Below are 114,205 nucleotides of genomic sequence, written 5' to 3'. Positions count from 1 at the left end.
TTGCCCCTCCACTTACGGATGTCCATGCAATTGGATAAACGGCCAAACAAACACCCATAAGAGAATGGAGGAGACAACGCTAATACTTGGATTGCAAATAATAGCACTTAAATTCACACGCTCTCCCCAGTCCTCCCGCCCCCGCCTTTTCTTTACGATAGTAGCATAGAATGTTCTATGATAGTAGTTCTGCCGATTGAAAGACATTTGAATAAAGAAGAGTACAGAACAGGAACCCTGTGTGTTTCATCGGAGCTTGTTTCCGAAGTTCCTTTTATAGTTATTCTCACGTTGCGAAAACATGTCACAGTAAGTGTTAAAAGTGGATAACCAGCCAATCCCTCCCTCCCACCCAGGGACGGCGACAGGGGTGGGCACGGGTGGGCAAGCGCCCACCCAAAAATTCCTGTGCCCACCCGATTGCCCACCCAATCAAATTCAATAAGTACATATACTTGGGGATATATGAATGATTCAATAAATAAGTGTATTCTGGTATTCATAACATGTATATTTTACTTGTGAATATTATCTATGCTAGAAATGTTCAAATATTATCAACCCATAAAAAGCAATTTTGTCATTAGAATGTGAAAGTAATTACTAGAGCTATTGAAACAAAAACTGTGATCAAATGAATACTTCCATTATTAAAAGCAACTAGTAGGCTTAGGAGGCTCAAAATTATGCAGGGTATAATCAAGATTAGATCAGAATTTAGGGTGAACTTGAGGACTGCAGCTCCGGGCCTCCACATACGTATATAAATCCCGACCTGGGTATGGTTAATAAATCTCCAAATAAACAAAAATAAAAACATCTTAGCGTTACATCCTCCAGCAACACAATAAATTATTTCGACTTTTTAATTATAATTAGAATAATTTAATCAAGAAGACTTAGATGAACAGGCCATGTGGCACGAATGGCAGAGGAAAGAATAGTTTACAGGATTCTTGTTGGGAAACCTGATGGTAAGAGACCAGTAGCAAGGCCAAGACGAGGATGGAGGGATAAAAATGAGATGGACCTAAAAGAAATCGGCAAGGATGGGAAAGATTGGATTGATCTTGTCCCAAATATGGACAGATGGAAGGCTTGTGTTGCTGCAGCCATAAACCTTCGGGTTTAGCTAAGTATGCTAGAGAGTATAATATAGTTTTAATTAGCTCTGCATTGAAATTCCAGAAGTGTCCCTTTTTTATTTCATTACAATTTTTATATACCTGTTATCTTCAAATATCAATATGGTATGCGAAATATCAACTTTATATTCATTCTACTAATAAGAAGGAATCACAATAATCACTACAATACTGAAGTGAATAAATTTTATTAAACCAGTTATGTTTGAAAAAGGCTACAGAATTATTCAATTACTAATGAGTGGCTTAACCTATTTAGAAATCCTCGTCCCACACATAAATTTTGCCACATTAATGAACCGAAAATATCAACAGAATCTGTAGATGCAGTTGAAGTAAAGGGAAAAAGTTATGTCACGAAGTATCCAGATGACGATTTTGTTAGTTTGTTTTTAAGCCCACTTTTATTCTCAGATAGGCTAATCGGGACTAAACCTAAGCTAAGCGTCAGGTCAACCTTGCAGCAGGTTTTAGCATATGTAGATCCAAACGTGCGCGCAAGAATATAGTTCCACTGAGACGGGTTCTATTCCGACACAACTGCATACTTGCAAGAAAACAGTTATTTAATTTGTAATATACAGACAAAATAATACATTGATTAGCAGGTATGGACTTAATTGGTTGCAATCACTGTGCAGACGAACTTAGAACCGCAGATTCGCCAACTCGAATCTGTATTGCGTTGAAGAGACATTGAAACTTTAGAGCGAGTCGAGCGAGACTGAATGCGTTGCAGAGCGCGTGAAATCGCTGATACCAGTGTTGCACATCCCACTATTTTAACCCTATGTTTATTGTAGAGCGGCGAGAATGGCTGAATCTCCTGTTCAGCGCGCGGTTTTACCCGAATGTTATTTTGGGCTTCATCCGAAAGGAAATGTTCTTCAAAGTCAAGCAAGTTGTTTTAAATGCATAATCCTCCTTGCGGCAACAAGATCAAAGTAAAACAGGGCGTGAGGTGATTTGCCGTCAATGTGCACACGAATTGTATCACGGGTGTTGAATGATTTGCGGTTTGAGTTTAGCAAGAGGAAACGATTGTTTGTTGTTTGACGACAAAAGAATCTCCGCGGTATTAAAATATATCGCAGTGAGAAGAAACATGTTTATTATTTGGACGAGACGTCCTTCAACTCGGTGAGTGGGGGAAGGGGGAATAAACCATGGAAGGATACCACCATGCAAAACCACCGCCAGGGCTGAAGAAACCGACGATGAGGGGAAGGGGGAGGCTTATTGTTTCACCCACTGGCGGCAATGAAAGCTTTGTTGAAGGCGCATATTTACTTTTCAGCGCAAAGAAAGGGAAGGGTGATTATCAGCAACAAATAGACAGACCAAGATTTGAATCCTGGTTTAGTGAAGTGATTCATAAATTGAAACCAGAGTAATAGCGACAGACAATGCACCTGATTGTATATATCACCAATAACAAATCATGCTTTTTTGGTGGTACAACTTGAAGTGCGTGTGTCTTACAGTAACGGATGTATTGCGAACGAAGCAACCAAGTTTTTCATAAATCTATTTCTTTCTAAACCAAAAACAATAATTTGTCATTAAATTCAAGAGGGGCCTATCGTTGTTTACTTTTATCTTTGTTTATTTTTATTTTTGCGTGCTCGAAATATACACACATGCTCTCATGTTTAGAAGTTGTTTCGCTCTTATATTAATGACACATTTATTAAATAATATATGCGCAGAAAGTACTTTTAAAATGTTATGTTTCAGGAGACAAAGAGAAGCAAAAATACAATCCACTTGACATGCATGCGGGTTTTGATGTGTTGTGCGGTTGGCAATACTGTAGATTTTCTCAGTGTCTCCGATGTAAGCAGCTCGGCGGTTGAGGAAAGACTGGCACGGAAGATTCTGAGCTCAGTTCTCGCGCGGATTGATACATAAAACCTGCTGCAAGGTTAACCTGACGCTTGGCTTAACATGTAGTCCGAAGCAGTGTGCATTGTGCTCCCACCAGAAGAGGGGGGAGTCGAACACAGGACCTCTTCATTATAATGTGACAGCGGTATGCCATTGGGGAAAAATATACAGAAAGAACTCGCACAAACCGTGCTATTTTATCACCACAGAAGATGCGTCCATTTTTACAGGGTGATTGCCTGAGACTTTCGAAAAACAACGTCATTGTTCACTGAATTAGCTGCTTTGATCCACTAATGAAATGCTGTTCAATTGAAACAACCACCTCAACTTTCTAAGAGGTATGAACTAATGAAACTCCATTTTTGGAAGAGTAGGTTGTGGTTGATTTATTTTATTTTAAGTCATTTTTCTGCTAATTTTGATAATGACGACGACAAGGTTCAATAATGGTGATTAGATGAAAGTAACCAAGGGTCGAAAACAAACACATGCTGACACTCAAAATACAAACCCTCATAAATTATTACTTTGACAGTGGTTCCAGGCGCCAGGGACTCGTTGCCATGAAAGAAAAAAGTTTCCATGGTATTCTGCACAGAGGCTGTGTCCGAAAGCTGCAAGACCATACTTGAAGCGAGCATACTTCGAGAGCATACTCGCAGTGCGGTCTTGAAGCCTGGAAGCGGAAGCTTTCGAACTGCACTTCGACTGCAGCGCCAACACAAGTGAGGAATGCAACAAAAGTTGCTTCGAATTATCAAACATCGACTGTATGTGCCACTCTTGTTTTCCGTGAACAACACACACATGACTCGGCGTGCAGTTTATATAACACAGCACGTTATTAATTATAGAAATATGAAAGAAATTTGCTCTTTCAAATTAATTTTCACACATTCCGCAACATGCTTTACGATCGTGGGAAAAGAAATTGTTTTCTCACTTTTAAACACCTTCTCACTATAGAAGAAAGAAACCACGCATATATGAATAAAACCAATAAATAAAATTACATAGTATTTTAAAAACTTGTTTACTTACATTTCCACACAATGGAAGAACTGCAACTACCAGCTGATTGACTTCAGACGTCCATTTTTTTTTAACAAATGAAAAGCAAGCACAGATCGCAAGTGTGCACCGCTCGTGTGCTGCGTCCTCTGGTCTTGTACACTCGTTTGCTTGGCGCTTTCGAACTGCACTAGGTGACGTCACTGCCGTCAAGACTGTACTTCAAGTATGTACTTTGTACCATTTGGACACAGCCAGAATAGAGGTTGACATTCTAGTGTGTTCGAAATGGTCACGCCATACAACCCAAGTCATCTATGAAAATACATGAATTATTACTGGTACGGTGATCAACTTCGATGAATTCCTTGTCCTAAATCATTTTGTTACCTCAAAAAATATGTTCATGTAAGCATATGTGTATTGCGTCTCCCGCATTTGTAACATGACAGTACAGAAAACGAATAGCAACTTAGCTATTAATATCTTCAATTCTGAATAGTTAAATCTTACTTGTTTATTATTTATGAGTGATATTTTGTTAAAATAGCCTTTCTTTAGCCTAGGAATACTTCATGGACAATGAACAAAGAATTGATTTTCCGTGTGTGTTTTAAATCATTCCTAATAAGACGTTAATTTTAATCCAATCATTCAGTGGCGGCGATTAGGAGGAGCAGTTCCCCCCGCTACATTTTGCCACTTTTCGGCTCCGCACTATGGCCTATTAATGCTAAGCCTCTTCTACCAAGAAAAGTATATTGTCTTTGCCCCTCAAATGTTGGCACCCAATCGCCGCTACTACAAACATGCAGATATATTCGGCAGTTGTACAAGCCTTGTAAGCTAAGAAAAGTGACCCCCAAGGAGTAAGAAATCTCTTTCAGTCAAAAACTCATACGATGCAAATACTATCCTCAGGAACGTGCATTTAAATTACAAGAAACTTCACGATTGTCTACCATCGCACTTTCTATCACTGTCGCCGAATACATAAAATCAAGTATGTGCCTTGTATTTGCAACACAAGCTTAAACCTAATTCACATTTATTTCACTGTATTAACATGCATGAAAGAATGTGATTAGAATGGGCTGGGGTATGGGTGCGCATGGGTAAACACTTCATTGAAATAATTGTGTCCATCAGAGACAAAGCGAAAGGAAATGGAACAAGAAGCGAGAATAAATTTAAAAAGAATAATGAGGAAAACAAGAAAAGGAAAGGGAAAAGATGTAAGAGGAAAATCGGGAATGTAAGAGAGGGGGATGCACACGTCTTGCATACACATACTAGATATGGTCTTACATTTATACTGCCCACCCTAATCTATCAATATGGAGCTTCTGCCCACCCTATCCAAAATTCCTGGCGCCGCCCCTGCTCCCACACTTGTTGTTCCGCTATTGTATTGTTGTTATAAATAGAGTTGCGCGCATTTCTCTGTGGATAACCGCCACAACAATACGGCAAGCAGAAACAAAACACGGTCGCTCTCTCTCTCTCGCAGGTACTTGGGAGTGACCGACTGCGAGCAGGAACTGCTGGAGCGGCTGGCAACACACGCAAAGCTCACGACTCCGAGGAACGAGGAACGACCACAAAGGAACTGCTCGTTCACCCCGAAGGAGCGGGCAGTTCACAGCTCCCAGGAGGGAGTCGTTCAAAAGGACGACTCGTTCACGAACGACCCATCACTACAGCATTGATAAAGGTGCAGAATGGGCCGTCGAGCAGGATTGTCGGAACGTGAAAAGGGGCAGATATTGGCATATAAGGAAGAGGGAGTGTCTTCGAATGAGATTGCACGCCGAATTTGTCGTAGTGCCTGTGTGGTGAACAATTTCCTAAAACTTGGATACAGGTATGGAATGAAGAAAGCACTGGGAAGGCCACGGAAATTGACGCCCCGACAGGAACGTGACGTCCTGAGCAAGCTGGCTGCTGGTGAAACATCCCTCAGACAGTTCGCTCGTGATTCTCATATTCATGTGCATCAATCAACGCTATCACGGGCTGTGAAACACAGCAATCGTCTCCGATATCGCAAGGCCAAAAGACAGCCGCGACTCACAGCACAACACAAGGAGCGTCGCGTGTCCTGGGCCAATATGCACATGGCGTGCAAGGAGGAATGGAGGCGGGTAATTTTCAGTGATGAAAAGAAATTCAATTTGGATGGTCCCGATGGCTGGAGATACTATTGGTATGATCTCCGCAAAGAGGAAAAGATCTTCTCCAAGAGACAACAAGGAGGACTGTCTGTAATGGTGTGGAGTGGGTTTGGTTATCATGGGAAAACTAATCTCGCCTTTCCCACAGGCTGTATGAATGCGCTCGGACACCAAAACGTCCTAACGGACAATCTATTGCCATTTGCCAATGACATTGGTGGCGATCAGTGGCGTTTTCATATAGTGGTTCGAATCTCACTTTAAACTGTAGGTCCAGTCCCTATTAGCCTTACTGTGCATAAAGTGGACTTAAAACACCAGTTCAATTAATCAATCAATTGAAAGGTTCAAGGTTCGATCCCTGGTGGTCAGGCCGGTAGCCAGAATTTGATTTCGGAAGGGGCTTATCCCTTATCGGCAGCCACCATCTAAAGGCGAAAAGGTTGGGGGAGGGGCAAATGCGCTGAAGATGAATTTCTTGGTATATTGCAACTAACCATATACAAGATGTTTAATCCTGTTAATGAAGTAAATTTAATTACTACTACACATTATTAAAATCAGATATTTGTAGGATTTCGGGAAAGGAATGCAGCCCCCGAGCCCCTTCCCTGGGTATGTGCCTGCTTGTATTAGTTCCAAAATTTCTGTGCTGTTCCAACATCGTGAGGACAATTTGGGAAATACAGAGCATTCCCTGACATTCGCTACGATACTCGGCGGCAAGCGGCCCGGCGTCAGCGCTTGTCTTCCCGGCGAACGTGTCTGCGACAGTCGCTAGAGTCGGCTATTAAAATTGCAGTTTTCATATTGTGTACTAACCTTGACTACAGAAGGTGTTGAAAATGATGTCCCTCTGCTGCAACACATTCCTGGCATCTCCGAAGGAAATTGGGATTTACACGTGCAAGTTCGTCTACTGCAATTCTCCCGATTTCTCGTACAATACTCTCTTTTAACTCACGGATGGTGTGCGAATTGTCTTTGTATACTTAATTTTTTAGATTTCCCCATAAATAAAAATCGCAGGCTGACAAATCGGGGGACCTACAGGGTTTTTGAAACACCCGTTTTTTGTGAGAGGCGGCGGATAGATTTCCGAGGAGACTGTTATAACCTTCGTCCTATCTCATCGAGTATTTCCTCAGTAAGTACACGTGGGTTTTTCTTTCCACTTTTATTCAGAACTGACCCTGTTCCTCTAAACGTTTTTACGAGGTTTAATATAGTGGTCCTATGTGGAACGGGAACACCAGGAAATTTCGTTGCAAAACGTCGTCGCACTTCTCCACAATTCCTCTTTCCGAAGTAACACTCGACAAGATAAATCCTTTGTTGTAATGTAAACTTTTGTGGTGCCATGTTAAGCCACAATCTTCAACACACGGACATGACACAACACAACTTCCGAGGGAGGATTATACTGGCGTCAGTCTGCAACGTCAACAAAAAGGGAAAGAGAGCGAAGGCAGGGAGAGCGAAAAAAGCAGACTGTAGCTTGCCACTGTCGCGGACCCCGTTCGTCGGGAAAGACAAGCGCTGACGCCAGGCCGCTTGCCGCCGAGTCTCGTAGCGAATGTCAGGGAATGCTCTGTACTTGAAAGCGATATGTATGGAAGCAAATTCTGCTCTCGAAACTATGGGACTCGATGTGATGACCACGCGCAACCGAATGAAAGAACTCTTCGCAGGCCTTGTCCCTCAATATTAATTTTACTGACTAATTGTATTTTTTTCTGGGCCTCCTCGATGACGCAGTGGTAGCGTCGCCGCCTTGTAATCGAGGGGTCCCGGGTTCGATACTCGGTGGAGGCACATAGTGGTTCGGATCCCCGATTAGCCTTACTGTGCATAAAGTGGACTTAAAACACGAACTCGATAATTGGAAGTTTTTAGAAGAACTAAACATGTCTTTTTATGCATCGTACAATTTTGCTTCTTTTCACCCCACTTTTAGTTTTTCTTCCTAAGAATTCCACTGAGTATAACACGCTACGAAACCAGAGGTCCAAGATTCGGACCTTGGACAGGTATTGTTGTATCATGTCTGTCCCATCGCCATTCCTTCGGCTCATCATTCATCCTCATAGTCGCATTTAATCCAAGAGGTAGAAAAGCGGCGTAATATAGAAATATATAAATGATTGATTTGGTTTATTTTACTTCGCTTGTCTGACACTTATTGGTTAATCGTGAAGATGAAGATAAAAATGAGTGATGTGAAATTGATGAGAGGACCATCATAAAGAACACACACGCCCAGTCCGGGATTCGAACCCAGGACCTCTGGCATCGTAGTGCACATTGTTAACCACAGCACAACAAATATAAACAGAAAATGCTTGATAAGTAATTTGCTCCTCCATAACTCGTGATTATATTATATAACTATTATTCGCTGTACGACTAGGGATTAATTATATTTGTATGTCTAGCCAACCTTGCTTGCCAAGCAGCAGCAGCTTCCGCATTTGCAGGTGGAGGCTAAATGAAGAAAAATCACAGAAAGTCAGAAAGATATACAAATTTTGTAACATAATACTTATAGAGCATGCAGATGGTTATAAATAAAATTGCTACATACCTAGTTTTCTTCCTTAATTGAAACGTGGTTTATTCTTCATTATACATGAGATCAACCACCTTGGAAGTCGAACCCAGGATCTTGTGTGGTGGTCAGACTCTTTTAGAACGTCAATATGTTGGACATTTGGTCGATCAGTCGATCCTGATCCATTGTTTCCAGAGGAACACAATCTGGCAGCTTATCACTCGACATTTCACTCGCGATGGAGGAAAACGAGATCACAAACACTTCGTGATTCTATCTTCTCACGTTTACAGAAGTTAACCAACGATCAGACCACAAACCCTACTTCAAACTATCTGACAGATATCAATTGTCCACCAAATCAACAGATGAACCGACCGCTTCGATGTTTCTCCGAATTTTCAGAAAGTGGACTTTTCCTTCTTCGCAGGGCAGATCATTAGCAGGAGGGTTGAGTGCATGCGAGAAGAACTGCTATGTCATTCATTCCTGCGCCGAAAAAGGGACAAGCAATAGAATTCTGTTCTTGGAATTTGAAACGCATGGGGATATCTTATCTGATAATCTGAACCATAAAATAATAAATAAACCCAGAAAGTTCTAGCCACCCGTAGCTAAATCTTCCTGTTTGTGTCGTTCTTTCGGTGCCCATGGTGCCAGTGCAGGGGCAGATGAAGAGAAAGTGCACGTTTTGGGGGGATCCTGGATCTGGTGTGCAGCAGGGAGCAAAAGTGCATTTTCAATAGGTGTCCGACTTCCCTGACCGGGGAGGACCACAAAACCATTAACTGCATCCTCTGCTATCTGCTAATAAATCTGTTCGTGTTCAACAAGCAAGAAACAGGGAAATAAGAAAGAAATGACTTGCTTGGGTTCGTGCTACTGAAAATTGAAGAAGTGTTTCAAAATGCAACCAAATTTACTGAAGAATTATTTTGCAATATTTGTCATCAAAGTAAAATTTCCAGCAAATAGAGAACAGTTTCCCGGGGCCATCTGGACGTTTGCTGGGGCCAGTGCCCCCGCGTGCCCTAACGACATCCCTGGGGCACATGTTTGATTTTGACCCCTCCCCCCTTCCCAAAGTTACACTCTGTCTCTGGAATCTGTGGAGCAAGGCCGCATATAATAGTAGAGAAGGGGATAAAGTGAGTGGGTGGAGCAAAGCAGTGTGCTCTGCTGCAAAAAACTGGTAGCTGCAGCCACGTTTTCTCCTCCATGTAATCACTTCTTCTATCAAGCGTTCATTGGTCGAGACCTCTCGAGCCACTACTTAGTAGAAAACTTGTTTTCGTTTGTAGCTGCGGAGATTACATGGACAAAGCAGTGTATGTCCATAATGAGGATTACAGGTAAAATACAAGATGAAATGGGTGACAGGAAAATCACAGACACATATGAACGACACAATTCAAATCCTACAGAGGTTTTTCTGACTGTGTGTCCAGAGTGTAGTTAGCCTGTAAAATGGACATGCAAGTGTAGAAGAGAGGTTGGCGTTTAACGGATGGTCATACCTTACACTGCATATCAGTGGCGTATGCTGGTTTTAACTTAACTCCATCAGGCCTTAGAAAGATCGCTTCGCGGGCTTGCAGCAGACGACAATATGGGGGTGTGTCTGCGAGAACCAATCATGTACACAAATGAGCAAGCCCGGTTGCCACAGCTAGCTCGCTGCTCCTTTCTGGAAGGGTGAGTGATCTCTGCCTCTTGCTACCTCGGCCTATTTGTTCGGCTGAGGAGCAGATAACACGAGAGTATCAGCAATAGTGTGCGAGCGACGTCTGCTGTTAGCCCACGAAATGCTCTTTCTAAGGCCTCCTGCAGTATAGTGGGTAATCTCCGACACTTGATTCATGCACCCACTCCTGAAGTCTCCCTGCAAATTTACCTCAACATCCATACAGGATTTATGAATGAATATATGTATGAAAAATTTACCTTATTGTTGCGACCACTGTCAAATAATTGTTGTGATTGCAGTTAATCTGCATTTAGAATTTCAAATAATAAAACAAGAAAATACAGGGTGGCGCACGAAATGTCATACTATTAAATCACCTCATAAAATTTTTAATATCATATATTGAATGTTCAAAACACGTATGCGGGTGAGTTGGTTCATGGAAAATCAGGTAGATGTCAGGAGAAGTCAGTATCGGACTCTATTTTGTTGCGAACCAGCAGTTTGCAAGATGGCGGATAACGGCCGGTTGAGTGTCGAACAGAAGGTGAAAGTTGTAATGTTTTTTGCAGAATCAAAGAGTTTGGTAGCGACACAAAGGCATTTTCGTGCACACTTTGGTACAAGATGGGCTCCCTGTAAACAGACCATTCGCAGATTGTGCCAACAATTAGAAACCACTGGCTCTGTGTTGGAGAATAATCGACGGCGCCCGTCAAGTGTCCGAACACCTGAGAACATTGAAGCAGTTCGTGTGGCTTTGGCACGAAGTCCAAGCAAATCAACAAGAAGGGCGGCTGCTGAGTTACGAATATCTCGTAGGTCAATCCAAAGGATTCTCCACTCTGATCTTCACTTGTTCCCTTACAAAATGACATTTGTCCAGAAACTAACGGCAGTGGACAAGGAACGAAGGCATCAGTTTGCTTCGTGGTTAGTGGAAGAAGATCATGTTCTGCACAACACTTGGTTTACAGATGAGGCGTACTTTCATTTATATGGTGTGGTAAATAAGCAAAATGTACGATTCTGGGCAAGTGAACAGCCTCACAAACTACATGAACGTGAGAATTATGGAGAAAAAGTGAGTGTGTGGGCAGCAATTTCAACTCATGGAATCATTGGACCGTTTTTCTTTGACGACACAGTAAACAAAGAACGATACAAGGAAATGTTGGATAACTCATTTATTCCGCAGCTCTTGGCAACAGGTCTCCATTTACACACTCAGTGGTTCATGCAAGATGGAGCCCGCTCACATTCTGCAAACATTGTTCTTGTTTTCCTGTATGAGATGTTTAATGTGCATGTAATGTCTAATCGGTTTCCTGAACGTCACGAAGGTGGGAGATTGTGGCCCCCCGCATAGCCCGGATATTAATCCTTGTGACTTTTTTGTTTGTGAGGTTTCTTAAAAGATAAAGTTTTCGCAAGGAAGCCTGCAGATGTAGTGCAACTCAAGGCCTTTATTGTGCAGTTGTGCCGTGAAATTTCGGAGGACTTGTGCCGGAGGGTTGTGACAAATGTAAAGGTTCGCTTGCAAGAGGTTGTGAACCATAATGGTGGACACATTGAACACATTCTGCACTAAACAAACTTTCCATACTCCGATAATTCACTATGCATTAATTTTGTAATGTTTCGATAATAAATAAATGTGTAATAAACAAAACAAATGGTAAGACATTTCGTGCGCCACCCTGTATAATAAACCTATAAGAAAAAACCTGTAACAAAGAATATGAAAGGAATGCGGTAGTGAAATAAAAACCCTCAATATTAATTGAAGTGTAGAATTCAAGTTACCCCAGTACCCAGTTACTCGTGCATTCCCGATTTTTGTTTTTATACACAAAAGTTAAGTTCAAGACCTGTGGTACAAGAGATGCTACTGGCCTACCTGCATTAACTATTTGCAATTTCTCCGGAAAAGATCCTGTTCCAAATATGTGTATTATATCCATCGCCTTTAACTTCAGTAAACACATCACTATCACGAATACTAAACCACTAACAGCTACACAAATATTACATTTTAGAATTGCTAATAGGAACAACAGCACAAAGCCACCTACAACATGCATTCAATACCCTGCGCCCAACTTCTATTGTGGTTCCTTCATGTTTGACTCAGAATTAAATTCCCTATGGAATTCCCTTTCCTAGCTTTATATTCCCTGCGATGCGCGAGGTTCTATAAGTTGGAATCATTGCTTTTTATGTTTATATATTTTACATTCATACATCTTTTATCTTTATGATCATTATTAATCTAAAGAGGGGGGAAAAGCAACTTAAATTAGCTAATATATGTGTACGTTATTTCTGATAGCTTTCCCTTTTAAAAGTTATTCATTTCTGTGAAAGAAGTAAGTACTCTCACTGGTTTTGAAGTCTACAAAGAGAAAGTAATCACACATTTTAAAATACAGAAATGAAAAAAGTAATCATATAAATAGTTTAATTACTTCATTAATCGATTGATTAAATTGTTATTTGACGTCACTTTTCTGCCACTTTTGGCTAATCACGGCAAGTGATATGAAATTGATGAAGGTACATTTACAAAGAACACCCATGCCCAGGCCGGTATTCGAACCCTGTATTCTCTGTTTCCTGAGAAATTTCGCTGTCTTAAACAACACAGCTCCTATGATACAAAGGCCATCGGGGAAGAATGGAAGAAGAGGGTGCCAGCCAAGGGAACGGCAAAGGCTCTGGGGTGGAGAGTCCGACTGATGAACTCTCTCCAGAGGGAGGTTATCCTTGCCACGGAATCACCGCGCCTGAGAAGCAGTGTTTCCTTCCCCTCCCTCTCGTCAAGGGATTTAAAGGGATCCGTTTGAATCTGACCCTGACGTCACCAGATTCCACCAGCTGGAGAAAGTGGCTGAAAGCCTCACGGACATTCCACGGCAAACAGCTGAAAACATTCACGCACTGGAAGCAAAGAAGTATGTGAATCAAAGATTGGTTCGGAAGAATATTGAGAAGAAATAAAAAAAAAACTTTTTTAAAAATTATAGCCGGGTCATCTCCGATTACCTAGATGACCCAGAGTATACGCCGCTGCTGCATATGCATGTGGGTGTGTCTGTGTGTGCTCATTTCCTTCATCACTTTATCTAATTCTTTTCTAGATAGTTCACTTATATTTCCGTCCTTTATTGTTCTCCCTAAGATGGCGTTTAACAATTCTTACATGTTTCTGCCTTGCATTTAGCACCAGAAAAGAATGTGTAATCCAGCACAGCCATCATTCACAGTTATATCATTATGCAATCCAGTGATGGGTTTTGCAATGGAATTAAGACTCCCTTCTACTGGTATGAACTCAACTTTGCTCGACATGAATCCACAAAATTTCCCACTTGCCCCAATTATTGCCATAAATAATGATGATTTCCCTTGAGGTTCTGCTATTTTTTTTTATCAGCTACCTATAAAATGTCCATCTTTCTTTATTCTGACTTAATCTGTGGTGAACAGCAATATTCAAGGTTGTAATTTTTTTTACATACATAATTTTTCTTGTTTTCTAAGCACTGTGAGTGCATAACAATTGTATTAAGAACTGGAATGCACTGGCGGATTTACGGAGAGGGACACGGAGGCACATCCCCCTCCCAAAATGAATGAATATTAAAAGTCATGATGTAATTATTTCTAAAGGAGTAACCATTCTGCAATGTAATGTGAAATCTTTCAATAGTTTCCTTGAGTAATATACTTTTACAGACAAAAATAAAAAGTTTAGCACAAGTGCTGACCCGGACTAGACACAGAAATGTGCTACCACAAGAAACTGAATCCACAACATCTTGAATACAGAATGATAATGTGAATACTACACTATTGGGGATGCACTCAAGGAATGAGAGTGGAAGACATTGTACCTAAATTTACATGGATGGAAGAATCTTTCCTAAGAATGTAACTCTCAGGCTTATATATTTCTTTTTTTTATCTTTGTTAATACAAGCACCATAACCAAGAGGCCACAGTTCCTTTCCTGGTAAAGAGCCATGCATGCTGGTTCAATTACATCTTAAACTGAAGGTCTAATCCCTGTTAGCGTATCTGAGTACAAAGTGGGCCTAAAACAAACATTGCCAAAACTTTACAACAAAAAACTTTGCTCAGCAGAAAATAAAAAGACTATTCTATCGACCTGTATGCAATGTAGAAAAATTTACACATCCTGTTATATACTTCCAGCATATTCCGTGCTCCTCCCAGAAAAATATTCTGGATCTGCCTATTCTGGAAAGCATGTATTAGTATTATACATGTAGAAGCATAAAAATATTCTGGATCAGACTTCAGAATGGATGATATTCTACTTGGCGTCATCACGCAGTGCACTTTAGGAAGAAACAGCATGAAGTCGGGCAAACAGATTCACATGTGTTAAGTAAAGCATATGAGAAGTCTTCTTACAGCTAGAAATTTGCAATACTATATACATACACATTGGCGAGATGTGCATTGCATTCTCTCGACAAACATATTTTTATTGGTTTCGGATAGAGTGATGAGAAGAGAGACAGAAGGAAGAAAAAGAGGGGTATGGCTGACGATATTTCCCTCCTAGCCCAAAAATTCAAAGACGTGGATGCAAAACTAAAACAACTTGAGGAAGCAAGAAGAGCTGGATTACACTTAAATGTAAATAAAACAATGGAGATGAGGGTAAATAACAAAAATAAGGAAGGGCTAAAACTCTACAACATTGAGATAGAACAGGTCGACTCATTTGTATACCTGGAAAGTGTAGTCACCAAAAATGGTGGAGCAGATAATGATGTCCAAAGTCGAATTAAAAAAGTAAATGGAGCCTTTTTACAACTATACCCAATATGGAAAAATAAGAATATCTCCAGAATTACAAAAATCTGCATTTTCAATACGAATGTTAAGTTAGTCCCACTTCATTCTTGCGAGACATGGAGAGTGTCCCAGCAGATTATACGTGGTTTAAGTCATAAGTCATGGCAACTATTTTTTTTCTCGCGAACAGGAGATAACACGAAAAATCTAAGATATACGTTTGAAAGTACTTTCAAAAGAAGCCACTAGATGGTGTATGTGAACAATGGTGGGGTAGTAAGCATGCACCCAAGTTCAGTCGGTGAGTGACAGCATGCGAAAATGGAGGTCACGAAGGAGGAGCAACGTTCGTACGTTAAAGTAGCAGTTCTCCATGGCAGAAATGCACGGGAATGCCATACAGAGCTACGGAAATGCCATACAGAGCTACGGGAAGCACAGGGTGTGCATGCCATGCCCTATTGAACAGTGGCAAGGTGGGTGGAGGCCTTCAAACAGAGCAGAGTATCAAGTGCCGATCTGCCTTGGAGTGTCCTGTGTCCAAGGACAAAGATGTATGGGTGATGGTGATTGAACAGTGTTTACAGGACCTACAGATGCGGAAACTTTGTGCAAAGTGGGTGCCACATCACTTAACGGAGGTACAGAAGTGGACTCGCTACGAAACATGTCGCATCAATCTGGTGAGGTTTCAGAATGAAGGACATTCCATGTTGAATCACATAATTGCAGTCGATGAAACGTGGGCACATGTGTATGAACCTGAACTCAAGTGACAGTCAAGTGAATGGCATCATCCTGGATCACTACGGAAACAAGGTTCAACAAAATCTGTCACCCACAAAAGTTATGGTCATTCTGGCATACGACTGTCAAGGTGTTCTTATGTGCCATCCAGTGCGTGAGGGGCAGCACACTGTGAATGCAGCATATTGCATTTTATTTTCGGTGTCACAATGGCACCGTGCAGTACGGACCAAACATCCAGAACGTTTGGACAACGCCATTATCCTACACGATAACGTGACAGCTCACTTAATTAAAAATTAAACATGGAAGGTTAATAGCAGAGAAGTTTTATACTATCCTGAATAGCACTGTATGTAGGCCTAATTATGATTTGATGTTTCATTTATTTTGTAGTTTAGTTTTGTCAAAGTATAAATCCAATTGAGCAATGCAGTGCAGGCAAAAATTTGTCTGATATCCAATATGTGACTTGTGTTAGATTAGCTTCCAAAAACATCTCTATGGCAGTGGCATATTCTCCCATGTTATCTCTTTACCGCCAATAAACCAACTTTTTTCATGTATGTACAAATTGCCAGAAAATTTGAAGTTGTCGGACTTCTGGTTTTGTTTTACTTGCATGCCTGCCTGCATTGGGGTTTTATTTCTATGTATCTAATTAATGTATAATAAATATGTACAATAAATAAAAATTGTTGCTGTAAACCAGGTCAAATTTTCAGAATATGCCACTGCTCTCATTCAGTGGCAGATTAATTACATACTCTCGGAGGGGGCAGACACCCATTATGGCACCCCCGAACTTTCGGCACCTAGCACATGGTTCTCATCCTTCATCATCCTCATCTTTGTTTGCCCCTATCCTTCGTCTACCTATGATATTCTGTTGCCTCCTATCTTTCATCACCCCATCCTTCGTCATCCTCATCTTTGTTCGCTCCATTGCCTCCTATCTTTCATCGCCCGCTAATCTTTCGTTGCATCCTGTCTTTTGTTATTTCCATCCTTTGCCATCCTTATCTTTGTTCTCCCCCTACCTTTTGTCGCTTCATATCATTTGTCCCCTCTTGACTCATCTCCATGTTTCATCTCTCCCTTATCGTTCATCTCCTACTATCTTTCATCACCCATCATCATTCGTTGCCTCATATCTTTCATCACCACTATTTTAGTCTCTAGTTGCACTCACCTTATGGCTTCCTGCTCCCCCATTACATAGTTCTTTGGAAAATGCCACAATAATGACTTTTTTGCATTTCAACCATGCATATTATTGAAGAAATAAAATAAGGCCTTCAGAGTTTGTCACCATTCGGGTAGTGGACAGCCTCTCTGCCCCCCTTTAGTCCATCCCTTGTATGTTTCTTAATTGACACTATGTATCTTATATTTAATTCCAACTGTGTAAATTATTTATAACAATATGCGAAAAAGTAAAATAGATCATCAATAGAAATTGACCACGATGCCCCCTCAAAGGTCTCAGACGAGGCAGTCACCCCCTCTGCTTCCCCTTTAATCTGCCCTTGGTATCATTGAACTTTTCCAGTTGCAGCAGAAACCAGGATAGGAGTTGAGTGCTCACTGAATGCCATTCCACAGGGCTTTTCACTCGTTTGCAGGTGGGTTTTTATTGACCTTCTCGGCAGATGGGAGGTGCACATCGAGGGAGGCATGATCAGAGGGTAGAAGATTTTTTTCAGGGATTATCTCCATTTCAGGCAGTGTTGCCAGCACATAGTCTGCACGTGTTTTGTGCATGTTGCTGTGCTGTATGAATGTGTCAATAAACCACGATCATTTGAACAATTTACATTTCCAGTGGTTGTATTTTCCCAGTCAATGGAGAGATTGAAGTTACCACACTTCATAGATTCCAAGAGCAAATCCCTGCAAGCTTTGAGAATATGTAGGGGACCATTTTGAGCAGGCTCTAACAATATCACTTGAATGAACCCACAATTAAAATATTCTACATGAATATTATAAAGCCAGCCTCCATGGAAGAGTGTGGTATTTATATATTAAACCCTCCGATATCTACACTCAAGCTGGCCTCCATGGCAGGCAGAGCTCCCAGGCTTGAACCCTTGTCAGGCATGGGTGTATCACGGTACATACTTGTTCTTGCTCCCATTTTATGAATACATCTTTCACCCTCTCAGTCATAATTAACCCAAGAGATAAAATAGCAAATAACCAAAATTGAAATTGAAAGACACACATCAACATTGAGTATTAAGTAATTATGCAGAGAGTGATTGCAGGCAAACAATTTAAAGAGTCAATGTCCCATGACATAATAAATTGACTACGACAGTAAAAATTGGCATCTCAAGCAAAATTCCAGCATGCCCTCTCAACACCCATCTGAAAGCACATTTGTTGCCTTTTTATTTCTATTGTTCATAGTCATTCACATAGCAGTGATGAATAAATTCCTTTTTTTCTGCCCCATGCAGTTAAAAAAAATAGGGTACACTTACCCTGGGTTCTGTGTCAAAAGAAATATCAAACAAGTAAAAAGATAAAGTTCAAAAACAGTAAACATTATAGTATTTCTTGAAAATGTAAGCCTCCTATTAAATTAACACTGTTGTTGTCTTGGAAAGAAATAGGCTAGATTTAGTACTTTTTTTTACTCCTACAACTGTTTCTGTAAGAGCCAAATCAAATGAATATGTACTTATTACTTGAAACAGTTATTATGATTTGTTAATAAAGATGTGATATAAAATTGACCACGTCATGACTATTTGTATGTGCAAGAGTATTTTGAAAATCGGAAATGATTAAATCAGAGACAACATGTTGGGTGTTTTGATTAAATATTTAGAATTAATTAGTAATCTCAATTATGAAATAATCTTCATGTTCTGATATTTATTATATTTAAAGCATACCATTATTACAATGCTTTATATTAAAATGATATATCATTAATGCTTCTCAGTGTGCCATAATAATTAATAATTTTACTGAATATGCTGCATAGCAATGCACTACTGTAAATCACTCAATAGGACACAAAAGTAAATAATGCCAAAATATGCATTTTGAATCTTTTGTTGCAGCATAGTTTTGCTTCTATATAGGTAAGACACAAATGTCCTGCATTGAGAGGTAAAAACTTAAAAACTGTAATGATTTTACTTCAAATTTCTATTACAATCTGCTTGCTTTATTTGCTTGCATTGTTCAAGGGTAAACTTTAACGATGAAAATTTTCACCACCTCCTGGTAGTCCCAGTCCAACTGTGATCTCACGAACCTCACGTATATTCCCCTATAAAAAATAATTTTCCTCAATAGTGAAGTTAGAGCATTAATGCTGTACCCTTCTACAGGCAGTGATATAAACTAAAATCTAATGCTTTAATACTTTATTGTATACTTTGATGAATTAACATTCTAATATACGAGGCATATTTTTTAAGTAAGTACCGTTTTGAAATGTACAAAAACAAGTAAACTTTTTGTGACAATTTTATTGTTACATGAAAGACCACACTTTTATCTACTTTTCCACATAATTGCCACCAATATTAAGGCACTTATCATATCGAACAAGCTTTTGTATTCCATCGTCATAGAAGTTTGCCGCCTGAGTTGACAGCCACTGCAACACGGCCATTTTGAGGCTATCGTCTGCTTAAACTTCACTTTCTTGGGCGATATTGAATGCCACCATTCCATGGATTATTGTTTTGTTTGGGTGTAACGAAGGCCACCCATGTTTTATCACCTGTGACAATTTGGCTTAAGTACGTCACCTTCAGCTTCATAACGCACAAGAAAAGTCAAGGCGGTACCTAAACGTTTGCTTTTGTGCACCTCAGTTAACATTTTTGGTGCCCATCGTGAGCACAATTTTCGATAGTTTAAGCGTTCAGTAACAATTTCGTAGATAACACTTCTTGAAACTTCAGGGAACTCCTCTGATAACGAAGAAATTGTGAAGCATCTGTTCTCTTTCACTTTTTCGTCGACTTTCTACACCAAATCGACAGTGATCACTGAGGGTCGCCCACTCCGTTCCTCATCATGAACATCCTTTTGGCCATCTTTGAAAGCTCTTACCCATTTGCGTACCATTCCATCACTCATAATGTTTTGTCCGTACACTTCACAAATCTGACGGTGAATTTCAACTGCTTTCACGCCTTTAGCACTAAGAAAACGAATAACAGTGCGTATTTCACAGTCGGCGGGATTCTCAATCAGCGGAGACATTTTAAATTCGCAAAAGCAAATGTATACACGATCGATTGTTGCTGCAATGGTGTCTGTGGCTTGCCAACAGATGTAGGTACACAGTGTGCATGCACGGGACACCGACCGCAGCCCTGCAGCGGCGGAATTTCAAAACGGTACTTACTTTAAAAATACGCTTCGTACATAGGAAAATAATATGATATTGACATTTTAACAATAGTACCTTAGAGTCTATGAAAGAAGATTAATAGTAACCTGAAACATGTTTCTTCTAATTTATTGTTGTTGCAAGCAAGTAAATACATTTTGTTTTGTAACAATCGTTAAGTAACCCTGATTAGAAGAAAAACTCTACAATTCCAGTAATACATAGCTTACATACAAGAAGAATTAACCTGATATAAACATATCTTACCACATTGTTACCATTTCAAGGAGGACCAGAACATGGCCCATAAAATATTCAAAGAGTATCTGCTGAATAAAACAAAAGTTGTTTGAAAGTGACTGACAACAAATTGGGGGAAAAAATAATAAATGAAGAAATATTATAGTGTAAATGAGTATTTAGAATGTAAAATTAGATATATTTGAAATTAATGACATTTGTTTCAAAGTGAATGGACTATTCGAAACACAGTTTACAGATAAATTAATTCAAATTCATAACAAACTTTGCACATGAAAAAGTTGTTTGTATATACTAATACTAATATCCTAAAAGCAAATAACAAGCATTTGTTGCAAACTACAAACTACAATAGTTGCCTATTACATGTCATATTAACAATTTAAAATATATGACTAAAAATTTATTGTCAACTTTTGAGGAACATTGCTTGGATGGAAAGATTAATATTCCTAGAGCCATTTTTCATTACTGTATGAATGAATGACACAAAGGTAAAGCACATTTATGTATAAAGGATGGCATATATTTGATCTCATCACTTATATTAACACGAGCTCCTTGAGGCTGTAAGCAAGCATTCACTGCACATTCACAAACAACAGACGAACGCAACATGATGCATGCCATTGACAAAATGGCACAGTTCGAGCAACACGCAAGTGACAAGCAACACATGCACCTTGTATTGCAGCTTCAGTTTGAAAGATTGCATTGACAATGAGGGTTCGCTTCTAAGCAACACATGTCACTTATCGCATCAATCTGAAAGCTCCTCATCACCTGCTTCTTCAGGGATATTAAAACACAGGAGTATTTACATGTGGAGATAACATTAAAAAGTATAAAAACTGGTATCCAAAGAAGGGTTAAATTGTTGTAGAACTACATATTACAAGGTGAAGATTCAAAATGTATTGAATCCTGTGGAAATGAGGTTTGTACTGTAGTCAGTGGTGTGCCCAAGGGAGAGGTTGATGGCGGTTATAACCCCCCCTTTCGTCCAGTATTCAAAAAAAAGAAAAGTCAATGGTAGGAAAATATGACAAAATGAGAGCTGACTACCAAGAAGAAGTATACATAAGCCTTCCCTTTCGAAAATCCTGGGCACGCCACTGAATGTAGTCTCACTTCACTCATTACTTGTAAAGAAATGTAATGATCAAAAGAAACAATCCAAAGTTTATGTAAAACAACTTAAAGTTGACAGGTTCCTTAACAAAATAAAAGGTAAAGTGCTCCCCTGTGCTTAGCACCATGCCATGAAGGCAGGCACGTATCCAGAGGGGGGGCTCAGGGGGCTCGAGCCCCCGTCCGAAATTTTTCGATTTACACTAGATAAAATGAGGTTTTTGGCTTGTGTGTGTGAAATAAAATATTGTGATTATAAATTAAAGAGATCGAGGAAAAGCGGAGAAAATTATTGAGGAAAAGCGGAGAATGTTCTAGAACCCTGAGGGATAACCCTGTTATTGATAATATTGTATGTAAACTTTTCTTGCTCTTTCGGTGTTGTCGCAACGAACTTGAGCATTATTTAAAGATTTGTCAGCATTTGGAAGTTGCACAAGAAAGCACTGTTGAAGGCAGTCGGGTGATTCGTTTGATTACTAATTCTCTGAAAAGTGAATAGGAGGTGGAGTCGAACTACAAAACATTTTATGTGCGGAACATTCCAGAATATAATATGGATATAAATACGCGGATTCAATTTCACGGTTGGTCTGTACAACAGAATCATTCAATAAGGTTTCAGGAGTAAGTGTGACAGTCGGTTAGTGATCAGTCAGTGTCCATTGACAGTTTTATACGATGTAGAGATTGGGGGGGGGGGGAACTAGTGACACATTTTGCTGGAAAGTGCGGAAGTCTACCACTATTACAAGTTCGGGTCCAAAGCTGAAGACATTGCCGACAGTGTAGTGCTATAGTACAGGGGTAAAGAGCGTTTCACGGGCTAACAGCAGACGTCGCTCGCACACTATTGCCGATAATCTCGTGTCGTCTGCTCCTCAGCCGAACAAACAGGCCGAGGTAGCAAGAGGCAGATGATTATTCACTTTTCCAGAAGGGTGCAGCGAGCTAGCTGTGGCAACCGGGCTCGCTCATTCGCGGACCTGATTGGTTCTCGCAGACACACCCCCATATTGTCATCTGCTGTAAGCCCGCGAAGCGATCTTTCTAAAGCCTCCTGCACTATAGTTTCGGGTCATGAGCCGAAGAGATCGAAGGTCTCTAAAGTAAATATTTCAGCAGTAATGGGCATTGAAGCATCATTTTTTTTTAAAAAAAAGAAATAAGCTGCACAGATCGACTGAAAATCTAAGTTTTGAGTGACGATTTATTAGTGACCGGACCAAGTTTCCTGTATGCAGTCCGAGAGTTTCGTGGGTTAAAAAAGGACTTTTAAGTCAACTGTTTTGGAAAAACACTCAAACGCTAACTACCACAAAGGGGCAGCCATGAAGGCCGAAAATTTTATGAATGTCGAGAAGAGAAAGCAAGAAGATGTTGCATATGTGGAAATTTTAGCGGAAAAAGCAAGCTCGACCATGACTCTGGCAAATACCGTGCCATTCTTTGTTCTACCAAATGAGCTACGGAGTCACCCTTGGCTTCTCTTGATCCTTTCCTGTCGCTGTAGAGCAATGGGACAGTATGCCTGGTGGAACCTGCATTTTCCCCTAAAATTTCTGCATGGCACATCTCTTGTGTATGCCCAACCGTAAGATGTTGCCTGTTTAATTAACAAGCACAGAAAAAAGATATAGAATAAAACTAAGGGACATTACCACCGGTTGACAAGATATTTTTCTTCTGTGGTCAACACGAGCTGCCGTTTCAAGGTGACAATGAGATTGACCCACCAGGTTTCACACCGAAGCTACAAGCTATACGTGTCGCTTGAGGATTTCAAAAATCGAACATAGGCTTGTGCAGCCTGTCGTGCCGCTACGGTGTGAAAAGTCTCTGTTTATTGGGTCACTCATTGCAAACGACGTGTGTGTGCCTTCGGTCTGAATTCTTCCTAAATCTTGAAGATCCAAGTCACAAGGATGGAATCAAATCAAATCAAAACATTAGAATGGATTGTCCATTACATACCAGCTTCGTGAAACTGACACATACACATACTGAGATCGTTTCGGCACAAACACAACGTTCGTACATTGCAACATAGGAATCGAGTGATAAAAAATGTCCCGATATCACGTTCTGAAGAGAGAAAAAAAAACAGCAGCTTAAACAGTGGCAGATTTAGAAGACAGTTGCTCTCCATTTTTGGCCCCGCACTATGGTTTTTTAATGCTAACCTTTGTCTACCAAGAGAAAGTAAACTTTTCTTGCCCCCTCCCCCCACCGTTTTGGAACTGAATCGCCACCATCGACCTTAAACCTTGCGAGGTTCTATCTATACCCCTGTAAAAAAAATGATGTTTAGCCCCCCCCGAAAAGAATTTCTGGATACGTGCCTGCATGAAGGCGTATAGGGGGTGTGGGGATAATGCTTTCTTGATCCGGTCGTGAGTGGGGGTGATGTGATCAACATCATGCCCCTGACCACCTTTACCTCCCAGGGTTTCCCCCAGGTACCCATGTCATTCGATGCTGGGTAGGCACCAGGGCCGCTTCCAATGTTACAAAACTTCCTGCATTTGAACTGGCCGGGGATCAAACCCAGGACCTTTAGCATGGTAGTCAGATGCATCACCGACTGAGCCAACGTGGCCAGTTCCTTAACAAAATATATTACCCTTATTTTAGATTCACTATATGATTTGCAAATTGTACATTTCATTACAAAATATAAACTTTGGTGAAGAGATCAACACAGAAATTCAAAAAAAAATATTTAACTTTGCATAGCTACATTTGGAGTTTTTTCAATATTTGCATCATCATTGCGGTCTCTGTCAGTTTTCTCACCAGCTGAAAGTTCTTGATATCAAGTTTTGGCACATGCCTTGCAAGTTTCATGTTAACTTGCAGCGAGTTTTCAGACTTGTCGTGCAAGTTAACTGCAGGTTACAGTTACAACTTGCTGCAATTTCAAATGTTGGTAATTAGTACATTTGCTCTTCATTTGCTGCAAATTTGCAAACTTGCTCTGAAAATTTCCTGCAAGTTCATGTGACTTGCAATGCAAACTTAAAGTGAATTTCAGGTAAGTCTACCTTACTATCTGCGAAGATGTGATAATGACACAGCAAAGTACACAACAAACCTTGTGTGCTATAAAATGTACAACAAGGTTGCTTCCCATTCAGGGGCAAAGAAAACAAACTTGGTCCACAATATTACAGTAGAAAGTCAAGTAGCTGCAATTATTCACCTCATCGTTCAACACAAAATAAAAGTAACACCCGTTGTAAACTTTACAACAGCATGGGAACAACAGAAAGTTAAATTTTAAAGCTTCAATACAAACTCATGGTAGTACCACAAATGATCATTTACATTGAGATCACCATTTACAAAATTTTAAAAGAAAGCAGTCTTCTTAGTAACAATCACAACAATACAAAAAAAAAGAAGAGAAAAATCTAGCTCATAAAACATAATCTAATGCTTTTTCAGCTGCAGATATTGTGTTGAAAGCTACATTGAACAACAATTTTTAAATCCAAATCTTGAAACTCCACACTTTACTGCTTGTCACGTTTCCTCATAACATTTAACAGGAATGCAATATGCAATTTAACACCAATAGTTAGCACATTAATGTTAAAGAATCATCACTCGCAATACCAATAACTGTGTGTTTGTGCACACAGGAGCATCTTTTCTTTGTACCAGAGTAATTGTGGGATCCGAACCACTATACACCTCCATTGGGTGTACCCAGGATCCCTTGATTACAAGGTGACAATGTTACTTAAGACTATGCTAGCAGGGAGGCAAAATTCAATTATGTCATTGGAGTTCATATTCATAATTATTAAATATTGGTTCATGCATATTGACTATGGCATGCAGCTCTATATTTGATGGAAAAAGCCAGTTCAAATCCAGCTAGAGAGGAAAAGCACTTTTTATCCATATTTTTTTTCTTAGATGAATAGAATTTCCCAATAAGAGCTACTGAGAGCAATGACAAAAGTGGTCATGGAGTGAAACATAGAATAACAATGTGTGCATGTTGTGAAGACATGGTAATTTGTGTTCTGCAAAATCACATTCACCAAGTACATGATTATTTCACTCTGCATACGTCCTACATGGAAAACAAAATATCACATGATTTGACTTTACTGGGTTGTTTGGGGCTACATGAAAGGTAAGGTGGATGCCAATGATCCAACAACCACCGAGCTAAAAAAAAATTGACGATTGTTGAGATTAAGTCACAATTATATGAAATTGCCTGCAGAAATGTAGATAAAAGGTGACATCATGAAAAAGGAGCCATGATGACTATTTATGCAATATTGTCTTTCATACCTAATTGTAATGGATTATATTATAAAGACATTCACAAGATTTCTTATTGTGAATTTTTATCCCCAGAACATCCAGTAGCTCCTATTGCAAAACCCTATACAAGTTGTTCAAAGTATACAGTAAATAGCGTTACAAAGAATAACACTCAACTTATATTCATCAATGAAATATACACATAAATATTCAAAGTGTATACATTACAAAATTGTCAAGCACCATGTATGTTTCAAGCTTACGAAACAAAAGCCACCATACATGATCTTTACAACATGCAAAATATATATATATATACAATGTACCTTAAACATAGCATGGTGTTGGCCTCATTACTGGTGCAATCCACTGCAAAAACCTTTGAAAAACAAGATTAAAACAAAGTTGTAAAGTCTATATCTAATGAAGACAAAAGAAAGCCATAAATTGTTTGGTAATTATCCTGAACAAATTTAAACACACAGCACTAATTGTAACTCCCATAACACACTTCAAAAGAAGAAAAAAGATCTGAAAATTAAGGCTGAACTGATACATATGCTGGTGTACTGATATCAGAAAGTATTAATTCAAATTTAATCACTGATACTGAAATCATTTTCTGGATCTTGGTATCATGCGAAGTCCACAAAATGCAACACAATACTCTTACAGTCAAAATATCTAAGTAAGCATGCAAAATTTACAATTTAGATTTATTTTGTACAAGTATTGTGGAGGAAAAGGATTCTGTGATTAAGTGACAGCTATTTTAATATTTTCTTTATCCCCTATGCAGGGGTATATCCACAATTTTTCATCTAAGTTTATATTTAGGGGGTATAATGGTAAATTTGGAGCTAAAATTTGGGCCTTTGTGAAAAATTTTACAGGGGTGTTGAAATTTTGAGGGGTGTTGGGGGTGTGTGGATAAATTACTTCCCATATATGCATTTATTAACCTGGTAGATGCATGTAGTGTAATTGCAATAGAATAATTATGTATTAATATTTATGAAATATCCTGAACAACTTAAATTTCTTCAGAGTTCAAGTATTAGTATTACTAGGAATTGGTGTGAATATTGGTTCAGAGTGATATTTATTCATCTCCAATGTAAATATGTGTGATTCCAGCAGTCACATTTTTAGGCCTGAACAGTACTAAATTCAAATAAGTCATTACCAGTTTAATAGATCAAGATAAGAGTAATGGATATACCTTCTTGCATTGATAAATGTAATGTGCAGGAATGCCTAGGAATGACTATAGTACTATGTTGAAGTCAGGCGTGCACAGACCCTCTGATTAGGGGGAGGGGGAAGGGGCAAAGCCTTGATGAAAGTTGTCGGGAAAGAAAAACCTCATTTTTTCTCACTGTATAGGCTAGACCAGTGCTTCCCAAAGTGTGCGCAGTAGCACCCTGGGACGTCATGGCTAGCTTACAAGCACGCTGCAAAATGTTCCAATATTTTCACTGAAATGATATGATTGTTCCAAATATGTGCTATTAACTGAGCATTGCAAAAGTTAAATAGGCCTACATTCAGACTTGGGAAAATCTTGAAACACTAAGGGCGCCGTGAAAACCAAAAAGTTTGGGAACCCCTGGGCTATACATTATACCGTGTGTTCATTTCGATCTTCAGCCGAGAGATCGGGAGAAGCGTGGCAGGCGGCGCTGATGGATATGCCGACATTTGCTGCCTCTAATGCCCACTTATTTTTATGGACATATGCAGACATTTATATAAATATTGCAAAACGAGCACTAACCTGTGTTATAAGAGTACGGTTTTAATTTTAGTAGCTTAGTGGCTGTATGTGCTGATGATTTTGACACGCCCATCTCCTGTGAAACGCGGCGTAGAGGTTTCTTTGGAGAACGTTCTAACGCTGCACCAATTTCATCGAGTTTTGCTTCGGTTAGAATCAGTCGTTTTTGCTTAGGTGTTTTAAAATTTAACGATTTAGTTTCTCGTAATTTAAGGACAAGATGTCTAACCGTATCTCTATGTGGAGGTGAAACGCTTGCGAATTTCTGTACAAATTGCCTACACACGTCTCGACACGAGTCTGTTTTCACATAAGTGTCATACATAAAAATTCTTTGTTCTAACGTGAACCTTGCGGCTGGCATTCCAATCGTCTCACTGACACAACACACATACACACTGCAATAACACAAACAAGTAACGGCAAGTAACCAAGAATAACACTCTTGCGCACAGTACGAAATTAACGCGCTCCTGGTTTACATCTGTTTGCCACTATATTCACAGCTCTGTCTTCATCTAGTCGCGAAGGAACAAAAAACTCGAGCTCGGAGATTTCGGATTGCAAGGAAGCTCACGAAAACCATTGACTTTTAACGGTTTCTTCTACAGCGTAATCTTGATACAGTGTTGCACATTCGAAACCTCCAAACGATCCCCATCGACACAAAACTCTTTCAAGGATATAAACTTAAGCAGGACGTTACTGGTCAAAACTATGATTAAAATGTTTTATTATCTGTGGCTCTTAACATCGTTTCTAAAGCGTATTTATTTGTGCATATAAGGGCAGAACTTGGATGAATTACAGGAGAACTTTTGCGTGAAATAACACAGGTTAGTGCTCGTTTTGCAATATTTATATAAATGTCTGCATATGTCCATAAAAATAAGCGGGCATTACAGGGCGCAAATGTCGGCATCTCCGTCAGCGCCGCCGCCACGCTTCTCCCGATCTCTCGGCTGAAGATCGAAATGAACACACGGTGTATATATGGTCTAATGTATCAACATAGTGCACCATAATTAATAAATAAATTGTCTCTGAAATGTGATGCGCTCCATTTTCTCCAAACAATTGTATCCATGCATTTAAGACAAAACAGTTTAGCAGCAAGAGCCTGAAGTACTTGGTAGTTATAACCTCTCTCTCTCTGGCAATGTACATTGCATTACTGAAAACTTTAAAATTGCGAGTGAAGCGAGGAAGAAAACTTGTAGATCCAAATTTTTGCAAACTGAAAACAACATTGATTTAATATGGCGCAAAAAAATTCATGGGCTGCCGTGTTATTCTTTAACAATTTTTTTCATTTCGGCGCCAGGACCAACTCCCCTAGCTACGGCTCTGAACTTGACAAGACTATAAGAAAAGCAAATATTGCAAGCGAAGCGAGCAATAAAATTTTACGAAATGTATTTTTATTTGTACAAAATTTGATATCAAGGGGGGGCAATTTCCCCTATGTTCTCCCTGCAGGTGCTCTTGGCCGTCTGGAAGAAATAATGCAAGAAAGACTTGAAAACAAATTCCATTTTGAGTATATTTTTGTCCTGCTCTGAGATACTACTAGCCTTGATTTCTTTCATCTCAATATTTGCCCCCCTGTCCCCCTAGAATTGATTCCCATCCAAGGTTGGAGAGGAGCAATAATAGTATAATATCGTTTAATAATGGCGTAAAGATTCCTATACACCAAATTTCTAGGTGAAAGTATAATAATGTAGGGACATAGACGTCTGGAAGGGGGAGCAAGAATGGCCACACCTCCTCCTTAGAAATAGAATGTCAACCTAAAAGTATATATTTCACATGTATAATTTGATTTCAGTCATAGTAATTTACAATAATGTGATAATTTCAAATTCAAGTGGTGTTTTTTGAGGGGCAACACTATTATCGGGGTAATATGCCCAATGGAAAAATACCTTGCTTGTTTCTCCGTGGAAAAAGTCTGCGGATATCCATGATTAGGGGGGCAATTAATTCATCGAATTCAGATTTTATAGGCTAATAATTATCCCAATGTTTTCATTATTTTATTTATTCAGGAGATGGCTTTTAAGAAGAGACATCCCAATATTGAAAGTTTAAAGTGGTCGGTCTCTTCTGAAGGCAGTTGCTCATTTTCCAGTCTATGTGCTGCGTAATTCAATTGATGCGTGGCCACAAAGACTTACGGAATGTGTGCGTGAATATTGATTTGTGATTTTGATTTGTCATGCATCCATTTCAGTAATGTTATTAGGATATAAAAATATCTCTCAGCATTTTGTGTCAATTTACTTAAAACTTTGTGACAGTATTTATGGTAAGACTAGGTATATAAGAGTTCTCTCCTCCAATGCCATTGCCATTTACATGCTATTATTGGACGCTGAATAGCAGGTGATGTAATGTTTACTTAATGCTTATGCTACACTTTTTCTTGGTTGTATGTAGATGAAACAAACTAGGGTTAGAGCTTTGTAAACTCAAGAGTACTACGGGAACAAGCATTTAATATGATAATATGGAAGTTGTTTCTTCTTGTCTTAATTATTACCATATAACAGAAATAAGACATTAATTTTTTTGCCCTATTCTAGTATTTGGTCTAGGAATTAATTCGTGCACCTGGACAAGAGATGGCGTAACGAGCGTATCGTCCCACAGTTCCGTGTATCCACACATGCGTTGAAAACTCCTGTCAGCGCGCATCGTTCGTAGTATAGGGCAGTTGATTGACGCGTCAACAACAGCATTTTGTAGTCAACTGAACATGGCGCAGTTCGTGCCAGATAAAGTGTTTTTGCGGGGTGTTCTGCTTCATTACTTTAACATGCAGAAAAGTGCTATCAAAAGTCATCGTATTTTGGTGGAAGTGTATGGTGACCATGCGCTAGCTGAGCGAACGTGTCAGAAGTGGTTTGCATGGTTTAGAAGTGGTGATTTCGGCCTGGAAGACCAAGAGCAACTTGGACAGCCAAAAAAATTTGAAGACGAAGAATTGAGAGCATTGCTCGATCAGGATTCGTGTCAAACGCAGGAAGAACTTGCAGAAGCATTAGGCGTTGATCAAACAACAGTTTCCAAACGCCTCAAAGCCATGGGAATGATTCAAAAGATGTCACATTGGGTTCCACATGAATTGAAAGACAGAGACGTTGAAAGACGAAAAACCATTTGCGAATTGCTGCTTCAAAGACAGAAAAGAAAGGGGTTTTCGCATCGCATTGTTACTGGCGATGAGAAGTGGATCCATTACGAGAACCCGAAATGAAAAAAGGTCTGGGTGAAGCCAGGTGAACCAGGTCCATCACAACCGAAACAAGATATTCACTGTGCAAAGGTTATGCTGTGTATATGGTGGGATATGAAAGGTGTGGTGTACTATGAGCTGCTGCAACCGGGTGAAACTATTAATGAAGAACTTTATCGACGACAATTAATGCGCTTGAAGCAAGCTCTGGCCAGGAAACGACCAGAATGGGAGAACAGACATGATAAACTTATTTTTCAACATGATAACGCTCGCCCACATGTCGCAAAACCGGTCAAAACCTATTTAGAAAATGTCGGATGGGAAGTTTTACCCCACCCGCCGTATTCACCAGACGTTGCTCCTTCGGACTACTACTTGTTCGATTGCATGAATAACGATTTGATTGGACAGCGGTTCACTTCTTCAGAAGATATCGAAAAATGGCTCTCTGACTGGATCGCTTCAAAGGATGAGGACTTCTTTCGCCACGGAATCCGTAACTTGCCTGACAGATGGGCGAAAGTGGTGGCTCGCGATGGACAATATTTTTCTTAAGGTATTTATGTATTTTGTGTTTGAACTACAGCTTCAATGTGTGCGTAACAACCGCACGAATTAATTCCTAGACCAAATATATATTAATGTTTTTATAATTCATTCATCTTGGGTTAACAGCAATATGCACTCATAGGAGCAAAATCACATACCCATCCTTACTTCCCCATTAAATCATCATGGGAGTTTCATACAAGCATTTTAATTTAAAATACACAAAAACCACATTATGCATGCCATTCCTTCATCATGCACTCATCACGACAATAACATACTTATTGTATGTATAATGGACTGTTCCAGCATTACAAGTATCATACACATAGAATGCAAGATGTAACAAGTGTCAAAGCACAGAAAAAAGAACTTTCGCCCATGCTTTCCATTATATTGAAGCAAAGCACGACAAGGATACAATATTTAATTTTATCCACAGACATTCATTACTATTGCATTTCTAATGATATATGGTTCCAAAAATACATTTGGAGGTTGAAGTCATCAATCTAAAAGTCAATAAGTTTCATAAATATCATGATTATTGTCTTACAATAAATGGGTAAAAAAATACTTTCCAAATGTAGAATTTTGAGTGTGATTCTAGAATAAATTACATGCATTATAAATATTACACGAACACAAAGATTCAAGCCTTGCAATCAAGGGGTCTTTTGTTCGATACATAGTAGAGGCACATTGCACAGTGGTTTGGATTCCACTTTAAACTGTACGTCCAGTCCTGATTAGCCTATCTGTGCATAAAGTAGACTTAAAACAACAATAGCAATTCAAACAAAGATTAAACTTAAAATTCTATAGAAATATATATGTTTGAATTGAGTTTAAATGTAGCCAAGTCTCACACATATACACAATATTTTATCTTCAATATCTAAGCCTTAAAATACTTCGAAATAAGAACAAAGTTTTCCAAAAGTAAAACTTTATTAAACAAGACTTCTACACAAATAAAGTCCCAAATCTTTACAAGCTCACTTGTGGCAAACATAAATAAATAAATAAAAGCATACTGCATACATGAAATAAGGAGGAGAAAGATACTAGCTCTCTTGCAATCAAAAAATGGATGCTAACCAATGTACAACATAACTTAATTTTAACATGTAGCATATTTGCATCTCAACATGCAATTAGCATATTTTCTTAATTCTCTATTTGTACTCTAATTTATATGACAGTACATACAAACAGCATACAAATTTTTACTAATGTACACTTTTAAAAGAAAAAAAAAGAAAAATGATTATCGAGAAAATTGTAGAAACTTGCAACTAGAAAATTTTCTCACACTGCTAAAGTAATCTAGTTACTATGTACACTTATATTCCTGTTGTTTCTTAATTGCACTATTTCTTGGATCATAATTTACTCAAAACAATAGTCTGTATAGCAAATAAGTTGTAGTCTTCACTTATAGTATTGAGATTATAATTCTTACCACATTGAGAGTATTCCAAACTAATCAAAATATTATGTAAAAGAGATTTTAGTTTACTACATATTTACTAAAATTAAACATTAAAAAACACTGAAAAATTTAAAATAAACTTTTGCAAATATTATTTCATACACACATACTGCATGAAATTAAAAATGTAAGGCCCGCTTTAGATGACAGCATTTTCCTTACCATTTTTGCCTTGACCAAAATGTTACCATGTAAAGTGAAAAATATTATGGCATTTCAAATGCCATGGCATATTTCATGGCATTTCTCAAGGATAGGATTGGCCCTGAATAAGCATAACATTAGCATAACCAATCATAAGTGACCTCTAGGTCACAAGTGCAGATGTAATGGTGGCTGCGCAAGATGTAAACAACATATCACTTCACATTTTTAAATGCTGAGAAGAATAAAGTTTCCTATAAAAAGGTTTAAGGTACAAAGCAATTATGCTGCTTAAATACATACTTTATAATGTATACAGTACACGTGTGGAAGAATAATTTAGTTGTTACATTTGTAAACACTGTGTACTCATAGATGGTGTAACTCGACGTACCTTTCGTGTTGTATACATTATTCATTGTAATCGCAGGTGTTAACCAAAATGTTCCATGAAATGCTTCTGTGTAAAGTACTTTCTGCTATAAGATTTTTGGAAGCATTTACATAGTATTTATGCTAGCAAAAATGTTAAAGGAAATGTTTCCATCTAAAGTGGGTCTAAGAATAAAGAAAATATTGACAGAATCTTTCTCTCTACCATTAACATGCATGCAACATTATTGCCCCACTTTGAAACAGATAGTAGTGCAAAGCTATAAATGTGCACCAAAAGTACGTGAGATATTTTACTTATAAGTGTTCACTGAATGACAGGTAACTAAAGAGAATATTTTGCATGAGTAAATTCTGAAATACATAACACTTGAGTATTTGACACATTTTAACAAGCAATTACACCTAAAGTACATGAAGAAATTATAATCTACATAACATATCCAATGTAAAATAAAACTAATCTTTGGTATTTTCCCTACCTCAAATTCTCATGTACTGGGTAGAAGCAGCTGAATAAAGTTATATGAGAATATAATTTCAACAAGCTTATTTATCAACAGTGGCACATATATTTATCAATTTCATCCTTTGACATTAAAAATGTGCTGAAATATTCGTACATGTATTGAATGCACTTACTTTTTCCCTGCATCTCATAGTTTGTGGAGTGTGTGATGTCATGTGTTGAAGGCATGCTTGTTACGTCTCGTTTTGTCTGTGCAGCAGAAACATTCTTCTTTCATTGGTGCATTTAGTGTGCAGCATGGCTGGTCATGCAAGTAAAACTGTCACATTTTCTTTGATTGTATTCTGTCGCTATTATTAGTTTTATCACTATTCAGTGAAGTGTCTGGTGTCATGTGTTGAAGGTGTCCTTGTTACATCTCCATTTGTCTACATTAGTAGAAACACGTTTATTTCAAATACAGTCTTGATGCACTGAGTGCACCACGTACCTGATTATGTAAGTAAAACAGTCACCTTTTTTTGTTAAGTAACACATCGCCCCTTATTATTGTATGAGCAAAACTAAAAAAATAAACTTTAAACACAAAGAACTATGTAAGAAATTCTCTAATAAAGTATTCATGTATATAGATTGTTGTGTGACTCCATTTGCCACTAGGGATCGAAGGGCACTGGGAATGTAGCTCTGAATGAATGCTGTTGAGCGAATTATGAAACATGCTTCATCAACCGGAGAAGGTAAAGGTGAGGAAGACTGAGCGAGCTCTCTTTCTGCACATATCTGGCTCAATTGCCATTGGCCGACAGGCTCATCGGTGGTGAACACATCCTTTGATTCGACAGTGTGACCCTTGAGTTTTGGACACAAGCGGCTCTTGTGGACTGACTATGAGCAGTCACAACACTCCAACAATATGTTCACTAGCCTCAAGCTGTTTACTTTTCCAAAAATGGGTCTTTCTATTGTGACTTGCAAGTGACACGTTTGTGTCGTGCTTGCAGTTTTCCTCCTTCTCTAGTACCAGGTTGCACACTTATATTAGAAAGATGAACGCGTTAGTGTCAAAAAAATTTCCTTCTTTCGCAAGTGGCATGCTCGATGTTGTTTGCCTGATTGAGTCAGCATACTGCACAAAGAAAGCAATATATTTTGAGATTCGCCCAATTTCCCTCCTCAGTATATGAAAGAATTCAATTAAAAAAAAAAAAACCTGGTGCTGTGCGCCTGGCCATGTTACAAGAGACTGCTTGCCTGTTGGAGTGTAGTGATGGCTGCTACAATTAACGTAAATTTTAGAATCATCCGAATACCAGCGTCCTCAAATATTACTGAATTTGATCAGAAATATGCAAAATGGAGCAATCAAATCTCTGTGATTGTTACTGATATCCGGAAGATACAAATGTCACGCAGCATTTCCTTCTGCACACCTACAATCTCTAACACTGCTGGTTAGATTGAACCAACAAGAGCTGCAGCACAACAGACCTGCTCTGCTTTCCTTTAGCTGTGCTTAAGGTTATCGGATGGTAAGATAAGATGAATGGAAAAAAAAGCACAGAATGGGTGCCCCAAAACAGATAAGATTTATTTGCATAATTCAAGCAAATTATCCCCATACACAATTGAAGAAGGTTAGCGATTTACATCAAGTTCTATTAACCATAAATTTGTGTCTCCAAATGCAAGATATGAGGAAAACACGTTCTAAGAAAAAAAGGAATCAACATAACAGATGAAATAGAAGACTTGTAGAAGCAGATACTGCTATTTAATTATGAAAGGTGCTCTACATAGTTGAATTGTTAACTCCTTTGCTTTTTGTCTGCACCCTGCCCTAGCTTTTATCTCTGATGGGAGCTGCAAAATTTTCATGTTTACTCAACATGGTGACAATTGGAGAGCTTCTTAAAAAATGTAGAAAGGAGGCTTCAGTCCAGAAAGTGAGATAATAGTGAAGATCAGGACATGATGCACTAACCATGCATGACCCAATTAAAAAGCTACTTGGCAGAATTTCACCCTTAAATGGTTATTACACCATGAAGTTCAGTTTTAGTTTTAATTGGCAGAGATTCAAGGTCTATAACTTCAGCTATGATAGTTTACCCATTACATATATTACCCATTACAAAATAACATGTGATGTACAACATTAATAATAGCTTTCAAACATGCTACAGGGAGAACAAAGAATATATATTCATAAAATTATCATTCATGTTTAAAAAAATAAGTTTCTTTTTGACTCAGTAATTATGTATTGCACTCTTGATAGCAACAATAAATATTCAAAAGATGCATAAAATGTGGCAACTTCAGAACACATAATATAGCAAACACAAGCAATAAAAATTATAAAAATACAGGGTGAGTCAAAAGTCAGGTTACACAGGAAGTTTTCTTTGTCTTGTTTCACATCACTGTGAGCGAGTGAAGGAAGATGCTGACAAAAGACAAAAGGGTGGAGGTGATTTTCCTGGCAGGCAGTCGCAGCTACAGAGAAGCAGCAGCAGAATTTAACAGCAGACATCACGACAGGGCACCAATCATGCACAACGCAGTGGCAAAATTGGTAAAGCAATTTAAGGAGACTAGTAATGTGGATAACAACTCGTAGGAGACCAAAGAATTCCACAGGGACATCAACCTGTGTGTTAGCAGCTGTGAACAAGTTGCATGAAGAGCACCCGACATCTGTTGACAGAATACGGCATATCAAGTATGTGTCTCACTCTGCACAAGGAGAAGTGGAATCCATACAAGATCCAAACTTTAATCTAAATGTTGCAACACCTTAGTGAGAATGATCCTGACTGTCACCTACAATTTTGTGAGTGGGCATGCAACTGCATCAATGAGAACCCTGACTCCATCAACTGTTTTGTTGAGTGACGAGGCATTGTTCTACATTAAATGGGGAAATTAACAAACGAAACTGGAGGTAATGGAGTGCTACAAATCCTCATTGGACAGATCCTTCGAAAATGCAGGGTGTGGTGTGGGATTTGGGGACAGAGAGTAATCGACCCTTTTTTCATCGAAGAACTCTTACCGCGGAGGGTTACAAACATCTTTTTGAAGAAGATGTGTTCCTGAACATTTAAAATGAAGCTGGTGATTTCCCCACAATGTTTCAACAAGACGGTGCCCCTCCTCATTATGGGTTAATTTTCTGTGAATGGTTGAATGTTCAGTTTCCTGGTGCATGGATCAGTCGAGTGGCCAACGCAATCTCCAGACCTGACACCAATGGATTTTTTCCCTTTGGGGTCATTTAAAGGCATTCGTCTATTCAGTTTAGATTCAGAACATCCAGCATCTGAATGAACACATTGTGCAATGTGCAGACATGATTATGCCAGATGTTCTGCAAAAGGTCCTGGAGAAATAGAAATGTCACGTGCACAAATGCATTGATATTCAAGGCACACACATAAATTCCTATGTAACATGACTTTTGACTCAACCTGTACATTAGAAAATAAATTTATTAATAAATCTCTACTTAAAATTGAAAAATTGCATATTCCATTTTGCAATATTAACAATAAGCATATTAATGATTTTCAATAGTAAGGGACTTGTTTATATATTCAGAAGAACATGTTTCTTTTCTATTTACAACAGAATATTAGAAAATATAAAACTAGTAAACGAATCTGTTCATTGGTTCTGAACAAATAAATAAGTTGTCATTGCTATTAGCTTTCAATTATTTTCTTTTGAAAAACTCCAGAACACAGACTTCAAATTGTTACATCACAGCATAAACTCACACTTGTTTCATAACAGTACCCAATGAATGTGTAGTAAACTATCCAATACAAAAATACAGTATAATGTATCAAAATTACAAACACACAAACTTTTTTACTCCATGGCTAATACTTATTATTATGCATTAAACCCATGTGCAAAGATAATGATTTAGATATGTAAATAGAGCTTATCCTGTTGATGCTACTTGACCTCTTGTACACAGAATTAAAATTGACTATGTTTCTTTCGACATGCATTTACCAAAATGAAAAAAAATACTTCTTCAAACTATGTGATATGCAGATGTAAAACTTTAATGTTTATTATGTTATAAGAAAATATTTTGATATATAGTAAGTTACATGTGTAGTGTACAACATTCTGTGTTGCATTTTTTCTAGTATTATTTTCTCAAACCCACTGTGAGCTATCAAAATCTTGCCACAGTTGCATGTCTCAGGCAACACATCAGAAGGTGTTTTCTGCCTATTTCTGTGATAAGTCCACTTTTAGGTTTGCAAACTTGACTAATGCAGCCTTCAGAGCTGCGAGGTATGCCGTTGCTTCTCTCTTGCTATATGGTCATAGGCGTACCATGCAGAGAACTGATACAGTATTTAATTAAGTTCACTGTCATTGCATAAAGACATTTTAAGTAGACGATCCAAAACTGAATTATCTGAATTATATCATGCAAAACCATGAACTTTTCTGCATGGGATGTTTTCTCACATTTAAAAACTGCTTCTCTTCTATTTTTTGGAAGTACATTGTCTTCTGGTTGACCACTTCTCTTCATGACTTAATCCAAACTCATTCATCGCAGTTGCCCATGCATCTATTTGTAACCAACTATTACTTTCTCCCAAAACAAAAATATTGAGGGAAAAATACCCACAGTTGACAACAAACTACCAACATTCTTAAAACATAAAAGAAGCCTCAGATAGAAATCGAAGAAGCAGCACCCATGTTTAAAAGACATTTCCATTTTTTTCTTTTACCTCTTTTTGTTGTGAATAACAGTACTCAAGAATTCTTGCGGTAGAGAATGTTCAGCAACTGTTTGACTAATATTCTGTTATATTCACATATGTTACATCTTAAATGATCTACCATACAGTAGACAGTGTAAAAAAAATATGTTTGAAATAACATATTTCTGAACCACAGAGAATATGTGTATTTTAAAGGATCACAATTCAGGGAAACAAGCAAATTATGATGCTTAGTTTGTTTGAAATACAAATGTATGACAAAAAAAGCTTTAACAAACACATTTAGATGTAGATTTTGAGTGACAAAAATTACTATGGTGCAGGAAAATACACAGCAAACAAGTACAGGTATTAATCTTTTGTAACTTGCTTTACATTGTGGAAATTGGTGGTTGACAACATGGCAAAGAGTTTCTACTTAGTATTATGTGATATTTTAGAAACTAATAAATTATTAAATTGCCATCTTACTCAGAACTTACTGAATTTTGATTAATTATATTTGCATGGTCCCATAACTTTAACAAATGAATGGACAAAACATCCAAGTACTCAATATATGGGTAATATGGCAGACCTTCTTTTCTTTTTAATGGTACTTTGTATTTTTCCAAATTAATCTTTCTACAAAGCTATTACTGTACTAGTAATGTTTTACAAACACAATTCAGGTCAAAAATGATAAACTTTCTAAGTTCAACTATGACACATATCTTCTTATGCAGTGCTCATTGATTTTGTCTGGTATGAAAAGGCTGATTTGATTGTACATAGTAGGGATGGGACGATATGAAATTTTGGCCGATACCGATAAAGTACCGATATAAAATTTACCGATACCGATAACCGATATTCTACCGATCCGATATAAAATTGGAAATGGTCCTGGAAGAACCTGAAAGGTTCATTGACCTCCTTAAAAAATGTGTTTCAAAGTGACTGCAGTGCAAGAGAAATTGCATACTTAGACATTTACTTTTGAAAAAAGTAGGGCATGGAGATTATCCATAAAAATTACAACAAAAATGGCAGAATTTTCCACTAAACTATCAGATATTTATCGATATATCGGATCGGTAAAATAATCGGTAATTTTACCGATAAACCGATACACCGATATGCCTATATCGGCCGATACCGATAGAGTACCGATTAATCGGTCCCATCCCTAGTACATAGACATATAAATAGCACTTTTGGTTATGCGAAATAAAATAATATTTTTAAAATACTTTGTAATTAAATTTCCAGTCATTATTAAATCACAGATAGAGGGCCAGAGTTTCTTGCAAATGCAATAACATTAAAATATGTTAATTGTTGCCTGGAAGTGTTTGCACGTGTGCAATGGTACAATTAAACATTCTTATGTGCACAAGATCCTTCCCTTATTATTAACCAAATAACCTTCTGTGGAATTTATCAATGCTTTCACATTAAAAGATGCTTAGAAATGCAGTTAGTGTGCCTGATAGATTTTTTCTATAGGCATGCTCCTTAAGTCTTCATGAAATACACAAATTGAACAAAGATGATGAACCTGGTGCAATCAGTTATTTTACCTACTTTAGGAATGCACTATGCGAAAGCATCAGTCGCAGTGTTTTGTTTACAGAAAGTTCTCACATGGTGTCCAGTGGAAGGGATGTCCATGTGCTAAAAGTAAACTTGGCTGCAAACATTTATGCTAATTTTAATCAAATTTTAAGAAGAGTTACGATACACTCATTGTGTGCATCTTGCTTCATATCGTTCTCTGTTCAAATTATGTTGCATTTTTCAAACTAGTGCAAGGTCTTCCCAGATGGCACAGTGGTGGCGTAGTCACCTTGTAATCAAGGGGCCCCAGGTTCAAAACCCAGTGGAGGCTCATAGTGGTTCGGATCCCACTTTAAACTGTAGGTCCAGTCCCAATTAGCCTTTCTGTGTGTAAAGTGGACTTAAAACACCAACTCAATCAATCATTCAAACCAAACTAGTGCAGTTTGATGCCATAATGAACATGTATTGTCTTCAAGTCGCAGACGATTTTCATTGATTAAACATCCATGCGTTACATGAGAGAACGAACTTCACACATTACATGAAAATAGTCTTAAGGAATGCCGTAACTGAACTTCACATCTTCACATCAGGACTTACGGAATGGCCAATGGCCAGAATTGGTTTAATGCATTAAACTTGTGCAATTTTCAGAAAGTACCCTACACAAATGTTTCAATTGTCAATTGAAAATCGAAATATAAATTTATAATTCTTTGTTTCTAGCACCATTTTTGTTTGCATATTAGCATAATGAAAAATAAATATGCTATGCAAGAGTTGAAACTTGCATAAAGTTACTATAATAATAATTAGGGACTCTTCGATAGCAAAGTGACAACAATCAAGGGGTCCTGGGTTCAACACCTGGTGGAGAAATATAGTGGTTTGAATGCCACTTTAAACTGTAGGTCAAGTCCAATTAGCCTAGCTGTGCACAAAAGCTGACTTAAACAAAACTTATAATTACGTTCCATGATTATTTTTTAAATGTAATATTTTTTAATCTCTTAGTAGCTAATCAAAGTTGCTTGTTCCTAATTCAATTATATTTGGTGATGCTGATCCGGCTAAATATATTGTTATCATCCAACAAGTATGATTCAATGAGGGTGACTGGTAATTTTCTCAGCTTCACTGTAACTGAAATTGTGTGCATACCAAGAGTTTAGGAATACACCGAAGACATAATTTTGGTGTATTAGGGACAGTGAAAAAAACTAGGTCTCTAACCATAGGCGTATGGATGTCTCAATATTTTCTGGCATAAAAGTCAACTCTCTACTAAATTCTCTATTAAAAGATGCCTAGAATACATCAGCCTTTAAAAGATTTGTCACTATCCACAAGTTTGGTTCTTTATTTCTAAAATGTATACCTCATTTCAAAATAAGTCAGACAATACTGACAATATTGCCTGTTAACCTTCTCATGAGCAATTCAAAAATAAACAGAGTCTATCATCAGCAGCAGAAAGAATATTAATTGCTCAAGGATCGCAGTCTGTTTAGTTTAGAGTAAGTTATAACTGAGTATGACACTGACATCATGAATAATCCTTTAACGTATCTTTGAAATCTACTTATTTGAAACAAGATAGTTGATTATGAAAGCCAATTGCACAACTCGAAGTTATAGAAAATATGTACAAAATAACAACCAACAGGAATTTTACTCACTGTGTTTATTCTAAAATTCGTCTGTGACAAAGATTTGGAATTTTAGTTGCCACATTCAGATCTTATATTTTACTCAAAAGTTACATTTGTTTCAAACAAATGAAAGGCACTTTCAACACCAATTTATCTTTCACATTTAACAAGAAGTTGGACAAAGTTAAAGTTATATACTTCTATCAACATGTTCTTAGGAAAATATGTAGGCAAAAAAATGACAATGCTAATATTAAAATCAGGAATTGTCACCGTTTCCACACTATATACAAAAGTGAGACATTTGAAATCTCTGTCAACATTCTTTGGCAATCCTAAATTAGTAACAGATGAAATTTGCTGAATTTCAATTCTTTTTCATTGATGAAAACAACTTCTTTTTTAAATAAGAACACTGTATTCGTGCAGATCAATACAGGAGACAACTACCTTAATATATACTTCTTTAACCATTAGCAATAAAAATAACAATACATTACATGTAAAATTATTACTAGACTAGATATTAAAAATAACAGGTCTTGTGTAACACAAGGTCTAATTCTTAAGATTTAAATTTTTGAAACTATAACATTAAAATATTTATTCTTATTAATAAATAAAATATTCATTGCTTAGTAATTTTCCTTCTATGATAACGCAGCAAGAAAAATCATTGGCCAAGAAATGCAATATCACATGCAAAGTTAAGAGCAGATATGTAATACTAGCAAGATGCTTCATACAAAAATATATGCACATTCAAATGTTAATACCTCTGCGCGTCATTCTCCTCTGCTGCTTTGTGCACAAAGCTTTCCTTTCCAGGTGTTTCCTTATCAGGCCCAGGTTTCTCTTTGTCACCAGTTTCGAGGGTTTGAGCAGAGCCTGCTGACCAGCCTCCCATTTCCAAATCTTGTTGCTTCCGCTCTTCTTCTTCCTGAAATGGAAAATAACATTAGGAATGTTAAAATTTACTGAGAAAATCAGGAATGGTGCCAGAGTCTTTGCCAGGCATTCTCTGCTAATGCTCAAATTAGGGCTGATCCGATGCTGCTTCAAACCAGTACCAATGCAGATTACTAGGGGCATGCATATCTCGTTTCTGACGAAAACACGAAATGTGAAATAACACACTGTAATGTTCATTTATCATGTTTTCAAAAGTGTGAGGTACATTTTCCTACCATCTTTTGTCATGAAATGATGCGAAATGAACTGCAAAATACAAAGTAAACTCTTAAATGTGAAAAAAGAATAAAAGAAAAATGGATCCACCTCCCCAGACATCCTGACCTAACCAAGAAATTTTAAAGTTCTAACCAGGCACAGTTTCTAGGAGATCAAATCCCTCCTTCCATAGCCTCCAACCAAACCTATTTCAAATGATAATACTCCAACCCCAATGCAAGAAGTGGCGTCTACATGATCATCTGCGTGCACTTGTGCAAGCAAGTTGATGATAGGCTCAAGGAGCATGATGCTGACCACCGACTCAGGAGGAGTAGGAGAACAGGCCTTTCCTGCCACCTTATAGACAAAAACCATAACATAGACTTCCCAAAATAGTCATGCAAGCGAAATCCACCTTGGAAAGGTTCTCAAAAGAAACCTATGCAATAGTGACCACTCCCACAGACCTCAACACTAACCGCGCTGCCCTCAAAAAAACCTGGCTTCTTGCTATCAGGAATATGCATACTCACCCAACCTGCTCCCCCCCCCCCCCCCCCACACCACAAGAAACCAAGCACGGACCTTCAGCGCAGTGGAGACTCGTGGAATTTTTGGGGTGTAGGAAGTTATGGTAAACAGACCGAGGAAAGTTTTCGAAAATGCGTTCAATTACATAGTGACATGCATCGCCTGTACTTTGGATTAGCCATTGGATTTGTAATGTTAGCTGCAGGTCCTCCCTGCCTGTCACGTGTGGATTAAGAACAGCTTTGCCAATACCAACCTCCTGATAAGAAAAGGTGGTTTCAAACACTAAATGTGATATTATTATTATTATTAATTTATTATAATAATTTTCTGATGAGTGTAGTAGTTTTAAGTTCATTTTTATTTTGCTACTTTGGAGTTGTGAACTGCGTCATTGATCATTTATTGTAGTTAAGCAACATTAGGAATTTCGACCATTCAATAAAATGGGTTTAGCATAGTGCTTGAAAAAAGTTGAAGAAAATTCCATGACTGGTAACGGCGTCCATTTGTTTTACTTGTAACCTCCAACTTTCTACCGATTTCCTTTTATGAAATGTTCCTCCCTTGTTAAATCGGGGATGAAACCAAGAGGATGGATCAGGGCCTGTAACAGCTTGTCACTTGGTCGGCATACTTCCTTTTGTTTGAAACAAGTCCAATAGAGAAGTACAAACAAGATCTGGAGATTTTCTTAAAAATAAATATTTCCTTAAAATATCTTCATTAGAATTCAATTTCTCTTTTTCCCAGGGACACCCGTTTTTGAGATGATGCTGGATATTCCCATTATGCCAAACACAGAGTGCTAGATACCAACGAAGTTCAAATTTTGCTAGGTTTAGAACCATTATGGTAGAATTGGCATCACTGTTGAGGAACCCACAGGACCTTCCTCGTGGACCCTATAACTGGGCAATCCCCCACGTACCCCCACCCTCCCTTGCACTGCCCCTCACCCATCCGTCTGTAGGATGACAAGAAAGGTTCCTCAGCGGTAGGCAAAGACGGCCGGCCATCTTTGGGCAACAGATCTGGAACGAGCGGGTGATAGCTAGCACATTGAGTCTTGACAGGCGAGTAGCGAACCTCGATTGCGCTCAAAATTTTATAACACTCATTAAACTCTTAAAAAGTAGAAAACTGGAAATAAGTATAAATGAAACTGTAGGAAGTTACTCACTTCCTACATGGAGGAATCGTCACTGCTTCAGTGTTCGCAAAAAAGCCTGCCTGTGCATGCGAACAAATGCTGTTCCACGGAAGCACACTACGATTGATTGATTGATTTGGTGTTTTAAGTCCACTTTATGCACAGTAAGGCTAATCGGGACTGGACCTAGAGTAGACCATTGCAAAAAATTTTTTTTTTCGAAAGTTTCTTGTGCACCCCTGCCATATTGTTACTATTATTGAAACATAATCGCCTGCAAATTTTCAGGTCTGTAGGCCATGTTTTGACCCCCGCCCACCTCAAAAATAGTTGTCTGATCTGTTGTTTGTAATTTTATATACTTTGTTCATTTTACGGACATTAACAACATGGCAACAAGTTGTAACCTATTATATTTTTCTTTTATAGGTTGTAACCAAGGCAGATATGAGTGTAAATATGGGAAAATAACCATCTCATGAAGCAGTTCCTTCAATTTCATCCACACCAAACCGCCCGGTACTTAGAAAGGATGATAGAGAAGTGTCTGAAACGTGGCTCTTAAGTAATTTACTGCAAGATTTGACCCCGAAAAAAGGATCTCAACTGCCCACCAATGGGGATGTGCTTCGCTACTTTGTTTTTCTCAATCGTGGACCCATGCAGGAAGATAAAAGGGATGATGTCATAAAATTCGTTATCCTGAAGGCAGAAAAGTTTTGGGAGCTTTCTGGCATTCCAGTGACGCCTGTCAGAGCAGGACATTCCAAAGTAAAACTCAATAAATTAATTGTGCAATACGAAAATCTTCGGAAACATAAAACAAGGAAGAACTTCCCACCTGAGAGTGAAAGCTTTCTCAAATCTCTTCTTCTACTCTTTGACATAGCACATGACAATGCTATTTCTATTATAGAACATGACAGATGTAGGACTAGGAAAATTATTCTGGAAGATGTGCAATTCTTAGAAGATCAAAGGTCATGTCGAAAAATGGAGTTAGGTGTTTTTGATATGACATACTTTGCAAAAGTATGAGGAAAATAACTCATAACGATAAAGAATTAGAGCGTGCTGCGAGGGAGAAGCGTCGCCAAGAAGAAGCTTCAACCAAGACAAACATAAACACAAGTACTAGCCTAGAATTTGATAAAGTTGGTAGCCTTGATTCAAGTGATTCGGATGGCTTTGATGCTGAACCTGATGCAATTGAAGATCCTGAGTTTGTATTCCCTTCAACTAGCAGTGGTGCAACAGGTACAGGTACAACACTTCATAGAAAAAGTTCGTCAATTCCTTTAAATCTACCAAGAAATCCATTTACAAGCAAAATCATATCAACCATGGGAGACAGGCTTAATCTATCAGCTGGTCAACGAACAGCATTCATGGGAGCAATTCTTACAGAAGGTGGAGTTCCACTGAAAAAAGCAACTCTTTCAATTAAAAGCACTTGGACAGCAGGTAAGGAAGTTAGGAAATCATCAGCGCAAGCAATTAAGGCTACATTCACAGCACCGAAGCACTCAACACTACATTGGGATGGTAAGCTGGTTCCAGACTTCAAAAAAGAAAACAAAGAAAGACTAGCGATTTTGGTATCTGGTATGCCAGTCTGTGAAGAAGGCAAAGTTCTTGGTATCCCTGTAATTACAAACACAACAGGTGAAGAACAAGCAAGCGCTACGTTTGCCCTAGCAAACGAATGGGAGATTTCAGATAATGTGAGATCCCTTGTTTTTGACACTACAGCTTCAAACTCAGGATGGAAAATTGGAGCTTGTGTTAGGCTGGAAAACCTTTTTGACAAGAAGTTGTTTATGCTGGCTTGTCGGCATCACATATTTGAAAGAATTCTGAGTTCAGTTCACAAAGAATTGCTTGGTGCAACATCAGGTCCTGAAAACACCAATTTCATTCAATTCAGAGACTCTATTTGGTCAACTATTAACACAGAAGCTGGTTTTAACATCCTAGAAATCAAAGACAGGAGTTTGAAACTCACTATGGAAAATTCTATACAATCACTGAAGAGAATACTTTCTACTCCAAATAGAAAGAACTTGCTACCTCGCGCTGACTTTCGGGAGAGTGCTGAATTGATGTTGATACTTCTGGGTGAGACACCTGAAAGAGGAATACACTGGCTGAAACCAGGAGCAGCGCATCAAGCTCGATGGATGCCATCCATTTTGTATCCTGCAAAGATGTTTGCTTTCAGTGCTCAAGCAGGATATGACAAGGACATGATCAGTAAACTGGAAGCACTATGCAAATTTAATGCACTATTCTACATTGAAAACTGGCTCTCTTCATCCATTGGTGCCGATGCAGTGTATACATGATCTCAAGCTATGGCATGACTTGAACAAGTATTGCAAGCATGATCCTCAAGTTGCAAATGCAGCCATAAAAGCCATGGAAAGGCACTTCTGGTACTTAACCGAAGAATGTGCTGTGTTCTCTCTATTTTCAAACAGACTTTCCTCTTCAGAACGGCAGCAGATTGCTCGAACATTGCTCCGAATTCCTCGACCAAAAGAGTTTGAAAGGGGCCATCCAACTTTTCCTATTCTTAGCCACAGTACAAAACTATCATCCCTTATTGGGCCTAAATCCTGGTTCTTGTTTCACAGTATGGGAATTGGCGGCGACTGGCTAAGAAAACCTGTTAGTGAATGGCATAATGATCCCAATTACCAAGAAGCTGAGACATATGTGCGGCATGTCAAAGTGGTGAATGATCTGTCGGAACGGGCTGTGAAACTAATCCAAGACTTCTCAACTAGTGTTACCAATGATGAAACACAAAAACAGTTCTTATTGCAAGTGGTCGAATATCACCGCAAAAAAAATCCCAATTTTCAAAAAGAGACATTAAAGAACTTAATAGCACTCTCCTCCACAAAACCATAAATCCAGTAAAGTGATTTCAAATGATTGTGTGTTCACTATTACCATACTTCTTAGTTACTATATATGGAGTTTGTCTTCTCTGTATAATAAACATGCAAACATTTTTGTCATGATTTTAGTGTAGGAAAACGATGATTAATAAACTAAATCAGTTAATCGTGTTGGGCGGGGGTCAAAACATCACCAAATGACCTAAAATTTGGTATGCATTCATATTTTGCCAGTAGAAACAACATAGGAGGGGTGCACCATATAATTTTAAAATTATTTTTTTTTCCATACCTACATGCAATGCCCTAACCTAGAGTTTAAAGTGGGATCCGAACCACTATGTGCCTCCACCGGGGGAAGCACACTACGAGACCGAGAACTGACGCATACAGCACCAAAACCCTGATGCATGGCAAAAGAAGGAAGCACTACAACCACACCAGAACGGCAGAAAGTGAAAGGACTACATCAACTAGTGCCGTCACAAGCACAAGCGGAAGAAAAAGGAAGCACGTCACCCCCACTAAGACAGTACACCCCTCACGAAGCCACCAGATGGGTGGCGAAATCGATCGTGAAAAAAATTTGCATGGAAAAAATGAAAAGTAAGCTTATCAGAGTAAGAATTTGAGATGAAAAAATTGAATGAGTTCACAGCTTCAGATTCTTGGAAAGTCTCATACGCAGTGGCATGAGCTGCAGTCAGGAATTCAAAGTGAGAATAGCAATGGTGAGAACTAAGGAAGAGACTAATCAAGTGTAACAGAAACCTGAATATTACAAAAAAACTGAGGAAAAGTGGCTTTAAATTCATGTGTGGAATGAACAAAGTAACAAAGTAACTGTGCTGAAAAGAGCTGGTGGAAACAAGAGCACTGCTGGAAGCATTTAAAGAAAGAAAAAGAAATTGGCTGGGAAAGTGATATGATAAAAGATGCACTGAAAAAAAAAGCAGTGAAGAAATATATACAAGCTGATAAATGATATTAAATGAAGTGGATCCTATACTGACATGAATGAAGCCTGGAAATTGCAGTGAAAATACCTGCACAACTATTAGGGCAGAGAACAAAACCAGAAATATCTATAAATATGAAAAACCTACTCAAACTTGACCTGCTCCTGTGTCAGTAATTGCATTATTTTTCACGATTTTTCAGTGGCTTTCCTTGATTACGTACTTCATGTGCAATGGACTTATTCTGACTATCCAAAGTTATGGACATGGTCCTTTTCTTGACTTTGAGTTCTTATAATCAGATGTCATCTCATAATGAAAATAATATGAAAAAATAAACTTCTAATAATTAGATCTAGTTCATTATCAACATGAAATTACTACTTACCTCAGCAAGCATCCTGCGATATTCCTCTATTTCATACTGGTATTTGGGTGAAGTTATGCCAAAGAAGCTTGCAAGTGACTCTCCTAAATAGTCACATACCTGTAAAGTTTTAGACCCTGCATTTACAGTTTGATACCACATCCAAGGACCCCACGTCATAGATGTCTGTAAATAACAGCAAATATATTAACACACAAATAGAAACACTAAGTTGCTGACCAAGGCAGTTTATTAAGATAAAAACACTTAACAGGTAACGTTTCAACCCTGTATCAGGGTCTTCCTCAGACGAAGAACTAACGTTACCTGTTAAGTGCTTTTATCTTAATAAACTGCCTTGGTCAGCAACTTAGTGTTTTTAATATAGAAACAAGGCTTAATTATATTACACAAATAGAGTTTTTAGCTGAATTTAATAAAATGATCACCAGGGGTATTCTAAGTTAAGAGGGTTCCACATGAACTCTAAATATATTTTTGCCCCAGTTTTCAGAATCCTCAAATTTTTTCCAGAGTATTCAATGGTAACACAATTAAGTCTAGTTTCCATGTTAGAAAAACACTATAGATGCTGACCAAGGCAGTCTTTATTGCATAACAACAGTTCAGCCCTATATATCAGGGTCTTCTTAGACTAAGAACTGAACTAAAATAATAAAAATATTTAGTCTTAGTCTGAAGATGATCCTGAAATAGGGTTGAAATGTTACATGTAAATTGTTTTATTGTATGATTAAGAATATCAATGTATCAGTAATATTACCGTTAATTTTATTAATCAAGTATATTTATAAATAGCCTGTAATTTAGAGTAATATCCTGTTATTTTAATTATTTATATATTATGCTGCACACAACAGACGTCTGGACATTTATTTTGTTATTTCAAGTGTCATGGTTTTGTCAAGTAAATGTTTCTTTTTCAAAGGCAAAACTTATTGCAGTCACTTGGTTACATTCATTAAGGAGGTGATGAATTATTATGTATAGATCGAGAATTATTAAGATTTTTAACTCAGAGTTATTCACATAAAAGTATTATAGTGAGTTTTTCTACAACACCACTATTTTTATTTTTCAAAAATAGATTTATTGCTATATTATGAAAGTTTACACTATTTGGAGCATTTCTGAAAAATCCTGAAGTTGACAGGTGCCATCGTTCCAGAGATATATCAAATCAAAAATATTGAATATGGCGGACTCTTTTCAAGATGGTGGCCATCAGCACGCAGATGGCGATTGGCTACTCGACTGAACATGTCTTAAGTGGTATAACAATTGATTCTACCAAGTCTCATGCTTTTATCGAAAAGTCAATGATTCCGGACTTAACCGCCAGTCTGTGATAAAGATGCACTTTTTTGGCGCTGTCCTCCATTTGGAGAGACATTTTATGGTGCATCTTTCATTAAAATATATTAAAACTGATATTGTTTTAAAGCTTATAAATTAGACTACAACTTTTATTCGAAACAATTTTTTGTCATTTAATTTGTTCAAAAGTTACAAGGCAAAAACTTCAGGAAGTAATAGAAAAAAAATCACTTTTTGAAGATTATTTTTTAAATTACGGCAAAACCACCAACTTTATCGAAAAATTAAACAGAATCTTTTTTTGTAGCCCATCTAATGAGGATTAAGACTTAAAAAAAGATTACCTGCTTACAACCATTGGTTACGGAGATATGGGTCAATAACTGAGTGTCTGCTAAATTGATGTTTGAGGGGGCACCGTGAGGAGGGGATTTTGGGATTTTGCACTGCTAGTAGTGTTCTAACAACTGACCAAAATTCAGCTTTTACAGAATTATTCCCAACATGAAACCTTTATTGACTGGGCCAAAGGTTAAGTTTGTATTTCTTCTTATATTGCACATTTAAAATGCAATAATATAATTAAGCTGGAAACTATTCTACTTCCAAGCAGCTTTCCATTGGTTGATGCATGGTCAGCATGTTGAGTCCGACCAATGATGTATTCTAGATTCGAGATGGAAAATCATTACTAATTGTCCTCATGACACTGGGTCAACACCAAATTTTTTGGATCTCCCAAGAGGAATGGAACTTGAGACTGCCCATACAAAAGTGAGAGCACTAACCATTCATCTATACAAGGGCTCTACCTATCAAAAATTCTGTGTTTGTATATTTTTCTACATAGCATATTATATATATATATATATATATATATATATATATATATATACACACAGGAATAGGGTTAGAAATGGTGCCAGAAGGGCGGATAAATACAAATAATGAAGGAATTCCTTGACTCCCAGCAACTGAAACCACTCCTCTGGCTAAGATTCATTGATGACATTTTTCTCCTCTGGACACATGGCGAACCCTCCCTCACAACATTCCTAAACCGACTAAATGAGTTTACCACCCTCAAATTCACCTGGTTCCACTCCAAAGACCAAGTGACCTTCCTCGATGTGGACATCCACATTGTGGGAGACCACTTGGAAACATCCATACATATCAAACCAACCAACCACCTCCAGTATCTCCACTACTCCAGCTCACACCCCTACCACACCAAAAAAGTCATCCCATTTTCCCTTGCCCTCAGAGGCCAGCGCCTCAACTCATCCCCCTCATCCCACCAAAACTACAACCTACGCCTGCACCAAGCCCTAACCAACCGTGGCTACCCCTCCACCCTCATCAACAAACAAATCACTAGAGCCAACTCCCACAACCGCACCAAACAACCCAAAACCAACCCTCCAACTCTGATCACCCAATACCACCCTCACATTACGAAAATCAGACATACCCTCCACTCCCTCCTCCCCATCCTGCACAGTGATCCCGAGACCAGAGACATCTTTCGGGAAAAACCTAGGGTCGTCTTCCGTCGCCCCCCCAACCTCCAAAACATCTTGGTCCGAAACACCCCCACCCCTTCCGCACCCCTTCCCCCAGCCCACAGGTGCAACAAACCCAGATGCAAGACCTGCCCCATACTCATCACCTCCCCCACCCTCCTGATCCCTACAGCCGCAGGTGAGTTCACCCTTCACCCTAAGGGCACCTGCCACTCATCCAACCTAATTTACACCCTCATCTGTCAAATCTGCAGCAACTTCTATCTAGGCGAAACCTCCACCCCCTTGAATCTAAGGATAAATAATCACCGTTCCTCCACCCAAAACTCCGATTTCACAGTTGCCATCCACACCAACAGCCATAACACCACCTTCAATAACTGCTTCCGTGTTGCCATCATCCACCTTTTACCCCCCCCCCCCCCGCTCTGAAACATCTTTCCGCAGGCGATGGGAAAGGGCCTATATAGCAGGCATGCACGCCACTATACCCCCCGGACTCAACCTAGCCAACCAGTAACTCTTTCCTCTCCTCCCCGAAACTACCCACCCACCTTACAGTAAACACTGGCTAAAGTATTTCATGTTTCCTTTCAACTGTTTCTGGCAACACTGACCGTAGAGACGCTACGGTCAGTACTCTGTGCCTCTACTCACAGTGTCGTCGATCTTTTATCTACCTTCTTGAAAATGCGACTCAGATCGCGAAATATTGAATTATTTCTATTCGTGTGGTAAGTGTTACTGTCTCCTTCATTATATATATATATTCTCAGCAATAAAAAAAAAAGATGCTGATGCAGTTGCATACTGCCAGCGGAAAAAGCAATAGTTTTAAGAACACAGATTAAGTTGGAAGAAGTGTTTCAAATGTATGTGATCCTTACATTTTTCATTAACCTGGAAAATATCTATGCAGTTTTAAAACTAGCCTATCTTCTTTTCATTCATATGTTATGGGCAACAAATTTGAGACTCACATCTCAAAATACAATTTTGTCTGAATCCACAGACCAGCACTTTTAATATGCTGTTGCAATTTTTAAATACTACAAGTAATATAGTTATACTATTAAAAAAAAAACTCCATTGTGCAACTAGAGACCTGCACAAGACCCGGAAAAAACCCGTCTGCGAGGAGGCGCGCCTACAATAATATGCAACATGCACGTCAAGCCCAGGTGTTCGAAATCGTGCAAGCGAGCTTCACATCACAGTTGTGCACAGGCATCGATGCCTGCCAGGTTTTTCTATTACCCGGGTCTTAAGAAGACCCGTGAGACTCGATGTAGTTCTTGCAGGTAGACAGCGAGCACTACTGTCAGTGTTGCCAACGACCATTATATTTCACTACGCATGGAAATATTTGAATTTCTGCTACCCGCAGGTGCCTTGAGGTTGTATAACCATTGGCATAGCAAGGGGTGGGTGAAGTGGGCGACCACCCTGGGCCTCGCATCCTATGAGGTTGATACAAAAAACGTAATACATAAATGGAAGTGAGAAAGATAGAAAAGGCTAATTTTTGTGGGCAATAAAATTAAAACATTTTTTTATATGGCTTTATATTCTAGTTTAACGTTATAATTTGAATGAATATGTCAAATCAGACGCGGGCGGGAGCTCTAAGCCTAAGGGGTCCCAAAAAGTCAAAACAATTCTCATTTCTCATGTGTAACATTAACTCAAAAATTAATTTGCTTGGACAATTTTATCGAATTATTATTTCCTGGAATAGAAAGCGCTTTGTCTTGGCTTTTCTTCTGTCTCGTGACCTTGCATAGCCTACACGATTTTAATATGTTAATGATAAAGCACCTCAAGCTGCCACGGAGCAAAGTATGGGGCATTTAAATGCTTCCGATGTTTTAAACTGAAGAAGGTTACGGATAATATTAGCAGTTCTTCCTTCGTTCCTACAACTTCTTCTGTAATGGGCACGAAGATGATTTATCTTCAGAATATCCTGATAAAGTTTTACGTTTCAGGAATGTGCTCAAATCTGAAATAAAGTGCTTTGGCAAAGTCTCTTCTCCTTGATAACTCTACACTAGCTTCCAGTGTTCTCTGTATCCTGTACCACCTTTTGTTTGTTTCCTACTCTTCCAGTAACAACCACGAGAAAAGAACTATCTTTCTCAAAATTGAAACTTAGGAAAAACTTCTGGAAGGTAGTGTCGAATGGTATGATTCAGCCCAAATTTACCGGACTCAGTAATCTCACTCTTGAACGAGAAAGGGCAAGATCTAATGTAAAAGTATCATTCGCTGCCCAGAAGCCAGCTTTCTGTTAAGCAAGGTGGTTTGATTTAAATCAAAATTTAAATTGGGGAATTCTATTTTAAAAGAATCACTTATTGAAATCACTTTAAATAAAATTATAGAATAATGTACACAAGAAATTTGTAGATATCAGAATCACTTTTTGTGAAAGTATATTAATCTCGTATTCATTTAATGGTGTTTATTATGCTCTAAGAAAGGAAATAAAGGAAACAAAATATATGTCCTGATGGGGTGAAGCTCATACGAAAATAAATGTAATGTGTCATCTGAAAAAAAAAAACCACTTCAATTTCCCTTGATTTAAAATTCAATATTTTTATAAACAAAAATAGCACATTTTTTAAATAGAATAACATGCAAAATACTAAACACGTTAAACCATAAATAGTGTAATTTTCATTAAACTGTAAATAAATATGGCAGCTGATATTTGACTAACTAATATGTTGTAATATGTGAAAATTCAGAGGTAGAGCATCGATTTGTATAATTATTAATGGAAGTGTAGCCACAACCAGCCATTCTAAGTAATTACATACATTTCCTGGAAGAATCTGACTGTACTTGAGGGACCGAAATTTGTTTCTTGCGGACGCGTACTTTACAATTTTGTTACATCACTGCGTCAAATATTTAATATTACAAGAACATTAAGACGTAACAACAAAATGAGATTCACAATTATTATTATCATCTAAGCCTTAACATTCAAAGTAAACTGGTACAATTAATGTGCAACAAAGTCAAAATTGCTAATTAAAAAAGTCAAATTAGCTGTATCAATTGATTACACCAAAGATTTCACATTTATGGGGCAAATTACTATCGTTTTATGATTTGTTGATGTTGAAACCGATTGTGTCGAAGAGTAGGTAGATACTTTGGGCCCCTAGACAGGATTGTGGTTTAGCGCAGTCCCATCCCCCCACTCTATCAAGCACAGACATTTTATGTGTGTCCTTCGATATTTTCTACTTAAGCCATGGTTTGTGACATTTACATCCTACAAATTTTGAAATGAGGAAACAAAGAACGACTCATTAAATAATATATAGGTTATATTAAGATGTTCTTAGTTTGTATTTCTGATTTTTTTTTAAAGAAAATTTAGCATCATTAAGGATGTTTCAGATGTCTTACTGTCTAAAGAACAGAGAGAGTACAGTTGCCCCCCCTGACTATTTGAAACTTTTGCACCATGCTAACCTCATGTATCAAGGTAAATTTAACTGTCCTTGCCCCCCCCCTACTTTTGCACCTTGGTCCCCTAGTTTTGGAACCCAATCGCCGCCGCCACTGGGTGTGAGTGATACAATGTTTTCTACCAAGGAATAAATGTCTGCAATTTCAAATTGATAAAAGTGATGAACATTTTTCAGTGCTCCTAGACCAGTTTAGAATCTAAAAGTTGGCAACAGTGACTGCGTGACTCATGTATCTGGAGACGGTGCAAAACCGGAATGAGCGCACGATGAAGATAAGCGAGCTTTGTCTTGCAAGGCCTTCCAGTTACCCGTGGGCTTTCAAGACAGGTCAAAACTCAGGTATATAGTTTTACTCGCCTGCCCGACCAGCCAGGCGGGCCTAGTAAGCGATTCTGACTGATATGCAGCTCTCTCGGTGCAACAGCCCTATGAAAGCCAGACAGGTTTTTCATTGGGTGACGAGTGGTGAGCACATCAAGTTCCATCACTGCTGTTTTCTGGTTTTTCGAGACTGTAGAGTCCTCTACTTCTTCTTTTCAAGTAGCTTCACCAATTGTCCTCATCGTGCTGGGTCAATGCCATTAAGAATCAAACCAGGTATCACTCATACTACACAAGAGCCGTTTTATTAAGTGTAGGAGTGTGCAGGACAGAATTGTTTTGGTCAGGACGGGATTTTTTTTTAATACCGACAATCGGGATGGGAAATATTCAAAATTTACCGACCAAGTCGGGAAATGATCGAAATTTCCCGAAGCTCTGAAACTCTAGAATTCTACACGTCATTTTCACTTTAAGTAATTGTTTTCACATTTCTGGAATAAAAACTAACAATTTCCGATAAGTTCCAGAAACTTAGAATGCAGAAAACATCGAAAATTAATGACTTTTTAAAATGGACATTCGGTATTTCCCGATTGCTCGGGATCCCGAAAAGTCAGGAAGTCATTCCCGAAGTCTGGATCGGGATGGGAATTTTTTTTCCCGATAACGGTCCCAACTTTTCGGGATCTCGCACAGCCCTAATTAAGTGCATAGAATGTAATTACAGCACATGGCATAAAACATTATCAAAGCAAAACCCTTGAACTATCCCCATGAAACTACTTATATAATATTAGCCAACCACAAATTGAGTTTACGAGCTGTGGTGGTCTAGTCAGTAGAATATCTGACTGCCATGTGAGAGCCTCTGGTTAGCTTTCCAGGATGGGGCTCACCCAGCCTCAAATAAATGGGTACTTCCTGGTGCAACCTGAGGAAAATGTGGCTGGTGCATGGTGCTGAAAACATCACTTTCAATGTGGCAAAGATCAAAGAATGTGTGGGTCTCTACACTCACCCCCCCCCCCCCCCCCCAATGCATTATTGCATGGTATTTAGGAGCTGTGGTGCCTTGTCTTACAACTTAGTTTCCCTTGTCACTTTTCACCTCTTTATGCTACCAACAGTGATAAAGATGAATTGGCATTGAGAATTTGAGTCAAGCATTCACCAGCATGATTCCTTGGTACAAATATCATTGTTGCAGGCACTCATCAAATCACCTTTAGATACAAGATACTTACAGTGTCCATCTCCAAATCATGACTGATTTCTTTGACTATCTCCTCTTCTTCATCTGAACTGCAGTCTTCCATAGTACCATCACTAAAATGAAGCACTCTTGAGGGGGTTCTCTTAACAGGTATTTCCGTATGAGCTGCTGGCAGTTCAGTTCCAGTCTCCCTTGCCTACAAATAAATATCCACAAAATAGCTTCCGATACAGGAATAACAAGAATCAAGAATAGCAATACATGTCTAACCTACTAAATAGATCTCTTATTTAAAATCATTGCAGAATATGCACCTAACCAAAGACATATTGCATTAACCATGCAACATTCATACAATGTTTTTTGTAGCATGGATGCTCGCACTGGTTACACATGTATTCCACCATTAACTTGTTTTCTTTTCACATAACCTCATTATTTTTTCAGCAATAAGTTTTCTATTATTTGCAAATGGGTTTTCTGTCATTTGCATCCCTCGGTGCTCCCCATGTGGCACTGTGTATATTGATAAAAAAAAATTACTTACATTAAAATGTTATATTTTCCCAGAGAAACATCACATATCTCTTTATCAGTCACAATATTTATTTTATTCTCTCTCTAATAGGAAACAGCCAGTCTGCTATTCTGAAATTCACTTCTTGCGTGTGTTCCAATTTTGTCGGATTTTAATTTTTAATGTTATTTAGCAATGGTATTCGAGGTGGAAAAGCTTCTGAAGCACTTTCACTTAGGTGTAAGTGTATATTGCCTAGACTAGTATCAGTGAAGAAATGAAGCTGCAGCAAGGCTATGGCCAAAAATACTAACATGGTAGTAATGAAAGGACCTTTGTATAAGGAAATCATTTCAAATTGTACCTCTTTGAAGATAATCTAAAATTTACATTTATAAAGATAGGAGGTAACAGTTCTGATTGTTTTATGATATTTTTTCGTTAACAGTTCCGTATAGTGGAGACGGATATCTTACTTTTTACACAAGAAAGTACTTAAGGAAATCATTTTCTGTAGCATTGTTGAGGTTCGGGAATGTAGTTTTTATCTTCTTCAATGCCAATTCACGTTTTCTTCTGGGAGAATATATCTGACACGGAATTGCTGTTGCTGCCATTTGCTCTCTGCACGTGAATACGAAGTTCACGTGTTTTAGATGACGTAACCCCCAATAAGTGTTGCAAACCATGCCATGTTTTTGCAAAAAGATGACGTGTCTAGGATGCATCGTGAAGTTTTTTAACTATGTTTGCCTAACCTAACCGGAAATTGTTTGTGGGGCTAATGAGGTATTAGCATAATTTCCAATCTGGCCATGAAATTAGGTATTTTTCAGTGAATAAGGTTGAAACACTGCATTCACACTCCAAATCGACAAAACACTGCTACATCGCATGATGAACCAGCACGCTATCGCCATATTGCATGTTAGAGAACCGAGAAAAGAAAGTACAGTAAGTACTCGTAAATGTAAGAAATAAGACATTATTTCCTTTAGAAATTCATTATTACACCTAAAGAAATGTTCCGCAATGCAGAATTGTACGTCAGCAATGCAAAACAGTACGAAATAAATGATTTCCAAGTGTCTCCACTATACGGAACTAGTACCCCTTAAAGTAATGAGCACTATTTGGATTTTGAAAAAAATATTTATGTTGAATTACCTTAGACAAGCATGCGCGCTTCCCATGGACAATATATTTTCCATTGACAAGCGACTGTAAGTATTGTAGACTAGTGGGAATTAATGTAGAAGTAAATCGGAAACTTAGTAGAATGCATTTAGGGACTTCATTTTAATGCTAAGAGAAACAAACCTGGCCTGCCTAACCTAACTACGAAAGCATAAGGATTGAACAAAATTTTAAGTAAACTAAACTCCACAGTATATGTTAACAAAAGTAAATCAAAATCGAACCATGTAAAATTGCATTCATAAAAAAAGGTAAAGTGCTCCCCTGTGCTTAGCACCATGCCATGAAGGTGTATAGGGGGTGTGGGGGTAACGCCCCACACTTTCTTGATCCGGTCGTGAGTGGGGGTGATGTGATCAGCATCACGCCCCTGACCACCTTTACCCCCCAGGGTTTCCCCCAGGTACCCATGTTATTCGACGCTGGGTGGGCACCGGGCCCGCTTCCATCGTTAGAAAAGTTCCCGGATTTGAACCGGCCGGGGATCGAACCCGGGACCTTTAGCATGGTAGTCAGACATGTTACCGACTGAGCCACCATGGCCAACCAAATTACATTCATAGCATGATGAAATCGCGGTAAAACTTCGATATCATCCCAATACCTCTCTCTCCTTTATTTTGTCATTTTTAACATTCTTTAAGGTGGTGCTTTTTTCACGAAAAAAGTTCAATTTTTGACATAAAGAGTAATTATTAAACCATGACGTCAGCCACAAAAAACATCCACGGGTAGCCCCAAAAATTGACAATAGCCTAATGAACGATCACAGACACGAGGTATACCTACGAGGTTAGGTTAGACCTGTTAGGTTAGGTTCCATTAGCACTCATTTCGTTCAATTTAGCATATACAGACAACGTTGTTTTTTGTCGATGAAAGAAAATACCAACAAGAACTTATAAATGCTACAGAAACTCATTTTGGTAAGTAGTTTCTTGTGTAAAAATGAAGAAATCCGTTGGGACGCTATCGAAGTTTTGCCGAAATCGCAATAAAACAAAAGGAACTTGGTCCAAATGGGACATCAAAAGTGTTCATTTCGCACCTTCTTTCGACATATACTAGAATGAAAAAATTGAACCAAAAAGGACATTTAAACCATTTCCATGCAAAATGAAATAGAGGTATATTATCTGTATTGTCACGTCAACAGCCAAGCTTCAGGTTAGGGCAAATATTTATGAAATTCATTGCAGATCCTTGAAACTTTCACTTCACCTTGGGATGTGCATTATAGACGTATGGTATCTAATCGTCCACCTACGAGAGTAATATTTTTCGACTTGTTCTTTAATATTGCGAATCTAACAAAAGATATTGGCATAAAATTATGTAAATCAATGACCACCTACAGCCGTAAATTGCTGCATAAAACTATGTACTGAACCTGGGATTTCGCACAAAAGTGCGAGCGCCTGTGCGCTTTGCATTTATATAAACATACAATGTTCCATGTATTATAATAGTTGTAACATTTCTTCATTTACCTGTAACTCCATCACAAAATCTACTAATATTATGTCACAAATATGTATTTAAAAATGACAACTGTAAATATCAACTACTTTAAAAACAAATGTCACTTTAGTAAATAGGAGGAGTAATCGCACAGATTAGTATTCGTGAATCACAGACTACGCCCGTCTAGTTGGCTGCACTTTTTGATCCTCGGTGCAGTTCAGATGATTCAACAATTTGTTGAACAACAAATGCCCGTCTGCTGCTTTAAACGGTCATTTGATTAGTTAGCTGGTGCAGATACCAAATACGCTAGCCCCGTCTAGTTCGGTGCACTTTTTGACACTGGGTGCAGTGCGGTTGTTTCCAGTGTCAGGGTGGTGCAAGAAAATGACGTTCAACCAACTAGACGGAAAGCGGTGTTCAAGTTCAGAATATTCAACAAATGCCTGTATTATTTTTTAAACGGTCATTTGATTAGTTGGCACACACCACGTGACCTTACACCACACACAGAGTCAAAGCGGGTCAATAAGTGCAGCGAACTAGACAGGGCTACTACTCGACAACTACTTGACTCCAAATCAAAGAGCAGAGTCAAAAAGTGCAGCGAACTAGACGGGGCTACTATATGAACTAGTGAACTGGTAAGTTATGACTCTGTTTATGATTCAGTCCAGACTCATGAGTCGAATCCCTAATATTCTTGTTTTTAAAACATTCCTCAATCCTCAGATAAATAATAGATATGAAAATTCATTACGTACTTTAAATTAGGCGTTCATTGTGTGTGTTTTTCATATGAATCATACAGTATAAAATCGACTAAGTTTAATCGTTCGATTGAATCAATCTGTACATGCTGTGACCGGTTCTCGTGTTTGCAATGATTCTTTCAAGAACAGGTACAGACTACAGAACAATTGAAGTAGCAACAGAACAGATGGAGGCAGGGGGTGCTATTCCGGCTTCCCGCGCTACGGCGGCACGTGAAAGTCTTCTGCTAGAGTGACGTCAAAAAGGGAATCCCTCAGCTGCAGGCCGCTTAATAACATGTAAAATCATACAAGTTTATCGCCTCATACAGGCGATTATAACTCTTGGGAAGCAATGTTTATAACATGTAGTTCTTCTTCACTGCTTTCCCGTACCTTCTCAAGTTAACTGAGGATGGCAAACGAACAAATTCATGCTGAATTCAGCAAAAAGGGAATCAATGTCTTTGGTTCTTTAACACTATTTGTCTACAGTTCTACACGCAGCAATAAAGTTGGTTGATTGGTTGATTTGGTGTTTTAAGTCCACGTTATGCACAGTAAGGTTAATCGGGACTGGACCTACAGGTTAAAGTGGAATCCGAACCACCATGTGCCTTCACCGGGTATCGACCCCGGGACCCCTTGATTACGAGACACAGCAATGAAGTTAAATGATCATTAGATGAGAGTCTCATCTTGAGACGAGCACAATAGATAGAACACCCGAAAAATCGTAAAGCGAAACAATTTGAAATGCCTGTGTGTGCTGGAGGAAGGGGGGTGGGAGTAGAGTCTCTTGCGCATATTTTCATGCAAATAGTTTACTAACTTAATTAATTATAGCATGGACATAACTGCAACAGGATCGAGAGAGTAAGATTGAACGGAAAGGATTAAGTAAGTCCCTCTACATGTATATAACAGGTCTCCATGAGAGCATAACGCTTTAGGAAGCCAGAGGCCCCAGTTTGAACAATAGTAAGGCATATAGCAATGTTTGTCTCATTCTCCACTCATTAGTTCATCATTCATCCTCATAGTAGCGATCAACCCAGTAGAAATTCGTCTTTAAATGAACGACACATACATACATATTGATTTGTTATTATTTCGCTTTTCTGCTACTTCTGGCTAATCGCGAAGATGAGGATGAATGGTGATAAGATGAGGTGGTTGAAGGGACAATCATAAACATGTAAGGACAACACAATACGAGCCCCACCGAGGATTATAATGGCCACGAGTCCAGACGCCAGAGCCTCGCTAGTCACTAGTATGCAAAATGCAGTGGTATGAGTCCTGTCGAGTTGCATCCACGGGAAGCTCCAAACTTTCGGTGTTGTGTGCGTGTGAATAAAACTATTATTATTATGAAGTTACAGTTACGCAATAATTAACGTCTAAGCCGTATGAATGCAAATATTGCCATCAGTTTCAATAATACGAATGTCTATAACAGTATCCTTCTTATTTGATTTTTATTTAACACGTAGTGTTGTATTTTAAAAATTTCCAGCAGTAGAATTTCAGCAACTTCTTTGCAGGGGCGACTTATTGTTGACAAGAATTAATTGAAGTTACTGCTGCATAACATAATAAGTACGAGTATATTGCAAAATCATAGACAAAATGCAGTGGGTGGAGGATGTCTATGCAATTTATCCTAGTGGGGGAATTTTCTTTAAGAGGATATTCTTAACTAGAGAGATACCATTCCAAAACCTTTCCGTCTTTGAGCACTGCTGCCTCTCCTGTGAAAAAATCTTGCAGTCGTCCTTGTCAAATTGCGTCATTACGAGGCAAATATTTTTTTCTTATTTTGGGGTTGCTTTCCTGTAACTTTTACCTAATTGGAAGGCGAGGATGAGTAATGAATAGATGAAATATAGATGGACACCCGCAAAGGGACACAATGTCCAGGCGGGATTCGAGCCTTAAACCTTCGCTGGGTAGCGAGATCGTTACTGAACCAATTAACGTTCTCATCTATTTCTATTTTGAGGGCCTCCCGGATGGCGTAGTGGTGGCGTCATCGCCTTATAATCGAGGGATCCCGGGTTCGGTACCCGGTGGAGGCACGTAGTGGTTCGGATCTCACTTTAAACTGTAGGTACAATTAGCCTCAATGTACATAAACTGGACTTAAAACGCCAATTCAATCAATCTGTTTTATTATTTCACGTCGCTTTTTGACATATAGAGCAAACTAGGGCAATGAAATGAAAATGAAAGATGAAATAGATAAGACACACAATGATACACACCCAGGCCTCAACCAAGGTTCGCTTCTGAGTTCATAGAGCGTTACGCTAGCGATTCCTCCAGGTAAGGGATATACGATAGACGATTTGACGTACACCGAGGGGGTTCATACCTGCAGTTGGGAACATGCAAATGGAAAGTAATTGCTTCCAGTTTCCGAAAGCGACATGGCTTTCATTGTTCGGTATAAGCCAACTTCGAGGCACATATTTCTCCCAGATGTCAGAAAAATCTGCAGGTCCAGTAGTAGCGATCAGGTATTCGTTTACAGAAGTGCTTGTGCTGTTTGTCTTGAATATTGAAAGCGAGTAATTTTAGGTCGTGTTACGTTTATTCGGTGTCTGTACCATGAATAAGCGTGCCAAAGGTAAACATTCTTGTGCTGTTGCAGAGTGTACCAATTGGGGCTTTAAGGAATCTGGCACCACATCTAATTATTTCTATTTTGAGGGCCTCCCCGATGGCGTAGTGGTGGCGTCATCGCCTTATAATCGAGGGATTCCGGTTCGGTACCCGGTGGAGGCATGTAGTGGTTCGGATATGGAAAAAGTTATTCAATTTGAGATTGTGTTTGCATCCTTCCATGGGTCAACTGTTTCCAAGCAACATAAAGTTATGGACACTCTAAAGACAGTACTTCAGTCAAAATTTCCTGAAGTTAACGAAAAGATTATTTCCCTGTATGTCAGAACAAGAACTTTTATTAGAATTCGACATTTGAATAAACTAATGAAACTCAAGTCCATGGAAGCAAGTGCAGCGAGAAAAATACGACAGTGGTTAGCATCGTCTTCAAAATCATAAGTCTCCAGGAAGGGTATGTTGTAATGAATTTTTATTCTTACTGATATTTATTTCCGCCTCGGCCTCCACCGTATAGTGATTAACAAATCATATTGCTAAACCAAGATAGAGGCCAGGCCTATTGTTCATGTATTTGTTATTTGACGTCGCTTTTTTACCACTTTTGGTTAATCGCGGCGATGAGTGTTGATCACATAAAATTGATGAAAGGGCAGGCACAAAGAACATCAATGCCCACGACGTGACTCCAAGTCGGGAACTTCAGTGATGGGATTCAAAATCGAACAAGCGGTTGACCAGATTCGCCATCGAGCTGGCACGAGTTTCCTTGAATTTGTTAAGGGATTACGCTTTCCCACGACATTGCATTTTATCCATTTATTATTTATTTATTAATTTCTAAAAAACATATTTTGATGTTGCGGTTTTTTAAACACAAATCAGTTTAGGTAGAATATTTCTGCAATTTTACCATAGTGTAAACTTTAATGTAAGCGAAAGCATGTTTGCATCACTAGTTAAAGATTTTCACATCTACAAAAAAATATCCAAAACCCATTTCCACCTCACTCAAGGATTATGTTAATTCAATTCAAATTGTACGCGGGTTCAGTGCCATGAATCTAACCTTTACTGAACAGAATGAGATTGGTTCATAGAATGTATCGCCGAAAATCAATTTCGCTGATATCCCGTTGTCGCTGTTCTATTTTCATTAGATACGAGCTCCAATTACCATTTTAATCCTTCGTTTTAAAAGTTATTCAAACACAAAAATAGTTATTGGGGGGTCATTTTAAAGTTGTTTTTTTTTATTTCATTACTGTCTTCATTTGATTTTTTTTATTTTCTAAGAATTTCGGCGGGCTGCAGCCCCTTAAGCCCCCCTGCGTACACCAGTGCTTGCCACACTCATCTAGCCCATCAAATTTATCATTTCATCATTCATTTTTATTGTTGCGGTTACCCTAAATGCATAGAAAAGCGACGTCATATAACAACAGCGACAGCGACATCGTATGTATACTAGATATATGAATTATAATGAACAAATTATTAATAACAAACATCTGTGAAAATTTGAAGGTATGAAGGATAGTAAGTATTGGCGTGGTAGCGAAATATTTAATACGTAAAATTGTATTTATTTACCCATACGCAACTTCAGATTTCAATGTAGGGGCGATATAAGAGGATAGTCGTGATTACTTTTTGTTTGATTTGTATAACGCCATTTATTGTAATTGCTTGCTGTAAACTTCTTCATATTATTGCCTAGGTCTTATTCCTTGCGTTTTGCTTATTATTCTGCTGCAAATGGTTAATAGAACCAAGATATGGACAATTAAAAATGAAAATATTTCCCGTAAGCTTCCATTGCTACGCGAGCCTCGCCACTTGACAGATCCCCTTGGTCACGTCAGAGCTCGTTGCGGCTTCTGGCCAATGGGAGAGCTCCGTGTCTCGGACGGAATGCTCTTCCTAAAATACTTCTATATTCCTTGAGATGGAGGGAAGTTTAGAAATAAATAATTTGGACCGTATTCTTCTGTGTGATAGAACCTAATGCGCTGTGTACAAAAATGAATAATTCCTGTTTTTCTTGGAAATAAGAGCAATATTTATTTTTCTTTACGATACGCATCCGTAAGTTAAAATTCGCATTCTCTAATACTCAGCAAATTATCTTTGAAAAATGATTGTTTTTGTTTGACAAATTCGACGTTGTATATTTATATTGTGTGTGTGTGTGTTGGGAGGATAAATAGGTAGGTAGGTACCTTCATCGTCCGACGACAGTTACTATTTGTTTCAACCTTACAGCGAAGATTACTATTTTTGCAGATATAAATGAAAGAGGGTAAACAAAAGTTCGTTTTGATTTTATCATCAGGCAAGGTAAAGTAGGATCACACAATGCTTACCCCAGAGTTGAATCTGAAGAGACCCTTGAGTAAACAAAAATAGTACCCTTCTCTCTCTTTTTTGTGTGTGTCAGATTAGCAGTTAACCAAATTTAAATAAGATCAAATCTGAGATTAAAATTAAACATAGATGCAATAAACTCTTGTACTGAACTGCCTGAACTATCCCCGCTGTTTTCACCAGGTGGTGAGAATAGTTTAGTTTAGTTTATTTGTGTCCAAGGACTACCGGTGTGTACAAATAATAGTACATGGTAATATAGGTCATGTCAATACATTACAATACAATGCTACATTAATAGATCTTACAAATACAAATACAAAATACATAGCCAAAAATTGGGTCTTACTCTGGTATTTTATAAAATCACAAAAAAAAAGCATAACGTGAGAAGATATAGTGATTCAGAAGCATCGATTTCCTCATTTGTGGCAAAGTTTGAAATATTTTGCTTAACATAAATTAAGCATTCATAAATGTATATGCAGGAGAGAGTTGGCACATTAAATTTACGGAAAAGAGTTCTACTTGAATAAGTTTTCTTGGTAAAACTATCAAAGCCGGGAATCCTCTGTAACTCGTTTATTCTGTAATTGTTTACATTCGTACTTACTTATTCTGCATTGGGAAAGATTGTTTAGCAAGGAATTTCGCTTTTTTTTTTTTAAACTAAATTAGTATCTATTGTCAACATCGAGTAATTATTGTTCGTTCTTTTCTGGCTTCCTGAACACGCAAAATGGCGGGCAAATCTTGACTCTCGTTGTGTTTCAAACGGCAAAGCAGTGTTTCAACCTTTTTAACAGAAAAATTCCCGCATGGCCCCAAAAACCATTCACGATATCCCCACGCACCTTCACGGTAAGGTTAGGTTGCTTTAGGTTGGGCAATATAGTGAAAAAACTGTGTGTTTGGAAACATTTACCGGGAATTATGTCATCAGATGCTCACAACATCCGGTTCAAGTACATGGATGGAAATGCAAGCAACAGCTTTCGTGCTTCGGATGGACATTATTATAGAAATAAACATGAATTAGCTTCCAAATACATTGAAAAATGCGAGAAAACACTTCTGCGAACTTCCAAAATTACACACAAACTTAATTCCGTAAGTACTTTCTCCTGTAAATTTGAAGAAATCGGATTCCCGGCTTTGATAGTTTTACCGTTTTCTTTACTCCAGCTATGATGCTCATAGCTCTTTTTTGAAGCAAAAAAAGGACATGGAGTGGCCCTTGTTACCCCAAACCATAATCATGTATCTTAGTCAAGCATCAAAGTTTGCCATATAAAGGCACTTTACAGGTTGAGTACTTAAGATGTCTACCATTTCTCGAAGGGCATAGCACACACTACTTAATTTTGATTGTAGCTTGTTTATGTGTTCTGTATCACTAAGGTGTTCATCCAGTAGGATACCCAGAAATTGTGCACTTTTTTGAGGTTCTAGTTGTGTATTCCCAGATATTAGATTGAGGCTTATTTGGTTTCTAGTTTGGATTGTAGAAAATGTAATGTAATTTTTTTTTATTTTTTTTTGCTGTTTAGGAGTAGATTATGATTTAAAAACAAGTCATATAATTTGTTTAATACGTTATTAGCCTTAGATTGTAGAGCATCTTTGGAAGTGTCTGTTATTATAACATTTGTATCATCAGCATATAATATTGCATTTGTCTCAGGTGTAACATTTGATATAATCATTTATCATAAGAAACAAAAGAGGGCCAAGAATTCTTCCCTGAGGCACCCCACATGTTACACTTTTCATGGTGCAGTGATGATGTGTTACGTATCCTTTTGCTGTGATGTGAGGGGTTTCTACAATTTGCTTTCTATTGGTAAGGTAAGATTGAAACCACTTTTGTGGTAGTCCACAGATGCCAAGTTTTTAAAAGTTTCCACAGCAGTTTCTCGTGATTTACGGAAATGAAAGCTTTTGATAGGTCACAAAAGACTCCTACCGTGTGATTACAATTATTGAGCAATTGCGTGACACATTCTACTAAGTCTGCTAATGCTGTTTTCGTGCTTCGTTCGGACCTAAAACCATGCTGCGACAAACTTAAGATTGAGTGTTTACTACAGTTTCTACTCTCATAATTATTGCATGTTCAATAATTTTTGAGAAGACTGAGAGTTGCGAAATGGACCTGTAATTTGATAAATCTTTTAACAGCTACTTTTAGCCTGTCTGGGAAAATACCCTGTTCAATGGACTTGTTTATTATATGTAGTAATGCTTGACATAGGGAAGTATAACATTTCTTAATGTCTGGTATTTCATCAATGCCAGAAGATAGCTTGTTTTTTATATGCCTGCAGATTATCTTTAATTCCAGTGCAGTAATGGGGGAAATGAATAAGGATCTGTCATTTACTATTATGTGTGTAGAAAGTTCTTCTTGGGTAGGGGGGGGGGGTTATAAACCCATTCCTTCTATTTGGAACTGCATGTACAAAAATACTCATTGAAAGCATTTGCAACATTAGGGGGATGTTGGACTTTTTTTCCATTAATGCCTTTCACCATATTATTACGTAAAGATTGGTTTGTTGGTTGATTTGGTGTTTTAAGTCCACTTTATGCACAGTAAGGCTGATCGGGACTGGACCTATAGTTTAAAGTGGGATCCGAACCACTATGTATGTGCCTCCACTGGGTATTGAACCCGGGGTAAAGATTGGTGTTTTGTTGATGCATTTCTTATAATTTCCCATATTGTTTTACATTTATTGTGTGAGTTATTGATTTTACGGTCATTATGATTAATAGCATAAGGGCTATTTTCACCAGCAAAAGTAATTACCTGACCATAGATTGTATTTTATCATATTTTATTACATTCATTGGCAGTATTGGGGGCCTTCCTGATGGTGTAGTGGTAACTTCTTAACCTTGTAATCAAGGGGTCCTGAGTTCGATATCCGGTGGAGGCAGATTGTTGTTAGGATCCCATTTTACAAAGGAAGGTACAGTTCCAATTAGCCTAACTGCTCATAAAGGAGACTTAAAATCTAATTGGCAGTATTTCTTAAGTTACTGCTAAGGAGTTAATTTAAAATGAAAAAAAATTGCAGCTACTAGTTTCACCAGGTAGTGAGAACAGCAGAAAGTGCTAAGACCAGAAATTACATGATCTGGTGTTGGAAAGTATTTGGTCTAGGAATTAATTCGTGCGGTTGTTACGCACACATTGAAGCTGTAGTTCAAACACAAAATACATAAATACCTTAAGAAAAATATTGTCCATCGCGAGCCACCACTTTCGCCCATCTGTCAGGCAAGTTACGGATTCCGTGGCGAAAGAAGTCCTCATCCTTTGAAGCGATCCAGTCAGAGACCTATTTTTCAATATCTTCTGAAGAAGTGAACCGCTGTCCAATCAAATCGTTATTCATGCAATCAAACAAATAGTAGTCCGAAGGAGCAACGTCTGGTGAATACGGCGGGTGGGGTAAAACTTCCCATCCAACATTTTCTAAATAGGTTTTGACCGGTTTTGCGACATGTGGGCGAGCGTTATCATGTTGAAAAATAAGTTTATCATGTCTGTTCTCCCATTCTGGTCGTTTCCTGGCCAGAGCTTGCTTCAAACGTCGTCGATAACGTTCTCCATTAATAGTTTCACCCGGTTGCAGCAGCTCATAGTACACCACACCTTTCATATCCCACCATATGCACAGCATAACCTTTGCACAGTGAATATCTCATTTCGGTTGTAATGGACCTGGTTCACCTGGCTTCACTCAGGCCTTTTTTCGTTTTGGGTTCTCATAATGGATCCCCTTCTCTTCGCCAGTAACAATGCGATGCAAGAACCCCTTTCTTTTCTGTCTTTGAAGCAGCAATTCGCAAATGGTTTTTCGTCTTTCAACGTCTCTGTCTTTCAATTCATGTGGAACCCAATGTGACATCTTTTGAATCATTCCCATGGCTTTGAGGCGTTTGAAAACTGTAGTTTGATCAACGCCTAATGCTTCTGCAAGTTCTTCCTGCTTTTGACACGAATCCTGATCGAGCAATGCTCTCAATTCTTCGTCTTCAAATTTTTTTGGCTGTCCAGGTCGCTCTTGGTCTTCCAGGCCGAAATCACCACTTCTAAACTGTGCAAACCACTTCTGACACGTTCGCTCAGCTAGCGCATGGTCACCATACACTTCCACCAAAATACGATGACTTTCGGTAGCACTTTTCTGCATGTTAAAGTAATGAAGCAGAACACCCCGCAAAAACACTTTATCTGGCACGAACTGCACCATGTTCAGTTGACTACAAAATGCTGTTGTTGACGCGTCAATCAACTGCCCTATACTACGAACGATGCGCGCTGACAGGAGTTTTCAACGCATGTGTGGATACACGGAACTGTGGGATGATACGCTCGTTACACCATCTCTTGTCCAGGTGCACGAATTAATTCCTAGACCAAATATTTACAGAAATAAATTTATTGCTAACAGCCCGAAACCTGACCTGCCTAACTTAACAACGAAAGCATTAAGGAATGCAATACTCCTATGTCATGTGACATATTACCTGCACCAGTTCATACGAGGGTTGCTGGAAAGTTCTGCAAACTACCACCAACAGTGGTGCTATTATAAAAATTGGTAGAATATACCTTATTTATGTTTAATTTATATTGGATTGTTTGTTTAAGCCTATTCGTTTATTTCTCACAGCAGTTTGAAGAAATAGTTTTCGTGTGAGAAATGGAAATTTCTCGTGAACACTTTCGGGCAATAATTTTTTATGATTTCAAATGTAGTTTAACACTGAAATAATGCATCGAGCAACTTCATTTGGCTTTTGGGGATGAAGCACCATTGAATAGGACTGTGTACAATTGGTTTTCCGAATTCCAGCATGGCCGCACATTTCTCTGTGATGAATTTTGTGAAGGTTGTCCATGCACGTCTGTTGATGCTGTGCGTGAAATGATTGAGAGAGATCGGCATGTTTGCACCCGAATGCAAAGATTAGTTATGCAGTGGACGATAGATGGCACCGCACAGGAAAAGGTGAAAGAGCGCTGATTATTGGAATAACGCGGGAGGAAAACATATGAAAGTAATTGTAAATAATAAAGATAATTATAAGTGTTTTAATCTGTGAATGTGTAACAATAATGAATTGAATTGAGGCATCAGAAATAAAGGATCACCATTAATATCATATTTGGTTTGGCAGGGAAAGTAAAGAAGCCAAAAGACAATTATGATTCTGAGTCCTTATTGTTTTACGGGAACGAGCTTTTCCATTTGACCTTTTGGTTGTTTGTCTGTGGTGGCACCACGTCCTCGGCAGCCCTCAAGCACTTTCGTGTAGCGCATTTATTGCAGCTCTGAGTTGAGGTTCAGCATGGGATCAGTGGTGCCCTTCGATTACCCCTTTTGGTTGAGTTAGGTGGTGGTGCAGTGCTTCGAGCAGCGACCCGAACGCGGGGCTTTAGATTTTTGGGTAGATGCCGAAAAAGAAATAAATATAAAAGGTTGCTACAGAAGAAGCAGCCTGTAGTTGAAGAAGAAGCTTGTACCCACAGAAGAAATATATATATGAATATAGAAGGTTGGTACAGAAGAAGAAGCCTGTAGCCAAAAATATATATATATAAAAAGCTAGGCACAAAATTTTGATTAATGATTTTTCATGTAAATGTATGGCCAATACTTAGGTACATGTTGCATGTGTCTGTTGACAATATTTCGACCTGCTTGTGTTGCCATCTATGGAGATATGTCTCAAAAATGCAACTTTTTCACTGAAACCATAAAATCATCCGTCAAAAATCCATCAAATATTGCACATGACCAATATTGGTCATAAATGATAGATTGACATGGTATCAAACATCTAATTATGACCCTTCGATATTTTCTTAGACATTTTTCTCACTCAAAAGTTCATTCTGGAAAAATTTTAACCCTGCCTTCCGCCAGTTATTAATTTATCTAATTTTAAAGAATTGTAAAGAATTGATTAAGTGTGTGAATTGTACATAGAACGTGTTTTTCAGAATATGTGACGGATTACTCCTTCTGTAGTGGGAAATTATGGTGTTTCCTTTCTCATCCTTTAAATTGTTGTTCAGGTTTAATTGCCCCGAGTTATCTCATGAACCTACCCCTGTGCTAAGCTGGTGTCTATGTACCCAGAAGATGACGAGGGCAGCAAGAAATGCTCAAAAAATTCAACTGAGCCAAGTCAAATTTGGTGTACTACATCGTTACAGGGGACACAACTTGAATCTATTCATATGAACCCAAAATTAAACAGCATTCCACTGTTTGGGTGATTCAAAGTGAGCCGAAACCAACAAAAGTTGTTTGTTCGAGGAGTGAACAAATGATTGCTTGTTTCTTCGGTTAGAGCGGACATGTGGCAGCAATAGCTTTAGTAGATCAAAGGACTGTAAATGCTGAGTGGTATCCAACAATTTGTTTGCCAGAGGTCATCAATGAATTGCATAAAACAAACCCAAATCGTCACATTATTCTTCACCACAACAACGTCAGTTCCCACTCAGCACACTAAACTGTTGATTTTTTTGTCCAGTAAAAATGTTGAATTAATGACTCATTGTCCGTACTCACCTGATCTATCACCTAATGACTTCTTTTTGTTCTCACACATGAAAAATAAGATGCATGGTGAGCGATTTGTGTCACCTGAAGCAGCTAGCTGTTGACGTATTCCAAACGGCAGTTTCTGAGGTATCAGCTTCAGAGTGGAAAAATGCTTTCAAAATTAGTTTGAGCGTATGCAAAAAGTGTATCGATTTTAAGAGTGAATACTTTGAAAAACATTAAAGCCATTCCCAGAATTTCACATGCCATTTTTAATATTGCTTGCAGAAACTTTTCCAGCAGCCCTCGTATTGGAACATCTTGCGACATTTTTCCAACTTCATAGTGTTCTGAAAAATAACTTCTTGTTGTCCATACGAAAATAAATAAACGCCGACATAAGCTTGATACACAACAACTAAAGAATGCACACACAAATGTAAAAGGCCAGGTTGTAGATCATGGACATGTGCAGTTTAAAATCTGGTGAAATTAGCTCAAAATTAGCTTCACTACCTGGTGAAAATAGTCACTCCGTAAATTAATAATGTAAGCAGGTTTTTATTGGTTTTGTGTGTTTTATGATATTCTTTATCATTTATTTATTTATTTCGTCTTCTTTTACTTGGCGAAGTTAAGGCTGTGGAGCCTTTTCTTCCACTTGACCATTCACTTCCCTATGGCGCCATTAACCTGTCAGTAAATCAGGTTGTGTAGAAGAAGTGGTGACAGACAACAATACCGTATACAGGGAGGTCACAAAGTGGGCATACCACCCCCTGTATTTTCGACACTACAATGGTTATGGTTGAATGCTTGATATGAACACACCTGATGATTTAAGTGTCCGGAACATCAGTATGGAGCCAGTCTTTTTCATAGCACCACCGGCGACGCAAAGGGTCCCGGCTTCGAATCCTGCTCGGGCTTGGTCGTTTGTGAATGTCCATTCATCAATTTCATCATTTCATCCCCATCTTCACAAATTATCCAAGAGGCACAAAATGCGAAGTAAAATAAACTAAATCAATCAAAATCATATCACCACCGATCTATGTGCCATATTTTGGCACATTTCGCGATGCAAGTGTGAATAAGATCATTTTCCAGGTGGTGATGTTCCCATCAATAATGTTCTGAAGGGCCTCCAAGAAGTCCCAGAGTGGTTAATCAATGACACAGGTATGTGTTTATATCAAGTAATCCTACTATTACCATTACCATCGTAGTGTCGAAAATAAAGGGGGGTATGCTCACTTTGTGACCACCCTGTAGTTTATCAGAATAATGCAATGATACGATGACATTTTAGATTAAATTGAAAACTATTGCTCATTTCGAATTGCTATTGTCTGTTTTCATAGGTTTGTCCACATTACTGTTGCAGGGAATATGTTGTGACTGTGAATATAATCATCATGGCGAACTCTTCAGATTTTGAAGAGTCCCTTAGTGATCTTCAAGAGATGCCAGAGGATTATGGTTGTACACCAAAAGTTAGTTATATATATAGCAAACAACTGTTAATGGAAACTAACAAAATACCTAATGTGGAAGACAGGGTAAATACAATATTTTATATGGTACAATGTGATGGTTTTTAATGAACTATATGTCCCATAGATGAGTGGTCAGGCTAATATGCCACAAAGGTTTGAAGCCTGTTCAAGGCATTATGTATCATTTTGTTTGTCCCATCATCAGTTTAATGTTTTTCCTCATTGTTGCATTTCACCCAAGAGGCTGAAAATAACACAATGGAAATACAATGAAATAATTTACAATATACTATACTGCTCCAATATCAAGATTTTATATTACTTTGAACTTCTGCTCTTCTGATACATACACATATATGTGTATGTGTGGTGCATTGACAAACACTTTACCTTTGAGGTAGCCTCCTAAAGCAGTGGTTCTCAACCTTTTTCAGTCTGAGACCCACCTTGAAGGATATTACACTTCATGGCACCCATAAGCTTGGGCGCTGACAGAATTATTTGTATAGGGTGTGCACCCAGTTTATAATCATATTTTTGCTAACATCAAGTATTTTAAGAAACCCTGTTTATGCTTGCTTAAACAAATTACACATACTTTTCTAGAAAAGTAAATGTGTAATTTAAAAGACTAATTTACTCTAGTCTAACATCTAACTAAATACACTGGTTGAAATTGAAAACTTTTTTTCTTTTGCTCACCAAACTAAGGTGACTGTTGGGGCTGCCTTTCCCACGTAAGCTGGGGTATGTTGGGTTCAATGGTGGTTACCTTACGTCGTAAATCTGAGTGTGCGTCAAGTCTATTTTTGTACTTCCTTTTCACTTTAGATGAAAATCCCTTTTCACACAAACATGATGTGGAGAATAACATGAGTAACTTTAATGTCTCATCTGAAAGTTCAGGATACTCATCTCTTAAAGATATCCAAATCTTTGTTAAGTCTGAATCTAAAAAAAATATTTTTAATGCCAGAATCACAGCTGATATCACACAATTGATCTCTTAGTTTTACTGACAACATGTTTGAACTTTCAAAATATGAGAATGAATTTAATTGAATTCATTGTAACTTTCTGGAAAGTAAGCAGCCACATATACACACACACAGGCAATCGGAAATATTAAGCCACATCTTAAGTTGACCTGCATGTGATACAGATAATGAAGAACTCATTGCTATGACCGAAACAAATCCGATTCCCTTAAATTAAACATCAGAGAGATGTAGGTTAAAAGCAATGGTAGAGTGCGGATAACAGAAATGTATAGTTTAGAGTACTTACAACACGGGTTGAATTTAAATTGTTAGAACAATAGTTTTAAGACATAGTAAATAAATGTTCGAGCCCGACTTCGCAACCCACCAAACTCCCGCTCGGGACCCAGCAGTGGATTGTGGATAGGTTCAGAAACGATGCCCTAAAGAAATGCTGTGTAACACTGATTTTTACATTGGTAACATAATCATTAAACTTTCAATACAACAAAATATTAGGAATATTGCAAATGTGTAATGATTTTTTATGAGAGGACAAGGAAGGCATTATTATTGTTTAATTAAAGAAATGTAATGTAATTTATGCAAAGAGGAAGAAAAGCAGTAAAAAAATTGCAACTATGGCTTCTTTATTTTTTGAAATTCCATATTCTTATCTACATTCTTATGTTGTCAGAAAAGCAGGAGTTCAAGCAACATGAAATCGTTTGCTGAAATTGAAAATGAGTAATAAATCATTGGAAGGACAAACGTAACTACTATGGTACATCTGTCAGACTGCTTGCCGAAAATAAAATTCAGCATGTAGCGTGAAAGGTATGGAGAAGTTGGAGGGGTGCGAGAAATAAGGTAAAAGAGAAATTCAGAGTGGTCTGAGAGACGGCCCATTTTATCATGAAAAGTAAGTTGTACAAGTGAACACGTTCATAAATTTAGGGTGTTCAGGAAAAGACACATAAGTCACAAACTGTGATTCTCTGTTGATTGATTGATTGAACTATGTGCTGTAAAATGGCTGCGGTGGCTCAGTCGGTAACGCATCTGACTACCATGCTAAAGGTCCCAGGTTCGATTCCTGGCTGGTTCTTTCTTTACTAATGTTGGAAGCGGCCCCGGCGCCCACCCAGCGTCGAATGAGATGGGTACCTGGGGGAAACCCTGGGGGGTAAAGGTGGTCAGGGTCATGATGCTGATCACATCACCCCCACTCATGACCGGATCAAGAAAGTAGGGCCTTACCCCCACACCCCCTATACGCCTTCATGCCATGGTGCTAAGCACAGGGGGGCACTTTACCTTTTTTATGTGCTATAAAATTGCAATTTTTTACTTAAGTGCTTTTTCCTGAACAGCCTGGAAATTGCCACACTCTGAAGTATTCTTTTTGCATTGGAAACTTATGCACGTGTAGAATATGTAAGAAAGAGTGGAAAATACTAAGGCAATCAAATCTAAGAATGACCAACGTAGAACATGTAAATTGTAACACCAAAAGAGCAGGATGGAATTAATCTTTCTGTTTCGCTAGCTTCTTGTGAGCTCTCGAATGTCTGAGCAAATGATAAATTCTCTCTGCTCCCCTTCACCATCTCTCAAACTACAAACTTCGACCATATTGAAAGCATTAGATATCCATGTCCAGCTCAGTATTTATTTTAGTTGATACATGTAGAAACATCCTATAAGGAACAAACCCTAAAATTAGAATTCTTTCTGAACATCAACACCACTGTTGTTCATCCTCATGTACTCAATGTGAGCAGGGGTGTAAGGGATGCTCCTTCCATGTAGTGCACCCAATAGTCAACCTCACTTCCACATAGTACACCCTGGACTGCAGACTAAAGAGGCTCTGACGACTGGCCCCATGGCCAGTATAATTTTGTTTGTGTTGTCCTGTGTTTTGTCTTTATTCGTGCTGAGTGCTTCTTTACAGCCTCAGCTTTTAACGAAAGTCAGAAGATTTTAATATTTTATGATTTTAGTTATGCAACGTTAGAGTTATGTGTAACGATAAGGGGCTGGACCCCGTATAATGTGACGGGTGCAAAATAGCCTTAGTGCTGACACACCCAAAATTTTAAATTCAATGTGAGCAGAGCTTCTTGAATTTCTTCACGTGGTAATACTTTACCTTGGAGAATACTAAATTTTTCGTTGACAGACTCATGGTCAACACATCAAATCCCATCGATACAGTTTTCTGAATTTTGAGACCAGAGTCTGATACTATTGTTTTGAAGTATATTGAAGAATATCTACTATATTGTAGATAGCAGCGTATTAGGTTTTATTACATAGAAGAATATTTATCAAATTATTTATTTCTAAACTTCCCTCCATCTGCTGCTACTTCAATTTTAACATAAACTTCAATTGTCATCACAATGCTAGATAAAGAACGATATTTTGAAGCTCCCACTGGTGATTTAACTTGAAAATACTTGCACAAAAGGTGAGAGCAGTCACCATTATGCTGTGCAAGAGTTCCCAGGACTTGAAATGTATACCTTAATGTAATTAATGTTAAACTGGTGGAATTTGTTTTGCTCTACATAAGTATATTGCCTGTCTGCTGTCTTCTCTATTACTATTTACACAATTTATCTACATGTGCTGCATTTTATCAGGTATTCATTTTTTTTGTTGTTATTTTAGGCTGACATGGTGCACTGTTTAATTGAAGCATACGGTTTATTAAAACACATGTCAGTAATACCCTCTTTGCCTGCTACAGAAGAAGATCTAAATTCCTTTCATTCTCGGACATACGTAGATTTCCTGAAGAAAGTCAGTGACAGTGATGATTTGGAGAAACATGAAGAGGACGAGATAATTTTTGGTTTAGGTAAATATGTCATTGTCTCAGATGCTGATGTAGTTTAATTTTTGGGTTCATGTAATTTTCTGTACATTTGTGCTTCAGGTAAGGTACATTTAGCAGTTCCATGTTCGATGCCCAGTAGTTTAAACTGTAAGTCCAGAACAGAAGTGTAATTTGCATTTTCTGTTTATATATTGCAGTTTTTCATGACCAAAGTTGAAACAATAATTTTTAGTTCACAAATTATACTTATGAACTGTCACTTATTTATTGGTAATATTCTTGTTTTGTCTCAATGAAAAAATTGAAGAGGAGGTTATGTATTCATGATGTTATTACTAGAGGCACATATTTTTGGTAAATGAAAAAGCAAAATTTCGGTATAAAAACTGAGTCAATTTCGGGTTCAAAAGCGGTAAATAAAATAAAATATCGGTGTTATAGCGGTGAAAAATTGGATCAAAAGTGGTATATAAAAAGACATTTTGGTTTTAAAATTGTGAATATAATCCTAAATTTGATTTAAAAACTACACTTATTCCACTGAATTTACATTTCACTTCTAATAGCACATTTATGTAGTTATCAGAGTATTAAGTTTATTTCTGCGTAAAGGAATCAATTTTTGTTTCTCCAATATTAGCAGCAGAATTAATCAATTTTCCGGGAATTGCATAACTCTCAGGATAATTCAGACCTCAGAAGGTGCCGCGTCGGTGAATAAACCCTAAATTTCGTGTTTAAGAGTTAATTTCGCTTTTTGCAGTTCATTTCGCATTATTTCGTGACAAAACAATGTCACAAAATGCATCTCACACCTTTCAAAAACATGAAAAATTAACACTACAATGTGTTTTTTCAAATTTCGTTTTTTCGTCAAAAACGAAATATGCATGCCCCTAGTTATTACTATATCTAAACATGATGGTGGAAGAAACTATGTACATATTTTACATATCTATAATCAAGTAATAGTTTGCGTGTAGGGGGGGGGGGACATCCTGATAAACTGCCAAAAAGTCAACCTCACTTTCCCATAGTGCACCTCGGTAATGCTTCAAACAGGCTAGCGAGGCTCTGGCACCTGGACCCACGGGCCAGATATCACTCATGTGGGGGTCATATTAGCCTGTGTTTGTCTTGTGTGCTGAATGTCTCTTTAACTAGGCTTTAAATGTCTGAGCTTTTAACTAGGGCATGGAGATTCACAGATGGGTGAATAAGAAATTTTGGCTATACCGATGAAGTACCAATACCTCCTTGATAAATGTGTGTTTCAAGGTGACTGCGGTGCAAAAGAAGTTCCATGATTAGGCATTCGCTTTTTTTAAAAGTAGGGCATGGAGATTATCCATCAAAATTATAACAAAATGACAGAATTTAGCACTAAATTATAAGATAATTATAGGAAAATTTGATTAGTAAAATAATCAATAACTTTACCTATATGCCGACATGCCTATATCGGCCGATACCGATAGATAGAGCCACATTTTTAATAGCACATTTATATTGTTATCAGAGTATTAAGTTTATTCCTGTGTAAAGGAGTCCATTTTTGCTTCTCAAATATTTACAGCAGAACTAATCAATTTCCCATAAATTGCACTCACAGGATAACTCAGACATCAGATGGTGTCGCGTTGGGAAATAAACCCTAAATTTCGTGTTTGAGTTAATTTCACATATTGCAGTTCATTTCTTGACAAAATATGGTAGCAAAATGCACCTCACACCTTTGAAAAACTTAAAAAATAGATCTAAAATGCGTTATTTCACATTCGTGTTTTCGTCAAAAACAAAATATGTATACCCCTATCGATAGAGTACCGATTAATCTGTCCCATCCCTAATACTTTTAGTGTTGATAGTAGTATACAACAATATTACTTTTATCAATTGATTGAAGAAGTTTTTAATAAGACATTTTTTTCTTGTTATGTTTCTGTGTTCCATTTTCTGTTAGGTAAGAGGCTTAACCCCAAATTGCATGATGGGTTCTAAAAGCCTATGTGTTGACGTGCTCATAATTCTAAAATCAATCAGGTAATGGTTATATTATTTCTCCTTTCAAGGGTCATGTCGCTGTAAATTAATTTTAAATTTTATGCTTTCCAGACATATCAAAATTTTTCTTGTTACTTATAATTTTGTTGTTTTGGTTCTTGCATCATGTAAGGGAATAGAAGTGCAAATTCCAATTATATTTACAGGTTATGATTGTCCTTTGGTAGATAGCATTTTTGAATTTGTGAAGCAGATTGCGGGAGGTTCATTGACTGCTGCGCAATCTTTGATAGATGAGGAAGCAGATATTGCCATTAATTGGTGTGGAGGTTGGCATCATGCTCAAAGGTTTGTTTTATGCTTGTTATTATTTATAACTAGAGGCACATATTTTTGGTAAATAAAATAAGCAAAATTTTGGTACAAAACCCGAAATTGGGTTCAAAGCGATAAATAAAATAAAATTTCACTGCTATAACGGTGAAAAAGTGGTATATAAAATGACATTTTGGTTTTACAAATGTGAATATAACCCAAATTTGATTTAAAAAACTGCTCTTAATACACAAAATAAACATATCTCTTCTAATAGCACAATTATTTCGTTACCAGAATATTAAGTTTATTCCTGTATAAAAGGGTCCATTTTTACTTCTCAAATATTAACAGCAGAGTTAATCAATTTTCCGTGAATTGCATAACTCTCAGGATAATTCTGACTTCAGAAAGTGTTGCATCGGTAAATAAACTCTAAATTTCGTGTTTAAGAGTGTATTTCGCATTTTGTAGTTCATTTCGCATTATTTCATGACAAAATAGGGTAGGAAAATGCACCTCACCTTTCAGAAACATTAACATTACAATGTGTTATTCCACATTTCGTGTTTTTGTCAAAAACGAAATATGCATGCCTCTATTTATAACTTGTATCACTTTTAACAGCAATTTCAACTCTTATTTGAACTTTATTCAGACCAAACTCTCCATGAAGTGTAGTGTTTGAGTATGTCTTAACATATTAAATGTTGCTATCTTTTTGTAGAACCATCATAATAATGATTTCAATCCAGTGGTAGAATCTCTGTGGTGGGCTGCCTAGTAGCAAAATACCATGCATCATGGTATGCATTTTAGGTCTGGTGAAAATATTGGTACAGTTATACTGGTACTAATTGTTTTATAAAGTACAGGCACCCATAATGGTAATACTTAAATGTCAGTTTACCAAAACTTGACATTTCAATATCTTCAATATTTTTGCTCTCTGAGATTTTTGTTGTGTATCATTCCACATGAAATCAACCAATGTAAAAGGCATTTTTTGATTCATTTGAAATTTGGCATAATGAAAGGGCCATCTGATTTAGGAAAATGTTCAAAGTTGCAGATCCATATCTTTTGTATTTCTGAACATACAAGGGCATACGGCGTTGGAAAGGCCTTGAAGGACTCTTTCACACAAGATATTGCATGACTATGTCAGGGCAAAAAAACAAATGAAGGTTGGATAAATAAAAATTTGATAGTCATTTGCTCTTTTATTTTAATTTTTTTTTTTCAAAAAATTATATCATGCATACACCATTACTCAATAGCTGCACAAAATTTTAATAAGGGATGCCAATGGGATCTGAAGTTATGTTAGATTTGCGGTAGGTTAGCTAATGCATGACATATTTTGATAAGACAAATTACAGTAGAAAACGTAGTTTATCCGCACATCAATTATCCGCAACGTCAGTTATCTGCACACTCAAAAAAGCAAGAGCGGCAAAAGAAGACGATCAAATCCGTTCCAAAAAAAAATCTGATTATTTTTCTGCATAAATAACACATACTGTACGTATATTACGAGTGTTTTCTCATGTCTTTTGTTTTCTTGTACTGTATACATATGTAGTACTGTGTACTGTATGTATATAATAAACCTGTACTGTACATGCTTTTCTTTGTTAAATAAACAAGTTTGATTATCCGCAAAAATCGTTATCCACATAACCGTCGGTCCCAATTAATGCGGATAAACGACGTTCTACTGTACTATAATTGAAAGGTAAAAGTACACCAGAATAGAAACACAATATTGTTTGAATTTACTTACTTGCAACTGGTATTTGCATTCCCAGTTCTTAGAAATACAGGGTGATATAGGGTCCCATAGGCAACTCTGCTATTTGTGCACACAGGAAAGAGGGGAAAGTTATTCGAAATAGGTGAGTTTAAGAATCAGTGATGATAATTATAGGCAAGGTAAACAAATAAGAAATGTGAACTTGTGAGGAGCACCCCGTCCCCTTTCAAGGGTCATGTCGCTGTATTGGAATTTTTTGAACCATCTCTATATGGTTCGTTCATCTATTGTGTCAAGTCCAAATGCTCTCTTGATGGTCCTGGCTGCCTCTGCTGCGTTGTGGTCAAGTTTAAACTCTTAAAGAAAAAATAGGCATATTTGAATTGCATCCATCCTAAGGCACCCTAGCACTCAATTGATTTCTTGCTCACATGCAGGGATATGTACCTGTAACTTCCCGATACATTGGCATAATCTGATGACCTCGTTTGGGAATATCCAACTTCTTATATTATCCCGACATTTCAATTTATCAACCTGATATTAACTAATTCAAAATTTTCTACACTCCCATTCGAGCACCACCTACAGCATTAACAACCATAACTTCAATGTCCTGTTTTATTCAGCATGTGATGTTAGAGGATGCGTTAAATAGAAACTGTTTATATTTGTATCTTTCAAGTCTCATTTATTTATCACCTTGTTTAATATATATTTTATGAATTTGAATTTTTTTCCAATAAAGTCTATTACCAATATGCTACCAATCCAATATAAAATTTACAGATGTTCCATGAAAAAGTTGAGTAGTTCATTCACCTGTATGTAACCAATTGACTTCAATAGGTTTATGTGTTATGAAGAGGAGCAGCTAATTGCCTTTGGTGTGAGTGGTCCCAGTTTGATCCCCATTAAGAGCTCAGCATTGTGAGGTCAATTGGAGGGCTACTTGAAAACAATAGTAATGGACTACAGTCTCCAAAGCTAGAAAACAGGAGCAATGGGACTGACAATGTGTTCATCCAAAGTAAAATGGTTTGGCAAGTCCTAGCCCGTGACGAGCTGTTGTGTCGCTGAATTTTGTTTTCTTTATTCATAAAAAGAGTAACATACAATGACAGTGTTTTGCACTAAATTTATGCTATTTGTGGAAATATTGAATTGGATAAATCACTTCTAATTTTTACTGATAAACCAATGTACCTACAAGGTGTGGCTATAAAATAATGGTATTGATGGTATTAATTCCTTTACTGAAAAACCTGTACATATTATATGGTATCACCTTCAATGTACACCCCTTCACTGTCCATACACGGCTGCATATGTGTGTGCCACTGTTCGAAGCAGTGTTGGCACTCTGCAGCTGTCACATTGTTCAGGAACTCTGTCGTTTTCGCCTTCACTGCTTCCACAGACTGGAAATGGGTTCCCTTCAAGACAGTCTTTACTTTCAGGAAAAGAAATAAGTCATGCGGAGCTAAATCCGACAAATAGGGGAGATGATCAAGCACTGCAATGTGTTTATCAGCCAAAAACCGAGGTGCTGTAGACTGGTGCATTATACTGATGTAGCATCCAGGTGTTGTTCTTCCAGAGATCCACCCGCTACCTCCACATGCAGTCTCGTAGTTGAGTTGAAACCTCGATGTAATAGTGCTAACGCTGAGTAAGTAAGTGACTGACCCTCCGGCTCCAATCAATCATGATCACACCCCGGACGTCGAAAAAAACAATGAATGTCATCTTCAGTTTTTGATGTCACAAGTCGACCCAAACATTCATTGTCTTCCACCTCTTCTTTTACCTCCTTAAACCACTTGTGCCTTTCAAAGACATGTGTATGTGACATGGTATTGTCCTCGTACACCTCCTGTAGTTATTGAAGACACACTGTTGTTCAATTTCACCAGGAATTTCAGGTTCACATGCTGCTCAATCTTTCCACTTGACATGATTCTGCCACTGTCACCACACAACACGACGAGATCCACGAGAGACGTTATCGTGACGCTCCAATAGTTAGTGTTCCTGTGAGCTCTTCCTATAGAGCTCACAGGAACACTAACTATTGGAGCATGACGATAACGTCTCTCGTGGATCATCACACTTCAATGTAAACACCTCTCGCCCCTCCTCCCCTACTAACAATGCCAGCAGATAGCCAGTCCTGTTATTTAATAGCCACACCTTGTTTGTTAGCCAATACCGATATGGGAGTAATTAATATGTCCCTTCCCTAATATATTGGATGTATTATTTTCTCCTTTCAGGGATGAAGCAGAGGGTTTTTGCTATGTGAATGATGTAGTTATTGCTATCCACAAGCTTAGAGAAAAATTCAATCATGTATTGTACATTGACCTCGATGTTCATCATGGTATGTACTTGAAACGGACCACAATTACATACATACACTTACACACTTGCCCGAAATGTGTAATTTACATTATTTCAGCATTCAAATTGTGTCAAAAGTGAAATTGTCATTAAATAACAGGTATTTTAATATTTCGATTATCTCGTATGTGTTAAAGTAAAAGTCACATTGATTGATATGCTACATTCTATTCCCAATGGAATATTTAAAACTGACAGTTATCAGTATTCTGAACAAATTTGAATTAAAAACTGTACTAGTCACTTTGGGTTCAACTTCCTCTGCTCATATATCCAAGTTTGCATGAACAGGTACTTTGTCAGACTAAATTATGAAAATAATCCAGGGTGGCGACAGACCTGGAAAACCGGGAAAAGTCAGGGAATTTGAGGTGTCAAAAAAAGTCAGGGAAATGTCAGGGAATTTCGTCTTCATTGACCTTTTTTATTTTTATTTTTTATTTATTTATTTAAAGATATCGTTATGGAACTCTGCACGGGAACAGGAAATCTTGTTTGTAAGTTTCGGCCTCAACTTTTAGGCCCCTTTTATGCGCAACACAATCACGGCGCCAAAAACCAGTGATGGCAGGAGTAGAGAGAGAGAAATTTCTCTTGACTTGAATTTTAAATTCGAACAGTCTTTGGAGGAAAATTGTTATAACTCGGGCACTATGGGAGCAATCTACTTCGGATAAGTTTTGTTTTGCAGCTAAAACATCAGCGCATGCAACCATGTACAATTCAGAACACCGGACCGAGGAAAAGCGGCTGGGGGGGGGGGGGGGGGGCACGTTCCCCGAATTTCAATGGAAAAAACATAAAAATCTGGCGTTTGCACCCTCTTCTCCTGCTATTTTGGGGAAAAGACGCTAACTTTAGTATTCTTTTCAAAGAATGGACATTTCTCAAGAGAATGAAACATGTTTTATGTTCTTGGGTGCCATACAAGTTGAATAATAAGTCAAAATGTGAATTTTTATTTTTTATGAAAAATAGGTAATTTGCATTTTTGGAGGAAAATTATTATAACTATGGCACTATGGGAGCAATCTACTTCGGATAAGTTTTGTTTTGCAGAAGAAAACATCAGAGCATGTAACAGTGTACAATTTAGAACGATGAACCGAGGAAGGAGGTTTTGGGGGGCGCGATCCCCGTATTTCAATGGAAGAAAACAAAAATCTGGAGTTTGCTCCCCTCTTCTCCCATTATTTTGTGGAGAAGCCGCAAACTTTAGTATTATTTTGAAAGAATGGATATTTCTCAAGAAAATGAAACATGTTTCATGTTCTTGGGTGCCATACAAGTTGAAAAATTAGCCAAAATGTGATTTTTTTTATGAAGAATAGGTAATTTGCATTTTTTGAGGAAAATTGTTATAACTCTGGCACTATGGATGAAATCTACTTCGGATAAGTTTTGTTTTGCAGCTAAAACATCAGAGCATGCAACCGTGTACAATTCAAAACGCCGGACCGAGGAAGAGGGGCTTGGGGGGGGGGGGATCCGAATTTCAATTAAAACCATAAAAATCTGGAGTTTGCCCCCTCTTCTCCCGCTATTTTGCAGAGAAGATGCAAACCTTAGTATTCTCTTCAAAGAATGGACGTTTCCAAGGAGAATGAAACATGCTTCATTTTCTTGGATGCCATACAAGTTGAATAATAAGCCAAAATGTGAAACTCTGTTTTTTTATGAAAGATATGTAATTTGCATATTGCTCAGAAAATTATTATAACTCTGGTACTATGGGAGCAATATACTTTGGATAAGTTTTGTTTTGCAGCTAAAACATCAGATCATGCAACCGTGTACAATTCAGAACGCCGAACCTGCAGGGGAGGGTGACCCCCGAATTTCAATGGAAAAAAACATAAAAATCTGGAGTTTGCCCCCTCTTCTCCCGCTATTTTGGGGAGTAGGAGCAAACCTTAGTATTCTCTTCAATGAATGGACGTTTCCAAAGAGATTGAAATATGTTTCATGTTCCTGAGTACCATACAAGTTGAATAATGAGTCAAAATGTGAAACTCTGTTCGGAAATGTGACATGGATATGTTGCGGAGAGGGGAGGTTGGTCATCAGTATGAATTTCCCAGGCTTGCTCCAGACCTGTGTCAGAGTTTCCACCCAAACATAAGAGTATGAAGGTCCAAAAAGCACATTCATTTCGTAATCAGCGAGTACGACCTTACTCTGATGATACCATATGGTATCATCGGGGGAGTAAAGGTTAAGCCTATAAATATTATGTGGAAAAAGCATTGAATTATCATTTTTTCTTGTCCGTATGTGAGTAGTAAGGGAACTTGTCAATAGATGGAGAGGATAATAGTGGGTGGCGCCGTCCGATAGTTGTGGAACGTCATAGTAAGGCATTTTGTTGGGCAAACTGAAGGAACATGGAAACAAATAGGTTCCATTGATACATACTATTTTTGTCGAATATCGCCACTCGACAAAGTATCTCACTACAACATGCGATGGAAATTGCATGGACTGCAATATCTAACAAAAATCACATGCATAAACAAGAAGAGCTTTAGACTGCAAATATGCTGCTGGAATTTTATTATTCTTCTGGCTCACTTCACCTTATTTAATGTAGCAGTGCTTACGAAGGTTTTCTTTCATCATCCTGACGTATTACTGGTTTCGCACAAGTTAATATAAGTTTACAATGACATTGCACTATTCTTAGATATCAAGAAGAACCCAACCAAATACTATCATGAAAAAGTGAAACATAAATCTGCATTGGTGAACATTATAAAAATTGGCAAGTTCATGCTCCCAACCTCAAATTTACTCAACACTAGTATTGCAATGAAATTAACGCCAGTCTCTGTCCTGTCTGTTTAAACTCGTGAGAGATGGTGATTAATCTATCACTGAGTGAAGTTAATGTCCAATATTATGAAATAAAATACTAATAATAAATATGTAAATATTTTAATATCATATTTACTCGAATCATTCAATCATAAAAGCAAATCACTTTCTTCAAGAATCGATTTTTCTCTGCCAGCCCTGCTAAATTTTCACTTTCCATCTACTGATTTATACGAGGGGTGGCCAGGAAGTAATTTCCAATCAGTAGGGACATTGATTTTTCGCAAACGCCAAAACCGTGAAAAATGGTAATTGCTGCGAAGTTATGTTTAGGAATGTGCAGTGATGTCTGGACACATTTTTCACCCGGTCGAAATATTGAAATAATGCGAATTTGGAATAAAATGCGAATTGTTGGCATTTTTAGCAATTTTTTTTAAAGAAATGTCATAAAACAACGAAAAATCCTATGAAATCCAACATTCTTGTATTTTCTAGGCCATGTTTGTGTACATAGAACATGCAAGTTTTCCAACATTTCACTCAAGAGTAAACTATAGAGTTATACGTACATTGAATAATTCCGACAGCCACATTAAATCATGTATTTCCCACGATTTTTTCAACTTCTATCAAAACCATTTGCATCACAGAGCAAAGTGGCAAGTTTCTAACAGGAGATCGAGTGCATATCTACCGTCACACGGGAGCCACATATGAAGCTGGTACCTTGAGGAAACTTTGAGGGATAAAGGTAGCCAGGAGCATGGTGCTGATCACATCACCCCTACCTTCAGCAGTGATCAGGAAAGTGTGGGGCCCTAACTCCACACCGCTACTATACACCTTCATGGAAAAGTGCAGGGGAGCACTTTACTTTTACTTCCTCAAAAATCTGTTCCAACATATCAAACTGTCACAATAATACATAGACCATGTGACTTACAATTTAAAATAATATTTTAAAAGCACAATGGAGTATTACGTTTAGATATATTTGGCAGATAAATGTTGTAAAAGAAAATCGCGAGTTTTGGGAAACGTAACCCTAACAAGTCAAAAAAAGATAATACCAATTTTTGGTGCCATAATATATCGGTATCTGTCACGTGAGATTGATTGATTTTAATTTTTTGTGTGCATCGCCACTTATGGTCATTATGCATCCTTCAGTATATACGGGGAAAATTCCATTATCTAAAATCCTTACCTTAAAATTAAAAAGGTTATATGGAAAATAACTTTCCCAAAATAACTTTCAAGATATCAAACTCTCACGAAGAGGCGTAAGCCATGTGACTTTCAATTTGAAACAATAGTTTTAAAACACCATGAAGGTATAATTTCAGATATTTGCCAGAAAATGCGCTAAAATGAAAATGTGAATTTTGGGAAAAAGAACACCGAATAGTAAAATATAAAAAATAAGAAAATACACAAATTAAAAAAATAACAAAATATCAAGGTCCCTACCGATTAGGCATAAATAAAACAAGAATATCAGTTGTATTAATGTCACTGAGTCCTAACCTAATTTTCGGCATAATTACCACCGTTGTTCTGGCATTTGTCGTAGCATGGCATTAAATTTTGTATGCCCATGGTATGTGTGTTTGACAGCAAAGACTGGAATTATCTCTACCGCAGTGTAGCTGTTAAATCCTTGCCCTGCCAGAAACCTCTTCAGTTAAACAAAGAGATGAAAGTCGGTACATTCAAGGCCAGGGCTGTACAGGGAGTGGTCCAAGATCTCTCACTTGAAGTGATGCAAAGGGTCCATGTGTACTCCGCTGTATGGGGTTGTGCACATTCGATTGGCCTTCTGTGAATTATCTGCACCATCATCTGACCATACTATCACCCACGACGTCCGGTCTGTACACCTCTGTGCTAAATTCTGAGCATGCAATGTAGGCTACATCGCAGTTGGTGGGAGACTGTATGAGAGCTGCAATCTTTAACCTAGAACTGTCCTAAAACGGCTGCATTGCAACTGTATCAGATTACAGATACATGCCACTTCTTCCTGCCTGCATGTGTGTGTGTGTCGCTCTCCGACCACTAGTGCTTCGTATAGTCACCATTGGAACTTTTTTCAGGATGCCCCTCGTATATGAACTTTCAGAAGCTTTTATTATTAGAGTGTTCCTGTTTTAATGTGTTGGTTAGCTAAATCAGGTACCTACACAATGCAATTCTGTAAATTCCTTGCGTTAAATTTCTAATACCTACATACCCTTTTCGTCAGCATTAATGGTATAACTGCATGTTGTCAGTTTCACAGTACTTCACTTGGATATACTGTACTGAAGCAGAAATCCCATTGATAATGTAAGGAAATATGACACTTTATTTTGTTTGATTCAATTGTTTCACTTATATGCAAGAGTCAAGTTGTTTGCTTTACAGAAAAGAGAGAAGTAGCTTTATGCATTAAAAAATGAGTCCGCACTCATGGTTCTTGCAAGCAGAGGGTTCCAAACCTCAGTGGAAATATCAACATATAATACCGAGAATGTATAAGGAGACTGATAAATTACAAATTGGATTTCTTAATCATTCACTCTTATCTCATTTAGTCGTAACTTTAAAAATAATCAAGTATTTTATTTTAAACTTACTGCGTATGACAAAATTCCATAATCCTCCCCTAGCTTGTGAATTGTAATAATTTTCCAGATTCACTATTTTGCAGTTTGAATTCAAATCATAGAGAATAGAGAAATTAAGTCAATTTCATAGAAGATAATATTGGTACTTAACAAAACCATACATAGATCTGTGTGAATTTATTATTTCTTTTTGCATAAAAATCGATTTAGTTTAGTTTGTAATTGTCAGGGAAAAATGTAAATGTTGTCCTGGAAAACCTGGAAAAGTCGGGGAATTTCATTTCTGCTTGTTTGTAGCCACCCTGTAATCATTGAATAGTCCATACAGGAAAATTACATTCGGGTATGAGGTGGATTTATATGGAATTTCTATGGCTGTATCACATTGCCTGCAACTAAACTTTATCTGTAAATAAATATGCTGGTCCTTAACATACTTACTTACTTACTTCCTCTAGTCCCCTTCTGCCATCATAGCGTAGGGTTGGTTGCCTCGATCCATCTCCTCCATTCCTGTCTGTTTCTCATCATTCTCTTCATCATATTTATTGTCTTATTCCTTTCTCTTCCAATCTTTTCCATTCTGTCTTCAAACATTATCCTTGGTCTTCCTTTACCTCTCCTACCTTGCACCTTTACTTCTAGAATTTGCTTTACCTTTTTTTCTTCATTCATTCTGAATACATGTCCCCACCACTTTAGCTGTCTCTTTTCAATTATTTTCTCTAGCGACTCCTGTTCCACTTCTCTTCTTATTCTTTCATTCCTCACTTTATCTCTCCTAGTCTTATTAACAGCTCTTCTCAGGTATTTCATTTCACTAGCCTGAATTTAACTCAGATGTTTATCTTGAAGTGGTAAACTTTCCATTCCATATGTTAATGTAGGGACCAATACTGATTTGTATAGCTGCATTTTTGTCTTTACTGCCACTTCTTTCTTTCCCATTATTGTTTTACTGAACTGATAATATACTGTATTTGCTTTTCTTTTCCTATTTAGGATTTCTTCATCACACCTACCATCACTTGTTATGATGGTTCCTAAATATTCATATTCATCTACTTCCTCCAAGTTCTCGTTTCCATATCTAATTGCTATTTCATTCTTCTTTGTAGAATGAATGTTGCTATTTCATGATCTTTTTCTCCTTTTGCCACCTGCATAACTTTACTTTTCTTAATATTAATCTTCATCCCTTTTCTCGCAAGTTCTTCTCCCCATTCTATTACGCTCCTCTGTAGATTCTCTTCACTGCTAGCAATTAAGACTATATCATCAGCATATAGCAGTACTTGCAATTGTACTACTCTCATATTCCAATATCCTATTTGTACTCTTGGGGTTCTTCTTTTGCAAATTTTAGTTATTTCATCCATTACATTAATGAAAAGTAAAGGACTTAGACTATCTCCCTGTTTAATTCCTTTTTCTATTTGAAATTCCTTAGACTCGTTTCCTTCTATTCTTACTATTCCTTTTACATCCTTATATACACTTCTTATTGCTTTAATAAGTTCCTCAGGTACTGCCTTACTTTCTAATGCCTCCCATAGATATTTTCTAGGTACCGAGTCAAATGCCGCTTTCAAGTCTAGAAATGCTAAGTATATTCTTTTATTTTTGTCCAGCATATTCCCCATCATTGTTCTTAATATAAAAATGTGATCTTGAGTCAGTCTCCCAGGTCTAAATCCAGCTTGTTCCTCTTCAAGTTTTCCCTCTATAATTTTTCTCAGCCTCCTTTCCAATATATTCGTATACATCTTATATACCACTGATGATAGACATATTGCTCTATAATTATCACATTCCTTATTACTCCCTTTCTTGTGTACTGGCACAATTATATTCCTTTTCCACTCTTCTGGTATAGTCTTAGTTCTCCATACTTCCCTTAATATATTCAGTAGTATTTCAACCATTCTTGGTTCTCCATATTTTATAAGTTCTGGTGCTATTCCATCCCATCCTGCTGCTTTCCCAATTCGTATCCGTTTAATTACTTCTCTCACTTCATTCTCTGTTATCATCATATCTTCTTCTACATGCTCCTCCTCTTCTCTGTTTCTTATTCTCTCATCCTCCTCCTGTTCTTGTTCCTGCTCCTCATCTTGTTCTTGCTCATTTGTCCTATCCTTGAACTTTTCTTCATAGTATTTTCTCCATTCCTCCATTACATTCTCCCTTCCTATGACTAGTACATTTTCCTTATTTCTTATAGCTCCTGTTGCTTTTCCCCATTTTCCTTTCAGACTTTTGACCATATTTCAGAACTGCTTTCTATGTTCTACAAAACTTTGTTCAATATCATTTCCAAACTTCTCCCATGATTTTCGCTTTGCCTCCTCTACATCCAATTTACTCTCATTTCTTTTTTGCACATATATTAACCTATGTTCCTCTGATCTTAATTCTAGGTAATTCTTCCATGCTTTCTTTTTCTCTTTCACTTTCCTCTTTACTTCATCCGTCCACCAATTAGTTCTTTTCCTTTTTGTATTCACCCTAACTTTGCCACATACTTCAATTGCTGCATACAGTATCACTTCCTTAAATTTTTCCCACATACTGTCAATTTCCATTCCTCTTATTTCCAATTCATTCTATTTCTCTTCTACTAGTTCCTTATACTGTTTTCTCTTCTCTTCCTTAGCCAGCTGTTTTACTTGTATCTTTTCAAACTTCCTATCTCTTTCTCTATTATTCCTCTTAAATCTTGTTATAGCTATTAGCAGTCTGTGGTCAGTACTCAATTCAGCACCTCGAATTACCTTTACATCCATAAAGGCATATCGAAGTGCTCTTGCGTAAATTATGTAGTCTATTATACTCTTTGCCTCCCTTCCATCAGCTTCATAAGTGATTTTATGAATTTTCTTATGCTGGAAAAAGGAGTTTCCTTGTAGCAATTGGTTCTCTACACAGAATTCTATTAACATCCTAAGTACCAATATTCTAAGTAAAAGACAAGAAATGATGTGTACAACAAAAACTGGTAACAAATGAGTAAATATGACTGAAGGTATTTATTTGGTTACAATTTTTAATCTCTCTTTATACATTGTTTATTCAATGACATGTTTAGAACAGTTAAAATATTGTGAAGGAAAAAGTGCAAGTGAATTGAGTAATTGAATGTTATAACTTAGACTTTTCATTTTGTTAGGAAAACACATTTTCTGTATTTGTATATTTAAGTTACTGTGTGTGCAGTTTGTATGTATATCCTAAGAATATACATTGGAACCCCAATTTTACGTTCCTGGATTTTACATTTTTCCGCACAAGTCACAAGTTTGTTCATTTTTGCAGATGGACATTGTGACTGGAGACACAAGGTGTGACATCGGACTTACTTATTAAAGTGTAGTCCATTCTGTTGTATGGTCTTCTGGCAATGTTCCATGAAAGTCAAGATCCCATGATGATACCATTCGGCTGGTTTTTAGAGACCAAAAACTCTCGCACCTCTGTTTCCACAGAATCCAATGTGTGGAACTGTCGTCCTTGCAGGAAATACGTTAGAGAGCGAAACAAATGGTCATCGGATGGTGCAAGATCAGGGCTGTACGACGAATGAGGCAACATTTCAATTCCCTCCAAGTCTTGCAGTTTCTGAGTAACAATTTGTGACCGGTGGCATGGGGTGTTACCAACCTACAACAAGGCTCTCTTCCAACGCATCAATGTTGGGTACTTCTGGAGCATAGCATGATGGACCCATTGCAGTTGTACAGCGTAAAGGTTCCCATCGACAGCACGGCCATCTGGTCAGAGATCCCAAAACATTGGACCATCGATATTCCTTCATATGCACAACATGACCTTCTTTTCAAACCGCCCCCTTTGAACAAGTTACCAAGTTACCCTTTGAACAAGTTACCACCGGCAGAAAGTAGAAAGATCTACTTTATGTCACCTGTGACAATTCGATGCCAAAACCTGTCGTCCCGTAGATTTTGAAGCAATTGTTGACAGATGGAGACAAGTCGTTCAACCTTTTGTTATGTCAACTCGTGGGGAACAAGTCGAGGCCGTCGAGAGAGAAAACTCATTTGGTGAAGAGAGCGAACCACAGTTCTTTGGGACGATCCAACCTTGTATCAGCTGCACATGCTGTAGCAGGGCATCTGCATCCATGGCACCCAGTCTCCCACATCAGGGCTTGTCTTCCACACTCATGTCCCTAGACGAGAACCGCTTGAACCATTTCTGTGCTGTCCTAATGTTCACGGTGCCCTCACCTTCCACCACACAAATTTCCCTTGCAGCGTTCACCTCTTTTTTCCAATAATATCGTAAGAAGATACACACGGCCAATTTATCAACCATGACGGACCGCTGTAATTGCACTGTGCCTTGCTGAAATGTGTTGTGCCTGTGTTAATGTATGTACCAGATAGCGTGCATGCCACGTTCCCACCACGAAGTGCTCGCGTGGCTTTCCAGGCTTTTTCTCTGGCTTCACTGTTTCCCACATGAAAAAATTAACAAACTTTTGACTCAACCAGGTATATTCAATAGTGATTCCCCAACTTAGCAAAATGTTATGTTCCATTTTCCTGCATTTTAAGTTTATTCAGTTTGGTCCCCTGAAAGACATAAAATCGAGGTTCCACTGTATTTGTCTTGTAAGACAATATTTCCATCATATTAGCGATAAAGGAGTATATTTCAATGAATGTTAAGACATGTTTACTTTTTAGGGGATGGTGTAGAGAATGCCTTTGCATTTACTCAAAAGGTCTTCACAGTTTCAGTGCACAAGTATGAACCTGGATTTTTCCCAGGCACTGGTTCTATAGATGATGTTGGTTGTGGGAAAGGGAAGTATTACTCGGTTAATGTTCCACTGAGAGATGGTGTAACAGATGAGATGTTTCATTTTACATTTGTCAGGTATGTTGACTCGAGTAAATTCTTCATTTAGTATTATCTGTAACATTTCTATAAATTGTAGTGGCTCGAGTCTTATATTGAGTGTTTCTGAAGTTGTGGAACCCTAATTGTGATTGCTTATACTGGGTAATCCAAAAGTCCCGGAACGCTCACATATCGTGAGAAATACACATCGAATTGGAAAACGAAAAAATATGTGTTTAATAAGTGAAACAATGATTCAATAATATCATCAATTAGGAACGGAGATATGGCGATTTTAAATTTTTGCCAAAAAAAACAATCTTAGACCGCCCTTCCATATACTCTATTGAAAGGTCTTGACGTGCAGATTCTGCAATCACTTTCACTGTAGCTCAATTAGGGGCAGAGATACGTTGACTTGAAATGAAGTCCTCTTTCCGATTCTACAATACAAAATGGGAGATTCCATTTAAAATTTCACAGTTGCCCCTGCCCCACCCTCAGGGGGGCGGGGGTGGGGAATCAAGTGTGATATTATTGAATAGCTTTCTTTCACTTATTCAACACATATTTTTTCGTTTTCCGATTTGATATGTATTTCTCACAATATCTGACTGTTCCGGGACTTTTGGACCACCCAGTATGAAACCTTGAAGAGATCATACTAGATTTTTCTGCATTATGAAGTCTCGTCTATTGAATTATTTTCAGGTACTTTTCATTAACAGTTAACAGAAAATTTTAGTAATTAATGAATGTCTCTGGTCAGAGTGATATTTTTTCTAGAATGCTAATTTCGGGGGAGAAAATGTGATCAAATGTGCAGGATAATAATTGACAATTTCGTGACTGATGTTACCAATAGGTGTCATTGGATTTAGGAATAACGATATGTAGAAGAAGTGAAAAGTGACATTTCAGTGATTTATAAACTTAGTTAGCAAAGTGTTTTGCTTTAAGGTTCGCATAACCACTTTTTGTACATGCAAAATAATCTAACACAGTTATTTTTAATGTAGAGTGACTAGACATGTGAGGTTGTGTTGTTGTATGTGTAGCTTGAAAAAGTTCTGGGAAACTTAAACGAAACGTCGCAGATAAAATCAAATAAAAACCACTAAAAATAACTGTGTTAAATTATTTTGCATTAGTTAGCAAACACTGGCAATCCAATATTTTGTCAGTAGGTGCAGGCAATGGTACTTCTAAAGCCATTCTCAGTTGCATCTCGCTACCATGGTTTAGCTTTACTATGCTCCATTGCAGCTCTGCTGGAGTGTCCTGTTGGCAAAAATAATGCATTGTACATAGTATGGTGCAATGCCATTCCTCACTATCATGGCAGAGTGACGACTAGTTTATCAAGAATAAAACCAGGGTGGATACTTTTAGAGCATACTATGTATACATGGCTATTTTTTAAACAATTTATGAGAACTATTGTGTAATAGGTTTTTCATATTTTCTCTAATATTTCTCATGTTTTCAGTGTTTTGGCCACAATAAAAAACTGCTTCCAACCAGATGCAATTGTAATGCAGTGTGGAGCAGATTGCCTCACAGGTGACCCTATAGGCACATTTAACGTCACTCCATTTGGAATTGGCCGCTGTTTACAATTTATTTTACAGTGGAAATTGCCACTTCTGCTACTAGGTGGAGGTATGTTCAGTTAACAATATAAGCAGGTGTGCAGCTGAAACATATATATTACTCTTCAGCATTATACTTTTGTAACCTCTACATTTTATTGTATTTCATTACTATGTTATGGTCTACATTTTTCGAAAAGAGAAACTTTTACTTTACTTTGGAGTCTATGACAGTTCCAGCCTTTTACTGAAACATGTAAACATTCCCATTTTAACTTTCCTCATGACGTACTTATAATCTCTGTCTCATTGTTATCCATACCTTAGCCACTAGGGTATAATTCGATAAGGCATTGAATTTAGTAGTTAACATCAGGTCTGAGCCAATGCCAATGTACGAGGGGAAGTAAAAAATTATCTGTACTTTCACCATAACTTTCTGTAGGTTGAACACACTTCATTCAGCACTCACGTGCTGAAAGGCACTTGAGTGCTAAACGAGGGTGATGCAGGCGTGCAAACCCCCACACTGCTACGTTATACCTGCCGCAAAATTAGTTTGGTATTGAGAGCTGAAGGAACACGCGTCACGGTGTTGCCATATCATGCGGTACGGTACGGTACGCAGGGCAGCCGTCTGACGCTGTGTCGAGGAAAACGTGTTATGAAAAGGAACAATGATGAAATGTGTTATTGTTTTTCGAGGAAAACGAAATAACAATGATGACAACAATGATGAATGTGTTATTGTTTTCTCTCTTCATTTCCATCTCCCTTACAACATGAACGAATTAACGAAACGAGCATTGTTTACAGGTTACCTTTTCAATCCATTCTGTATATACACTTTCAATAATCATTTCTTTCCGAAGTCCCCGTTAAAGTCTGCCCGTCTTTCAATTATACCGCAACTGAGTTGGTGGGGCGTCTGACTTTCACGTGTGAGATCCGCGGTGGTTTGTGGAACTTTCTCAAATATCCCGAGCGGCTCCGGGGTCGACTCAGCCCAAGTGAGTACCTGGGGCAAACATGCGGTAAAGGCGGTTGGTGAACCACATCACCTCCATAATATGGCCTAGGTCGAGGTCGAGAATGTGTGGAGCTTTACCTCCACATCCCCATATGCCTACATACTTTACTTTATTTTGCGTCCATTATTTTTTTTTTGTATGAGAATCCCAGATATTTTATGACTGTCCTTAAAGATGTTTCCCCACCTTGAAAAAATGCCGAATCTTTCAACGAAACTCGCAGTTTCCCAACAGTGGGATAATCTTTCCTCCTATAATAAGAGTTGCTGAAAGGTATCTAAATTTGTCACGCGTTTATTGATATTCCTCTTCTTTCCTGGGGTTTCCAATTTTGAAGCCTCGCATTTATTTATTTATTTATTTCTACCACATTATATTTTTCTTTCCCTATGGTAACAATAGTGTTCTTAGACAGGCCGAAAGCAGCAGCAGTCCTGTCCAGAACTTTATTTACAGAAATGATTGGACCCCCATTGTTTTTCTCTTGCTCAAATTATTTGCGCTCAGAACATCTCCCGCGTTTGTCCTTTGAGAAGAATTCCTTTTTCTTTTAGTGCATGGCCTCTTTGGTACATTGTCATCTCGAGTATTGCCTCCTGTGCTTGACGTTCTTCACACAAGCTCACGACACACTCAAGAACACAGAAAATTATGTACAAAAAATAACAACTAAAACAACACGCTATATACAACAAAGAATGCTCTAAATTCAATAAACACAAAACAACGGACCGGTTAAAATATCACAGCAACGCAACAAACAAACAACACGTCCTCTCCCAACAACATGAAATCTGATCGCAGGAAGAATCGCCCGACAAGCGGCAACACCGATATAAACGTTTTCTGTTGCTAGGTAACCAGGGCTTGGGTGAAGCACTGGGAAGATTTTGATTGGCTCGCATGCCAGCAACCCACCCTCCCGCAGTGCCGTAGACCCGATTTCAACACGTGCTTCCCAAGCGTCAATACCAAACTAATTTTGCGGCAGGTATAGTCTAACAAACCACAGCTACGAGCGAGGGATTGCAGGCTATTTTGTTTCTTTGTTAGAGAGTTCTTTTTTACTGGTTTTGTCATTGTTGTACAATGAGCACTAGCATAAAGAAAGGTAAGCCCTTGCACAGCGATGCAAGAGAAATAGTTTGCAATGTGTATAAGTACTTTGTTTGCTATGAAAACAAAATGCCAGGTGTCAGTGAAAGATCTGTGTGGAGAATTTTGAAGGAGAAAGACAAAAGTGTTGTGAGTGGGAGCGGGAAACCTTTTTCAATGCCGGGCAAAAATGGACCGAATGCCCAGCAACGTGTCACAAATCTGGATTCTTTTGATGAAGCAGTCGTGCGCTGAACAATCCATGATTTATGCACGAAAGGCATTGTTGTCACCATAGATCGTAAGAAAATTAGGGTTCAGTTCAGATTTAAAAAGCACAGCGTAAGCAGCAGGAAGCTACTCCTTGAACGAAACAGCATTGTTGCGTTGCAGTGATCATTTTTCATGAAGTTAAAAAAATGCGCAGAGAGCAACCCCGCCGGTCTTTCATTTCCATGGATGAAAGTTTCGCGAACACACACACCACACTGTCCCCAAAGTTTGCCTGGATTCCAAAGATAGGGGGGGGGGGGGGTTAAAAGTGCCAACAGGAAAGCGTCCCAGGTATATTATTCTGCATGCCAGTGGTGAAAGTGGATTTGTGGAGGGGGCGAAGTTAGTGTTCCTTTCAAAAACAACTTCTGGTGACTATCATGGGGGAGATGAACACTAACAATCTTATGTTGTGGTTCGAAGAACAGCTTCTTCCCAATTTTCTGCCAAACTTTGTTATTGTGTGTGACAATGCTCCGTACCACAAGAAGTTAGTGGAAAAAATCCCAACATTAAACAGCAGGAAGGATGAAATGAAGTTGTGGCTGTCATCTCACAATATTCCGCATGCAGAAGGTTTGCTGAAAGCTGAATTATATGAAATAATTAAAATAAACAAACATAAAATAAACATCTAGCAGTGCTAACATTAAATTGAAGATTGGTAGTTTGCATCGCGATATTTACTGCTCGTGCTCTTACTTGTGCCATGATTCCTTTCATAGTAGTTGGCAACGCTGGCTTAGCATGGAGTGATGTCACTGCCAGGTTATTCCTCCCCGGCTGCAGTACTCTTGATGCCTGTTCGTAAACTCTCGCCAACTCAGCCCAGGTCTTACAAGTGGATTACACAGACTAAACACGAAACGTCATGTCGACGTCACTACCAAAGCTGTTCCACGCTGCAGTTTACGAACAGCGTGGTGGATCGTCTGCTTGACTCTTGAGAATGTTTAAAAGCAGTTGACTTTCTTTGGAAGTAGTATTAGGTGTAAATGGCACTAAATCTCACCTCTATATAAAGCTCGGCTACATTAATTAATATAATATTTTGACAAGTTTTAGAAATTGGCACAAAAAATAACTGAAAAAAACGAATCAACTGTATGCCTACACATCAAAAATAATTATTTTGTAGTATTTTATTGGTTGGTGTATTTAGTTTAGTGTACCGTGTATTAACACCAACTAATAACGTTGAATTATGGTAAATGAAATGGCTATAAAAATTAGGGATGGGACCGATTAATCAGTACTCTATCAGTATCGGCTGATATAGGCATATCGGTTTATCGGTAAAATTGCCGATTATTTTACCGATCTGATATATCGATAAATATCTTATAATTTAGTGCAAAATTCTGCCATTTTGTTGTAATTTTTATGGATAATTGCCATGCCCTACTTTCTGAAAAAGTAAATGTCTAAATATTCAACTTCTTTTGCATTGCAATCAGCTCGAAACACACATTTATTACGGAGATCAATGAAAATTTCAGGGTCTTCAAGGACCATTTCTAATTTTATATCGGATCGGTAGAATATCGGTTATCGGTATTGGTAAATTTTATATCGGTACTGTATCGGTATCGGCCAAAATTTCATATCGTCCCATCCCTAATAAAAATACTTATTTCATTACAGTTCAGATCAAAATCTACTTTTTTCATTGTTTTATACTTTTTTCCCCTTCGGATACCAGTTTTTGCATATTTTTCCCTATAAAAATCTACGGAAAGAATTATAAGATAATATTAACTACACCTTTTCCTTCAGCTGTCTTTCTAACTTATGAAGGCATCAAATAAATGATTGACGGCCATTAAAAGCTGCTGTGTCGTGCTTTCTGCTAGTTTTCGTCTGCAGTCAGCCAAGTCAGTCACATCATGAACGGCTTACAAATCTTACGAGGCAAGTAAGCCGAATATGTCACCGTGACGTCACGGAGCCGGAAGTGGGCGGAGCTAGCCGTACTTGGATTGAGTGTACAAACAGCCGTTTGTGGTTACGTGGCTGAGGTTTCATAATAATCACTCCATTTTTCTTTCTTTTGTAACAGTAAACATGGCCACTCTGCTGGCAGTGTGCACCAAGGTAGCGCAGAGATCAATGATCTGTTTCTCTGCTTCGAAGATGTGTCAGGGGCTAAATTTCACTGTAGGCTTTCAGTGCAATACAAGAACAGTGCTGTGCTGCATGGAAGTGTGTATAAGTGGATCGAGAGGCTTAGAAATGACCTAACAAGTGGGAAGCACAACGAGGGAGCAGGATGCCCGTCAACCTTCGCCAATCTGAAGAGATGATTCTGACGAAGAGATGGGTCACAGGGTGGCAGTTGATGAAGTGGCATACTCCCTGCAAGTTATTCATCATGGAAAGGTTTTATAGTGATTATTTTTAACAAATAGCAGTGAGCATGGGCCAAGCAAAGGTTTTAGTGTTTTCCAAATATTTTACCTTTACCATAATCTACCAATTCCTTTTCCTGACGAGTGTATGAATTGACGAGGCTGTGGCAATTTTCGGATAGCTGAAATATAGGACCTGAAAAAGGGAACAGTGTCCCAAAACGTTGTCTGTGTACAAAATAGATACTCATTTTACGTAAGTAATAAATAATTTTGTAGTTTTAATTTTTAGAAATATGAAAGAATATATATGAAAGTGAGTAAGTCGCACAAACCTGAAGTATGAATATTCATCAGTGGCATGCCTGATTGGGGGGGGGGGGGGATTGATGAGGGCTATTACAATTTCCCCTTTGTCCCATTATTCCTAAACAAAAAGAACGTCAAAGGCAGGATAAGATGGCAAAATGAGGATCGACATTATACACAAAATAAGTGTACATAACCCTTTCGAAAATTCTGGGCACACCATTGTGAGTCAGATTCTGTGTGCAAATCATCCACGACAAGCTTCAGATCACTGATCTCTGTTTTCCCTTGGTGCACACTGCCTGCAGCACGGCCATGTTTACTCTGTTACAAATTAAAAGAAAATGGAGCAATGTACATCGGTGTAAACCACAAAATGAGACTATTAGGAGTATCCATGACAAAATTTTTTGGCAGGTCTTCTCCCCCCTCAAATTTCTGATTGAAAAATGACCATAATGGGCTTTGAACCTCAACTCCATTTCATCACTTTTCAAAACCTTTGCAGTCACAGTTCTTGCACAGAAGTTGCCAACTTGTGGTTTTAAGCCTTTTGAATTGTACAAGCCTTTAAAATCTGCAAATGTCCTTCTTTTGATGGCTAATTTCAATATCTGTAAAATTACAGTTATCTAATTCTTATCTTTTGTGGCGTATACACTTTCTGAAAGCCTAGGACCTCTACTTTTGAACATCGAAAACCAGAACTTTGTCTTTAATATAACCCCCACAGTAGCATTTTTTATATACCTTGCAAATGCTTTGTTTTTGTTTGCCATGCCAAAGAAAAGCAAGCCTAAATCCAAGATGACGGCAGGTAGAAAGAAAATAAAAACATTTTTGAGTAAGTTATTAATAAGTGTACCTATGGTGAAAATATAACAAAATAACTTCCCATAAACGTGGGTGATTTCACGTGGAATTCTCCAACTGATACTTTTTGATATTAATACATCAACATCGGTATCAGCCGAACTTATTTCAAATTTATATAAATGTGTTACAATACTTCTGTGTGTTGGCTGTTATAGGAACAACAGTTGAATCAAGAACTGTTGAAATATGTAATTCCATGAAATTGGAAACACTCAAACATACAGTTTTTCTTTTAAAAAATACGGTATCAAAAATGGAATGAAATTACGAAACACACACTAATTGATCTTTATTCTTTTCTTTCTTTTCCAGGTGGATATAATCTCCCAAATGCAGCTAGACTTTGGACATCCTTGACTTCTATAGTCCTGAATAAAAATATTTCTTCCAGCATACCAGATAATAAGGCAAGTACCTTTTATTCTTCATATTTCTCTAAAAATGTGCAACATCAGTGACATGTATTTTTTGTGTATATTCTTATGGTAAATATATTGTTTGTATTTTATCACATACTTTAATTTTAAAATGCTTATTCAGTTTCAGCTGCACTTCCCTAGATGTTATTCCTCCAAGAAGTTCATGTTTGTCTGTGTATGTTTTACAAGTACTAATTATTTTTTTTATCATCAGGTTCATTAATGCCTATTTTAGCGTAATATACAGGGTTATTACAAATGAATGGAGCAGTTTCATGAGTTTGCTGTACCTATAATATTTGACATATTGCCATGAAATTTTACAGTAATGTAGAAAAACTCAAAAAGTTGTGTTAGGACTCCTTGGACTACATTACAAGAGCTCGATAGGTCTCCCGTTATTGATTCTGAAGATATTGAGTCTATAATCAAGTTCGTCCCACACTTGATGTAACATGCTCCTATCAATGAGTACAAAAGCATTGTTGATGCGATCTTTCAGTTCTCTGAGGTCTGCTGGTAAGGGAGGCACAAAAACTGAATCTTTCACATATTGCAAGTTATTGGTCTATTGTCAACTTCTGTGAGCTACGTGTGTAACTCGCTCGCATGCGCTCAACAGTTTCTTAACTCACTGGAGGCCGACCCGTTGATTTCCCCTTACAGAGGCATCCTGTAGTTGTAAATTGTGCATACCATCACCGAATGGAGTTGGCACTCGGTGCATCTTTCTTGAACTTTGTTCTAAAGTGACGTTGCACTGTTTTGACCAACTGATATGCATGAAATTCCAGCACAGAATAAGCTTTTTCAGCACCTGTCGCCATCTTTACTCACTGCTCAGTGCTGCACTCTCCTGACAGAAATCCAAACCATGCCTACAAGAGAAGAAAACTTTTTGAGTTTTTCTACATTACTGTAAAATTTCATGGCAATATGTCAAGTGTTATAGCTACAGCAAACTCATGAAACCACTCAATTCATTTGTAATAACCCTGTATTATTTCTTACCTCAATGAGGTTAAAATAACATTATTAGATGATGTAAGGCACTGTTGCTGGACATGTATTTTTTAATATTTTTTCTCCTTTATTTGTATATTACAGTATTTTACTCAATATGGTCCTGACTTTGAGTTGGAAATGGGAAGTGGTTTGAGACCAAACGAAAATAGTGAAGTATACACATTGGATTTAATCCAAAAAATTAAATGTAAGTGTAAAGAATTGTCTACACCGTGGAATCTCGATTTTACGTTTTCAAGAGGGCCAAGGTGGAAAAAATTAAAATGCAGCAAAATGTAAATTGTGGGAAAATTTTGTAACAATTTACTCCACTCGGACCATGGAGAATGAAATTATAATGCAGGAAAATGTAAGATTGGGGTTCCACTGTAATTAACTTCCAGACAATAATAGTACACCATTCCTCAAAACTTTTTTTCTAGTCACAGTAAATGCCCACCTGCAGTAAATGTTACAGTAATATCTGAAGCACTGAAATATGCCTCCATTGGAATTGAACCTAACAACTGTAGATAACAGTGCTTGGCCTAATTGTTATAATCAGATTCTTCCTTGTTCTTACCACTAATATTAATATAGGAGAACTGTCAATATATAAAGCTGCCTTGTAGAATTATTTCTCTTTAAAAGTTTATGATTTTTACAAACTTAAAAAAACACAATTTTCAATGTGAAGTTTCAGGAGAACACATAAATCAAACAAGAGTAAGTGTCTGATGAAGGGAGCATGTGTTCTCTCAAAACGCCACATTGATAATTGTGTTTATGTGCTTGTAAGAACTGTAAACTTTTGAAGAGAAATAACATAAAGCTGCCTTAGTAGCCAGAATTCATGGTTTTAGTCCTAGCATGTGTATTTGTTTCTTCATTAGTTCCATCTAATTATCACCATTAATCTAATCTAAGATGTAGAGAAGTGAAATAAGCAACTACAAAATCAGAATCAGAGGTTGAATTGGAAGGCATGCTTCATACTCAAAATATAGTATTTTTTAAAATTTTTTTTTTGCATGCTAAGTTGTATCTAGAGTTAATCTCTATTCCCTACTTTAAAAAAAAACTAATTGTCTAGATAAGCATCTTCTTTAGCATTGGGTCATCTGGTAACATACATTTATTCTTGTTGTTCAAGAACCATTTTGGATTTTGTCTTGGATCAATAGAATACTAGTTATCGGTATTGGTAAATTTTATATTGATACTTTATCGGAATCGGCCAAAATTTCACATCTGTCCATCCCTAATCTAAAGTAATTTGTGTAGGTCATTTTTAAAAGGTGTGGGTCTTATTTAAATAATCTTAAGGTCATTTTTAAAAATTTTTAGATCCTTAGCTTCCGAGTTCTACTTACGAATGTAAAATTTGAAATCGGAGCAGGGACAATTGTCTCTCACTGTAGATACCTTTGTTAGCCATCTTGTTTGCTTATCGTGTGCCTTTTTTTCTGTAGCTGATGTGTTGTGTTCTTTGGTAATACTTTCAGTTTCTTTTAAAACTATATTATATAATATTGTACACAACAAATACAATAAAGTGAGTGAGACTCTTTGACTCACCATTGCCCCATGTATCGAAGTATATCCTGTATTCACTGCTGCCACTTATGTTGATAAATGAAGCTATTTCCAAATAGAACATTATACTTTATCTGATTGGTCACTATTTTCCCATTCCACAGTGGTTCAAAGACAGTTGTTTGTCATTTTCATAAACAACTTCAAAATGAGAATTATCATCAGATTTCATATTGTGGAATATTAGCAGCTGTTTCATCCAAATGAAACAAATTTGCACATAGCCCACTTTTACCTATTTATTTGCTGCCACATGACCATTTTAGATCTTGTTTACATATTACAGAGAGGAAGCCTGGCTATTCTAACACCTAATTTTTTCCCCATTTCAACTAGTGAAAAGATGTTTTCCATGTCAGCTTTTGGAGCAAACTTTCGCCTAGAGGCTACACAAATACATTATTTCTACATTGTATACCTCCGAAGTCCAAAGTTTCATTTTGTTACTTCCTCGTCTTTGTAACCACAAACTATAGGCATTTAGATTTAAATTCCAGTCTGAACAAAAGTTGCCAAAGACAGAATCATCTGTTTTCTTGCTTCCTTATTGTCTTTGGTTCATAATACTGGTTTCCAGCCTTTGCCTAGTATCAAAATTAAGCTACTTTAACAAAACATATTTTCTTGCTGTAATAATTTATGGAAACTCTCAATTGCTTAATGTTTGTTCATTTTGCAGATAACTTGAAGAACTTGTGATTTACGATAAATGAAGCATGTCTCAGAAAAAAACACAAGCTTTTCCCAGTTCATCACATATTCCGAAGGAAGTGTCAGTGTTATAGCCATTTCAAATAATAATTTATCTTGTGTACGCTGAACACATATATGATGAGCACAGTGCATCATGAATTACAAAAGTAGACAAGTGATCTCTACACATCTGTTACCAGAAGCAACAGAAAGATCAATTCAGAATGTAAGATGTAATGAATATTTTCAAAACATAGTTGTTCCACATAACTTTTGCAAGAAAGTGTTTCTTGGTCTGTGGTACAGAGAGGTAATAATTGTAAATAAAGTGTTTTGAGCTATTTATTTTGCTTCGCATAATTTATTTATGTATTATTATGTTTTTACATTTTGTACCATTACATTTAGTTGGTACTCTAAGATGTTATGAAAAGGGACCAATATACCTTGTACCAACACAAACAGAAAGAATATTTGTAATACTAAAATGGTAAATATAAATATTTTAAAATTAATATTGTAACATAGTGAGTAACTGTAAATATAATTTGTACAAAGCAATTGTTTTGCATTATGAATTTTTCCTCTTAATTTTTATTTCTTCAGTGTTGCAATTTCCTATGTTTTTCTGTTTATTTTATAGAAAATATTAAATTATGGCAATAAATGTTAAATAGGGTTGAATGAATTATGGACAATATTGACTTTTCCATGTTTATTTACTACTTTCAAATTACTACACTTGTTACTGCCATATGGAAGACCCTGATTTCATTGAGTGATGTAAGGTAGACATTTTTCCACCCGAACCCCTGACTAAGCAGCATTGGGATTGAAGGATGTTTAGTATAGATGTATTCATTTGGGCACATGCTTTAATTAAAGAGATGAATACTATTCAAAGGAATGCTTGCCAGTAATCATCAGATCACATTGGCTATGTTCTAAAAGCTGCATTTCACATGTTAAATGAGTCATGGTTCCTTATCTCATCATTCTCCCATGAAGTGATTTAATGGGAGGCTGGTTTGTTCAGTAAAAACCATTATCTACTTGCAGACAATGAGTGTGCATGATGACTTCAAGCACATTAGTAGGGTGACCATACGTCCCATTTTGACCGGAACAGTCTCGTTTTAGAGGCATGTCCTGGTCGTCCATATATTTAAAAAGCCACTATTTGTCCCGTTTCATAAAAGTCTAGGAGTTAACTTGAAAACAAAGCTAAATTTGAGAGACATTTCATCCTAAAAAAGATGTTTTGTGTGTGTTCCATTATTTGTAGAGCAGTGAACAATCAAGCAATTTCTTTACAGAATCGCAACAAGAATTTAAATTTCCTGCACCTTGACACAAACTCAAAAGAAAAATCCAGAGTTGTGTGTGTGTGATAGGTGGGGTAAGGTTTTCAGGGAGATTTAGTGGTTGATGAAGAATAAAGCTTCTCTCAAGAAGATTGGTTCTTCTGCTAAATACTTCTGGCATTACTCAACTTCATCATAAAGGTTGATCAGAAAGGATGCAAAATGCTATGTAAGTCATACCGAGATTATAATAATTAATGCCTTTTGGCAACAGGAGATAATATTTCATTTATTGTTCATGATGTATCATTTATGTGATAAATCTTTTAATAAATAATAGCAATATGAGCCAGCCCCCGTGGCAGAGTGGTTAGCACATCGTGCTACGATGCCAGGAGTCCCAGGTTCAAATCCTGGCCTGGCCATAGATGTTTGCAAGTGTCCATTCATCAATTTCATCATATCATTAGGTGGGAGAACAGGCACAGGCTGAATAATCACAAATACCTTGCCCTTTAATAAAGAAAATTTGAATCCCCATCTTCGCAAATTAGTCAAAAGTGGCACAAAAAGCAAAGTGAAAAAAAGCAAATCAATCTAGCAATCAAATAATAAAATACGTTAATAATAACAATAATTTTATGCTTCTTCAGAAAGGGGGGGAGAGTAAACTGATTTCTTTGGTATGTCTCATTTTTGGGTCAAAATATTATGGTCGCCCTATGCATTAGCCATTCAAGCCATTTCCATATTTTCATTGTCACAGGGCAATTTTGCTTTGGCAAGATGATTTTTTCATTTGAAATAATATTGTTGGTATGGATTCCTAAAAAGACTAATATTTTCTCCAAGCATGGAAGGCACAAAATTCTAATTTCTCCCCGGGCTTAGAAATCCCTTAATTAAAGCTGTGTACATGAAACAATAATTAAATCAGTTACATGAAAAAAACAGTTTTGGTGGTTAACGGACAACTATAGAATGAACAAATATTGGCTGTGGCCAGCTTTCATTTTAATCTTATTAAGTTGTGGGTTATTTATTCCCATGGTGTCCTAAAATACATTTAAAAAAATATGCATATTAACAGGAATATCAAAATCAAGTGGGCATTGCATTTTGGAGTAATGGAAGAGGTACATTACAAGAAGAGTCCATGCTCTCAATGCAGATGATCTGGACCGGAGAGTGCAGTTTTGTGAGTGGTACTTGGCAAAATGTGCCAAACAAATGGATTGGACTAGGATGTTCAGAAGAAAACACTCCTCATTCACCAGACCTCATGCCACTAGACTTTTAGTATAGGGATGCACAAAAGATAGAGGTTATGGTACAAAACTGGCAAGGCAAGAGTTGGCGAATCGAAGGCAACCATTGAACTTGAATGATCGCAAATACTGAACAAAATTATTCTTTATGCTTTGCATTTCCAAGAGTCCTTGTACCAGAACGATTATCAGTTTGAAAACTGGTGTTGACAGGGAAAAATTATGTCTAGATTATTTTAAAATTTGAAAATGAACTGTATCTTAACCCATCGTAGGTCGCACGAGAGAAGTTACGTCGATGGTCTCGCACGGTCTCAGAGACAGAGTTTTTAAAATATGCCAAATTAATGGTCCAAAATGCTACATCATCAATTATTACGATTAGATCTTTTCTTTCAACAATTGAGATTCTGTAAAACTATAAAAATTGAAATTCTATAAAATTAAAAAATACACTCTTCGTTAATCGGGCATTAATCAGATTTTCATTAAAAACTAGGTGCATGGATTAGACAGCAAGGGGCTTCAACAAACCCTCCCTAGTGGCTCGAACAAAATCATGGTGTAAAAGGTGAAGGTTAGAAACTCTGCTAGACAAGAGGGAGGGTGTTGACAAAACAATCATTCATAAATAATGACCTTAAAATCACACACCCGGATTGAGGGACCGTGCGCGACTAATGCAGGGTTAATATAGACTGATGATGTAACCATTCAAAGTGTGTGTCGGTGGTCTGGCTCTATGAGTGTGTACTTTAGTCTCGCATCCAGAAGTGTTATAACACTCCTGTCAAATACTAACACCCGTTTTGAGCACATATTGATGCTTAATATATTGGTAACCCAAGTTTCAATCAACTTTCACTGAAAATGAGGCTATGATAGAGTTATATTTCATGATTTTTTAAAACGGATTTTTTACAAATTTCAAATATTTCAGAAATTATCCAGCAAATCACGAGAAGTGCGATGTTATTGTGCAATATGTAATTCAGCATTCAAAAATATTTCATAAAAACTTCCTCCTCTGCTCCGCTGATATTAATGAACAAGGAGAATAATAACATTGGCGTACACCAAAGAAGCCAATGCAACTACCACATGGAGGACATCAATTGTAATCTATCTAGCTGTTTATTTCTAATGACAGACTGATCAAACCAAGCGATCAGTGGTTTTGTTTACATGACAATGTTGTGTTTCCGCCCACATAGTGGGAGCTTGAGGCTGACTTATTAAGGTTGGGATTGACACCGGAAATGGAACATCTAATCGAAGTAGGGTTTTATATAACGTTTCCTGATGAACTTGTCATAAGGGGCAATGGAAAATCAGATGCGTTATTGTTTGGCTGGGTTCTCCGCATTGACATGAAGTTGTAGGTACCGCGTGTATTCTTGCCAAATGTTGATCCACGAGAACGTGACCCGTGCACATTCTCAAGGCGAACACAATCTCTGACCGAGGTAGGTTCAAAGATTGATACCAAGGTTGTTTTGTGCCGATATTCACGTTCCACTTGTAGGTGGTTGTGTTTTGGATTTCATGGGTAGAGTCAAACCCAGATATTTCTGCAGCGATCGACACAGTAGAACGGGAGAACCAGTGTTGCTAATCTGCTCGATAGAAAAATCACTACAGTGCGCAGAGGCACAGCTGTTCGTAGAACAAGGAAATTAGAGAACTCAGCTCTATCTAACGTTGAATTTTAAATGCCATGTATTATAACCAGGGCTGGGATATATATATATATGTGCTAACAAGTGGCTTTATATGTACATGCATATGGACTAAACCCGCTAAACATGCATTGCATTCAGCAGCAAAAATAACAGCTTCCATCATACAATTCCTACAAGAACACGTGCCGGTGCTGGAACCGGAGCTGAGGGTTGAAATGCTCATGCATCCACATAATTTATTTTTTTTGAGCAATTCTAAAGTGATGAAATATAAACAATAATACTCTAGGCATTATGGAATTTAACATTCACTAACCAAACACATGCAATTTCACTTACACACACCCAATACACGCACACAATGTCAAACCAGTCAAATACTTAAAATAAAAATATGGTGTTTACACTTTACAATCCAACAAAACTCACAGTCATTTTGCCTTTCTCCCATAACAGAAATAGTAACAATAATAACACAGGCCTGCGATGAAAAAAATACAAGGGAAGTGATAGGTGAACTTTATGTATTTTGTCGTGCTGAGTTCAAAAAAAATAAAGAAAACTGTCTATCACATCACGTTTTCTTGAAAAATTTAATTGTACATGGATTTGTATGAACATTTACCATAAATATGTTGTTTCGGCGTGGAATAGCTTTCCTCCCTGCTTGACCATTACAAACTATGTAAGAAAACTTTATCTTGCGTATTTTGGCATGAAACTCTGAGACCAGGACAAATCGTGGGCTCCTCATAAAGTGTGTGTGCAGTGTCTCAATGATCTACGCTTATGGTTCAACGGAAAGAACACTGCTTTACGCTTTGGAATTCCTATGACATGGAGGGAGCCGAGAAACCACTGTGATGATTGTTACTTTTGTGCCTGCCATGTCCGTGGGTATAACCGAAAAAATCACAAGCTAATCTCTTATCCTGAGAACATTCTATCGGCCATACGCCCCGTTCCTCATGTACCTGATGTGCCAGTGCCTTTGCCTCCAACTGAATTACCAGTCATTTCTTCAGAATCTCCAGACTCGGAACATCCAGACGGTCAAGGCTCCGATACCGAATATAAGCCCTCTGGAGACGATTCACCTCAGCCCTTCTCTCAGGTTGAACTTAATGATCTGACTAGAGATCTGGGCCTTTCGAAAGAGGCAGCTGAATTGTTGGGCTCCGGATTGAAAGAAAAACATTTATTGGCCAAAGGAACCACGTTTTATTGGCACAGGAATCGAGAAAAGGACTTTGTTCAGTACTTTGAGAAAGAGGAGAACCTGGTCTATTGTTCTGATGTTCCCGGATTGATGAGCAAATTTAATATCACCTACGATAAAGATGAATGGAGGCTGTTTATAGATTCATCGACAAGGAGTCTGAAAGCTGTCCTTCTTCATCACGGAAGCCAGTATGCATCTGTACCAGTTGCACACTCGGTACATTTACAAGAACGCTATGAAAACCTGGCTCTCGTCCTCAACAAAATAAAATATGCCGACCACGGTTGGACCATTTGCGGTGATTTGAAAGTTATCTCCATGCTTCTTGGTCAACAAGACGAATATACAAAGTTCCCATGTTTCATTTGTGAGTGGGACAGCCATGCAAAGACTCAACATTGGGTCAAGAAAGAATGGCTAAAAGACAAAATCTTGAACCAGGCACCAAGAATGTGATTCGGAACAGCTTAGTTGACCCAAAAAAGTATTGTTACCCCCGTTGCATATCAAATTAGGTGTAATGAAGCAATTTGTCAAGGCTATTCCAAAAGATGGCGATTGTTTCAAATACCTGTGCAAAAAGTTTCCAGGTTTATCTGCAACCAAGTTGACAGAGGGAATCTTCGTTGGTCCAGATATCCGCAAGCTCATGAAGGATAAAGACTTTGAGACTAGCATGACAACAACGGAGAAAGAAGCTTGGGTTGCCTTCAAAGATGTGGTCAGTAAATTTCTGGGAAATTACAAGGATCCTGACTATAAAGCAATTGTTATGAATATGCTGGACAAATTTCAAGAGTTGGGTTGCTCCATGAGTGTCAAACTACATTTCCTTCACTCACATGTGGACTATTTCCCCGAAAATTTAGGAGCAGTCAGCGAAGAACAGGGTGAAAGGTTCCACCAAGATATTAAAGATATGGAGTGCAAATATCAAGGACAACGGAACAAGAACATGCTCGCCAACTACTATTGGATGTTAACACGAGAGAGGCCTGAGATTGCACATAAAAGAAGAACGTCAAAAAGAAGTTTCAAAGCCAAAAGGGTACGTACGTAAATATAAACTTTGTTTGTGTTTGGTTTTGTTGTTTGTTCAGTTTACAATTTGTGTCAAACGTTCATGTACACATACATTGCTCCTCGTGGTCAATCGTCTATTTTATGTACGTTACCTTAATAAACACAAATGAACATAATACGTTGGTGCTTTTTTTCTAGAAACTTCACCATAATGGGATGTTAAAAGTGTAAACTCAAGAGAACTTTGTGTTTTTCTCTCGACCAGAGGTGGCTCGTGCGATCTGGCAACAGTGGTTTTCTTCCATTTAAACCTATACAAAATAAAATCAATTGCTAATAAATCAATTTGCATCACCAAGCATCAATTTTACATAGATTTAAATGGATCAAAACCACTGTTGCCAGATAGTGCATGCAAAATTGTTCGCGAAAATTCCTTTTTACATAGGATTTTAGCAAAAATATCGATATCGATTGTACAAAAAATCCTGACGTGATGGAAAAAAATGGAGGTCATTTTCGAAATCAGCACACCCAATAACATAATACTCAGCGTACACGTCTCTTGTATTTTTCAACAACTTCAATTTCGCAGGCCTGTGTAATTTATTGTCATTAAGCTTGTACAACAATAGACAACGTCAAGAACAAAATACATGTGAAATATATTATAAAATAATATAAAATTATAACCAGTTTTATGTTTAAGTTGCACTAAAATACAACATTTTTAATTTCAAGAAATTCTTGAGTTGAGTACAATGGTGTACAACTAACCAGGCATACAGTTTATGTTTAAATACATTCATAGGCATATTTGTCACATCAAGAGGTAGCTTATTAAATAGTCTTAATCCTAGAGCTTCATAACTATTCAGGGATTTTGAGAGTCTATGATAGGGTATATTTATACGCCTGCTGTTTCTTGTAGTATAGGAATGTACATCTTGTCTACTTTGTAGCTGTGGCAAATTTTTCTTTACATACAACAGCACAGTGTAAATATACAGATTTATCACAGTCATAAATTTTAACAGTGACTTACAATGAACTAATTTGTGAGAGTTGGTAATTATTCTCAAGGTTTTTTTTCTACAGTATTAAAATTTCTTGTACATAACTGCAGTTCCCCCAAAGTAAAATTCCATATGAAATAATGCTTCGAAAGAAAGCGAAGTAAGTTGATCTTACGTAATCTTCAGGTACATGACTGTTTAGATTCCTTAAATATATAACCCTGGAGAGCTTGGCAGTTATGTATTTAATATGTGGCTCCCATGATAATTTGTTATCAATGACAATCGATCGGGATGTCTCTAAGACTGAAAAACATATGCTGTTTTTTTTTTCAGCAAAAAAACCATTAGCTCTGAACCATAAAGAAGATTGATACAGGGTATTATCAGTTATGGCTTTAAAAGTGTTAAAGTCAGAGCTGGCATTAAAGAAGGTAGTATCATCTGCATATAGTATTGTGTGAGCAGTGATGCAAAATGGTAAATCATTCATCATAAGAGCAAACAATAAAGGTCCAAGAACTGAACCTTGGACACCACATTTGGCCTCTCCATTACTATGCAGACAATTTGTTTATGGTTCTGAAGGTATGAATGAAATAGTTTAAGATCTGTACCACCAGTGCCATAGTATGTCATCTTTTTTAAAAGTGTAATTTTTAAATATTTTTAACTACAATCCTTCCTCTTCATACTGAGAAAGTTCTATCGAGGTGTTTTTTGATATAAGGGAGAAAAATGAAATTGAAATTTGTCCTGCATCAGCAATGAAC

At 37.7% G+C, this 114,205-nt stretch overlaps 2 protein-coding genes across 6 annotated transcripts; one reads left to right on the top strand and one right to left on the bottom strand.

Moving 5' to 3' along the window:
* Positions 1-26,368: 26,368 nt before the first annotated feature.
* LOC145978865 (protein FAM177B) lies at positions 26,369-60,479 on the bottom strand. Its single transcript, XM_083111756.1, has 5 exons — positions 60,291-60,479; positions 57,118-57,282; positions 49,216-49,380; positions 42,882-43,045; positions 26,369-26,456 (listed from the first exon to the last, which is right to left on the bottom strand). The coding sequence occupies exons 1-5, from the start codon at positions 60,300-60,302 to the stop codon at positions 26,405-26,407; spliced, it is 558 nt and encodes a 185-aa protein (XP_082967882.1). The 5' UTR covers positions 60,303-60,479; the 3' UTR covers positions 26,369-26,404.
* Positions 60,480-65,596: 5,117 nt separating this feature from the next.
* On the top strand, positions 65,597-106,497 carry LOC145978939 (histone deacetylase 8-like). Of its 5 annotated transcripts, none has more exons than XM_083111940.1 (10): positions 65,597-65,732; positions 73,948-74,145; positions 77,742-77,931; positions 80,121-80,262; positions 84,262-84,368; positions 94,524-94,716; positions 96,170-96,342; positions 102,517-102,611; positions 103,731-103,836; positions 105,904-106,496. In XM_083111940.1, exons 2-10 carry the CDS (start codon positions 74,002-74,004, stop codon positions 105,921-105,923), a joined length of 1,170 nt encoding a protein of 389 aa, XP_082968066.1. In that variant the 5' UTR covers positions 65,597-65,732; positions 73,948-74,001; the 3' UTR covers positions 105,924-106,496. The 5 variants fall into 5 exon arrangements, with proteins under 5 accessions (XP_082968066.1, XP_082968065.1, XP_082968069.1 ...); XM_083111939.1 differs by having other exon boundaries at positions 73,971-74,145; positions 105,904-106,495; XM_083111941.1 differs by lacking the exon at positions 65,597-65,732 and adding an exon at positions 65,801-65,858 and having other exon boundaries at positions 73,971-74,145.
* Positions 106,498-114,205: the final 7,708 nt, after the last annotated feature.

This window comes from Lepisma saccharinum, chromosome 25, assembly GCF_977018435.1.
Source record: "Lepisma saccharinum chromosome 25, izLepSacc3.1, whole genome shotgun sequence".
In the NCBI taxonomy this organism is placed as follows: Eukaryota; Metazoa; Arthropoda; class Insecta; order Zygentoma; family Lepismatidae; genus Lepisma; species Lepisma saccharinum.
This window is presented reverse-complemented; position numbering and strand designations above follow the sequence as displayed.

Bases quoted from the DNA above. Each gene is read 5' to 3' on its own strand.
- LOC145978939 (XM_083111940.1), top strand. From the start codon at position 74,002: ATGGCGAACTCTTCAGATTTTGAAGAGTCCCTTAGTGATCTTCAAGAG. The intron at 84,369-94,523 runs GTATGTACTTGA...TTTACTTTTTAG, and splicing joins TGACCTCGATGTTCATCATG to GGGATGGTGTAGAGAATGCC. The intron at 94,717-96,169 runs GTATGTTGACTC...TCATGTTTTCAG, and splicing joins TTTCATTTTACATTTGTCAG to TGTTTTGGCCACAATAAAAA.
- LOC145978865 (XM_083111756.1), bottom strand. The intron at 49,381-57,117 runs GTAAGTATCTTG...TGTTATTTACAG, and splicing joins ATGATTTGGAGATGGACACT to ACATCTATGACGTGGGGTCC. The intron at 26,457-42,881 runs GTATTAACATTT...TGTTTTTCAAAG, and splicing joins GAGGAGAATGACGCGCAGAG to GTTTTTGCAGTGGATTGCAC.